This window comes from Chinchilla lanigera, unplaced genomic scaffold (assembly GCF_000276665.1).
Source record: "Chinchilla lanigera isolate Chin_1 unplaced genomic scaffold, ChiLan1.0 scaffold00004, whole genome shotgun sequence".
Lineage (NCBI taxonomy): Eukaryota > Metazoa > Chordata > Mammalia > Rodentia > Chinchillidae > Chinchilla > Chinchilla lanigera.
In genome coordinates, this window is record NW_004955405.1 from 34,138,928 (window position 1) to 34,283,106 (window position 144,179).

The 144,179-nt window shown below is 40.4% G+C and overlaps 1 long non-coding RNA gene and 1 pseudogene across 1 annotated transcript; one reads left to right on the plus strand and one right to left on the minus strand.

Annotated features, from left to right (window-relative positions):
• Positions 1 to 62,886: 62,886 nt before the first annotated feature.
• Positions 62,887 to 70,386, minus strand: LOC102014205. The gene is made up of 3 exons (XR_259428.1): positions 70,229 to 70,386; positions 66,866 to 66,984; positions 62,887 to 62,976 (listed from the first exon to the last, which is right to left on the minus strand). It is a non-coding gene; the product is annotated as an uncharacterized LOC102014205 (long non-coding RNA).
• Positions 70,387 to 92,828: 22,442 nt separating this feature from the next.
• Positions 92,829 to 93,201, plus strand: LOC102029358 (annotated as a pseudogene).
• The last annotated feature ends 50,978 nt before the right edge of the window (positions 93,202 to 144,179 follow it).

The window sequence follows — 144,179 nt, forward strand, 5'->3', positions numbered from 1 at the left end:
GCCAGTTCTGGTACCAAGGAGAATGGAGATAGGAATGTCTCATGTTTCAGAAATCTCAAAGGGGAAGAAGGCAGGACTGGCTGAGAAATGGTAAATGAATTTACTGAATGTCTACTTGGCATGCAGTGTTCTGCAAGGCAGGCAAGGAATCAGCAAGAGGCACAGGTGACACTTAAATGCTACTTCAAATTGATACTTAAATGTTTCTTTTTTTATTTTAAAGAGAATAAAAAAATAAAATAAGAACAACACAGACATAAACAAAACAAAGCAAAAACAATAAAAATGATACAGGGTTTCAAAAATGATAGGAATTAACAGTGGTTGTTATAGTACACACTGTTATCTTCAATAAAGTTGCTCCGATTACCAGATGTAAGAATGCAAAATTGATAAAATCATTAAAGAGAATAAAAAATAATAAAAAAAATTTGAAATGATACAGAGCTTCACTAAACAAGATGGCAGTAATTCATCAATGGTTGTTATACTGCATATTGTTGTCTTCAAATTAGCTGTTCAGATTACCTGATATAAGCATGCAAAATTAGTCAGAAAAAATCTTAAGCACTAACTATTCCTTTCAATAAACCATCAGACATCAGCAGTACAATTATCCCAGCTATCCATACATATATATATTCCCTTGATTCTTTCTTTCTTTTTCTCCTTTCCCTCATCCAGTTGCTCCTTCCTTTGTGCAATTTCTTTTCCTTTCATAACATCTATTGTACATTTTGTTCATTATTTACTCTTTTGGGTTCTTACACTAGGGAGACAATACAATGTTTATACATGTTAAATGTTTCATTTTTAAAATCACTGTTTTCTATGGTCTGAACATGTCCCCCATACTTCACGCATTGGAAACTTAATGCCCAAATTCACATGTTGATGATATTCGTGGGTGGGGTCTTCAGGAGGTAACAAGGGTTAGACAAGTCATGAGAGTGGGATGAATGGTTTTCTACACAGAGGAAGAGCAGTCAGTGATGGCACACTTCCTCTTTCACCACGTGATGCCCTCCTCCATGTTGTGACACAGCAAGAAACCTCTCACCAGATGTGGCTCCTTAACCTTGGACTTCTAGCCTCTAAAACTGTAAGAAACAACCTTATCTTCTCTATAAATTATGTAGTTTGTGATATTGTGTAATAGCAACACAAAGTGGACTAAGCTATTGTGTTACTTAAAGAGTTTCTTTAAAGATTTGTAGAATACCAAATGTATGCACACACATCCTGGAGGAAAAATAAAGTTCAGAAATAGTTAATCATTTTCACTTCTCTGCATGAAAACAACAGCCAGTGTTGCCTGTGGAGTTTTTTCTGTGAAACTTGATTTGAGCTTCCCAAGAGGAAAAAGATGGTTAAACTATAGTACCACAGATTTTACCACTATGACAGTGAAGGGAAAATAAAGAGTTTGTGGCAATCCCTCAACATGCTCCACCTTTTAAGTCCCTCCACTCTTCCTAACCTGGACACAAGCTCCTCCATCACATGTCCATCTCTTGGGAAATCACATACGCCAAACTTGACCTGAAAAACCTGCTGCTTCTCCTCAACAAAGGTGTTTCATCTCCAAATGTGAGATTTGAAAGAAAAAACATCTCAGAATGAACATTAATTTTCAAAACATCTATAGAAGCCTTTCTTGCACAATCAAGCACAATCTTCACTGAGACAGATAGTCTTTCTAAGCCTCAAAGAATTGCAAAATTGACCAGCATGGTGCACACCTGTAATCTCAGCACTCGCACTCAGGAGGCTGAGGTAGGAGGATCACGTTGAATTCAAGGCCAGTCTGGGCTACATAGTGAGGCAAGGCCAGCCTGAACTGCATAGTGAAGCCCTGTCTCAAAAAAACAAAAGTAAATAAATAAATAAAAAGAATTGCAAAATTGTATTGAGTATCTACTGTGCACCAGGTTATGAACCATCAGACATCAGCAGTACAATTATCCCAGCTATCCATATATATTTTTTCCCTTGATTCTTTTAAAAGAATACAAAAATGAAGTCATTGACTTAAAGGGATTTAGTCTAGCAAGAGAGTCTGATATAATAAATGCTTACAATAACAGCATGTACTGTATGTAAAAACTAGCTATTGCTGCATAACAAAATGCCCCCAAACTAAGACACAAAGCTTCACCCATTTAGGATATTTCACAAGTTCAAGGATCAGCCTAATGATTCCGATCTCAGCGTGGCTTAGTTATGTATCTGCAGTCATACATTAGATGGCCAGTTGGGAAAACTTCAGCTAGGCCTCCTAGGTTGACATGGCTCATTTTTCCACATGTTTCATTTTCCAGCAGGGTCCTCTGGACATGTCCTCAGACATAAGGCAGAGGATCAGGGGGAAAAAGTAAAAAAAATTGGCACATGCTTTCTTTTAGGCTTCTGCTTGTGCCGACCTATCACTGTCTCACTTGCAGGTCAAAGACTAAGTCCAGTGCTAATTTTGGAAGGTGTCATCAAGTTACAGGAAATGAGGCATAGACACAGGAAGGTCATTTAATTAGGGGCATTAATCCAATCAGTAGGGAGCAAAGAAAGGATACGTCGGTCTGCCTTCACAGGATGCATAAACTTTTACAAAGTACAGGCAAGGAAGGAATAGCCCAAGTGTAAGAGCAACAGAGGGGCTGAGGGTATGGCTCAGGGTTAGGGCATGTGCCTAGCGTGTGTGAGGCTCTGCCTTCAATCCCCATCACTGCAAATAGGTAACTGAAACAGAAGTACAGTTTTTCAATTCTAAAGAATAGATAAAAGAAAGAGAAAAATAGGAACTACTCGCACAAGCGAGAAAAATGGGGACTGAAGCCATGTTAGGGGAAAGCAGCAAAAGCAAGAGGGGAAAATTGAGAGGAATCTGGATGGTAGAATCTAGGAAAATGAGTGGATGTCAGAGAGAGGAAGAAAAGACCTGAAGTGTGTACAGCGAGTACCTGAGTTGACGAAAGCACTAGGAACCGGGTCATAAGAGAGGCCAGTTTGGGAACAAAGAGAAAGAGTGAGGTCTGCTTTTGACATGTTGGTTTCAAGATACCCATCACAGTCGTGATGCCTAATAGTCTGACATACACAAGAGAAAATTTTCAAAGACTAATGGACACTGTTGAGAGCAGTTGTGGTAAATTGGAAAGAACCATGAAATGGAGCCAGAACTGCTGGAATCTCAGCTCTTCCCCTTATTAACCATGTGAAAATATGAGGCTAAAGCAGAGAAAAAGATATGGCAATGCAGGGGGCTACCAATTGTTCATTTACTGAAGCTTCAAATTCTTGTCTGCTTTTATTTGATTGCCACCCATTCCCTCAGCCTGTATCACCCTGTTCATTTTTTTAAACCAGCTGTGCCTACAAAATTCTCAGAGGCAGGGGCATATCTGAGCATCTAGAGGGATGTGCATTTCATCTGCAGGTTTCCTGAACCACTTGGGATCATTTTTGTATTGAGTGCTGTTCAGATAAGCTACTGCCATCCTTTTTTTCCTTTAAATCTTTAAGTTTCTATAATTTTAAAAATAACTTTAACTATTTTGCATTTATATGAAGACTCATTTCTACATTATTATTTTATCAGGAAAAAACTTGATTCAAATACCTTTTAGAGGTTATTTCCAAAAGGTTATTGAGTAAATGTGATTTGACTAGATTTCAATGTTAAGCAGTTTTCGAGGAAATACATGTACAACTTATGTTAAGAGTATACGGAAAAGCAGAGGGTCAGTATATCAGTTACTGACTCCAAGAACCACCTATGGGAATACAAACACTTCAGGAGTTGAGGTTAATCTGGGGACAAGAGAGTGTAGAATTAATAAATAGTGTTTGGAGTAACCAAGTCTAGGCAGACCTGTCACAGAGCTGAGAGGGTCTGAAACTGGTTTGGGTTTGAGGGAACAAAGAGATGTAGACCTAATGAGAGAAAGAGAAGATGGTGTAGAACTAGCAAAGGAGCTGGTCCATTCTGTGCAATTTGACCACCAAGACGTTTACAACTAGAATGAACTGTTGAGTGAAGGAAGAATTCTGAGACCATGGAAAGCTCCCTGAACCACACATGAAGATCATGCTCCTTACTATGGCTTTTACAGCTTTCTTCAACCTGCTTCTTACCTCTCCAACACTCTCTCCTTACTCTGGCAGATGGGCTGGCTTCATTACCCTACCAGCCCACTGGACCTCAGAACCATGGTTGGCATCAACTGAACTGTGGGAGGCGGATGACAAAGAATTTCGCTCTCAATGCTGACTGTACATTAGTGTCATCTGGGAACTTCTGTCAGCCTTGTTGTTTGTTTTTAATATATCTGTCCTCCTCCTCCAAAAGACAGAGGACAGATAGAGTAAATTCTTTGGCATCAGAGTCTAAGTCTAATGCAAAACTGTAGAGACTCCAGTGAGGAAAATCGACATTTGTTTTGTGGGTGATTTTAATGAGTCCAATAATGATTGACACCTCCCTACAAAAACATGATACACAGGTCCCAGAAAGAGTCACACTTTTCTCCTCCAGGTGGCAGATTAATGACTTTTTGAAAGCTGCCACCTTCAAGAGGCTGCGAGCATCATAGCAAGATAGCACACAAGAATAAATTTAATGATTCTCTCCCAAGTTTTCAGCAACTTGTAGGGAGATATACTTGGGCTGTGACTTGGCTACATTTGCTATGCAGTAATATTCCAGAAAAGGAACTTTAAGCCCTTACTCTCCCTTTTAAGGGCTCTCACATGGGAATGGATTTGTAAACAGGGTAAATGGCCAAACAGTCTGCATACAGGAATAGTCGGTTGCTCGTAGGACTCCCTAGAAACCCAGGCTACAAAGATGAGTGCAAGGACAGCCTCTCCCACCAGCGGGAGGGTGTTGCTAAGTATCCCAAAGCCCACCCTGAGGTTTGACAGCTTGCTAAAAGCACTCACAGAACTCAGAAATGCCATTATGCTCACCACTGTGATTGTGTACAACCAAAAGACACATAACAACCAGTGGAGGTAGAAGGCACTCAGCAGAGTCTAGCAGAGGTCACAGGCTCCTACCAGTTCCCTCCCCAAGGAAGTTGCATGAACAGCATGCACTTCTCCCGGAAACAATGTGCAAGGGCACACAGGAAGTCCTGCCCACCAGAGAAGCTCGCCAAGGCTTCCCATCCGAGCTTTACTGGGTCAGTTGTGGCGGCACAAGGTATCAGGGTGGCTGACCTTAGTGGCTCAGCCTCCAGCACCTTCTGAGGTCAAAAGGCTCCCACCCCACAAGTCACATTAGTACTATGAACCATCTGGAGTGATTCAGGGCCAGAGGTACACAAGGACACCCTTGTTGAGCAGGACTTCCAAGGCCTGGCAGGTTATCACCCAAAAACCAGATGGAGACCAGATCTTCCTGCAGAACATGCAGGGTTTGCTGAATTTAACCTTTCAGTGCACAGAGAGGGCCAACCTGGGTGCCCTCTCAGGTCTGGTTGTGGGACAAGCGTGCTTATTTTTCCACACACGAAAGGAGCTCTGCTCTGGGACTCCCACATCGTTGCTGTCATGGCAAAAGCCAAAATTGAAGTCCAACCATATCTGACTTTGAGTTTTCCATTTAACATTTAATAAAGCACAATACTTGGCAATCCTACATGTCCATAGCAGAGCACAAAATATATGCAGAAAAGCAAGAATGAAACATTCACAGCATTCAACATTTTATAGACTAATTAACCTAATAAACATCCTGAAAAGTCAAGAAACAATCTTTAGCCTTGAAATAGTCTTTAGCCTTCAGTGTTTTCTTCTTTTGTGTACTTGACTAATAGGTATTTGTTTAAAATATCCAGAAATACAATGCAGAGCTTTGGGGAGTACTCAAATTGCAAACCAAAGTGTACCAATACAATTCTCCTTAAAAAGAGACTAATATAATGTCTCTGCAGGATCTAGTTCCTCAGATTATATCCTGTGTGTAAAATCTGTTATTTTTTTCAACACTGAACTCCAAAAATCTTTAGCTGTCTTTTTGCTAAATATTTGCAAATGAGATCTGTGTTCTCTGACCCTGATTGATTTCTTGGTGTCTGTATTTAATACTTCACCAACAAATAAGGACAACTTTTCGACAGGCTAAGAATCCTTTCTTTTTATGGATGAAGGGAGGAACAACCTGCTCCACTTGGAGACCTGAACCAAAATTGGAAGTTTGCTGTGAACCTGGACCCTTCTACACTGCATCTGGGCCTGTGCCAAATCCATACAGGCATCCACCACATGAATGGATGGACAAGAGGGATTGGAAGAGCTCTCAAGACCTGCTTGGCCCATCACGCATTTCTCCCAGAAGGGTCAGGTGCATCTGGTACATACTTGAAGTATTTATTTACTGGCTAGCAAACGTCTACTTAAATTGCTAAGTTTCTACCCTTGTTGGGTTTACACAGGTTCTAGAAAAAGTAAATAAGAAAGAAAACAGACAAAAATGAACTGGTAAGACAGGGGTGTCACAATGTGCTCTGTGCAAAGGAGCGCAGAGCCCAATAGAGGAAGCACAAGACTGGAAGTGTCCTGAGTATTTTTACAACTACTTTGCTGTCATTTTGTGCTGGGAATGCCTCACTACTCTCCAGGAATATTCAACTACAAAGGCTATTTAATGTGGCTTTGGTAATAAGATTTGTTTAGAACAAAATAACAATGTGTTTATTTGAAAAACAAATATGAGTAAGATGCTCTCCACTACAGACCCTGAATACTTTAAAAATCCTCTCTTCCTCCAGGCCCCTCCTCCTCTCAGTAATAGCCAGGTTTTCAATTCTTGCTCTGCTTCCTACTTTTCAGGCTTCTAATCCTCTTTTTTTTTTTTTCTCCCTCCAATTTCTCATTCATTTAGTATCTGTTGATGCAATTCCTGCCCCCATGGAGCTTAAATTCAAAACAGATCGTTAACAAAATAGAAATGCAAATTAAGTATGTTAGAGAAACATAAACCAAGGTGAAGGGGATAACAGAATGCCAGAGGGCTAGACAAAACCTTTTTCTATGTTCTTTTTCTTTTCCTCTGTGCTTCCCAGCTGTTCCCACGTGCTAATCCATCCTGACATGCTACTGAGGAAAAGCAAATCCTATTCCTTTCTCCTTTGCCTTAATGCTAATATGCACAATGTGCCAATGATAATTCATATTTGAATGGAATCTTTGTACCTGTTATTTCTTTTATGCTCTAAACATTTCATTTAAAGAAAAGCTTCAGAAAAGTAAATGACTTTGTTAGGATCAAATAGCTGCTAAATAAGAGAACAAAAATCTTAGGCCCAGATTCTCCAAGGCTAGTTCACATGGACATCTGTATACTAGGTCACTTCCATTGTTTAACACTCAAAAGAAAAATTAACAGTGTGAATACTAGATCCAGTGGTAGAGAGAACTGACTCAGGAAAATGGGAAAAAGAATCGTTCATGAAGGCAAACAAGTTAATTGTGTTGGTGCCTACTATGGCACCAAAATGTGCTGAATGTCTATACAGTGTGTCTACTACGTACTGAGCACTGTTCTAGGTGCCCAAAGTCATCTACTTTGCCTGCAAATAAGATACAACAGAGTCAAATCAATATACAGGAACAGTTGAGGAATTCGTGTTGAGAATGGATATATTAATAATTGCATTGTGGGTCTATTAACTTTAACAGGGGTCTAGAAAAAATTACTAATATATAATAATCATATTTATATGGCATAAATAGTGTCAATAAACCAAATTTAGAACCAAAGACAGAGCTAAGCGCTAAGTTATAAAGGCGCTCACCATTCCTGTCAAGGTAAACCTGGTAGGGTGAGGTACCGCAGCAGCACTCGCTGTGAACGTTTCTAGGGAAAGCCTGAGCGAGCTGAGTCACAGAGAGGAACTACGGTGCGATGGATCACGCACCAGACTTAATAGTTTCCAATCCTGACTCTCTCACTTAGCAGTTCTGTGACCTTTACCTGTAAAATGAAGTTAATAATCCTTACCCAGCGGGGCTGGAATTGCATAAGGTCGCATGTGAATGTGGCAGCAAGTGAGTGACTTTTTTTCAGGGCGCTTCCAACTACAGGAAGCGGAAATGCAACACAAAAGGTTATTTATTGCATGAATAAAAGTTCAGGACCAGTGCTTCAGATCTTTCTAGAAGTGAGAATCCAGCTGACGTCTCCAGGAGCCCCGCTGTCCCCATCGCCGGCCATGCTGTCGCCTGCACTAACATGATCCCCAGGTTGACGATGTTTCCTTGGCAGGACTCGGCGGTACCCAGCGGCTCCAGACACAGCCACACAATTGGGCGGATCTCTCTCACCATCGCTCCTCCCAGAGTCCTAATACAGCCTTGCTAGACCCTGGATAAAGGCGACAGACTACGTCTGAACCAGCTATTGTGAAAAGGAATTCTGTGTTCTGATCATCTCGGCTAGGGTCCGCAACCATGCTTTAGAGCCAAAGATGAAGTTAGCGTCAATGAATCTACGCAACCTGAAGGGGAGAAGAAGGATGACGTCCCAGATGAAACCCAGAATGCAGTTGTAAAAAGGGACGGCGGAGATGGTAAAAGTGAACAAAGTCCACCGGCGTACCTCCCAACTAGTGGTTGTTGCAACCGGATCTGCTGGATTGGAAAAAATCCAATATATGGATTGAGAATATACTGGATATCCAATATATCCAAAGAGATCAAAAATAGAATATAAAACATAATGTCTGTGTGTTTGTTAATATGTTTTAATTCTTTTACCTATAAAAATAAATTTTTTTAAAAAAAGAGTATAAAACATAGCTCCTAGGCTACTATGTGAACCATGTTTTCTAAATAATGTTTTTTCTGCAGGAAAACGCAACAATATCCATGCTGTTTCCTCTGAACCGAGCCCATTCAGCTTGTACTTCTGCAGAAAAATTCATTGCTCTGAAAAATGCATTTTTGCTTGGTGCCTGAGCTAGGAAGAGGATATTGGAACATTAATATTTAGTGCATGCACCCAGTGATGACCTTGTATGCGTAAATATGCCTTAGCATCTCCATTTATACCCACATGGAGGAAAAAATTAAATTATGATATACTGCTGTGAAGAGATGAAATGAAATACCAGACACATATTAAACTTAAAGAATAGAAATGAACCCACAACATAGGAAAATCTGGAGTCTTACATACTCTGCTTTTCTGAATATGAACCTCTGTGCTTTCCTGTCTGTTTCTATTGACCAGTTGCAAACTTACTAATATATAAAATCAATAGCTTTTGATCTTTTGCTTTGGCTCAAGTACTTGGTACACAAGTTCCTCTCATCCTAAGTTCAACATACTCCCTTTTCTACCACCCCATCCCTCTTTTCTTCATAGTCTGAAAAGGGAAAGAGCTGTCTACATTAGCTGTTGCTTTCTCATCCCATCCCACCCCACCCCCATTCATTTTCATGCCATGAAAGCCTAGTTTCTATCTCTACCACACAGACACTGCCCGCAGATAAGCTTTCTCCAAGTCCATCTGACCATTTCCAGTCCTTGTATCATTTCATTTGCTTGTAGAGGACTTTGCTTTTGGACTTCTCCTGCTGCAGATTCCATTCACCCATCTCTCCCAATCTGCTCTTGATTTCCGTGGATGCGTTGTACCGGTCTCCTTCACAGCCTGCTCCTCTCTCACCTGCCTTTAAACTTGGTTTTCCTGGATTGGTCCTTACTTTCCACCTTACCCCTGCATCCTATGTCTTCATTTGCCCCTGATATAATGATGATCCCCAAATCGTTAAATCCAGCCTCTAACCCCACTGGACTGTCCCACAGTGGCATGGACCATAAAGGAAAGGAAAGGACCCTTGAAAAGAGCCATAGGAAATGGCAATATCTAAAAGATGGCCAGAGGGACAAAAATGCTAAGGAAAGTGAGAGATGTCTAATGAAAACCAGGAATGAGTGACATCCTGGCAGCCAAAGTAAGAGAAACTTTTGGGGGAAAAAAAAGAAAAAAACTAGCACAAAGAGTTTACATGCTTCAGCAAGATTGAGTGAAATAAGGACTGAACACCATCTCTTTAAATTAACAGCTAGACGTTCTTTAGTGATCTTGACAAGAGATATCACGGTGGTTAGAACAGAAGCAAGGCTGATGGATTAAGGAGTAAATAAGAAGTAGGAAAATGAATATAGAGAACATGAATCATTCTTCTCAAAACTGGACTGGGAATGGAAAATAGCTAAGCAGAGGTGAGGGTTGTGGGAGTGTTGGTTGATTCGGCTGGTTGAGTAGTGGGTGGTAGTTTTCAAACTGAAAGAGAGCTGAAGCTATTTGTTCAAGGGAAAAAAGCAGCACTGTATTAAATTTTTTTTAATCTGGGAATTGGAGAGGGCAGAGGCAATATTAATGATGGGTGAGCTTCCCACCACTGCCTCAGTGCCCTATCAACAAACATCTTTGTGTTAACTTTTCCCTTTCACTACTCATGCCTTCAATAAGCCCTCCCTGGTATGAGCTAAAATTTCATCCTCCACTTGGGCATGGTGGTACATACCTACCATCTCAACTCTTGGTAAGGTAAGGGAAAAAGATCCCAAGTTCAAGGCCAGCAGGGGCTAGACATTGAGTTCAAGACCAATCTGGAGCAAGACCCTGTCTCAAGCAAACTGATTTATCTTAACCTTATATTCAAAATGCCTCAAGATCTGATTTCATTTCTCCCATATTACACCCTACCGGCTCTATTCAAAATGATGTCACGGGCCTCTCCTTACCTCTCTGTCCTCTCTGTTTAAACTCTGACCATTTGTTCAGACCTAGCTGAAGCTCCATTTCCCTGTGGTCTTCCCCAACTTCCTTGGTTCTCAGCAATTACTTCCTTTATAGGATTTCTGCACCATGGATATGGTTCTTAATTTTCCTGATTTGTGTAATTATTCACCTAACCATACACAAGTTCTTGGCCTCTAAGCTTTCCAGCACCTAGTAGAATCCCCATCTGAGGTTGGCTTGAGGAGTCTTATATGAGGGCCAACTACAATACTGGTCTTGAGAGTCTTAGAGTGCAGTGGCTTGAAAGTATTGTCCTATAAGAAAAGATTATATTCTGAATATTCCTTGTGACTTGAGCACCCCCTCCCCAGACAGAGTAAGGACTGAGGAAAGGAAAGGAGAGAGACAGAGAAAACAGAGAAAAGACAAGAGACATAATTATGAGTCTGAATACTTAACGTACACACTCTGAATTCTTCTCAGATCAGGTACATCTTTCACTTTTTACCAAATACCTCATATGTCACTGATTCTATGGATAAAAAATGCAAAGTCAAGAAAAGGTTCAATTCATTCAGTCACAAAGCAGATCATTACTATGTGTCTGTAACATATATGGTACCAAGATGTAAAACAGCTATGGGTCCTGCCTCAAGAAGACTACGGTCTAATGGTAGGAAGGATTTCCTACTTGTTGCAAGGGAGATATAAGCGAATATGATTTCAGACTGTGAAGAAAACAAAAGCAGGTCTCTTAACTAAATGACTCCTCTTGCTTCTCTCAAAGCTTGGACCTCAGGCATCAGTCCTACATAAGCGGTACACAGACATTGTGGGGTTGAACTACTTCCTTTAAGGTGAGATCATAAAGGAATTGTAACCACTCACTAACTTCTAATTTTCTGTTTCTGTTTCTTCAAAGGAATATGCTTCTCTCTTGTTTCTAAAAGAGACCCAGTTTGGGTTACTTGCTGAATATACAAGTCCTGAGAAAGAGAGGGGTAGTGAGAATACCTCCACTCAGGCAGCTGTTGGTAAACAGTCAGCTTCCACATCACCATCGGAGACTGCATCATGTGTCACACCATTTGTCATTTCAAGGCAGTAATATAAGCACAAGATTACAAAGTTAAATTTATGTAAATCATGTTTTGGGAATTACTGGAGCAGACTGTGGGGGCTGTTTGTACTCAATCTGCTAATGAAAGGACCCATATCACCAACAGAAAATCAAATGAAGGAAATATTTTTGCTGTGTTTCCTTTAGTCTATTTTGAAGATGCAAAGGATTCCATTAAGAATTTTCTCCCCAAAGGCTTTCATTTGAAAGAAATGGGGAGGAGAAGAGATGACTATGTTCAGTCGCCGTTAAAAATGCCACCGTGGGAGTTGGGAAATATTCTCTTTAGTTTATTGTCTATTTGGCAAGACTGGGGGTATTTTTATTCCCAACTGATTGATCTATCCAGCCCCCAATGTTTTCCAGGAACCATAGATTACAGGCAATCCTTAGGAGAACAATTTTCCTGCTTTATGAATCTAACACTCATTTTCATAGATGGCAACATGACTAATGACGATGCCTTGCATTTCTGTAACAATTGACACTTTCCAGACCCTTCCACATTCATCATCTCATTGGATTTTCATGACAACTCTGTGAGGTCTGGAGGGCAGGAATTATAATTCTTACAAATAAGGGAGAGGAACCCAAGGCTCAGAGGAGTGTCTCCTCCCCAGCCTGGTAAATGGTGAACCTGTGACCGTTTCTGATATTGATGTCAGTGTTCTTCCCATAGACAATTTCCCAAAATTTGTTCTGAAGAACCATAGGCATGGGAGTTGTACCATGAAAACAAAACCATTTCCCATTAAATGTCCCTTGTGTCAGATGAGCTCCAGTGCAGGAGGCAGAAGCCACTCCAAGCAGAAAAGGAATTTAATATGGGGAATTTGATGATTACAAAATTTTTGGAAGGGCTAGAGAAGTAGAAGTCGGAGGCTGCCCCTGGCTACTTAGCTCCAGGATTCCTCACAATATCTATCTATAGAAGTCTGGAAGCCGCCACCATCACAGGATAAAGCCAAACTGCCTATAAATACTGACTTTGTTTACCAGCATCAACAAGGGCAGGAAAATTGCCTGCATTTTATTTCCTTTTTTCCAAATTTCATGTGAATATACAAGACTGGCAGAACTGAATTCTTATCCAGAACCTTCGTAAGGGAGGCTGTGAAATGTCGCTTTTAGGTGCAACAGGGTCGGTAGTGCCAATCCTAATCTCGATCATATCCCTTTTAAAAATGCATAGAGCTCATTAACATTTCCAGGCTATTAAAAAATTCTGCAATAAAGGGAACTATTAAACTTTAACCTTGCTAAACTCAGCTTTTCCCAAAATTATTTGACCATGAAACTTTATCCAGCAGCTGCTAGTTATGCAGAGCACACTCAGGGAAAAGTTGGGCCACAGCAGGCTGGAAGTACCATAACGCAGCGTTCACACATGTGCACCAACGTGTCAATCAGGCAGCCAAGAAACATAAAATCAGAGAGCATCTGCTGCAGCGTTTGGTAGTGCTGGGACAGCTACTGTGCTGCAAACCTATGAGCAAAGTCTTTGTCCTTTTGGTCATTTCAACATAGCTGAGAAAAATGTCCATAAGCCTCAACAATATAACACCCTAGAATGAATACTAAATGGTCAGCATGTTAGGTATAGTTATTGCTGTAGAATAGAAATTATGCTCTGTCATTGGAGGTCAACTCCAGCCACTGGAGAATTTTGAGCAGTTGAGTATAGGGTAAGTCAAGCTCTCGCTGCAGACAGGCCTCATGATTCTCTATCTCATATCTGCGCAAGTCACAAAACTTTCCCTTGGACTCCTGTAAGCATTTGAGTTTGACACATGCAGATGGGCATGTGCAGGCATAGAAGAGTGTGGAACGGTGGGATTTGGGCTGAGCTTTGGAGAATGAATGGGAACAGCATCACCAGCAGTACATCTCCTGGATTTTGGAGAGTGTATTCATTTTATCTGTGTCAGTAGGCATGACGTAGCTATAGAGCGAATGTTCAATGTTATCTGGGCTTCACTCAGTGCTTGGGAAATGTGCTTCTTTACAGTGGAGAAATTTCTAATGAGATAGAAATGTTAGAGTAATCGGGAGGACAGAGGAGGCAGTCTCAGCTGTAACGTAGGGGTGAGCGTATCTTTCCGTAAAGTGAAGAAAGATACACATAAAGTGTATCTTTCCATAAAATGAAGGAGATCCCAGCAGCTCCCCTCTTGTTGATCGGAGAGTGCACGTGATCTATAGTATCTCACTGTTACAGTGTGGCTTCAGCCATGAATAAAGAGATCTTTTCTGCATTCAAACTCAACTCTTAAATGAAACACAACCCCTATGCATCCAACCTTATAAATTTTATCCTGCAATAATTTCATATGTTTTTCTTTTCCCCTGTGTACTCATGTTGAGAAACCCCTACACTTGCAGTCTGTTTATTAAAAAATGTATTCAAAGAGAAACTCATCTTCTGAAGGACTTTTAAAAGCCCTAAGGAACATTAATTAGGGAATGTGAAAATGAGTATTTTTTAAACATGATGGCATTAGCACACAGAGCCATAAGAGCGGCTTTGAGAAGGTGGAAGTAAGATGAGCGAAAAAACTTTTCGATACAAACTTTGTGTGCAGTATTGTCAGAATTATTTTTAAAGCGATCACCATGAAATAAGGAACTACTCACTGTCGATACTGTTCTGCTGCTTTTGCAGCCTAAGCAACACTGAAATATTTGAAAACCAGCTGTACCATCCATTGTCTTTGGAATGAAAGGTTAGCATGTGTTTTGGAAACACACACACACACACACACACACACACACACACACACAATTTGCCAGCTTCCTGAAAGCTGGGACCCTTGTTAAAGGCAGTGGTTATCCCCAAGGTGCTCAGCAAGTGAAGGGAAGGAATGGGTGCAAAGTGTGGAGCTATGGCTTCCTGCACCTCAGATGTCAGCAGTTTGTTCACCGCACAAATATTTGTGGGGCAACTGCTAAACGCCAGGCAGTAACCATAGGCAACAGGAGCTCAGTGGTATATACAGAGACATGTTCCTGCCATTGGGAGACTGGGTGTTTTGAATAGAGAACACTGACCTAGGCCGAGGTGATAGCAGAGTTGCATAGGGAAGAAATGTAGGAAAGAATGTGGGAACCAGATTCAAAATAAAAAGTTTAATATTTGAATAAAAGGAATGAATAATATTCGATTATTCAGAAGGAAAATTGGAGCCATGGCTCCTTTAAGTGACTTTTTTAAACAATATCAGTAAGTCATTTGAGAGGGACCATGTGTGTAGGTCCCTGAATGGTAATGCAGAACTGCTCTGATCATTAGCCTGCTTTCTCGTATTATCATTGTGATTCATAGTCATGAGGAAATCTAGCAAGGTTCCCAGGTTCAGTTAAAACAGGCAATTAAGGATACAAATGTTTATTGGAATATGTGTTAGGTTCCTATGGCTATATAACAAATCACCACAAAATTAGCAGCTTAAAACAACATCCGTGTATTTTATCTCCTTTCTATGCATCAGGAATCCAGGTGTAACTCATCTGGGTCCTTTGCTCAGAGTCTTCTAGGTAGAAACCAAAGTGTCAGGTGGACTGAGTTCTGGAGCTTAGGATTCTCTGTCCCACTCATGTGACTGTCGACAGAATTCAGTTCCTGGTGTTTGTATGACTGAGGCTCGTGTTCCCGTTTTGTTGGCTACAGCTGGTGGCCACTTTCACATCCTGGAGACCATCCATGGTCTTCCTTTTAAGAGATCAGCGATTAGGTCAGGCCCACCCAATAATGTGTCTTTTGATTAATAATTAAGAACTTTGATTACATCTGCAAGGTTTTGAGGGGTTTTGCTTTGATTTGTTTTGTGTCTTCTTTTTGGCTGGGTTTTTTGCCATCTGACACAACAGAATTGCAGGAATGCTATGTCATTGTTGTCACTGGCTGTCCCCATACTCAGCACAAGGAAACTAGACAAGAGTGAAGGTTTTTAGGAATCATTTCATGCTGCCTGCCCCAGAATACTATTGAATCATTATTCCATATTATCACAATCCCTTTCCATATGATTTGCTACAATATACCCTGTAGTTACCAAAATCATAAAGGTTGAAACTTAAACATTAAAATAAGCTGGCTGGAAAAAGAAGCTGATTTCCAGTGAATGCGCCTGTAAAGGCTGTTACAGGCCATCTCTACATTTTCTGTGTCGCTTTCCATTAGGAACTGTGCCTTGGAGTCTGTGCATCTCCTTCCAACTCATGTTCTTTCTTCCAGATTTCTGCTAACTTGTGCTTGTCCTTTCGAGATGCACATGAATGCATCTCCATATAAAAAGGGACAGTCCTTCCTCTGAACCACCACAAGGCCTCTCTATAACATGAGTTTAACATGTATTCCCGCCTCTCTCTCCATATTTTCTTCTTCTTCGAGCTTTCAAACCCAGCTTCTCATTTTTTCTTCGCCTATTCTCACACCGTTCTCTTTGCATGGGATGCCCCTTCCTTACAAGTCTAAATTCTGGTCTACAGAATCTACTTCAATGTCCAGCTCTTTCCTACCTCCCCATCTCTAGATCAGTCTTCAAAGTGTGGTGCTGTGGGTACTGACAACCCTCTGGGGGTTCTGCAAAGTCTTCCTTTCTCAATTGTATAATAACGCGAGGCAGATTTTCTCTGTGTACTTCAACCAAAGCAGCATACCACAACATATGGAACGCAGAACTCGGCAATAATCCAGACATTACGATTTGCAAAAAAATGTAAAACAATGCCACTCTTCTTGTTTGGTTTTTTTGTTTTATTTTGAAAATACCAAATAAAAAAACAAAACTGACTGAGATTTTGTAGAAACTATTGCAAAAAAGAAAACACTTTGACCTGAGCTTCTATAAGTGTCACAAAATCAAACAGGAAATGCCTTTTCTTATATAGTCACCCCCCTTATCCATGGGAATATATTCCAAGGCCCCCAGTGGATGTCTGAAACCACAGACAGTTAAAACCTTATACATACAGAAACATAGGTACATCCCTCTACACACATATCTATGATAAAGTATAATCTATAAATTAGGCATTCTGAGAGATTACTAATAGTAACTCACAATAAACTAGAAAAATTACAATGCTGTGCTATAATAAAATTGCCAGTATTGCTTTGAGCGCATTGTTCAATAAAATAAAGGTTACTTAAATGCCAGCACTGTAATGCTGCAAGAGTTCATCTGGCTACCAAGCTGACTACAGCCAGGCAATGTGTTTTGGATACGCTGAGCAAAGGGTGGCACCCACTGTACAGACTGAGCAGGATGGCTATTTCACCACATGGTTCACAATTATGCACAATGTAAAATTTATAAGTTGGTTATTTCTGGAATTTTCTACTTCATACGTTCAGACCATGATTGACCCTAGCAGCTGAAACTGCGGAACACAAAACCTAGGATAAGGGGTACTACCGAATGGGAAGGCGAAAGCAGGGCTCACAGAACTGCATAGGACAAGAGGATCCAGCAAGGGAGGAGAGGAGATGACAAAGCAGGGAACTTCAACAAATGAAAAATGTTCCTGTTTGTGGCTTATCAATTCTCAGAAGGAGGCATTCGACAGGGACATTCCCTGCCATAGTGCTTCTGTGCTTGCTCAAACTCAGGAGCAAGCTGAAGTTTAGGGCTGAGGAGGAAGAGAGAAGGCTGACTGCAATTTGATCAAGCAGAAGAGACTGGAGGACAGGGAGACAAATCCACGCAGCTACAGCCATCTGATTCTTGACAAAGGAGCCAAAAGCATATGATGGAGGAAAGAACGCTTCTTTATCAAGTGGTCTGGGGAAACCGGTTATCCATATGTAGAAGATTTAAACTAGATTCTCATCACTCCCCCTGTACAAAACTCACTTCAAAATACATCAAAGACCTAAGTATAAGACCCGAAACTTTGAAGCTACTAGAGGAAAACACTTGATGTCGCTGGCACAGGCAATGATTTCTCTTTCTTGTTGTTTGTTTTTTGTTTTTTGTTTTTGCAGACGAGGCAATGATTTCTTGAATAAGAATCCCATAGCATTCCCATAGGAAATACTGGCAAGAGTCAACAAATGGGACCATATCATATTTAAAAGCTTCTGCAGAACAAAGGAAACAATCAACAGAGTGAAGAGACAGAAAGAAAATATTTGTAAGCTACTGTGTTGACAGAGGATTACTATCTAGCATATGTAAGTAGCTCAAAACATTAAACACCAAGAAATCAAATAGCCCAACCAAAACATGGCCCAATGAACTGAGTGCTTCTCAAAAGAAGAAATACAAATGGCCACTAGGTACATGGAAAACTATTTAACATCTCTATCCATCAGAGAAATCTCAAAACTACACTGAGATTCCATGGCACACCAGTTAGAACGGCTTTCATAAAGAATATGTAAGTACAATAAATGCTGGCAAGGCCACAGAGGAAAAAGGAAACTTCTATACTGTTGGTGGGAATGTAAATGGGTGCATCCACTGTGGAAATCAGTGTGGAGGTTTCTCAGAAAAACTAAACACACAGCTATCATTTGATCCAGCTAAATCACTCCTTTGTATATTCCCCCGAGAATTAATGACAGCGTCCTATGGAGATCTCTGCGTACCCCGTTTATTGCAGCCCAGTTCATAATAGTGAAGCTATGCAGTCAGCCTAAGTCCCCATCATCCAAAAATAATGAAAATGTTATAGACAGACAGACAGACAGGTAGATATTATTTGGCCATTAAAAGGGACAAAATTATGTCATCTGCAAGAAAATGGATGGAACTGGAGACCATCGTGTTGAGTGAAAAAAAACTAAATTCAAAGATACAAATATTGCTTGTTTTCTCTCCTGTGTGAAATCTACATAAAAGGGAGGTGACAAGACAGTAAAACGGGGACCATTCAAGAAAATGAAGGAAATAAGACAGAGTGAAGGGCAAGCGGGGAGAAGGGGAAATCACCCAAGTACACGCTGTATGGAACTGCCAAAAGGGATCCAATTAATCTGTATTTTTTTAGAAAAGGAAAATAATTGGGTCAAGCCAAAGTTCAGTGGCTAGCTGGCAATTATAAGGACTTGTTCAAAAATACAGTTTTTCATGAAAAATATTTTAAATTTATATGTAATGAGTTTGTTATTGTTATTTTGAAATAGACTAATAAGTATTTTTTAAATGTCTCAGGTTTAAGTTTTCTATGGTGAATGTCAAGCGATATAACACACATAAATAAAATCTCTCTGGGACGCTAGGTAATTTTTAAGAATAGAAAGGAATCCTGAGACCCAACTGTTCAAAATACAGTGCTCTAGATCACTCACAACTGTGCCCATTAATCACAGAGCAATGACGGAAGCCAGGAGGGTTTTAGTTCAGTTCTCTCCAACCATGGATGAATTGAGATTTAGGGTGCCTATGTGATTTGCTCAAGATTAGTTCATAAAAGGCATCACTGAGACCAAAATACCAAACCCCTTATTCCAAATCCTATGCTTACCCTATTGTTACTATTCCATTTTCACAGATGGTGGTCAGGGCATTGAACATTTCAGACTAAATCTCTGTCTTGTACTCTTCATATATTTCAGAGCACCTGACATAATTTGTCCCTAATAACCACGTGATAAATTCAAAATTACTGTGAGATGAATAGATTGGGAGGGAAGGAAGGAAGGAAGCAAGGAAGGGGAAGGAAAGGAGGGACAGAGGAATGGAGGAAGGGAGGGAGGGAGGGAGGGAGGAAGGAAAGATGCAATGTAGCTCATCACCACCCTGATGTACACAGCGTCCTGTGGGCCACAACAAGAAGTTCCTGATGCCCCGCTCCATCCCACTCCATTCCACACACACACTGTGGCTTCACAGAGTCCTAGGGAGGCTCAGCTATAAAAGAGGGAAAAGGAGGACAGCGTAGTGCATCTTCACAATTAAAAAGTCCAGTCAGGGGTGATGGAGCCGAGATGCAATGAGGAGTCACGCTTGGGAGAACAGATGCTAACTCTCAGACAGTCTGCTCTTAAAAAGCAAAAAGAACAAGAAAAACTATTGATCTTTTGAGGAAAAAAGGGGAGGAAGAGCTAGGAAATACTAAGAGGAAGTATCACTGCTTAACAAAAGAAAAGCAACCTTTTATGTTAAAGACATGCTTTTGCAGTGGGATATCCAGATCTAGTCCTGTTACCAAGAAAAATTGTCCAGACCTCAGTGTTAGAAACCGGAATGTAGAAGTGGGAGTCTGTGGGTGGAGTGATATTAGCTTAACTGCGATTGTTGGCCACTTCATGACCACTAATGAGGGCTTCGGGGCACGTCCATGGTGTGTGGGAGATGATCCAATGGTCATTTGCTTTCCTAAGTCAAGCCCATGCCAACTACATTTGGCCAGAGATCAGTTACAGCTGCCCAGGGTGCTAGGAAACTACACATAACTTGCGTATCTACTTCATTCCCCCACTGTCTTCACTCAATGCACATGGAATTCCCAAAATGTCTCCAATCCATAGCCTGGCTCTTTGATGCTGTTTTCAGCCACTGTTGCTCATTGTATCAATTAGGATCCAGTCAGGAAAATAAAACTCCAGACTCTGAGTAGAAGGAATTTAATAAAAAGAAGTAGTTACAAAGTTTTGGAAGAGCTGGAAGAACTGGAAAAGCTAATTAGGGAATAATGCTGCAGCCCACAGATTAGCATTAGCAGGGAACCACTGTCGCCTCCCGAAGGAGGAAGCATTGCTAAAGTTCACAAAAGCCACTGAGAAATAGGAACCACGAAGAATGCCCTGCAGGACCGGGGACCATAGGCAACAGGACTGCCTAATGGGTCAGCCCAGGAGCAGCTGACACCAAGGTGACAAGCACTGCTAATTATGCCACAACCAAGCAGAGAAAGGTGAAGGGAAATACCCTGGCTTCTCCTTCTGCTACCTCTCCAGCCTCTCTCTATATCGACCCATTGGTTCAATCCACACAAAAGACACTTGGGAAAGCACACATACTTTGCATGAAAAGGCTGGAGATTGGATTTAAGAAGAGACAGGCAAATGGAAAACACAGTCATTCACCAACCCCATGGAAGTTTCCTCTTTGCTGGTCCCCTGGTTCCTACTCTTATCACACTTTCTCTGCAAAGAGTTCTCTTTAAATTTATTCTTATCCCTTTCTTCTTTCCACCCTTCAACAGCTCTCTATTATAGTCTGAGGTTAAAAATCTAAACTTCCTACCAGTCTTCCTGGCTCTGCTGATCTTCCCAGCTCCTGTCTCATCACTACCGGCTTCCGTCTCCACGCTCCAACCCCAGGAGCCCTCTTCAGCTCCCTCCGATGTGACGACGGCAGGCCTTCACACCCGTCCTTCCATCTGTCTGGAGAGATCTGTTCCTCCCGCTTTGGCTAAATACTACTCATCCTACAGGTTTTGCTGAAATGTCATTTCTTGAGAGGCTCTCCTAAGCCTTTCCCATTTCAATCAGATGTAGACTTTTGTGGTCTCAATCACTCCCTGTACTTTTCTTTCACAGAAGTTAACACAATTTATGGGTCTATATGTATTTGTGCTTTATTGTTCTTAACATCTGCTCTCTAGCTGTATAGAAACTCAACCACGGTGGGAAACTTATTGTGCACATGACTGGGGTAGCTGGTACAGCTAGTAAGATGCCTGGCACAGACCGGTGCCCGCCACGGAATGGCAGAAGGTGACTTCAGAGGGAGATGTGGTGGGAACACAGTATTATTTCATATGCTCTCCCAGAGTGCAGCCGGTCTCCTCCTGCTCCCCCATGTAGTAATGCAAAATGAGCCATCTTTGACTGAACTCTTCCCAACGCTAAATAGATTTGTAAACCTGTGGTTGCTGAATTGAGCTTCAAGGATACATTCTTTTTTTTTTTTTTACTTCTACATTTAGAAGGACAGAAAGTTCATTGTGTCCTTTGGAGAATAACTCTTGCTGAGAAAACAGGAAAATTCTGAAGCTGCCCGTTACCTTTGTGTGACAACATGTGAAAAAGCTTTTCCCATTTCATTTCTGGTCAACACTGCAGCTTGTCCTTATTTTGTGTGCGTGACTGTGATTCTGTTACGCTTTGTAATGTACATTTAATAACATAAGGATATCACAGTATGTTTATATTACTTACAAAGGACCATACCATTCTCTCTGGATATAAGGCACATTTTTTTTAAAAAAGCCTTTTTAAGTTAGTTTTGTTTTTTATATAAGAAAGGCTAGTAGTGTAATACAAGCCAAGGACACAGCTATGGTTGTAACCACGGCCCCTCCTTGTGGCAGAACATGAGCAATGACTCCAAATACCGTCTGTTATTGTCTCTGTAACCTTCACCCCCAGACCCACTGAGGAACACAACACCCGGGCAACCTTCATCTGGAATTTTATCTGTAGCTTTGACATATTTTCCATCCATTTCTTACTCTATTACCCCCAAGCATTTTCTTAGTGGGGTGGCCCTCGAATCTTAAATTCCAGCTCATTATTTCTCTTCTTACTGAGCTAAGTGTGTTATTAATAACAAAAAAATAAGTATAGTGTGCACACTAATCTGAAATTTTGAGTTGGCAATTAGTTGGAGGGAAATGCAATTAGATGTCTTCCTTCAAGTCCTAATTTACATGCTGGAAAACATGGGCAGCCTTCGCAAGTAATTGCAAAAATAAGCCCTGCTTTCTGTGTTTGTATACAAATACAAAGCTCCCCAGCACACCTGCCTTTGCCTAAATAGAATGGAATCCCAGGGGTCTTCTTGCTTTATGATCACTGAGATATACAGCAGAAAAGGAACTAATCAGCCCGTGGGTGAAATGTGTTTTCTCTCTGCCACAGAGGCTTGGCATTAATTGGCATTGACTTTACCCGTGGAGAGCCAGGGTGTATAAACTAGGCCTGACAGCATCTCCATGCAGCCCCATGAGGTGAATTAAGGCTCTTCCGAGTTCCAGCACCCCTTTTCATGCACTCAGAGTAATAGCTAATGCAATCCAATCCATTAAGCATCTCATGAGCATCTACCCTATGCAAGACTCCTAGAAGCCCTAGAGGGAACAAATTGAATGAGATACTGTTGACATCACCAAGAGGTTATGGTCTAGCAGAAGAGATAAGGCACAGACACAAACATCACCGTGAGTGGGGCCCCTCCCTGGAGACTGTAACAATGCCCCTGGCAGCTGCACCTCTAAGTCTTCTGAGGATTAAGAAGTGGGGTATCTGGTCTACTATATCAGCACCCCAAGGAAGAATCAAGTTCCAGCTCAGAGTCCAATCAAAATCTACTCTTCCAACATAAAGAACAGAGAAAGGACTTCCTATCTCTGCAGCAAAGTACAGAAAGGGGAAAGTGAGGTGATTTTGAGGAACACAGGAGCAAGTCAAAGAATCAAGTATTAGAGTTTTGCAGTAAAGAGCATTAAAGACCCCAGGAGAAGAATCCAGCATCTTCTCGCAAATACAATGTACGTGCAGAAAAAGAATCCAAGATCCCGCAGAACTTGCATGATACAAGCGGATAAATGTTGTTTTAAGCACCCAGCACAGAACAGAAACCTTCTGTTGTCCACATTACAGAGCATTTCATCAGTTCCTTAGTGAGGAGAAAACTGACCAACATCAGAACGCCCCGTGTATAATACATACTTCTTCATTTATAGATAAATTTGCCTACTATTTACACACCACTCTCATTGCACAGTATGGCTTCAGTTATTATTTACTTATTTATACCCCATATTGCTTCAAGAGTACATGAAGGTAGCTAACATGTTTATCATCTTCACAAAGTCCCAAGGTACAAAGGCCCTTTAAATAGCATCATCTACACAGAAATTTAAACTGAGGGACCCCACCTGACTGCAGCCATCAAGAGACCCATAATGAGACTTTGGGCCTCAAACGGGGACAAAGTTCAAGTCCAGCCCTGGGTTAGGAAGCAGGCAGAAAGGAAAAGATTCTGAAGAAATTTGTTGATGAAGAATATAGGCCAGGCGTGGTGGTGCACGCCTGCAATCCCAGTACTCGGGAGGCTGAGGCAGGAGGATTGCTACAAGTTCAAGACCAGCGTGTGCTACATAGTGAGTCAAGACCAACCTAAACAACATAGTAAAACCCTATCTCAAAAAGATAAGAAAAAAATGAGGAATATGACTGGCTCCATTCACTTATGACAAGTAGTTCTAGGGACAGACTGTCCCCAAATGCCTGAGTGAGCAGGGTTAGGCAAATTCAGTCACTGCATTTTGAGTCAACCAATAACCACAAGCTTTCCTCTAGAACTCATTGCAGGTACATACAAAGGCCTCAAATTGCTTCTATGTTCCTGCCTGTCCTGAGTTTTAAGAGTACCATTTTAATCTTCAAGAAGAACCAAAGTTATGGGATGCTGAGGAAATATTTAGAAGAAAAACTCAGGCATAAAAATGGGCTTCTATTCATTTTTTCATAATATTCAAAGTGCAAGAGTTGGTAGCATCAAAATAGAGCCCCTTTTGTCAGGCTCTATCCATAAAAATAAACAAAGCCAGGAGGTCATGAAGGAAAGAATCTTACCTATGTGTATCTGATAACAAAAAGCATCACAGAAGACTCTGCCAGAACCATAAAAGCCATCACATATTTACACACACACACACACACACACACACACACACACACACACGCTCCCTCTGCAAGGACATCTGCCCAGGAAGTGTGTGTTCATTGTTGGATGGGCAACACTCTTGTTGTGATGCGTTGTAGCCAAGGATTCCTGATTCAGACATCTTATTAATCCTTCTCATTGTGCCTTTAAAAACTTCCCTTTGCCTCAACCTCTTGTAGTACGCTGTTGGCTTATTCTGACACGTGTGTCCCCATTTGATCGCTCTTTGGGTTGACAAAAGGCACCGGATGCTGGGAGTGGGAGCTGCCGTGGCAGTAAAGAACGGGAAGGACCCCTGCTTCACCAAAGCCAAGCCAAGCGGGGCTTCTAAGCAGGGGCGGAGGGGCTCGATTCGCGTGGGAGAGGGAATGTAGGTTGGTAAAACCGAGAGCTGCTTCTCTGAAGGCAGCATCACTGAATGGAGAGGGGAGGGTGGGAGCTGTCAACTACAGTCCCACACTCTGCAGGAGACTGAGGGAAGGATCACAGGTGATTAGAAATGTTTTGAGCTAACTGACTCTCCCAGGTAAGGTTAAGCTTAGCAAGAAGACCCCTGCCTGACTATCGCTCCAGCTTTGATCTGCGCTCAGTAAGCAGCTGGCCTTCTGACCCTTTATCAAAAGCGTGTGAGAGTGGATGAAAAGATAAAGTGGAAGACGGTAGTTAAGAAGTATCCAGGTGTCCATGCTTAATTGCATTAAGCCTCCCTGGTCCATCCCTGCATTGTGTGGGGCCCTTTTTTTCTTCCTGTATGAGACTCCCAGGCATAAAGCATAGCCAGGGAGCCCCCACATCCTTCATCAGTGAGCTGCAGATTTACTTCCGGATACCACCTGGATTGTTAGCCTGTGACCATGTTCTCTTATGTTCCCTGCAGGGAATGATTTTTAATAATGACCAACTATCCTAATAGTTGGTTTGCTGGCTTGTTTAAAATTAAGTCAAGTCAACAAGCAACTAAGAAATAGCAGGGGCCTCGATCAGGGTAATGATTTTTTTAAAAAAATAAATAATTCCAAGAAAAAAATATGGAAGTTAAAAATCCATAGGGCTTGATTATTCATTGGATTTGGTTGAACACTAGGGATTGTAAATCCGGGGAATGGATATGGGATGGTGCCACCAACAGAGATGAAAAAGACACTGATAGAGCAGAGCTCAAGGTGCCCAAGGGACACTGAATTGGTACAGAATGGTCAGGCTCTGCTGTGGCAAGAAATTGCCCCACAATCTCAGGGAGTTAAACTTTTATCCCTTGGTCCTGTTGCAGCTTTGTGCAATTCAGACATCTCTCCTGGGAAGCCTTTTTCAAGGAGAGACTCTGAAATCCAGGCTCCTCCCATATCATGACTCTGCCACCTGTGAGAACTTTGCTTCCATAACAGAGCAGGATGGAATCAGTACATCATCCCTGCAAGGGCGAGTGTGCCTCACCTTACTCCCAAACTGGATGCAGGAGAAGCTCGAAAATAGGCTCCTCCTGTATTCCCAGAACAGGATCAGGGTTCAAACAGCATCTAGCCTGTCTCTGCCACAGATTCAAGGTATTCAAGGGAAAGCAGTATCTAGCGATACCAGACACAGGTTCAGAATGAAGAGGCATGAATCAAGCTGCAGATGTCAGTTTGGTCAATGACTTACACCTGGAAAAATGCATGAAATCAACCAAGGAGAATATACATACTTTAAGAAGAAGAGAAATTTGAGCAACACCAACTGTAATTGAGGCAGAGAAGAAAGACACATTGAAAGATTGTCAATGTGAAATTTACCGGGAGAAAGACAAGAACACAGGATGTAGAATAAAGACATGTTCTTGTGGGAGTGAAGAGGTATCTTCAGCATTCATTGCAGTGAACTAACCATATTTACAAAGCCAGAAATGTCAGCTCATTCTAGCCAAGAAATTTTACTTCTCTGGCTAATAGAGGAGTCTTGGGATTTGTGGTTTGATGCTGAGACAATAGAATTTCTAGGGCTTCTCAGTGGATCAATGGAAACAATATTAGGATTGGAAAAATACACTTGCAGAACTGTTAGCGTCTGTATAAAGAGAGGTGATGTGAGCTAGGAGCCATCAGAAGGAAGCCCTAGATCTGGTGGCCACTGTGAAATCACTTAGTCCCTCTGAATGTCAGTCTCCAAGTCTCTCAGTGTAGGGATTATACTTCCAGCCATGTTAATTATGGAGGAGACACATTAAGTATCCCCTGTGTACCAGACCCTGTGCTGAATTCTTCGCACAGATTGTCTCACTTCTTCAATCCTATTCATTTCAATTCAGTGAAGGATATAAGACTCTCCATTTCACAAACGGAGAAACTAAGGCTGAGGGAATTTACTTAAGTTGCCCATAATCATATATCTCAATGACACACGAAATTCAGAAACAGACAGATAGAAACCCAGACTAAGAAATATCCAGATGCCCAGTGTGCCTAGCTTTTATTCCTTGACTCAATAAATATATACATAATGAGTTTTGCAGAGACATCATCCTTTACAGGAAGCATTTTCCCAAAAAACAAGATGCTAAGCACAGAAGAGACCTTTGCCTTCCACCGCTCAACCTGGGCCCTAATCAGGAGCCTTGTACCCCAAAACTCATGCCACCTTATTTCTCCCATCTAAGTGGGAGAAATTTCAACACCAGAAATCAGTGGTCCCTTGATACACTTGTAAAGGCGTTTTTCCATGTTTGAAAAGGTGATTCCCCCACCTTTGTTAGCTGAGCAGTTTAGTAATTAGGTTCTCTATCACTTTGTCAAGATGGACCTAGAAGAGCTAAACAAAACCAGACCCCAATGCCCTGCATTCTATCAATATGAAGAAAATGAATAAGGTGACCCAATTTTTAAATCCCTCTGAACATAAAGAGCTCAATCTTATCACACACACAGAAAAGGTGTTTTTCTTTTGAATTTATCTATTTATCAGTTTACATAGTACACTATTCTTATTATAGTAAACCATACGATGAAATGGAGTCTATAAGATTACCAAAAGATCATGTGATACAAAGTATCAGAGAAAAGCTACAAGATCATGATAAATTAAACTGGTTTAGTATACTTTTTAATTTCAATTCAAGTGCATTCTTTAATTCCCCTATAATTGTTAGTAAAATTAAATTCTCTTTTCCAATTAAAAGAAAACCAAAATGTTTAGCAGTTGAGCTCCTCTGAGCGCTCTATAAATCTCCTTTAACAGGTAAAATAAAAGCTATACGTGGTACTCTATCAGTCTCCAACGGTGTTATTACACATTGTACCCAATATAAAAAGACAGTGACTTTTTTTTAATTTTTGAAACCCAACTCCAGGGGCAAAAATAATTTCTGTCTAATGATGCTTTTTCTTTTTTTGCATATTGCCACCAGTGAACTTAGGAAGCCCAGCATTTTCACCAGTATAACTGCCAGGACCCAGCCCTGTGCCGAGTCACAGGATATACTGATGATTTAGGAGTCAAATTATTTGAGTAGATAATATTAATGAACACATATTATTTACTAAAGGCACAGCAATAAACAAAATACCTAAGGTCCCAATATCAAGAAGTTTATATTAGTATAGTCAGGGATAAGAAATGTAAAAATATAAATAACTTATTCTAGCAAAAGATGACAGTTACTAATATACACGATATAAAACAAAACAAAAGCTTTCATTTATTCCATTGGAAGTCGTCATCTTTAACTAAAAGGATAAATTTTGGAAAAATAAATGTAGTAGGATAAGAGCAGGCATTCCATCAGCCAGTTCTGTCTACTCAAGCCTGGGATCTACTTTGGCCACTCTTGCATTCTGTTCTTTTATTGAATCGATATCCACATCACCCCAGCTCCAATGCAGGAACTACAAAAGCAGCCTGCACATGTCAAGATATTGCTAGTTTCTCATTTAGGGCTAAAGAATCCTCCAAGACAAAACTTAATTCAATTATTCTGCAGAGCAAGAACTGAAGGCTAATGTTAGCTGGGTGTGTGGATGTAAAATTGCAGCAGTACAAGTAAGAATGTGCTCTGGGTTATCTGTATGCAAACCCATCTCAAAGGTTTCGAACAAGTTTAACTTGTCCCTGTGCAAATGAAAGTAAACACCGTGGCCCTCAGCAAAATTAAAAATCAAGACAAGTCTGTCTTAGATGTCCAGGCTTTTTTTCTCTCTAGCCTGCTGTGTTACATCCAGAGGATTGTTATAGGAAAATGCAAGCTACTCCAGGTATCGTGGGTACATCATATTTTTTAGTTCAGGGAATTAGGTGTTTCCAAACTTGTTCAAACAACTTGGGAGTGTCAAGCCATGAGCTTAACTAGAAAACCAATGGAAACTACTGGGCAGGGGGTGGCTTAGGTTTTGAAATTTAATTTTCAGATACAGACTAAAAAGTGCAGCTCTTTCAGTCTCTCAAAGTACAAAAATTGCCTGTTTATTACAAAGTCTATTGAAAAGCTCTCCATCTTCCTAGGGAATTCTGGCTTCAGAAATGAATTTCTCATATTGAAGCTTTACTTGGTACAAGAGCAAAGTCTTTACACATCTATGGAAAATATTTACTATGAAAATATCATTTGGAATTTAAAAATAGAAGAAGAAAAGTTAATAATCAGCATTGAGTAAAAAAATTCTAAGATAATACAGTCATTAATTCCAACCTTTGTCTTTTGTCTTTATTTTATGGGTTAAGGAACTTTGAGACATCCTTCTTTGTACACCCCTATACCCCCACACACACATATCCTTTCTAAGCCCTAGGCAATCTGTCACCTACTTAAGGATCACAGGTACTCATTATAATAACATTAGATCTACAGTATCTCACATTCAAAAATCTGACAAAATCATTCTATAAAGCAGTTTACATAAAATTGTTCCACTTAAAAATAAACCTAAGATTAAATCGTGGTTTGATCAATCTTGTGCTCTTACATCTGGTAATCTGAGCACTGCTGGTGAAGATAACAATATATAACAACCACTATTAATTCTTATCATTCAGTTTTGAAACCCTGTATCATCTTTATTGTTTTTGCTTTGTTTTGTTTTTGTCTATGTTGTTGTTATTTTATTTTTTTATTCTCTTTATAATTAAGAAAGTAAACCTAAGATTTAAAAAAGGAAAATCTTTAACTGTAACAAATAAAATACAAAAAACTTTATTTCTTGTATTTAAAATACAAGAAAATCTTAGAAAATCTTTAACTAAAATAAATAAAACAGTTTAGAATCCACATGCTTCTACTACCAAAACCTGTCCTATTTTCTTTGTTTATATTTGTTAAAAAGTACCGGAAGTTTCTGATTCTCTTTGAAGCTTTGCCCACGCTGGTGTTCCCTGCCATTACAAACACCTGTGTCAGTCCTGTGCTTCCAGAGAGCTCAAAAACCTACTCTTGCTTCAGACAGTACTTGGCCCTGGCTGGTGAAGACGGTAGCTTTTGCCTCAGCTGGAAATGCAAAGTCTCCATGGGGGCTTTTCTAACCCCCCTCCCTTTTCCTAAAGAAGACGCCATCTGTGCTGCTCCTCTTCTTAGCACCTTGACTATTTATTTCCCCAGAAGGATTGGTTACTCATTAAGCAGAAGATTGGCTTTACACCTGTCACTTAGTTTGTGCTGTTTTTCTTGCTTTCTATTTGTATAGAAAAGAAACCCACTCCTGCGCTGTCTAAATATATTCAGGATCAATTTCTAAAGGACAAGAACTTTGGAGACCATCTCTCTAGGACAGTGGTACTAAGACTTTTTGACCCAAGCTCTACTTTGGCAAAGGAAAAGACCCCATGACCTTTATTTCTGTACCCTGTTCACAAAGACAACAACGAAAATTAAGAATAAAGTGGAGGTAAATGCATTAAAAAATAATGATCATAACATCTTTCCAAAAGGACTAAAGTAATGCCTAAAAACAGCCCACTTATTTTTTCATTTATGTAACCACAGCAGCTGAGCCAAGGCTAGATTTGTGGGGTACAGACCAGCAGCATGTTGTTCAGAAATTCCATTCAGTGGTTTTTATCATGGAAGACAAGAGTTTTGTAATAATGAAAAATCTCATGTAACTACAGGAGAGTATTATTTTTATTATTATTGTTATTATTTCAAGCAACAGAAACAAATTCAGACAATTTCAACCATAGTTATCCATAGGGAAGTAGGGAGTTTATTAATGGGAAAATGAAGGGAAGTCAATGTGTTTTGGAAAGGACAAGAATCAGGCATCATCAGAGATAAGCAGCAGGAAGAAATTCACGGGTTATTTAATGAGCCACTATTCAGCAGTATAATATGGGGCCATGGCATTTGGGCTGCCACATTACAGGGGTGAAATTTCACAAAGACGTTGTCTAAGCAGTTTGAACTAAGTAGTTTGAACACCTCTTCTGGCAACAAATAAGTGAATTATTTCCCAACACCAACCAGTTCTCCACTTTTCAACTGGGTGTCCCATAATTCACTTCAGTTCTGAAACCAACCACTCAGTGTTAGCAAAGACCCCACAGAGCAAGTGCTCAGCCCCACAGAGCTGCCTCCACTCCAGGTGCCAGTCACACACTGGCCCCTTGTGCTCCTCACTGACCACTGTGGAGACACACTCCCTCCTCAGGTTTGATAATTTGCTAGAAGGGCTCATGGAATTCAGGAAATATTCTCAGTTTATGAGAAAGGATAAAACTCAAAAACAGATCGATAGAAAAGATGCACAGAGACAACTTGGGAGGTGCACAGGGCATAGAAATTCCCTGCCTTCTCTGGACACGCTGCCTTCCCAGCACCTGGGTGTCCACCAACCCAGATGCTCCAGAAATACTGTCATTGGGTTGGGGGATGCAGAAGCTCCATTATGTATGTGTGAGTGACTCAACTATGGCCATTTGTAATTAATTCAATCTCTAGCCCCCTCCTTGCCACTGACTTCAAGGTGAGGAGCTGAAAGGTTTGCCTGAAATCACACAGTTGGTTTCTCTGGTAACCAACTCCCATGCTGAAGCCATCCATGTAGGAGCCCACCAAGAGTATAAACTCAGGTATGATTGAAAGGGATTTATGAATCCAAAGGTGCATTTATCAGTTTATCACTCAGGATATTTGAGGAGCTTAAGAAGCTCTTTGCCCATAACTAGGAGCAACCAAGTATAATTTCTTCCTGTACTATACCAGCCTAGCATGGGTCAAGTGCTTGCCCCTTGGCCAGTGGAGGATCAGGAACTGTGACTGACCAAGAAGGGATAACTGAAACTGCATTGGCAGAACTATGGATGCTGTAAGTACACGGATACACATGCAGCCAGGCTCCACGGTAGGATGTAACTTGGACACTGTGGGAACCTCAAGGAGTGTGATAACTTTAACAACTCAATTCAAGAGCTACTAAATAACTCTTAATGACCCTTTGGTGGGAACTGTATGGGCTCCCCCTAAAATTCATATGTTGAAGGATTAATGTAACTATATTTGGAGATAGAGCCTTTTGAATGTAATTAAGTTTAAATGAGATTATATGAGTGAAGCCCTACTCCAACAAGTGTCCTTAACAGACAAAAACATGAAGAACACAGAGGAAAGACCATGTGAGGACTCCAGGAGAAATCAACATTTCCAGCACTTTCACCTTGGACTTGTAGCCTCCAAAACTGTACAAAAACTAATACTGTTATTTCAGCCATCTAGTCTGTGATAGCTTTATGGAACCTCTAACATACTAATATACCTTTTTTTCTAAATTTTAAAGAGAGTAGTACATAAGAAACAAACAAAAAAAAATAGAACAATAGCAGCATACCAGTATCACAAACATAAACAAATCAAAGCAAAAACATTCAAAGTGATACAGGGTCCCAAGACAAATTAATACAAATCAACAATGGTTGTTACGTTACATACCACTCTCTTCAACTACATTGCTCAGATTATCAGATGTAAGAATGAAAGATTGCTCAAACCATTAAAGAGAATGAGAAAATAATTCTTCAATAAAACGTTAGAGATATTAGAAAGTTTCACTAGACAAGATGGTAGGAGTTCACCATTGTAATTCCATCACATATTGTTACCTTCAGATCAGTTGCTCAGACTACCAGACACAAGCATGCAAAGTTGATCAGAACATAAAAAATTGTGATCATTAACTGTTCATTTCAATATACCATCAGACAATATCAATACAGTCATCAGAGCTATTCATATATATATTTATGTTTTGCCTTCCTTCTTTCTTTTTTCTTCTTTCCCTCATCCCAGTCATTCCTTCCTTTGAGCAGTTTCCTTCCCTTTCCTATCATCTATTGTACATTTTGAGTTTTATCTAGTCTTTCAGCTTCCTACACCAAGAAGACAATATGATGTTTACACATGTGGGTCCAATTTATTTCACTTATGAGTATGGTCTCTTGTTGCATCCATTTACCTACAACTAATATACTTTTGACATTTTTAAAATAAAGTTTACAGATTTATGTGTCATTTTCAACAAAAAAGAGGGACTCTTTTGTTCATATCATGGTCCCCAAAGAATATCATGCCTTGGAAAACTGCTCCAAAATAGTACGTTCAATCAGTTTAGTTTCCAACAAGCAACTCCCCCAAACCTGCTTCTATTTACTACTCAGCACATCTTAAAATCTAAATAAGATTGATGAACACTAAAGACATTGTATTAGTCACCTTCCCTATACTGTAACAGAATATTCAAAATAATCAACTCATAAAGTGAAAAAGTTTCTTTTGGATCATACTATTAGAGGGTCCACTCATCATCAATTGGTCCATTATTTTGGGCCCTTGGTGAAGCACAACATCATAGCTGGGTATGTGGTACAGCAAAACCACTTACCTGTTGACGGATGAGGAAGCAAAAGCTAGGAATAAGAAGGGGCCAGGGTTCTATTACCCCTTTTAAGGGCATCCCCCCAATGACATAAAATCCTCCCACCAGGGCCCACATCGCACAGGTTTTGCTACCTCCCAATAAAGCTACCCTAGAGACAAAGCCATTAATATATGGACTTTTAAGAATCATTCAGCACCCAAACAAGCAAGGCATGTGGCTCACCAGAAGTCCCAGCACTCTGTGAGGCTCAGGCCGGAAGATCACAAGTTCAAGTCCAGCCTAGGCAATTTAGTCTCACAATAAAAAATGAAAAAGGGCTGGGGATAGAACTCAGTGCAAAGACCTTAGGTTCGATCCCCAGTACTACAAAAAAGAAGGCAAACAAGATTTAAACTACAGTGGGTCATTTCCTCAAAGATATTCTCAGCTTGAGTGAAACTTTCACTGTTGAAGTGTAAGATGGTCAATGATTTAATTCCATTTAATAACCAAATGCCAAATGCTATTGTTTGCTGATTGCTAAACTAGCCTCTATTAATGCAGAGAAAAATGAGATCCAGTCCCTGACCTCAAAGAACACGGTATGTAATAGAGGAGATAATCTGAAAATAGATTATTAAATATCCTGTAATAATATTTATATAAGGTGGTATGGCATGATGTATTTCAAACTAGAGTATTATTGGTGTACAGGGGTATGAGAAATGAAGCTAAAAAATGACAAAATTCATAGAAAATGACGAAATATAGTTCATTACTCTGCACCAGAAATTATACTAGAAAACTCGGGGACAAGAATTATGTTATCTGATTAACAAGAATATTAACTTGTGTAAGTTAGTCCACAATACAAAATTCAAGTTAAGCTATAGAACACATCTAGGAGTTACCATCATTCATTATCTCTTATATTAGGGGTACAGGACTGAAGTTTTTAAAAACTATTGAGAGGGAACCAAAGCTTCCTTCCCTCTTCTCTCTTCTCTCTCTTTACTGAAAATGTAAAATGGGTGTTTTTATTCTAGAACTTATTATTAGCTTCATATTTCCTGATCTTTGTGGACTTAATAAGTACAATATTGAGTTCGCCTTTAGTGCTATTACTCTCAATTGATTTTTTTTTTCCTATAAGTCCAGGTCCCTTTGGGGGAAAAAAATCCCTCTGCCTTTCAGCATTAAAGCCCCCAAAAGAATATTAAAAATATATATGCAGATGAACATTCAAATCTCATTGAAAATATTCAGAAAACTCTTTGTAGAATTTAGTTTGAAGTAGAGAAAAATCCTCCCAATACAAGAAATGTCTGTCTTATTTATAAAGATACATATCTAGGAAGCATCTCATCCACCAAGAGAAAATGAATGTGACTAACATCTAAATGCATTCAAATATCTGCACAGGCCAGGGACAAGTGGAAAATTATTTCAAAGGAAATGACTAACAGAATTTACTATCTGAAGTCCAAACTTTTATCAGAGCTGTAAAATATCTCTTCAAAGTACATATTAAACTAGATAGAAATTAAAATAGTTTCTTCTGAAAGAAAGAATTTAGTAAAAAAAAATAATAAAAGACACTAAGCTGAACAGGGAAAGTTCTTTTTTTAACTATTCCTCCCATTGTACATAAGCCCTCACTGATCTGATGATATTCTATAGTACTGAGGCTGAAAATCTTTCAATAGACAGATATTCATTATGTATCAGCTGAGCACAGCAGCTGATTCTGAGAACTATGAAGAAATAAAAAAAGCAGTAGAAGACATGGTCCCAGCCCTATTTGGGAAAATAAATCCTACACCCTGCTTCTAAGAGTCTCTAATGGCAAAATTCTTTTAAAATTACCTCCATGTCAAATTATATCTTTGACTTTCAGTGGAAAGTAGGCTAAATGACTTGTCAGAACCAATCCAGGCAAGCATAAGGAAACCAACAGGGCCATAGTTGATATGATTTCAACTCTCAGCTTCCTACCAAACATAGTTCCATTAACTAATTTAAGGAAAAGACACAGTATGGCCTTGGTTCCTTTTGCATTGCTATAACAAAATACCTGATGTTAAGTCAGGTATAGAGAAAACAGATTTCATTGGCCCACAATTTCAGAGGTTGGCAGGTCCAAAGAGCATGGTGCTATATCCTGACAAGGTCCCCCTGGTGGTCACACCACATGGCAGCAAGCAGAAAGGAAAACGTGTGTAGAAGGGCGTGTGTTTGAGCAAAAGAGTAGGACTGTGGCCAGGCTCCACCTTTCTCTAACAGCCCTCTCTCATGGAAACTATTCCATTCCTATTTCCTTGGAGCCCCAAGACCTAATCACCTTGCACTTGGCACCGTCTCTTAGAGGTTCTGCCACCTAAGTACAGCACACCAGGAACAAAGCATTGCAGTGATCGTGTACTTCATACTCTTAGAAACTTCACATTGTTCACCAGCAACTCATTCTAAGAACTCTCCTTTGTTCGTGAATGTGAAACAGCCATGGGAATGGCTTCTATATTTATGTTATTCTTATTTTTCATTGTTGTTTCTATTTTTTCTTGTTATTTCCTCAACTTGTTTATCAGACATCATTGAACATTGTTTTCTTTCTGCAGTTGAGTGTTAGAAATACCAAAGGGTGTGAACAATCTCAAAACCATAAAGGAAAAACAGAAGCTGAAAATAGGAGGGGATCGTTAAGAATGCACCCAAAACACTTAAGTACCATATGACATAGGCAATGGGGACTTTTTGCTCTGGTGCACACCAGAAACCATGAATTGGTCCTCTTTTCAGATAAATACTGGCAAAAATCTTTCTAAATAAATTAATGCTCCGATCATATTTTACTCATTTCATGGGAAAACAGTAAGTTATTTTACAATGGCTTTAGGGTATATTTATATTGTGTTGTGTTCCTTGTTTATCTGTTTTGTGTGAAAGTGATATTATAATAGATTATAAACTTGAAAAAAAATATGTATCTATGGAGACCACAGATAATGAAGAAGCATAAGAAGAAAAAGAAATAAGAAAAGTGCCATGACTTTTAAGTCAGATGCTTGTATTGGAGCTAGTGTGTTCTTATGATGTATCACTTCATGAAAGATTCTCACAGAAGACAAGGCATACCTGGAAAGGAGATATTATTAAGCCAATAATAAACTTTGTTGTGGCAAACTTCCTTTCTTAACCAGCATGGTTCTTTCCACATCTACGTATAATTTCAAGTCATTTTTGTTTATATGAGGATAAATTTAGTGGATTCTATGGGAGGCACCCTTCCTAACAGACCCACAAAGAACAACTAGTCACAGGAGTAGAGGGAACATCAAGAATCTAATATACAAAATTGCAACAGCACCATGAAACCTGACTGTCAGGATTTGATCACTGGCTTAGCCAAGATTGCTGCTAAGAAATATTGGGCAGGTTACTTAAACTTCTTGGGTTTTTGTGAAGATTAAATATAATATACTATGCAAAGTACTAAAATATAATAATGGCTTATAAGAATATAAGAAGTGTATAAGAATAATGGCTCAATAAATGTTAGAGGAAAAAACACAGAGAGAAAAATAGATGGCAAGTAGTTATGCAAAGAGAGAGAGAAAGAGACGGAAAAAGAAGTTTTCTTCTCTCTTACTATTTTTGGAATAAAAGTTTACATTATGTATAATCACATAAATGTTTACACATGTGAACTCATTCTTTAAATTTGGAGAATTTAAAACTTTAGAAGTGTTGGTTATTTTATTAATTATCTTTGAAAATCCTGTGGAGTACAAATGCTAACCAATGCTCTTCTTTTTGTTCTTAGATTAGACATCCTCATTTTATAGCAGTCAATGGTTCCTATTTTCCAAGTCACATTCTGTTTGGTCAGGTAGGTCCCTAGCAATAATATAGATGAAGTTTCAATATGAAAACTCTCAGGGCACACAGTTTGTAAACAATTTAGAGCAAAAGAATCTAGATAGATAGGCTTCTGCTTCCAGCCATTACAGAATAATTGGTAGCAGATTTGCTTCCTGCTAAAGACAGCTATAAAACTGGCCAAATATACACAGCAACTATTTCATATACTGCGCAGCAGACAGCACAAGGATATTTTCTTAGACAGGAAGTAAGCCCATAAAGTGGAAGCACTTGGACACTGAAGAGTCTCCCTGAGCCCAGAAAGCAATGAGCAGAGTTCCAGGCAGCTGAAAGGATTGGAGCAGGGTCCTGGAAAGAAGGTGTTGCATAGATAAAGTGAGAATAAGAGGTTGGTCATGGTTTACTCTCAGTCCTGCAGAGTAAAATTCCCTGAGGATTATAGGAGATTGCCTATTCAGGGCTGAGCCTTGAGTTTTTTAAAGATTTTTAAGGAGACTTCTGAAGGGACATAGTCTTAGTTTATGCAGGGCTGATACAGCCAGAATCAGTTTCCTTTCCTTTCCTGCAGTACTCAGCACGAAGTCCAAAAAGGTCATACATACATAGTACATAGCAAGCATCAGACTATGGAATAGACCCCAGTACTAATTCAAAACCCAAATAAATTTAACTGAACAAACAATAAAATCAAGTGTGATAGACAGAAGGATTAACCGGTAATTTAAATGCCTGCCCCCAAAAAACTCCATGCCTACTAAACAACATTATAGCCAAGATTCTTAAAATGTGTCATCTTCAACACATAGGATAAAATCAAACCTCCTTTCATCATGAGGTTAAGCAGGAATATGTAGCCCATAGCTAAGACAAAAATCCAGTTCATAAAAACAGACCCCAAGATACCTTGACGTTAGCAGCCAGGAGCTTGAAAGCATTATTATGAATATGTTCAAGGACTTAAAGGAAAGCATGTTTACAATAAGTGAGGATGTGAGGAATCTCGATAGAGAAGCATAAACTATAAGCAATGCAGAAATAGAAAATACAATATCCAAATGAAAATTTCACTTGATGGGCTTTAAAAGAATTTGGAGCTGACAGAAGGAAAGGTTAGCAGACACAATTAATGAAAGTTTTTGACCTGAGGAACAGAGAATTGGGCAGGGAGCATCAAAGAGAATCAGTTAGCTGTGGAGCAATACCAAGCATCTGTCTTACGCGTAATTCAAATCTGAAAAGAAAAGATAGCAAAGGGTTCAGGAAAAAAATTCTTTTAAATAGTGGTCCAGAGTTGACTAAACTCTGAATTAAAAACATCTGTTTACAGATACAAGACACTCGAGTTTAATAGTTAAATAGATTTTGAACTTCTCTCTATTTCTGGTCCCACTAAGATTCAGTTTGTTCTATTAAGATTTTTCCTTATTACTCTAGTACCTAATGTTACCTTTATTAACCTACAGGTAGTAATAATAGAATAAATTCAGGATATTTAAAAACTCCTTTCTTCTCATATCTCAATACTTTAAAGTCAAGAACAGGGGCTGAGAATTTAGCTCAGCAGCAAAGCGCCTGCCTGGCAAGCGCAAGGTCGTGAGTTCGGTTCCCGGTACCGGAGAAAAACCAAAAAATAAAAAATAAAAAAAATAAAGTCAAGAACAAAGCTTGTTGGAGTCTGTGACATTCATTCCAGTATCAGTATGCAGACAACATGCTATAACCATGAAATGCAGTGTTTTGAAAGCTGAAGTGTTACCTTCTTTTGGGTATGAGAAATACGACCACCTTTAAGTCACGTATTTTCAGCAAGGTGGGGAGGAACAAATTCCTTCTAGTCTTCCAACTAAAATTTGCTGCAAGACATCTCCTCTCCTAAAAGTAAAAGCTATCAACAAAATTTCTCTTACCTCCTCCAAAGTAAAACATTTACAAGTGGCTTTAAATTTTGTGTATAATTGGCAGTAGAGTCCAGTGCACACAGAACTATGAAAATTTGACTTCAATCTCGCAAAAACCCTGAGGCAAATGTCTGACTCATTTATTAGTCAATGGCAAAAGAGCATTCACTTTGCCTTGCTCTGAGCACTGTAGATACTGCCGACTTTTGTAAAAAGCACTAATAGAGCACACTTCTTTGCTACAATTATAAAATTTACTTTACCATGAAATTTTTATGTGTTCAGCTAAGTTTTTATGACTTCTTTTTCCTAACTCATTCCATTTGAATATCATTGTTCCATCAAACCTAAAAGAATATTCTGAAGCTATTTAGGCAAAATAAAAGTTCACAAAACCAGTGAGATCTGAGATAATTATTCTGGACAGAATACATTAAACAGTCAAACTTGTATTATCTTCTCGCAAATAAAAAGACAAGAAAAGACTCCAGGAGTCCTCAGGACTGTGTTCCTACCCCACTGAGCACATGGGAGGGTGAAAGTACAGCATCTTTTAAACTTAATATTGCATCTTCATAGCACCATATTCCTCCCCTTTGTTGTATTTATCAAAGTCTTGATTTAAACTCTATTTCTGGTGATGTGACAAATTCTCACTTACTAGCTTATAAGTGCCAAGCTTGATATTTCTCACCAGTATATTCCAACATGGAGCATAATGTTTGGAACGTGGTAGGAGCTCCAGAAATACTGTGGAATGAGTGAATGCATGCCACTCAACATCTTCTCCTGAGGTCTTTCTTCACTGAACACGCCCAACCAATCCTTGCGTCTCTGCTGTGTTTCTTCTGCTCAAAGGAAAAGCTATTCTAGGTCAGTACACTATCCAAGAAAGACAGAAGGTAAATAATTTAGAAAGCCCTTTCACTGTACCTTGTATCTTCACCTTATTTATATTTCACAGCCATGCTAAGCTTTGAATAAGGGTGTCCTCTCCAAAATTCATGTTGAAACTTAGCTATCCCGGTTGTAGTGGTATTAAAAAGTGGAATCATTGGCAGAAGTGATTACATAATGAAGGCTATGCCTCTCTGAATCAATTAGTGCCTTATAAAAGAGCCAGATGGAACTACCTGATGCTATGTTTACCCTTTCATCCCTTTGCCATGTGAGGACACAACGTTCAAGCTGCCATCTTGGAAGTCAGCACCAAGGCCCTTGACTAAACCTGTCAACACCTTTAACTTGGATTTCTCAGCCACTAAAACAATGCAAATGACTCTTGATTGTTTACAAATTACCCAGTCTTGGGTATTTTGCAGTAGCAGCACAGATGGACAAAGATACCATTTTAGAAGTGAGCACTGAAGTTCAGATGTAAAAGTCTTTTTTAACATAGTCATAACTAGAACTCCAATCACATAATATTCTTGAGATTACAATTCATGTTTCCAATATTTTCATGATACCACATTCTTGGATTGAAGACAAACAGTGTAGTGACCAGGGATGACAGAAAGAGAGTGAGTCTTTCTTGCAGCAGATCACTAACATAAAGCTGTGACTAATTGCTGAGTTTGCCATTATAGGCTGTGTTGGGGAAGAGAGCACACCTCTTATTTCAGAAACAAACAGAACCTGCATCTAAGGACAAATGATCTCTTCTCTTTCAAAACCCCTTTAAATGTCTATACTCACTAATGCCTGGCTTTTAAAGTGGAATATGTTCATTTTTTTGACATTCATAAATTAGAGGAAAATCTTATGCCATTCTTTCTCTTGAACTCCAAGATTATCCTAAACCAGGGCAAAGTACAACATTTCCAAGCATATTCCTGGGATTTGCTTAACTAAGCATCACCACGCTTTCCTAATATGCTTGTGTAATTATTGTACAAATTATTGATTTTGAAAGATTCATATTCTCCGCAATTTCTCATTGATTAGTCCAGAGTTGATTTCATTGGAGGCTAAACAAGGACCTTTAGGAACTGAAGAGGCACAAAAAAAAAGAATGCAATCCTGAATTTCCTTATCTCTACTGACCTTGTGTGGCAACTTTGCAAGTATTCAGGCGGGGAACATCCTAAATCCTAACACAAAGATGGGAAGCTCCTGGCAAAGGACTTTTAAGTTCAATAATAAAAGTTTATTGAAAGCACCTCAGATTTTCTTTTCCTGCCCTTTTTTATGGGTTTGGCTGTTTTGCTAAATTAGGTTTGAGGTTTCCTCGCTTTGTTATAGCACCATATTAATGAGGCCAAAATGTCAGGTTCCATCTCTGTAGTGACAAATGGCACCCTTAACCTCAGCAAGCATCCCTGGTTGATGAAAGCAGAGAGAGTATTTGGATTCACACAGCTCCATCCCATGATACAACACAAACAATTTCAGGGCCTAAGCAACTGAGATTGACATCATCTTCATTTGTTAAAAAAAAAAAAAAGCAAAATTTCCCCTTTTATTAAAAAGAAAACCCTATAGGCAACTTGGTGTCATTAACAAAGTCAGGTTGTTCTCCCCCAGAAAAAAAAAATTAGAAGTTCCAAAAATGAACAGAGAACCACATGACAGTTTAGAAAATTTTCAGTTCTTTGGATTGAGATGCCCCAATGATTATTGTCATAGATGTGAAAAAGTCAACATTGCACACCGAGTAATTAAAATCTGATTGATTTTATCAGGTTAATAAAGGGTGCTATTTCTCATCCCCCAAACAAACTGACAATGCACCTGGACATTACATTTAATTTGTCACTTTGCACATTTCACTGGCTCTATTGTAATAAACTTGGAAGGACATTTGCCATTCTGTCCTCTGTGATAGCAGCCCTCTCTGTGCTGTGTGCAATACGTAAATACCAAAATGTAGACAAGACAAAGTACTTTCAAAGTTCTTCCATTCAAGAACATCACAATGAAATAATTGTGATTCAGGATATCAACACTGATGTGTGGCAGTTGCTACCAGTAGAAAATAATAAAATGTAAATGAAAAAATCGCTATTTAAACAGAAATACTTTTGATAATTAGCAGATATATTGGGGGCAGTGCAGAGGGGGAAAATATCTGAAAAGGATTTAAATTTAAATAGGATTTCATTTCATATTTCCCCCATTGTACAAAAGTCCATCTTTAATTCATATTACAGTGAGTAATTTGTAATGCCGTGTCAAAATAGATATGCAAAAAGGATATGCATTTGAATTTTAAATCTGATCCCTAAGTTTGAATTTAATATAGTGCCCTAACTGAGTCTTGTATATGAAATAAGAATTCTGAATCTGTTTTGAATGTCATAAGGATCAGCAATCATGCATAGTGTTATCATTGTTCATTATCTATCATGACTTGTGAAAAGAACATGAAATGACATTAATCATTATTTCCTACTACTAATAATATACTTTCAATGCAAATTTTACCATTTTCTAAATATCTAGCAGAAGAAAATTCTTCTCCTTCACCACCCCTACTAACCACCCCCTCTTTTACTCTTGATTTGTAGTTGGGAGCCTTGATGACATGAGATGTTACTGATGGAATGAATTGCTCCAAATGGAAGATAAAGACCTGTGAGCATTAAAGAAAATTTGAACTAGCCAAGCATGGCAGCACATGCCTGTAATCCCAGCGCACTGAGAGACTGAGGCAGGGAGATCGCAAGTTTGAGCCTAGCCTGGGCAATTTAGTGACTTAGCAAAGCCTGCCTTAAAAAAAAAGTGTAAGGGCTGGGAAGGTTGCTTAGTTCATTATTATATTCAGTTCACACTCAAAAAAGAAGACTAAGAAAAAAAAAAAGGAAGGAAGGGGTATAGGAAGGTAGGAAGGTTGAATTCCCAACCCCATACCACAATACCTAGAATCAAAATATCTTTGGACCAAAAAAAACCTCCAGAGTCATTTCATTTAATCCTAATTTGTCAAATAAGTAAATAAGGATCATTAAGGTCAGCTAGGGAAATGGAAATCAGGGCTTTTGCCTTAAGATGAAGGCTTGTTCCCATGCACAGAGTGAGCAGAGCAATATTGCTGTGAGACGTGAAGGCTTTCAGAACAAACAGAATTGAGTTTGAATTCCAGTTCTGCCAAGCATTTGCTTTAGTTTCTTCATCTGAAAAACGTTTAAGCTAGTAGGGCATACTTGAGCATGTCACTATGAGGATTATATGATAAAGTGCACATAAAATACTCAACCCTAGACCTTGCAAAAATACATATTCAATAAATATTAGCTATGGATATTGTTTCTAAGCCATGTTGCCTAAACAAGCATATTTTTTCATCTAAGTAACTTAGATCTCCTCTTCCACTCAAGGGATAGACAGGTAGTAGATCTGGATAGAAGTAAGGTGAGAGAGAAAGAGAGAGAGAAAGAGAGAGAGAGGGAGAGAGAAATCCAGAACCCAGAGTGAAACAAGATCTTCCTATTTATATAGGTAAAAATTCAAAGAAGAGACAGATCTTCCATTTATATAGGTAATAATTCAGAGAAGAGACACAGACAGAGACATAAGGACTTTGGAAAGGTAACTACTAACTGGGAAAGTCCAAGACAAGAAAAGATCATAAGTGCTGTTATATTCTGGTCAAAGTTGGAATAAGAGGGTCATGTGGCAGATGCCAATCTAAAAAGTACACTGAGACATCATTGGATAACAAGAGGGAAAGACAAGGGTATCCACCAGCACTCTGTCCAGGACAGCCTGGTACAGGACTGCTGAATGATTTGAGAACCTGCTGGGAAGTGAGATTGTACAGGGCAGTACTCACGTTATTTTATTGGTCTGGACTTCTTAGTTTTAAATAAAGTGTCCATAGGATCTGTCCTCTAATCAGACATTTCTGAGAGTGAAATGGGCTACTATTAATAGTTATACTGGACTACAAAATGTAAACCAGGACAAAAGGAAACAAACAGGGACATGTGCTCACCCTAGCCTCAAGTTAAAAGTCAAATCAAACTAGCTCAAGCAAATGGACATTTATTTGTACCAGTGCTGGGAAAGTGTACTTGCAGATCTGGTTTCAAGAACACCAGGCCCCTGTGATGTCTCTAAGACTCAGTGCCTCTCTCACTCCATCTCTCCACTCTGCGTCTCCCTGTCCTAGCTTCTCTCCCAGGGAGCCTCCACCCACACATCAGCCCCTGTCACCTGCAGGCTGGCATCTTACATCCTCCAGACCTCAGCTTCTCCTTCCCAACACTCTGCCAAAGTCCCAGGACAGAGTTTCACGGGTCCAGCTTGGGCCGCAATCCTGTCCTCAGCCTACAGGTGGCTATAATTTGTGTCTAGATGTCCCCCCAAAGCCTCATGCAGTCATAGGTCTTTTTCAGAGGTGGCCGAATCTAGCGTGTGAGATTGGTAAATCAGCCCACTGACTGGTTTGGCATAGTTCTGGCTGGGATTAACGGTGGGAGTGCTATACCCACCCTACAAAGGGTACCCTCCATATAATATAAGGGGCAGAAAAATTCCTGTCCCCCTTCTTGTTGCTTTTTCTGTCTTCCACTGCCATGAACAGTTGCCCCTTTGCCACGTGCCATCCTGCCTTGGAGCCAGCAGATTACTGACTGAAACCTCTACAAACTGTGAGCTAAATAAACCCTTTCCTTCCTTAACTTTGGGTGTTGGGTATTTTGCCTCAACAATGAGAAAAGTAACTAAGACAGGCAGTAATTAAGGAGAGGAGGTTGTTGCACAAACTCATTTCTCAAGACCACTTCTGGAGTTGGGGGGAGGGGAGGAGAGAGTCATCCATTGGAGCCTCATGGCGTGAGCCTGGACAGGGGATAATTCCCCTGAAGACAAGCAAACCACAAATGTGGAAGAAGGAGATTAATACTGGACAGGTAAAACCAATAGATGGTCACTAATTCACTAATTCTTATTTGGCTCATAATAATGAATGATATCTTTTTGGAGGATCCTTATGTGCCAGGGACCATCTTCATACATTATCTACTTGAATTATCTCACTTAAACTTCAAAACAACCCTTTCAATTAGATACCATTATTTACGTATATTCAGAGTAAAGTGACTGAGATATAGAGCAAATGGTTACACCCCAAATACTGTACGGCATATTTTAAACAGAAGGCGTTTTCAAGAATAAGAGGTTCAAAACTAATAGTCTAACCAGGTCTGGTGGATCACACCTGTAATCCCAGCACCCTTGGAGACCAAGGCAGGAGGATCACAAGCTTAAGCCCAGTCTGGGCAAATTAGTGACTTAGCAAGAACATGTCTCAAAATAAAAGACAAAAAAGACTGGGATATAGCTCAGTGTGAAGGCTTTGGGTTTAATCCCTAGTGCTGAAAAATAAGTACTGCCCTCTCTGTAGAAGGAGAAAAGGAACATTCTGGTCTTCAGCTGTGGGAAATGAGGCTGGGACAAACCCCTGCCAACCAAACTTGTTAAAATAACTCTCACCTTCCTTCAGCCTCTGCACACATTTTAATTCTTTTTTCACAACTGCTTCTCTTTTTTCAAACTACAATATAAGCAACCAGGTTTTGCTACTTCTTAGGGTCTTCCTTTCCCTGAGTAGGGCTTCCATCTACATAAAAATCCATATGGGTTTTTTTTTTCTCCTGTTAACCTTTATTATGTCAAAGTAATGCCCAGGCCCAGCAAGAGACTCTAAGAGGACAAAGGTAAAGCTCTGATTCCTCTTCTGTAGAGATTAAGTAACTTACCCAAGGGCACAAGTCATTCTTTGAGAAGGCTGGGATTTGAGACCAGGCAGTTGGATTCCAGCATCATGTTCTCAGACCTAACCCACACAGGCATCCCATAGAGTATGGCAAACACTGAGACCAGGGTAGTTCTCTTGGAACAACAGCGGAGAGGCTCAGAACAACCATGGATTGTCCTCCACTTCCAACATTCCCATGGCTCTGCATAAATGTTGAATAAATATTTGCTACTACCAGTGTGAAGTAATCCCCCAAATTCTCTTGCGCAGCACGCCACCTTATGAGCCTTTCCAGGATACTTGTGGTTCTTGTTTCAAATCTGAGATGGTTAGAAGAACCTAAAGCCAATCAAGAAAAGCATCCCCTTTATTGATTTTCAGCCCCACCCTCCTCATACAAATTACCTGCACACTTTTGACAGAGTGCCCACGCCTAGCAGTCAGCACCAGCTTCTTGAGAAATGGAAGTTGGAAGCCACGTTATCTCTCTGGCTTCGTCAGTAGCTCTAAAATCCCAGCAGGGAAATCACTCAGTGCTCAACTCCAACAAAGGAACCCATGAAGTCAAGAAATCTGCCATTAACAACCAGCCAAAATTTAACTCAGAGTGAAGGGAGGAAAAAATAAAATGACGAGACGTGTTCCTACAGACTATGTTTTTATAGCAAAGAATTTCTAATTACAGCTATGCAAAAAAGGCACTTTAAAGGTTCCAAGAATAATCCGGCTGTGTTGATGCAGAGCAGTACTTGGCAATTTTTAATGCTTGTGTATTTAAATATATTTGGCCATGTTTACTTGCAAATTCTTAAATTAGACCTGAATAACTGGCTGATAGATACATAGTACAAAACAGCTTGTTTGTAACAGGAAAATTGTTCAATCTATCTTCCTTTATAACTGAGCTTCAACAGCCTTGATTTATTGGTGTGGTTCAGGAAATTTGTCCCACATAGAGTTATAGGGAATCACTTTCATTTGTATGCTAACTGCTTTTGATTTTTTTTTTTTCTTTTTAGCATCGTCAGTGGTCTTGGTGATTGATTTTCAGCCTAGCTAAACCAGTTCATGTTACACATATTCCCCAGTAGGAAAGAGAGCAGTTTAACGGACAGTACACTTTGGGACACAAAGAAAATTCTGATTATTTCACTGACACCTGAAAGTGTCCAAGAATATGCTATATAAGCAAGACTTCTGGACTTTGAAAGCAAGGCCTTGACAATAACAAAGAAAGTAACAACTCTTTAATGAAATAACATACACAGTAAGGTACTTATGAAAGCTAAACAACTAGTCAAAAATTTAGTTCTCCAGTCACAACTCTGGAGTTCAGCTCCAGAACCATCAACTACCAGTTATACGACCCTACACAAGTTACTTTACCAGTTTGAACCTCCCTTTCCACACCCAAAACTCAGAACAATAATAAAACTTGCCAACAATATCAGCAACATTTCACTGTTTGAAGAATAAACAAGACAAGGTGTATGGAAAATGATTAACAGCTCAAGTATCTCCAATAAATATTGGTTATTTTTGTTGTTAGAGTTGTAATGGAAATAAACACAAATATATCTCCCTGGCTACCAAATACGTAATAATTTAAGTGAAATAAATTACAGAATCACCCAAATGAGGGCAAAGATTTCTACCTAGCCCATCATGATTTCTCTGCATGAGAGCTAGAACTTGTTCATAATGTCCCAGTCAAATGTGAATTTGGGAGCATTATTCTAAACTGCTTTCAATTAGTACAAGAGCAAATTTTCATTCATTTCAGACTCTTCCTCCCTGACCCTTATATGCATGTGACATGCATTGCCTTTATGCCACATACATTGCATCTGTTAATTCCATTTTCCACCCTCACCACCACTTCTCCCCAAATCTTGGAAAATCTTCAAACCCCACTCAACGCAAGTGCAAAACATGGCACATTTCCCGTCCTTGTCTCCCAGTAGCCCAGTAAGGATGTGAATTATTTTTGTGATTTCTGTGTCCTGACATCCCTGCATATCATCCTAATGCATTTCTTTGATGACAACCCATTGTATTTTCTTTTGGAAAGTCCCTTTATGCCATAGCATCCCATTAAAATTAAGCTGTCTATTAAAGTGCCCTGCTTCTCCTGGAAAAAGAATAAACGTATGACCTGTATTCATTGCCCAGGGGCACGGAAACAAATGACCATAAATGCAGCAGCTTAAAGCAACAAAAACTTATTCTCTCGCAATTTAGGAGGAAATAAGTCCAAAGTCCAGCCTTCATCAGGATTGTTTATTTCGGAAAGCTCAGGAGAGGAGCCACCCCACACTTAGACTACAATTTATGGTGACTGCTGAAGATCCTTAGTGTTCTTTGGCCCCTGACATATAACTCCAGTGTCTGTTTCACATCATCTTTTCTCTCTTTTGGTCTCTCCTCCTTTGCTGTCTCTTGTAAGAGTACTCTCATTGGATGTAGGGTCCAATTAATCCAATATGCTTGCGTCTTAATCCTTAGTTTAATTGGATCTGCAAGAACACTTGGTCTAAGTCAGATCATAGTCTGAGGTTCCAAGTGGACATGAACTGGAGGAGGAACACCTGTCAACACATTTAATGACCCAAGATCAACCAGCCCAACTCTCTCCCTGGCAAACCAAAAGAACTGAAACTATTTGCACCACATCCATTCCACCAGCAAAATCCTAAAGAGATTGTCCACTAGTTCCTATAATCTTCATCCCAGAAACTTCTCTAATCCCCTTCTTCCATGGCTGAGCTACTAAGTCTTCAATTCTGTGCCATACCCAGTATCCTCTCAATAAATTATGGTATAGCTTAACTAGCTAGAAATCAGATGCTGGTACTAGAAAGCTAAGTCTAAATCAGAGACCATAATGTCTGAGCCACTTAAATCCAGAAAGTAGAAATACAAACAACAGAACAGCAAGTCTAGATTTTTTTTCTACTTTCCACTAATCCCATATTCCTTTGATCACAACTCCACGACCCACCTAACTCAGGAGTTTCTATTTCTGGAAACTTTACTTGCTCTGCATAGTGATTTTTCCAGAATTGTTTAAAAGTTTATCCAAGTGTATAGGTGATAGTTCCTGGCACCTTTTCAAATCCTGAAAATGCTGACAGACTGACTAAACTAAGAAGTTATCTTATAATCCTAGGGCAGACTAATTAAATCCTACATACTGACATTTTTGGCTAAAAAAAAAATGATAACTACACTAATTAGCCCGTTAGAAAATGTTCATATCTCATTGTGCCAAATGAGAGAGGATTCCTTCTAATTGTTCCTACAGGATTGCAAGCGACTGCCGTGGACACGATTTAATTGCCGGAAACATCATTACCTTCTAAGTCCCATCACCCACTTAACTACCACAGAGGTTCCATCCAGACAATGAGAAGGAGTCAGGGCTGGATCAACTTCCTAGAATCATGGCTCATTACCACTGCACTCCAAAGTTTAGGAACATAATGAGTTTTTGAAAGTGAGGATAAATGTGGCCTTTGACTTCCTACAGGATCCTACGCTGTCTGGGGACACAAGGAAGCCAAAATGCTAACAAACTAGTGCAGAGAGAACAATGGAAGCACTGCGGACTTTGCAAAGCTCTGTAGAAGCTACACCACACGCATATGAAGATTTGGAGCATTCTGAAAAGTGTTTATTTAGACAAAATCTCTAAGGATTTACTAAATGTCAGGCAGTGAGATTAAAATGTCAACTTACAGCAGAGAAGCCAAAATAGAATCAACAACAATGAGGCAAATGACTTGATTGGACACAGTGTAACAAGTCTCTGTGGACCTACTATGTGTAGGAAAGTATCATAGGCCCTGCAGGGAACATAAAGATGATCCACAAGAGGTTGTGGCCCCCAAAGAGTTTATAATCCAGACAGGAAGGTAAGAGAAGAAGGCAAATGCCAGAACTACAAGTAAGGAATGAAGTAAGGGCTTAAAAATGCAAAAATATCCAGCTATCTGAGTAACTACTTTGAAGATAACAATATGTAATATCACAACCATTGCTGATTTCCTATCACCTTGTTTTGAAATTCTATATAATTTTTATTGTTTCTATGTTGTTTTGTTTATGCCTATGTTTTTGTTATTTTGTTTTTGATATTTTCTCTTTAAAATTAAAAAAAGAAAAAATATATATGTACATACAAGGATAGCTGAGATAAGTGTATTGCTGATGTCTATTGGTTCATTGAAAGGAACAGTTAATGCCTAAATTTTTTTTTCTCTTGACCAATTTTGTATGCTTATATCTGATAATTGGAGCAACTAATTTGAAGACAACAATATGCCATATAACAACCATTGCTGAATTCCTACCATCTTGTTTGGTGAAGCTCTGTGTCATTTTGAATATTTTTATTACTTTTTATTCTCTTTAATTACTTTATCAATCTTGCATTCTTACATCTGGTAATCTGAGCAACTTCATTGAAGATAACAATATGTAATATAACAACCATTGTTAATTCCTATCATCTTGTTTTGAAATCTTGTATTGTTTTTATTGTTTTGGTGTGGTTTTGTTTGTGTCTTCATTGTTGTTATTTTGTTATTGCTTTTCTCTCTTTAAAATAAAAAAGAATGCAAAAGTGAAACACTAGGAGGAAAGGAATTACATTAGCTACAGAGGTACCCCGGGAAGCTATTATAGTACACAGTATAAAAAGTAGAAATGGCCCTTGAGTGATAGGCTCCTATGTACAGAAAAGATCATACAGTTCTAGAATCAACCCAAGCCAAAGGAACAGAGAGTAGATTAGAAATTATCAAGAGCTGAAGGGAAAAGAAAATAATGAAAAATTATTGTTTAATTGTTACAGAGTTTCTGTTTGGGGTGATGGAAAAGTTTTGGAAATAGGTAATGGTTATAGGTGGAATAGGAATAGGTTATAGTTGGAATGGTTTTGGAATAGGAAATGGTTATAGTTGCACAATTTTGTCATTATCATTAATACCACTGAATGCTATACTTAAAATTGTTAAAATGGTAAATTAGATTATATATTTTTTTCACAATTTAAAAAAAAACTCCCATCTCTATTGTTTAGCTGAGGATTCTGAGATTCCTACCCTTGGATCCTGGCTCTACACTTTACTTACAGATATCCCTCCCACCACCTCTATGGTATATTTACATCTAAATTCATACTAACACCAAGGAGACCAGAGTCTTTATTCTATCCAGACACCTCAAATCAGAACAATGGCCTTTGACTCCAAACCTGAGAACCCTTAAGTTGTCACATTACATTCTCCTCTTTGTAGGAACATAGTCTATCTGCCAGAAAAGCTGCATTGTCCATTTCATGCCAAGCAATCACAGCTTGGTCTAAACTCTTCACCCTCACCTTTCCAGAGAGCAAACACAACACTCAGAATCCTAACTTTGTGACATTTTCAAAAGGACACAGTGTATTAGTCACCTTCCCATTGCCGGAACAAAATACCCAATACCTGCAACTTAGAAATAGATGCTCATGCTGGTTCATGATTTCAGAGTATTCAGTTCATAATTAGTTAGTTCCAAGGCAGAAATGCTTAGTGGGAGGGCATGGCAGAAGAGAGGTTGCTATGGCACCAGGAAGCAAAAAGAGAAGGGAGGGGCCCTAGACAAGAATACACCCTTCTTGCTCATCCCTTCATTGATCCCCCTCTTCCAAAAAGGTCTCAACTCCAAACAACACCTACAGCTATGTACTCACTAATGGATTAACCCACTGATGAATGCAGAGCTTGCATGATCTAATCACCTTCCAAAAGCTTCACCTCTGAACACATGAGACTTTTGGGGGCACTCTAGATTTAAAACTATAATACCCATATTCAACAAGCCAACACTTCCTAGCATAGGAGCAAAAAGTCCACTTGAAACAGCATTAAAACCTTAATGCAGAATCCAGGAGACCCAAACTCACCAATAATGAATGGAGTGAAAGCAAAAGTCCTCTATTTCACACCCTGTCCCTGCAACCAAGAGGGTCCAGCCTAATGTTTGGTACAATGGCAAAATGTTTCAGATAGATTTTCCAGAGTAACCCAAGACCCCTGAGCCCCTCTACATGAATTGTCTACTGTGGTGACTTAATTTTATGTTTTTAGTTTCAAGGAGAAGAGATTTAGATAAATGTTCTAATGCAGTAATTAGCAGTTACATTAATAGCATTGATTTCCCATCATGTTGTCCCATTATTGTAATTATATTTCTCTTTAAACAATTTTTCAGACTGTAATCTTCTACTAAGATGAGCCTGATACCCTGAATAACCTCCCCTCTCCACTATGCACCCTAACGTGGTAATGAGTCACGTGTTATTTAATCTTATATCACACATTTTTAAAAAATCACTTCAAAGAGCCATGGTAAAAGTCCTGTCTCAGGTAATTTCCTCCAGGACCCAGGGCCAACATTGAAATCATAAAAGAAAGTGGTCATTTGGTAGGACTAGCTATACAAACAGCTCCTTGACATCACATTAAGATGATTGAAATCCCATCCTTGAGGAGCCCTTGGTAGATCTGTGCATGTTTTCCAGAAAGAATAAACCATAGTAGCCATTTGGAAAGAACACCACTTACCGAGAATCTAGAATATTTATCAGCTATTCTGAGATAAAGGCTAACATATATGTACCTCTTACTCTGTTTTAGGCACTAGTGTAAATTCTTTCATAGGTAAACTCATTTGTGAGGTAGACAATATTCTGATTCCCATTTTACAGATTAAAAAAAACCTGAAGCATTTCCAAGATCATTTAGCAAATAAGTAACATGGCAAGGATCCAAATGCAAGCAGGCTGGCTTCAAGATCTGTGCTGTTAACCTCTACTACTCTGTTCTCTGATACATTATTAAGTCATCTCTTAAGGCAGATCTTCTATACCTGTTTTGACAGTTGAAGATGCTGACAGTAGGAGATATTAAATTCCTTAAAGGAGTATGACTAGTAAGTACCCCAGGTGTGTGAACCAGGTTTATCTGACTCCAAGAAATTTAATCCATCCCTTCCATTCAAAAAGAAAATAGCACAACACCCACCCATGATTGCTATATAGAAGCATAGGAAAATGAGAAACAACATAATAGCCCACATGGTCCAACAACTAAAGGAGAGAATTACAAAGACTTCTACCTGATCTATGAGCCAATTTTCTCTTCCTCTGAGGACCAAGTGATGGAGTATTGGCCAGTAGAATGTGAGCAGGAAATTTTGCAGCGCAGTCTGCCATTTAACTTTTCTCCATTCCTTGGATGAACGAGGAGACTGCAAGAACCAGATGAGGGAGGATCTCAAGAGTAAAGGAAGCCGGGTTCCTGACTGACCACAGGTAGGTTGTCCAGCTAGGAATGGACTCAAAGGACAATGGCAGCAAAAAAGTAAACTTACCTGTTTCGAGCCACAGAGATTTTGTGCCTTTCCCTTAAAACAACAAATGCTATATTAACTAATATAATGCAGGAGCTAAAGGCTATCATATAAAAATGTGAAATATATGTCACTGGTGTACAGATAGGTTGTAAGTAGAAGAGAAATAGACAATTCAGCCTGGAACAATGGAAACTATGTGATCTACAGCCATGAAGCATTTGGTAAAATTGTTCCTTAATAACGAGGTAGGCAGCTCACATGTCTAAGAGCTTCTCCCCCAAATGAAATGAGATACCATTGGAGGTTTTGAGTAGCAGCGTGACCTCATTAGAAGGATCACTCTGGCCAGTGTGTTGAGAGTAAAGCAGAAGTCAGCTGTAGAAGGAGGACAAACAGCAAGTGACTACCACTGATTTCAAAGGGCAAATTCTTGGGATGAAGGCCTTCCTATAAGCCAGTGATGCTTAGTTCCCCTAAAGGATGTTTCTGATCCACCAGTTCAGGCAAAGTTATTACCACTAGTTCTGAGAATATTATTGCTTCTGATCCATGACTAATTTCAAAGTAAAAAATAAATTAAATATAGAGAAATGATATGTATCACAGTATGTAGTATCTTTGTCATTGTAAAACTGGCCTTAAACATTGTCAAAACATATGTGTAACACACAGGAAATTCCAAAGTTGGCCAACTTATTGAAAGGGTCCTTAAATATTTAATTTTATTGGCTGTAGAATTGTGACTTCTCAAAATCTTGGATGCATAAAAATATAAATAGTCCTTAGGAGACTTACAGCTGCCTCCCTGAGACAGATGTATACAGTTTACTTCTCTGTCCAAACTTCCCAGGGCGTAAGTATGAGAGGCTAGGTAGTAGGAAAAAAATCACCTTTTGTGCTTCTTTAGGAACACATTTGACATCTGTTTGTCTCAGCCTGCAAGGTATTCCAGAAAAGATGGTCCTGTCTAGACTCTATATCTATTCAGCAGTTGCAAATGTCTGAATCAAGTTTATTGTATCTCTGTTCACTGTTCTTATCACATACCAATAAAATCCTAAGCAATTCACAAAACAAAGAGTAGGGTATTTGGAAGACTATTAAAGTAAGAATGCCGGCACAAGGTGTTCACCTTCCCCTTGTACCCAAATTCCATTTTACCCAGTGGCTAGAAATCACAATACGTTCAATCTTTGCCTGACACTTGAGGGATAGACATTGAACCCCAGCTTGTTCTGAGCTATGTCACTGCTGCCACTTATACCTTACAAGTTCAAGCTCTCGTGGTAGGAGATGGCCAGGAAACCACTGCTATTCTCAGAAAGAGGAGAAAGGGCTTTCATCCCAGTCAGTACTCAGACATCGCGTGCACTTGTCAATGATGAAATGATCCCTTGAAGGAGCTGAGAAGGAAAAGGTAAAACGGGCCACCCACTGTTTTCCTGTTTGCTGAGCATCATTCAAAGGTAGAGTTAGCTGTTATTGAAATAACTTAAACTGTGGAGAAAATATCAAAATAAGCCTATTACGCTAGAACCCAACCATTACAGCCGAGGAAATAATACAATAAATCCTTTGAAATGAAGAAATACAGCAAGAGGCACTTGAAAACTGAGCGGTGTTTTGTCACCAAATTGCAGCATTAATAGCTCTTTGATGTTCCTTGCTAAATTCTATATTTCTGATACTCAAAATGAATATTAGGAAAATCATACTTATTTTACACAACTCATTAGCAGAAAGGAAGAAAACAAGATGATACTTTGGAACCATAAATCTCCTCTATCACTAGCTGTGAATCTGATAATATTGGAAGAGGGAAGCAAATTGAAAGGGAAAGAACAAGTCTAAACTGTATTTATAACCTTGGGTATAAATGAACTATTATCTCATCAGCAGAAGATAAGTCCTATTTGCAAGACTAAATGGAATGCAAAATGCTGGCAATAGTCCTCTGGTAATGATAGGAAACTAGGCATTGCAGAAGAGGTTATTTCCTTTTCATTATCAGCAGGACCCTGGTGTCATTTCTACATACCTATAGTGGTTTTTTTCTTTCAACAGATTTTTCTTCCCTGCAGATATACCCATTTACCCCAGCTAATGAAATACCACTTGCATTTACTCTATTTAATAATAACAAATTCAAAGGATCAGAAGGAAATTAGATGCTCACAGACACCCAGCTCCATAGGTGAGGCCTAGCTGATGACTTGCTCTGTTTTCAGGCTCTCCTTATCACTTGCCTGGTACTCGAGATGTCTGTTACTCAATTGCATTTTAATTTGTTAAGGGAAGTCGAAGTCATGACTCAGCTATAATGTGGCAGCATGTGAGTATTAAACCAAAATGCAAATCTAGCAGCACATTCCTAATGAGATGCAGCAAGCCCATTTTTCTTCATATCATTTCTCATTTCATTTGGCTGGTTTAGGGTAGCATTTATGTGGCATGTGGTCATGTTTACACTTTATTACTCCAAAGCTATTCCCACATTATTAGTCAACTTGAAGGTGTAATTCTGAAACTTACTGTCTTAGAGACATGTAAACACTTGGAAAAATCTGTTTCCCCATGCAGCCATTGTGTTGGGAAGGTCATGTTTGTGCTGAAGGAGGAAAATGTTTCTAGTGTTTTTGGACATGTGCAATGGGTCTTTCTCCTCTGTCTTAAATTTCCATTCTAATTACCTCATGAATCTGTCATCAGCCAGCAAGTAAAAGGCCTTCCAAGTTCAGGAAGTTATCTTAGTCTGGATTCTCCAAAAGCAGAGCTTAAAACAAAGTAGTATTTCAAAGGTGATCTCAGGAAACATCAAGAGCAAATGAGTAGAGCAAGAAAGGGAAAAAAGTAAGTCCAGGTGTACTAGTCAGCATTTCTGTTGCTGGATACAATACCAGACCCATTACCTAAAAGAAGAGAACTGTAATTTGACTCACATTTTTTTGAGACAAGGTCCTACCATGTATTGCAGGCTGGCCTTGAACTCACTGATGTAGCCCAGGGAAGCCTCTGACTTTCTACTATCCTCCCGTCTCAGCCTCCCCAGTGCTGGAATTACAGGTGTGGGCCACCATGCCTAGCTTTATTAGGCTCACATTTTAAGGAGATTCAGTCCATGGTCAGCTGGCTCCAGGCAGAAACATTGTGGCAGAAGGGCAGGGAAGAACAAAGTTGCTTAGTTCATGGCAACAGGAGGCAGAGCAGAGGAACAGTGTCAGAGAGGAAAGAACAAGGGACCAGATACAGTCCCCAAAGTCACACCCCCATCACCCACCCAGACACATCAGAAATGTGTTGCACCAATTCTTTGAGAGCTCCCCCCAAGACAATAAAGTTGACACAATCAAGCTTGGCCACCCCACCAGACAAGGGTGAGTTAGTGGAGGATTCTGCCGTATGCCTCTATCTCCCTGGGCACTGTCTGAGACACGGTGTCAGTGGCACAGGACTACTGATGGGCAGGGAAATGAAGTACTTATCTTTCAGTTTCTAGACCTCAGTGGTTGAGACTTGCTTCCGAGGGCATTAACCCCTCTGACACCCTGCATTCTAACCAAGCACATTTCAGTAGCCTGCGAACAACCCAGGACAGACACATAGCAACACAAAGAGTTGTCAGTAGGCAAAGAACTTTCTAGATACTAAGCCATCCGACAGTACCATAGGAATATGGCTGGAGACTGTGCTGTGTGGTGAGGTGACACCAGAACTAGGTGTGAATTCAGGCTTCTTTATCACTCACTGTGTGGCTTAGATTCGGGACTCCTGATCTCCAACACTTGATTTTCTCTTCAATGAAATGAGGTTGTACTGCAGATCTCTTAAATAAGGATTCAGTAATGATGAGCTATTGAGTGTAAACTCCTAACTCCTAGCATAAGACTCACCACACAGTCAATAAACACTGATTGTTTTTATCCTGAATATAATCTTCAGTAACTTGTTGCACAATATGTGCTTTCCACACCACTTCACCTTCCTCAGCATGGGACACAGCTTTTCGGCTACACCCCTGTGACGGCAGGGCTAGGACAAGAAGCAGTAGGACTCTTGTCCACCTCACTGCAACAATTCCCAGCCATTTCTCAGACATGGTACATGTCCTGACTTTGTATAGTAAATACAGGCAGGCAGGTCTCTGAGAAACCCCAACTGCTGAGAAAGACCTGCAACAAAGAAACTCTCTCCCCCTCACCCCCAGAACCCTTTGATAAATTCAACAAAAAATATTGGGTCACAGATATTGATGCTTTTGCTTTATCTGGGGGATGTGCTGGTTGCCATTAACCTAAAGCTGAGACCCTCTCGTGCTCCAGTCCTCTTGGACAAGGGTACCACAAGCACTGATCACAATAGTCGAGTTTAGACCTAAACCCTAGACCAGCGGTGGCGAACCTATGGCACACATGCTGCAGCAGGTTGTTGGTTATCATTGAAAGTTCTAGAAGGTTCGCCATCACTCTTCTCTACACAGTGAAAAAGATGTAACCATGTCATCAGATAGCCCCAAATGCTTGTAAAATAAAAGGAACACTACTTCTAAGTTCTAGTAAATGTCTGTTGGGTTTTTTAATAATGCTTAGCTTTTCACATTCTGGTCTTTGTTTCTCCCTCTCTGTTTAAAAATAGTTTGTTGTTTTGTTTGGTTTGGTTTGGTTTGGTTTGGTTTTGCTTTGTTTTTTGAGACAGGGTCTCAATATGTAGCCCAGGGTGACCTCAAACTCAGGGTGATCCTCCTTCCTCAGCCTCCCCAGTGCTGGGATTACAGGCATGCACACCATGCCCAAACTAAAAAATTGGTTTTTTAAAAAGAGCAAATGAACACACATCCCCAAGGTTACTCTTCAGCCAAACAATGTCTCCTTGTGTCTGGATCCAGTTGCCACCTGCAGAGTGTCAAGAAAGCCCTTGTTTCTCTGGACCATGGGGAGATATGACTCTCATGTCTACTTGTGGAGATGGCTAAATAGCCCTAAACCATTCCTCCCAATTCTGTACTTACAAAGAAATGTCTCAGAAAAGAATCAGAAATGACATCCCTGTGCTGTGTGAGCCATATGGTGTACATTTCAGAGGAGGCTTGATTGGAGGAAAAGGAAAACACAAACAGGACAGGAAATGAAGAGCCATGTTACCCATGAATTCAGTTTAGGGTTCATGTGTTGGCACTGGAGTCAACCACCTCTCCAACTGACACTGGATACCTGAATGGTATACTTACTTATATTTATTACCCTACTGAGGAAGACCGAGGTGCACCCATCCTTTGTATGGCCCTCAACTTCACAAGAGGAAGTGAATGGTTAACAAAAACTCCACGTGAATTTTCCTATCTCCTCCTGATGTGGCTGCATGACTGAATGGCAAGCAGAGTTATAAATAGTTGATGCCCTGCTCTGATGCTGCAGTGCCTAATGAATTGTTGCCTCCATAAACTTTTTATGTGTTGCACTGTAGAAGGGAACCAATTAAAAAGTTTTGCCAATTTGAATCCTCCGCATAAAGTATCCTCGGCAAGGAAATAAATGTCTCTGATGCCTTTGGATGCTTGGTGAGCTAAAACTACATCCAAATTGGCTCAATAATATCTTTATACACTCCTGTGATGCTTTGCTCTCTCGCTCATGGTAAGTATTTGTATATCATCAAATGCAAACAATTTTCTGAGCTTTCTTTCCCCCTCACCACCACACACCCACTTTGTAAAACAAAAGTCCAGGACAGACTTTTAATTTGTTTTAGGTCTTTCTTATTAAACTTGTCTGCATCTCTGACTGATCCATTCTGACCTCCCTGGAATCGCGAAGAAATGCTCTGAGGAAAAAAAAAAAAAAAAAAAAAGCTGATAGTTGTGTTTCATGGAAGCCAAAGTTCTTCTTGCAAATTAAAATTACATTCCACTTTGCTGAACACTAAGAAAATCGGCTTTGGAAAATTACCTCGGCCCTAAAGATGGGCCTGCCACTTACCAGTCGAGCCCTGCTCCTCTAATGCGCATCTGTGAGCAAACACGCTTGGCTCTGACTCACATCGGACTAAACAAAATCTCATTAATAGACTTGGCCTAAAGAAGCACTTGAAAAGACAACTAATCATGTTCCACATGATGGGAAATGTCACACAAAATCAGAACGGAGGTGAATTTTTAGACAAGCACTTTCATCATAGGATGGCACCTTCTTCTAAAAATTAGTGTGGATTGTGTTAAGGCTGGTCTCCCACTCTTCCCAACACTGAGCTCAGATTACTGACGCGTCATGTTCAAGATGAGGACAAGGAGGAGGAAGAAAGGAGGGAATGTGGCAGCCTGTGTGCTGCCAAATGAAAAGGGGACCAGCAGTGGCTCAGGCACTGCAGTGGGAGGTGGAGTTGTGGATGAGAAAGGGAGCCCTGCTCTGCCTTCCCAGGGCTTGCAGTGGAGAGAGGAGACAAGTTGAAAGTGATGAACCAACATAAAGGAGCCACTATAAAATAGTAAAAGTGTAGTCTGAATTGAGACTTAAGCAAACAACAAAGCTTTAAAGAGCTGAAAACCTTCCTGAAGTGTCGGGTTAAAAATATCCCTTAGTTATTGCAGATTCGTCAAGTCTGCAATCTCCCAAATGAGTGTACGGTGAGGGCTAAACAAAAAGAAGCAAATGGAATCATTCCAGGGCACCAGGAGGATCAAAGCCTTTCACAGAATTTGAGATTCTCTTAAGGCTAACGCCAAGACCTTCTCTGGGTGGCCCATATTTATTTAGTTATCAGAAGAAGGGAAGGGAATACTCAAGAAAGGTAGAACCACTCAAGCACTTTTCCAGGTAAAGTATTGAATTAATCTACCCAGGAGTGAGATGCCTGGGGCTACAGTTTTATCTAGTTGAGATTGGATCCAGGTGTCCTTGGCTATGATCTTGTCCTATCCTTTGAGGCTTTCTGGCTTGCTCCACTATTACTGGCTTCAGTAGGGATTAGTGATTCACAGAGGTTCACTTACTACGAGTCCACTGCCCATCTCCAGACAAGGAGCCTATGTCATAAGCAGACTCACAAGTAAACATGGAAAGCCCAATTGGCTAATTTAAGTCCTGCTCAGGGCTGCTTTGTAGTAGTCTCCATCACAGAAGATAAACAGTTGAGATGAGGCTTCAAAAATGAGTGATTCCAGAAGACAAAATTGGCCACATGCCACAGGCTGAGGAAACGTTGTGTGTACATGTAGCATCACAGGAACAGAAGTCCAGGAGGCAAAAAGGGAGAGAGGAGGCCCAGCAAGCAGCAGGATGCTGCTTTAAGAAAGACCTGGAGTGCATTGAAAAGAAACTCTGTCATTAATCTAGAGTCAGTTTAGATTTTTGTGTAGGGAGCAGAACGGTTACATCTAACTACAGTCAGGCACACCTAAGGCCATTCTGGCCTTAAGCAGCTGGCATAGATGGCGGTGGTTTCACAACATTATGACAAAGTTCAGACATTCCTATCATCTAGTGATGTCACACCCATGACAATGTGACAGCACACCCCACTACTCACGTTTGTACTGATGCTGATACAGACAAGTCTACAATTTCATTTTTATACACAATTGGGTACTTTTCTGCCATACAGAAGAATAAATTTGAGTCATTTGTAAGAAAATTGATGTACCTTGAGAACATAATGTTAAGTGAAATCAATCAGACACATGAATTTAAATATCATATGACTTTCTTCATATGGAAAACCCAAATTACAGACACGGAGCAAAATAAAAGATAAATAATAAGGAATAGGGAAATAGATCTTTTGCAAGTGGGAAGGGAACCAAGAGTTAGAGGAAGCAGGAAGGAGAAATAAAAAGAATTAAAATATGTTATGCACATGTACCAACTCAACACAATGAATGTAACCCTTATGTACTGCAAACACATGCTAGTAAAAATTTAAGAATAAAATTAAAGAAAGAACAACTGGGATGGGGGAAAAGAGAAAAGAAGGAAGGGGAGAAAAGATGTTGGTACCATATCACACTGGCAACTTCTTTATACATTTCCATGTGTATTGTATCTCTTGCATGCTTGATTTAATCCAGTGTTTGCCTTCATTAGGAGAATGGGAACAGTAGGCCACAACAGTACACACCACATAGCTCAGGTATACCTTGGACTATACCACCTAGGTTGACATGATTGTACTGTATGATGTTCACAGAAAGGCAAAACTGTATGACAGTACATGTCTCAGAAAGTACCCATGACACTAAGCAATGCTGGAGAATATTAGAAAAATCTCTCCTACAGGAGTCTACAGGAGAGATTTGAGAATTTGAGAGCTGAAGAATGCAATCAGAGAGAACTCAAGGAAAGACAAGGTGCCTATCACAATATCACCATGCTCCTCACAAGATGGTGTCTTTTAACATTCTTCAAAAGAGGCTGATGGCGAGACACTTAACATAGATCACCAAAAACAGATATTAGGAGAAGGCCAAGTTAAGGTTCTCTGATGTTGCAGATTAAATCTAAAATTAAGTTATCGAATGTAGACTAACATTCTGAAGAGCACTTATTTCTTAAATCAATTTTTTGGAAAGTTTGGCCAGCTGTGAGTCAAAGAGTATCCTCCCTGACACTCTTCCACTCAAATGGACTTCCTGGAGCTGATGAAGGACACACATGTCTTAGCTTCGGTGTTGTGCCATTCCAACAGATTGAATCTTCACAGTCATTTTTGGCCATAATTCAGTACTTCCCTACATGCTTACAGTATGAACTCTGGATTTCCTCCTCTCAGAAACCTGATTTTCCAGGTGTTGTCTTGCCTTTCTCTGGCCTCAACCCTTCAAAACCCAATCAATCCTCCTTGCTCTTCTGAATCACTTTCAGTAAGAAAAAGCAAGAAAATTATGAGGTAAACCTCAAACTATCCATAGCTGCACCAAAATGTTACGTGAGGAAAACTTTAGAACTTCCATGGCAGTTTGATGTGAATATTATGTTGACAGCTTTTATTGTTCAGATATATGACTGGTCTATCCAGAAATAAATATGCATAGCTTGGGTGGTGCGCATGTAGTGGCTGTGTGGAAACGGAAGCGCCTCCTAGGCAACAGAGTTGGAACCGCAGTCCGGGCTGTAGTGAAAGCCTGAGAGACTCCACCCGACCGCCATTTTGGAAGCGATACCCTTTCTTAACTCAGTTTGGGCTTCTATTCAGGCATACAACCGAATTTCATCAACACTATAATGTCAGCTAAGAATGGGTTCAAATTGCCAGTTGCATCCCCACACCCAAATTTTCCCCATTTGGGAACATAAACAAGATTCTTGGAGTCTGTATTTTTTCATGCTTTAGTCCCAGAGGCCTTTCTATATTTCTAGGTAATAAGTCAATTTCTATACCACTTTCTTATTTAAAAAGTTGGGCTTTGTGTGTGTTAGGTCAGTTAAATATTCCATCTTCTTATAACTAAATATAAAAACCAATAAATGGAGGTATGCATTTTCACAATTTCACATGAGAATGCATCTGCCTTTGGTTTCATCAATTTATATGTGGTTATTTCTTATCATAAATAGCTTTTGAGCTGTCAGAATGATACTTTTTTCACACACTTCCCAGACAAAAAATTTACACAAAGCTAACTATACCACCAAGAAGCATGAAAAATGTAGGTTTCTTGACGAGGAAGAAAACATGATAATTGATGACTGAGATAGGCTGCCCTTCTCTGGAGGTTTTTAATTACCACCTTTCATTTACATAACACTGGAAGGTTTTAGCTTTCAGGTACATTATCACATTTGTTCTCCAACATAACCCTGCAAGAAGAGAGAACAAGTACTACAATCATCTCTTTCAGGAATAAAACACCAAGACTGCGAGGGGTGTAGGGATCCAACAAGGTCACACAGCTTGTTAGGGCTGGAGCTGGGGCTCAAATCAGGATGCCTAACTCCTAGCCAGACATTCTTTCTATTTTACCTCATATAGAGGCAACTAGAAAGGCCCAGGACTGGCTTTTCTGAAAGGCCAAAGTAGTACTGCTGATGGAAAAATTAGTATTTTAATTTCTTCTGTGAGTATTTGTCATCTTTCCACTGGACACATTAGAAAAACTGTGGTTTTGCTGGGAAAAGGTGGTGTTGGGAGACTCCCTTCAAGAAAAGCCTGTTGCCTTTGGAGTCAAACAGTCTTCAAGTCAACTCAATTGCTTGCTAGCTAGGAGAACTGGGACTTCATTTTCCTTAGCTATAAAAAGAAAGATTATAATAGTACCTAACTCATGGCCATGTGGGGAGGACCGGAAGCAATGATGAATGTAAAACACTTTAGCAGCATGCCTGGCACATAGTAAGTACTCAGTTAATGATTGCTGCTATATGTAGGGCTTCTGCGCTCCCTGTCATCACCATCACCATCATCATCAGCTACCTCATCATCATTATGGAGCATGGTGAGTGTAATTCTAAACTCAGTGTGTAGCAAGCACCACACACTGCCAACATGTCATCCGGGGCTTCTATTGGCCAGTTCTTCTCTGGCCTGCTCAGATAATGAGATTTGCAATTTCATTGACTGGGTGTGCTAATTAGAAGCTTTTTAAAGATTTCTCCTGTCCACTGAGGCCACTAAATAATCTCCACATGGGTCAAGTTCTGTAATCGCCCTGTTGCCCCATTGATTGTACAAGTCAGCGGTTGAAGCCACAATGGAAGACCCATGGTGAACATGACAAAGAGTGTGAAGAGCCAGAATGAAGCTTGTCTATGAACTCAGTGCTCTTTTTATCCCCAAAACCCTCCTTTTATCTCCATCATAATTAAATAATAGGACATTTTCTTAACTAGCATCCTACTCATTTTTAAATACATCTTTTATTAGATGGGAGAGCTTATAAAATATTCATCAACACAAGTTACTGCAGTTTCTCTATTTTTCTTCTTTTCTTTTTATTTTTTTCTACTGACCTAACCTCAGAGCTGCTCAAGGGGAAATTAGATTTTTTCTTTTTCTGGTAACTTGGTGAAACTGTCTGCATTTGCTAGATTTCTTACAGACCAGGAAAAAAGTAATTCTGTAGGATTAAGAAGGCCAATGTGCATTCTTATTGTGAAAAAGACACATACAAATGGGCCAGGAATGCTATTCAGTGAGGATAATTGACATTGTAGCACCACGTTCTGCCTTAGTTCACTGTGTCTTGAATGAATGCACAGGTTCTTTGAATCCCTATCAAGAATACCTTGTGTGTCTCTCCCGTGTTACTCTGAATTAAGAAAGATTTTCAGGGACTTTGTGAAATATATGGTGCTTGCACTGTTAATCAGGGAAAGCAGACATCTGATTGCACTTTCACAGAGAATAAGAAAGAGTGTGTGGTTTCACAGATTTTGCTCTTAAAATTAGGAAAACTTGGTAACTGTTCTTTATCTTTCCTGTGCTCAACTGTTGCATATATTTATTCTCTCTTTTTCCCTTTCTGTCCTTTGTTTCTTTATTTGCTTTCTCTTAATTAAAAAAAGTTCAAGGTTCTGGAAGGTTTTTGATGTATTATTGAAAGTGTCAGTGCTCTTTGGTGGTCATGGAAAGGCGAGAACCTCCAGTACCCTCCCCACAATGCTGTTTTATCTCAGAACCCTGGTTTTAAGGTAAACCTTGCTTCCGACATTCAGAAGCACTTTTGATAAGAATGTTCCATAAAGCACTACAAATAGACTAGAACACTCAACTTCATCAAGTGAGTTTCTGGCTCTGCTATAGTAAAATAACAGCCAAGCGCCCTCACAGAGTCTGTACCTCAACCATGATGTGAACCCAAGTTTACTGTCCTTATTTTAATAAGGTTTTTAAAAAATAGCTCAACATTTATGTCACAGAAAGGATGGCACTTTGAAGAACCCAGAAGAGCTGAACCCACACACACACACCCGGCTGCTTTATGTTAATAAGGTTTGCATCAACATTTCTTACCAAGAAATGTGTTTCCTGCCCATTCCAACCCTAATTTCATGATAATTGAAATTTATGTTACTGATTATTAAGAAAATTGAACCATGTGAAATGAAAATGTAATACAGTATTAGCTTAATGGTTAAGTTTTCTATTTCTAGTTTATGATCCTCAGAGGGACATCCCTATAAAGTTCTTGAAATTTTTCTCTCTGAAGTTACCTTAGCAACAAGATAGGGTCATTGTGTGGTATTTACACTCACAAACTTTCCATCAGACTAGAATGTTTATCTTAAATTCTAGAGAAAATAGATGTTTTAGCAACAACCGTACCTTCATGGGAAGGCTCAGCTTTCTCTTTTCAGCCTTCTATTCTAATGTTTTCTTTCCCTCTCCTGTTTAGCTCATTCAGAAATGAGAATCCATTTCAGTGGTTTCCACTTGAAAAGTTACACACTCTAGGAAAGACCTGGACTTATTACAAGGGGTTGCTAGTCCATATTCTTCCCAAGAATAAGCTAGATTTTATCACCACAGTCAAGTTAAAGTGACTAATCCTGTAATAATCAGGCCCTCCAGTTTCCTGGGTGAGCCCAAAGAGATGACCTCACTTCTAAATAAATCCCAGAATTAAGGGTGTGTCATGCTCCAGAAGATCTCTGACTTTGACACAACTGTCAGATTTGTGATGTCTTAAAATCCTACCCAGGACCCACAGCTGTTAGTCTTGATGCTTAAGAGGAAATTCCACTACTCAGTGCATGGGCTGGCCCAAAAAGCGTGGCCTGGCTGGAAACAGAAGTGGGACAATGATGCGGATGATGTGGTAACAGACGCTTCTTTTTGTACTATACTCAATACAATGCTTCTCAATGCTTCTCCTCACCGCTCTTCACATTTGGGCTTTAACCATTTACATGTAGCTGGGTTAAGCCCAAGAGGGCACATAGCATAGGGACAATAGCATTTACTATACATTTGATCATGTTTTAATATTTCTGAATTCTTGACATGCCTATAAAGCAATGCATACATTGATTGTAATATTCCTTTCTTTTACAAAGTGCTGCTCTTAAATCAAGGAGTACCTCATAATCTATGTTGTCTTTAAAATCACTAAAATTACAACTTCCTCTGGCTAACTTTAGTGCCCTCTAGATCAACCCCAAAAGATCTGTTTGTCTGTAGGACTTTTATGCCTTCCATGGTTCCACAGGGAAGTTATTCCACCCCTCTGTAAAATCAACCTCCCTTTTGGACCCTGCAGCCACCTATATGTCACCAAATACAGGACACCCTGTACACCAGTTCTGGTAATTAAGCTCTGCCCTTGTGCCCCTTAACTATGTCCTCCCACCACTGCTTGTGTGTCTGTGGCTCTTGTAAGTCAATAAATGCACCTCCGCTCTCCCGAAAATCTAACATGGGTCATGGGTTCTACTAGGTGTTCTCAGACATGGGAAGAGAGAGAACTTTGTTGAACTTCTTTCCATTTAGTTTTTATATTTTGTCCTGGTTTTATTTTAAATGATATCACAGGTGTATTAAAATTTCTTCAGCACTTATGACTTCTTAAAGTGTAAGTCTCACTCCTGTCTTTTGCCTGTTGCCAGAGCTTCACGACATCGCTGATACCTACATCTTGGCCATGCTGCCCTGGGTGATCTCCTGCTTGGGCTTCTCCTGCTTGCCTGTGATGAGCAATGCACCATCATTTGCTTTGCCCCATTGGACTCTGGGATCCATACTACACCCCACCTTGTTTTACCAGGAGGCTGAGAGAGGTAGCTTGCTGTGGAGTCAAGCACACACGTGTAATGTCACAGGGATGGGCTCATGCTTGGTAGCTACTCCATTCCTCTGTACTTTAGCTTCACCTGTGAAATAAGGATAATGGTAATGCCTACCACTAGCATTAGAGAAGTAGCTTTAGAGAAAAATGTGTGTGATTCTGACCACACTGTTAAACCAAACAGTCTATCGTCAGTAGCAAGTATTAACTATGACTATTAGGTGATTTGTCCAAACACAGAGAGCAAGTGGTTGAAAAATTCTGAGCTACTAATTGTCCATCATTTTCAGAGCTGACCAATTAGTGTTGATAAGTTACCCAAAGTAGGAAGCTCTCAAAACCCTCCAGCTCTCCAATCATGATGACACAACATGGATTTTGGAGAGCCAATCTCCTGGTCTTCCTTCTCTTTTTCAGGAGAAATATTGTCATCTGAGATAGTAATTAAACTTACTTCATATCGGCCGTACTAAGGGGAAAAATTGGATCAACAGGAAAAAAAGAGAAAATGGCTTGTGTTGGTCAGCTTTCTTTTACTGTAACAATATGCGTGAGATATTTTAAAAAGAGAAAGGTTTCATCTTGGCTCACAGTTTTGGAAGATCTAGCCCATTACCGACTGGCCGTGTTTCTTCTCGTCTGCAAGGAGACAGCACGTCACAGGGAGGAGCCTGTGATGGAGTAAACCATGCACCTCATGGCTAGGAAGCAAAGCACACAAGAGGCTAGAGTCCCACTGTTCCCTCTGGGTTACACCCCCAAGTACCTAAGGACCTCCTGTTAGCCCCACCTTTCAAAGATGGCCTCGCTCTGCAACAGAGCCACTCTAGGGACACACTAAGGCCTTCAAGGGACCTTCAAGATCCAAACCATTGTATCAAGAAAACTAAAAAGGTCTAATCATCCATGCTGTGGGGGAGCTTATCCCATGGTGCAGTAATAAGAAGGCAGAAATTAAACCATGGTGTTTAGACACTGGACCTTGAGGAGGACTTGTTTAGACGTTGGGAGGTGATTAGGATTAGATAAAATCATCAGGATGGTCTTATCTGTACTTGAAGAGTGGCAGATTTATCAGAAAAAGCCCATAAATACACATGCTCCCTGTCTCACCACCTCATGCCCTTCACCTTCTTGGGACTCTGCCAGCAAGTAGGCCACTACCAGATGCAGCCCACAACTATGAGCCCAAATAAATCTCTTTCCTTTATAACCTACCTTGCCTGTGGTGTCATGTTTTAGCAATGGGAAATGGACTAATTCAGTCTTCCATCTTTCAAGGTGTTCAAGCTAGGCTACACGCTATTGAAAAGTTAAGAACTGACCGCCCTTTACCATCAACTTTCTTTCCAACACCGGGATTCTAACACTCGGGAAGCAGCAGCCTCTCGGAGGTCATACATTCATTCAACATTAACTATCAAAGAATACATGCTCCAAGTGGTGTTTTGGTCTGGAGAAATCGAAAGCACTTTTTTAAATGTACTGTAAATGGTTTCTGTCTCAAGCGCCAGAGATTAAATGGTGATTTGTATAGCATTAACAAGTAACAGGGCCTTCCTCTGGATGGCCAAAGAATTAAAAACCCAGTAAGTCCATTGTTCATTCATTCCTTTCTTCAGTGTTTGACCAAAAGTTTAATTTGTCAACTATAACTCTTTTCTGCACTAACCTTATTTTGAGATTTTCCATCATTTTCTCAGTCAGATATGCTGCACAAAACTCGATTCTTTGGGTAGATAAAGACAGATTCTACAGTAAACAGCTTACCAAAGAAATTGTGTATTTTTATATCACATAGCAGAAAATATAAAAGAAAACTGTCACTTATGAGGGAGGAGAGAAATAGTTAAACTTAATCCTACCTGAGTCTTTCTCCTTTGTGAATTAGCTGACAAGGCCTTTTGTTTAGTTCATTGGGTCATAAACAGAACTTCCATAGAAGAACAAGAAAGGATTTTCAGCATATTTCCCCCAAAATAAAGTATTTTATGGTTAAAGGATTTGCACCTTGGCTCCTTTTCACTGCAAGACGATGGCAGTATTAATTTACAATATTGTCAGATTTCTAATTTCATAGTTTCCTTTTTGAAGGAATGGGTTTGTGGCAGAAGCTGCTCCTGTCCCCCGACATGCCTCCCCTTTCTTTCAAAGGCACTGGAATCTCTGAGCTTGGTCTCTAGCCTCAGCCACCGAGAACAAGACTCACTGCCCAGCCTTCCTTGCAGCCAGATGGGGCCATGGACTAGGTGTGTCTGGAGCACACAGGAGGGAATGATATGTTCAACTCCAGCTTGTGTTGCTGCCCACCCCTTTCCTGTCTCTTTCTCCACTGGCTAGGACAATGGGAGCTCAGGCAGCCATCCTGGACTGTAAGATGCAAGTTAGGAATAAGGGGAACAAGCACAAAACCAAAGTCGCCGTGACCTGTGAGCCCTCCCTGATCTGCTTGCACTAGCTCTTTCACCTCAGCCCCTACCTTCTCACTCCTCTCTGCCTCATCTATGCTGGCCTCTTTGTTGTTCAACACCCAGACACACTTCAGCCACAGGGCCTTTGTACCTGCTGGACACTCTTTCCCCAGATGGTCACCTGGCCCACCCCTGCACTCTCCCCAAAAACATTTACACATTAAAACTACTCAAAAACATTTACGCATTACATAGTGACATTTTGGTTAACAATAGACCGTGTATACAGCAGTGGCCCTATAAGTTTGTAATAGAAGCAGAAAATTCCTAGAGACATTCTAGCTACATCCCTAGGGATTACTGTTTGTGGTGATGCTGGCATAAACAAGCCTACTGTACCACAGTTGTATGAAAGAATAGCACATGGGATCACGTATAGTACACAACACTTGAAAGTGATAATGAATGACTGTGCTACTGGCTTGTGTATTTTCCATACTATCGCTTCATCATCAGTTTGGAGTTTGTTCCTACTTATAAAAAAAAGATTAAATAAAATGGTACACTGTGTAACACCTGTAAAAGTCCCATTCCTCTCTGCTTGCCTCATCCCTTACGTGAGTCAGGAGACACCAAGCGATTGCACTACGCCAGCTAGGACCACAGAAGTACCCTCTGTGATGTCCACATTGCGACAAAATCATCTAACAAAACATTGCAGGAGTACATCCCCCTAGCTAAGCAATGCACACAAGTGTGTGCCACCATCCCAGTGAGGTGCTGCCTTGAACACGGAGTCTAAACCTTCCCAGCACTGACCCCCCAACTCCTCCTACCGCCATCTTCCTTTATTTTCCCCAAAGAACTTAGCACGGTGTAACGCATTAGGAATGTACTTTCATCACATCATTCCATTACCTGGTTCCCACTGGAAGATCCAATCTATGACAGCAGGGATTTCTTCTGCCTCCATTCACCCCTAGCTCGCAAGGTCTAGAATGCAGTCAGTGCTCAGTAAAGGTGTAATGAATGAAGGAAGCGGGTAGAAGAAGTCCAGAGGCCTGGTCCACTGGAGCAACCTTAGCTCACAAAGAAATAAACTACTGTTTTAACTTTGTCACTGCATTCTCCCTTGTCACAGCAGCCAACCCTGTACTTTACCAATAAGATATTTTCTCTTTCAGCAGGGCTGAAAGTATAGGAGCCCAAGAAGTGTTTGAAGCAGGAGGGTGCTGTGTACCTCCTGGCTTTCAGAAACCTCCCTCAAACCCAGGCGCCTCCTGTCAACAGAGCTGCATAATTTCCCACTATGGCATTATGCTCAACTTCCAGGTTCTCCTATGTGGAAGGAAGTGAACAGATGAGCTCAGACAACACCTCTGCCTCCCTGCCCCAGTTCCCATCTCAGCAAAGAGGAAGACAGTCACCACCCGCTGCACCAGCAAATAGAAGGAGCAAGTGAGACGCAGGGGAGGGGGCAATGAGAAGTGAGACTAGGAAGATCTGACCCACAGGGGGGACCTTGAGGGAAAGACCCACAGAGGGCAGATCTTTGAAGGGCGAGGAGGCCTGACCCGGGGAGAGAAAAGAGGAAAGAATCTGTCAGGCATGGGGGATTTGTGCTACCTGAAGGGACCTGCAAGGGGGCGCTAAAGAGTTTTGACTTTTTCTGACAACAGGAGCCCAAGAAGTATTTGAAGCAGGAGGGTGACATGAGCGCTGTGTACCTCCTGGCTTTCGGAAACCTCCCTCAAACCCAGGCGCCTCCTGTCAACAGAGCTTCATCCCCCAGACGAGGTAAGACTCCAGAGCAGGAGCCTTGTTCCATTAAAACTCTCTTACTCATTGCCTCACAAATGAGTTGCAAGAACTTGCCCTGGAGACAGCGGAATGCAAATGCAAACGACATGGAGTTGTAATAACATAAACATTATGAAACAATGCAAACCAGTTGGGCCTCCCGTGGAGAAATGCTCCCCGAACTCCTTTCCGAATTATCTTTATGGAAATTTCATAAAAATTTGCCATTAGTAAAACTGAGTAGCAATTATTTCTTTCTTTGGTTCATCAGTTGTGGGAGAAAAATTAATTGTGTTCTCCTTCTCTTTTGGAGTTTATCAGATGGCGATGAGGCGACAAGAACTGACAGGCCGGGGGCTCTGTGGATGAAAAGGAGGCTGTGGAGAACTCTGGACACCTTGTCACAGAGGGGCTTGCAGAGGTGGGGGTGGTTAAGAGTGGCTGTGGCAGGTGTGGTCTCCCCTAACAAGTGCTCAGGAAGCCTAAGTCATTATGGTATGTTGGCATAACATTTGCCAGCTTCACGGGGGCCATCGTTGTAAATTAGATTTAATATTGATCAGGCCACTCACAGTCAGGACCAGGAGAAAATAGGATGCCGAGTTCTTAGTCAAAACTGGTTCTTAAGATTCTACCTTCTAATTAACATAGAACAGAAATCCAGGCCCTGTCTTGCTGAGCCAGCAGGGCATAACCACTTTCCTGGTCCCTGAGGGTGGCGGGGAGGTGACAGCAATCCCCGCTGTCTTTCTATTTTCTCCCCCAGGTCGGCTGTGTTCTGCAGCAGCAAAGGAGACAGGGAAGGTGAGAGGCGAGCACAGGGGAAGGGAAGGAAACTTTCAGAGTGCGAACAGCCGCGTTTCTCTCCCACTTCTCGCCGCAGAAAGCTCTTTTTAAAAGAAATTTGGTTAGGTTAGCTTTCAGGTTGGCTTTTTAAAAATAAGCAAAGTGTGGTAGTTCATTTGGGATTAGACTTTTGGAGAAGTTACCGGTGAAACTTCCACTCCTGCTGAGAGACACCAGCCTTCAAGGCAGTGCCCCGTGGACAGACGCAGGTTCAGATCTATTAGGTTAGCAGCGGCGTGAGGCAACACCCGCAGACCGAGGCTGCAGGAAAGATCAAAATGTATTCACCTACATTTGGGCAGGCAGATGCTGAAATGGTATCAGCAGCTATCTGGAGAGGAGGCTAAGTACATGTAGAGTTTAGAGTTAGGGTCGCAGTACCAAAGGATCCGGATGAAATGTTCGAAGTCAAAATTACCCCAACAATGAGCACAGATGTGGGGCTAGAACTGGTGCCAGTCTGACTTTAGGTCCTGCCCTAAATGTCTTTAGCGCCCTGACATCGTGCCTGCAGAGGACAAGCCATTGTCAGTAGTGGGGAGTCTACTGTCCACAGTAGGCAGCCCGCATCTTTTTCTGGTCATTCTCAGGCCAGCCTTGGCATTTTCCTGTCTTTGGCTCTCGATGCTCTCAGACCTTGGGCAAAGGACTTGGTGTCTCTGAGCTTGAGTCTCCCCTTCCATAAAACAGGAAGCATAATACTGCCTACTTCCAAGCACTGCTAGAATGACCAAACAGAATAATGCATGAATTATGCGTTCAGCAAATATCAGGTAAATTTATTAGCATTATATGTTTATTATTACTATTGTTATGATACCCTTTGTCCTATTATACCACTAGTAGTAATGATAAGAGTGTGTCATCTAAAGTTTTACTTTTCTTTTGGGGTGTTTGGGGTTGATCCTAGGGTCCTATCCATGCTAAGTATACACTCCATCACTGAGCTACAGCCCCAGCCCTAAATGTTTACTTTAAAAACATGAACTGTGCGGGAGAATCCCAGTGCAATTATCAGACAGTGGCTTCCAGGCATTTTTTAGACATCTGCACTTCTCGAGCACCTTCCACCTGAATTCAGAGGTTTTAAGCTTCAGGTCTGCTTTTGCATCTCTTCCCTGTGAGCTTCACACAGACCTGATACTTCTCAGTGTTTCCCCTGACCGTTCATGGACTGAGCAGGCAGAAAATGTGCTAGAATCAGGGGGTCTTTTGGATCTCTAACACCTGCATAGAACTTGGCCCACGAAAGCAGGCCCAGAACTAGGGTAAGACACATGAGGCTCATTGGACATAGAATCTAGGAAGACAATCACCCTGGAGCACCATCTCTGCATTTTTATGACTCTAAGATGAGCAACTCCTTAAATTGTGTGCCCTGTAAGCCCCACTGTCTTCACCTGGTCTGGCCCTGCTTAGACTAGATGCTTCATCAAGGAATAAATGAATGAAGAAAGAAAAGAACCCCCCAGTTTTTCTCTAAGTCAAGCACCCAATGCTTCTGCTACCTTTACTGGCCTGGACATAGGTGAGGCGGGAAGATTTTTGAAACCAGAAAAATTTTAAGAATCTGCTTTCCCAGTGATCAATACCAAAACATAGCTATTTTTAAAAAAATCTAAACAGTGGCCCCAGATTTATCCACCCACAAAGAATTCCTCCTTGAAGCCTCATGGAGTTATTGGTCTTCAGAATTAATTGCAAAGCTCAACTCTAACCAGAAACATCTGTTGCCCTTAAGTAAAAGACTTAACCAGGGAACTGGAAAAAACAGATCCCAGTGCTCAGCTTCCCCTCTATTAATTTACAAACCCTACTTCCTCTGGCTCCCTGCAACCACTTCCTGGAAGCATCAATCAGGCCTATATTCCTGTAGGACTGGACTCTCTGTCTCACAGGAATATGTATATAGAACCTCTTTTTCCCTTGACTGTAACCTCTCATTTAATCCCAGCCTCTTCTTTCAACCCCAATAGCTTCCAATAGTTTCCTTCCCTTGGACTCATAAGGCCTCCTGGTTCCCACTTTAATGGACTTATCCACAGTTGGACACCAAAATGCAGCTGTGAAATTTATGTATGGACTAAGGCCATGCATTAAAATTGTTTAATATTTTATCATGAGTACAGCATACGTTGAAAAATATTCACAAAAGCATCCAGACAATGTGATATAGCTTAGATCTAAGATGTCCCACAAGGGCTTCATGTGGGGTGTAGCAAAGCTTTTGGAAGATGTCTGGCTTATGAGGAACACTGATGAGATCATAATTTGGTGGCATTATTAGGAGGTGATGGAAGCAGGAGGAGGCCAGTTGAAAGGAGTGGGTCATGGCCGGCATGCCCTCAGGGACCGTATCTGGTCCCTAGCGCCTTCTTCTCTGTCTGTTTCCATCTCTCTCTACTTCCTGGCTGCCCTGATGTGAGCTGTTTTACTCCATCGTACCCTTCCACCATGACTTTTTGCCTCACCTCAGGCCCATAGCAATGGACCAGCCAACCATGCACCAAATCCCTGAATCTGTGAGCTAAAAGAAATCTTTCCTCCTTAAATTGTCATGTCACAGGAATGAAAGATTAACACATTAATAAACCACAAGAATCTCAACCATTTTTATACATTTATTATGTGCCAAATTTTATTTAACATTATCTTGCTATTAATTAACAAAGTTTTCTCTCCTACGGTATCTGCTATATGGATTCATTTTTCCATTATCTTGTTGGCATTGGAAAGCTTATATTGCAATGCTACTCTGGTTACTGATACATTGAGGAACCCTACACCCGGCTTAGTTAAACACAGGAGTGAATATCTGTTATTTTTAACTACCCAGTACCTAGTCCCTCAATTCTAGAAGCACTACCCCAGTTCTCTTTCCAAAATCACCTCTTTGAGCCCACCTGCGTGGGAGACAACTGGCCTTGCTGTGGTTTCAGAGGTGGGTATGGCTCCTGGATCCAGCCAGTTGGAATGGCATGTCTTCTTGGTCCCTGCAGTTGCTCATGGGTACACACACAGCTGACCAGAACAGTGGTCAGTGCCAGCTAGAAGGAGAAGAGATTCTTTTATAATCCACTATGGCTATGAGCTGGGAGTTGCTGGCTGGTCACTTTTGCCTTCAGGCAGGAAAGTGCTCCCTGCAGAAAGCAAGCCCTAAGCTGGGAGAAAAGATTCCAGAACACTTGTGTGCACTTCTGGAGCCAGAATTTGGGCTTTTATAAAGCAAATTATGTTTGACGTGCGCCAGTGTACAAAGACAGTGGTCCACAACAGCCACTGAAGCTATGACATATGTCAAGCTGAGAGAAATGACTTCCACCCTAACCCAAAACCTTGACCCAAACCAGTTCTGCCACCATCTCACAGGCAGGCGTGCACCCACGTAGTCAGCCCGGCTTGATCCTCGGACGGGTTGCTGTGCACCTTCATGGGGAAAAGGGGAACATAGCCTCTGTGTCTGTCACAGAGAGACACTGCAGTGGAGGGCACATCAGGCCTCTGATGATCCCTCCTGATGGGCCTGACTTACAGATAGAAACCAAGTTTTGCAGCCTCCAATTAAACACTAAAGTGGCAAGAGCAGGAGCCCAAGGGCAGGAGCAGTGCATTTTGCACTCCAGAATGGCTGGAATCAGGTGGGCCGCACCTTCACACCCAGGAGCTGCGGAGGCTAACGATGCTGAAATGAGCCGGGCACCGGCCTGCTGAGCGAGGGGAAATAGATGGACTTGGGAGAGTGGCTGCAGCAGGGAGCCGCTCCCAGGCAGCAATGTCTAATTGTAGGAGCAATAATGCTGGCCCTGTGGGGGGCTGCAGGCTGGGCGGAAGTCAAATGAGGCCTAAATGAGGCCGTACCAAGTTTTTAAACTCACTTGGTCAGTAAGACCAGACTGGTACAAGTATGATGTGGTGCTAAGAACAGCATTTATGTAGATCTTCAGCCCACAGAACTGACTCTGTTAGAAAGTTCTAGAAGCCTGTGGCCTCTAAAGGCACAACAGGGGCTAGGGATTTAGCTCAGCGGCAAAGCACCTGCCTGGCAAGCGCAAGGTCATGAGTTCGGTTCCCAGTACCGGAGAAAAACCAAAAAAATAAAAAATAAAAAATAAAAAAATAAAGGCACAACAGCTAACCTGAAGGACCAGCAGGCTGGCTTAGTCCTCTGTGATACAGATATCAGATTTCTGGTTCTATTTAGGTTTTCCTCTAATGTAGATCGGCCTTTTTTCTTTGCTTCTTTGAACAGTGTTAGTGAGAAGCTATGCTGGATGGTGAAACACATTTTTAATGAGGTGAAACAAAGCTGTAATCACCATAGTTATTTACAAAATAATGTCTTCCTTGCATTTGGCTTAATAGCACTTTGTCCACAGCTTTCATCAAAACAACTACCCATCTGACTTATTGGGAGATTACATTAAATGTCAGACGATCTCCCCAGACTCATAAACTGCTTCCTCGCCAATCAGGATTTTAATTTTGGATGGGGAAATAATAAATACAATAATTATTGAACACTGTGACATTAACTGATAAAGAAACCTGCTTCTCTCGAATTATCAATTTCACATTGGCATAAAAAATAGATTAGCGACAATATAATCCCACATCTGGTGACCTTTAAATAAAGCTGTTAACACTCGGCAGCTTCATCACTAGAATATCATCTGCCTCTAAGAGAAATGGTACCTCAATACTTCATTTTAGAACTACCTCTGAAGTTTGCTGATGTTTACTATCTGGTTAACAAATCTACAGCAGTATAAAAGACCCAGATGTACCAGGCAACCTTGCCAGCTATAATTTTTCAGATAATCTTATCATAATTTAGCATGTGAGAGAGAAGGGTACAACCATAATATGCTTTGTTTCCATGAGAACATCTGCTCACTGCTATCCTCCTTGGTGCCCAGCACTGAAGAGCCAGTTGGCCAACTCATCAAGATTTTAAGTGCATGTCCCTTTCTACTTAGCTATTCTAGATCTACAATCCTGTCCCATAGAAATATTTATACATGGGTACAAAAAATTGTGCGTGGCAGCATTGTTTATACTATCAAACATGTCAAAAACTGTGAGTAACCTTAATTTCCATTCAAAGAAGAGTGATTTAGTAAACTGATACATCTGTATATAGTATGTCACACCGCCACTAAGAAAGAACGAACAGCCAGATGTATACAGACATGGTAATTCCTTTATATTACCCTGTAAACTGATGAAGGCAGCCTGTAGAACCTCACTTAGATTTTATTCTGTAAAGTAGAAATGTTTCAATACAACCAGTCTCATAGAAAAGTTGGAAGGATGAAATGAGTTCATGACGCTCTGGAAATTTTCTCTGACCATCGAAGTTTCTGACTCGATTGAGTTATTCTCATTACAGACATTCCTAGTTTAACGACTGAGTTCCATTCCTGCAAGTAGGTCATTAAATGAATTGGCTACTAAATGAGGAGTTATGTAGCATGTAACAGTGCAGTATTCAGACCAAGAACTGGTCCAAGAGAACTCCAACTTGATGACTTTGCTTTTATTTGCTTAACTCTTACAGGGAGTACTGTAATATACAATAGAACATAAAACTGCAGTACTGTATGGTACAGTACAATCAGCAAAAATTCCAGTACTGTAAATAAACAAGGTATATGGTACCAAAAAAGACATTTAGGCTCTATAAACAAGATGTACAGAACTGTACAGAAAAAAAAGCAAATAAGTCCGAAGAGCACTCCTTGGTCATAAGTCTAAACAGTCATTAAACAGATAGTTCATTAAACCAGGAACGTCTGCACATGAAAATGCTGGGCCTTCTGCAAAGAGAGAGAGCGAGAGATTAGCCTGTCTTCCATCTGTCACCTCCTTTCTCTTTAGAACCAAACTCTGAGCCTTTTGTCTTATACTCTGAGTTCTCTCCGAAACCCATTCCCATCCAGATTTTATCTGAGTCTCTAATCTCTGCTCTTCTCAATGCCTCCTTTGGGCTGCGGGTGAGCTCTCCATCCTCATCCCCCTGGAGTGTGGAAGGTTCAACCCAGCATCACTGCTTTCTCCTCCACACACCTGCTGCGCTTGGCTTCCAGGGTCCCACACCTTCCTGAGTCTTCTCTTCCTTAGTGATGGTGTGAGGTATCACACAGAGATGTATCAGTTTACTAAATCACTCTTCTTTGAATGGAAAGTAAGGTTGCTCACAGTTTTTGGCATGTTTGCTCATGCAAACAATGCTGCCATGAATAGTTTTTGTTCCTGTGTATAAATACTTCTGTGGGACAGGATTCTAGATGTAGAATAGCTTAGTAGAAAGGGATATGCACTCAAAATCCTGATGAGTTGGCCAGCTGGCTCCTAGTACTGGGCACCAAGAAAGTATAGCAGTGAGTGGACAGGTGTTCCCACGGACAAAAACTATACTGTTGTAATCACTTGTCCTGCTTGCTCTGTGCATTTCTCCTCTCCTCCCTCACTGCTCACATCAGGGTGCCCTGAAGCGCCATTCCCAGGTGATTCCTTCAGTCTCGGAGTGTTGAAATATCAACTCCCAAACACGTACCTCCACCCCAGGCCTCCTTCCTGAGCTCCTGACTCAAACCTCAACATTCCCTGGGTGTCTAACAGCTCAATCCCAGCGTGTCCAGAAAATGTGTCCAGAGAGACCCCAAATGTTGTTTCACCCCAACTTGTGTTTGCTTGGTTGACGGCAACACCGTACTTCCATTTCCTCAAATCAAATGTTGGCTTACAGTTGTCCATGTTACCTGTCCCCCTTAAAAGCCCACAGCTGACTTCTCAAGAAATCTTCTTGGACTCGTTTCAGAATATGAGTAGAACCCAACCCCTCAAGCCCCGCCCCCATGACCACAAAAGTTCAAGCCACCACCATCTCTTTTCCAAGACTACAACCTCCCACTAACAGCTATCTCCTCTTTCTACTTTTTCTCCAAAAACATCTTTTGTCAAAGCAGCACTCTGCTTTGGCCTGACTTCATCAGTCATGCAGAGTCCTCAGGACCTTCGCTGTATTCCTCCCCTCTGGGACACTTTTCCCCAGATAACTTCTGTTTGTTGCCTCGCTAACTTCAAATCATTGCTAAATATCCCTTTCTCAACACAGCCCACCTTGACAGCCATGTGTGAAATCAGAGTTGCCTCCCAGCACACCTAAGCTTATTTTCCTTGCTCCGTAGCACTTTTTATCTCTATCAGCTGCATAATTTGCTTATCCCCTGCATTAGAGGTATTGTCTGCATCCTTCCTCCCCACCAGAATGTAAACACTCTAAGGGCAGTAATCTTTGTCTGGCTTCCTGACTGTTGTATACCAAGAACATTAACTAGCACCTGGCATCTGGTAGGTACTCAAATAGCTACTGAACAAATGAATGGAGATAAAAAAAAAAAAAATTCATGATTTATTAAGCCCTGAACTAAGCACTTTGCATACTATCTCATTTAATTCTTACATCAACAAGGGCAGGAAGGGAAGATGCTGAGGCGGAAGGGGAATGAAATATTATGAAAGTCAGGATATTTAATAACTCACCAAGGTCACATTCTAGTATGCAACAGAATGATAAGCAGATGAAGCTAAGGGCAAGCCTGTGCCTCTGCTAAAGGGGAGAGATTGGCTGCTTTGCCCTGCTGCTGCCCGACCCGTTAAAACTCACACCTCCCCTCAACTGCGGGCTCCATCTTCTTCTGGTTTTCCACAACACCAACTGTTTGGATGAAGGTCAGTAAGCTGAGCCATGCTCTAACTTTATATATGTAAAAATTAAGTGTGGTGCTGGGTAAGACGACAGACAAGGCCATAAGTCTTTAAGTTTCCTTCAAGCTTTGTGACTTTATCATTAAGTTCCAATAAGTTTTGCTGCTAGGAGGGGTGTTTGGACTTGTTTATTTCGGCTGTGAGGGACCGTATCTCTCCCTTTGGCCCAACTTATTAGCTTTAGTCATAAACAGCAATCAGTGAAACATGAGGGTTTTTATGAGGTAGTTAATTCTAATTTGGAGCTCTTTGATATTTTGGAAAATTTTTAATGTCAGCACATGTACTTCTGGCTCTGTGAATCCTATTTTGTTCTGGAGGCTCCTATTTTATGTATGAGATTAATATGAGTTAGGGAATTGCTAAGAAGAATAGACTTTTAAATTTAGTAGAATAGGTAAAAAAAAAATAATAATTTTTTCTCCATAACCTAAACAAGCCCTGATTTTTTTTCATTTACCTAGTAAAATGTCTAGGATCAAGGTGATAAAATTAAATTTGAATGTTTTAAAGAGGAAATGTTCTTGGAGATTTTTTAAAAACTTCTCTAGGGTCGGTGAAGTTACGGTTCAACCTACAACGAGCAATAGCAGTTGGGTGGCTTTTGTGCATACTCTCACTGTGGTGTGTGTCTGTTCTCCACCCAGATCTTTCTGGCCACATCACTTTCTTAAGCACCATCTTGATTTTTAATGGCCAGCATCTGCTTCCCTTGCCTGAGAATTTCCCTTGGCCTTCTGAGCCTCTTTTGCCTAAGCACACAAGCCAGAGGTGTCAGCAAATCCGTTCCCTTGGGAGCAGCCCTCAAGGAAGGCTAGATTACAGTCGATATACACCCATCCCTCCATAGGATGGCTCTGCCCAGGGAAGCTCCAGCCTCTCGCATTTGTGAGCTACGTGTCCTTCATTAACTGTTTTCTTATTCAATTCTCCACTGTCACACCAGAGTTTTGTGGGATCAACCTCTCAAGAAATCTACTTGCATTTCTGGGAGAACAGAAAGATGCCACCCTTAAATATGCCTTTTTGAAAATAAGGGCTGTTGAACTAAAGATAATTAAAAAGGACCAAATGCAGCAAAGCTCCCTGCCCATTTCTATGAAGATAGCCCTGTACCCCTTCATCAGCACAGACAGGCCAGCAGAAGAATCTATAGGAACAAACTTTATTAACTAGCCTTCACCTGTCAGTTATTTTCCTCTGTTAAATTGCCCCTTCTCAAGTCTAAAAATCTTTTCCTATGCCTTGTCCTTCTGTATACATTTACTGTTCTTCATCAGGGGTGCTGTATCCGAGGGAATTCAAAGCCATCTCCTTGAGAGTTACTCATTCCTGAGCATCTTGAGGAAAATACGAAAAATGTATGTTAGTACACTTCTATTTGTTTTTCTCTTACTAATCTGTCTTTTGCTCCACAAGTCTGTTCTAACTAAGAAATTATGAGAGATGAAAAAATTATCTTTCTTTCCCTACATATTCAAGTCCCTGTATCAGGGTTTGCCTCTGGGAAAACCCAAACTAAGGCCTTCATTTGGGCCTAGCATAAGTCAGAAAAGACTGTTTTTATTTTTCATTTCTTCCCCAGCAAGTATTTATTGAGCATCTGCTATGTTCCAGATATTTTTCTCATTGGGAACCCAGTGGTGACCAAATAAAATTCTCTGCCTCCATAGATTTTACATTCTTGTAGGCAGGGGATGGTAAACTGTGTGTCATATATGAAAGGTAAATTTTTAAGGAAGAAAATGAAAACAAGAAGCAAGAGAGTGTGGAGAACCACAAGGATGGTTCTCCTTGAAAGAAAACGATTTGTCTCCATTTGGGCTAAATCTGGCTCTAATTCCATGTATTAATATGTTCAGAGCTGGCTACATTACTACTTTAACCCCTCTAATTGGCCTTCAAATGAAAATAGGTCTAGCCCAGGTGCTGACGTTTACTCTTTGAAGCAATGTGATAGCTTAGTGATGCCCCACTTATAACTCCCAACGATTCGTATGCATGAACTAGGCCGAGTGACCATGTGCTGTGGCTGAGACTGAGGCCATGACATCCCAGGGCATGAAAGCCAGACATCAAAGCTGAATACTGTGTTATGTAGACTACTCTTTCTACATTCTTCTCTCCACATATTGCAGAGTTGCTATATTATGCCTCCTACCTAGCCCAGCTCACAGTAGTCATGTACTTCCGGTCATTCTCACAGTCACTCATCCCGAGCCACTCCCCTCTTCACAAATTAATAAAACCCAGGTTCAGCCCTGGATCGAGGCCTTTGCTCTGGTTAGTCATTATTCTGACTGGACCTAGGATTCCCTCTGGCTCACCACAATGACAGATAAGTGTTTGTCTCTTTATTCTCACCATGAGTTGCACTAGAAGAGGTAGATTGGAATTACTCGTTGGAATTCCAACAACTTTCCCCTGGGGTTACAAATGTGGACAAGGCCAGCGGAGCAGGATCTCTACAGATAGGACATGGCATTGATTGAGGTGTGCAATTATAAATAGGTGGTCGGTGAGGCCTGAATGAGTCCGTCAAATGTCAACAAAAACCCAAAGGGAGTGAGGAGGAAGCCAGGTAAGAGTGTTAGTCTAGACAGAAAGAAACAAGTGCAGAAGGTACCAAGCCAGAATATTCCAGAACCAGCAAGACCAAAGGAACTGCAGTAGGGCGAAGGAAGGCCAAGGTGGTAGGACATGAGCCATTTCTGCTACTGTTACTACTTTTGCTGTTTTTCTCAGCACTCCTATTTAATAGGTTTCCTGTTTTCCAATATTTTATTATGAAAATTATAGCAAAGTTGAAAAATTTTACAATGAACATACATGTACTGCCCACCTGGATTTAATGATCTTGCTTTACACGCGTTTTCACACATATATCATCCATCCTTCCCACTGTCCCTTGATCAAGGTTCGCTTCTTAGTGCCTTTCAGAGTAAACTGCAGAGGGTCATTTCAAGAATGTAACCATTGTAGAGATGCTGCTTCTAAACTTGATGACAATAGTGTAAGATAGATGCCTTATCCCCATTTCATAGAGGAATAAACTGAGACAGAGAGTGGATGAATAACTCCGCTAAAGTAGTAACAAACATGTAACTGAATGACTTGCTTAGTAACAGTCCTTGCGCTCTTACCCCCTCCCCTTTTTTTAGTCCTGGCTACTGAGACCAGGGCCTTCACACTACATACTCAGCCTTTTTCCTTTTTTTAAATGTTGAGAAACATTAAAGTTAGCAAGTGTCGCTAACTTGCTCAGGCTGCACTCAAACTGGCAATCCTCCTGCTTCAGCCTCCCATGCCATTCTTTCCACTACTAACAAAACTGCCACCCTTGGGCAACAGATTAATGGAAAAGAACAGACAAGGAGTTGGCAGGCAGCTACGTTCTTCTCTCAAGGGAGCTGACTGTCTTTACTATTTCCTCTGTCCCTAAAAGACAGAGATCCAGTGACGAGCTAGTAAATGATTATCAATCAGTTCTTTGGATGGTGACACAGGAGGAGGAAGCCCTGCCCTGGTTTGCACCATTTGCCAATTTCTGTGGTATAATATTTCTACCATGACCTCTTCTGGCCTATCCACATGACATGAGATTGCCAGCTCCTGTGAACTATGGAAGCTGCGTCCAGCACAGCACTGCAGATTTGTTAGTGCCGTGCAGTAGATAACATCACTGGGTTTTCCCGGCAGCAGGCAGGTCAAGCCCTGTGGGCACTAATACTGACAACTGAAGCCAAGATAAAGATCTGCTCCCACCCACCCACAGCCAGCAGGAAACATTTGTGCACGCACACACTTCCTTCCTCTGGTGAATGGTAGCACATTTGAATACTGAACATAACACATTACATATAACAAAGGGTCAATGACTCTTTCTCAGTGCAATTTCTAGCTCTTGGTCCACCGTCCCTGTTTATCTTTTTTTTCTCATTGCCCCTACACTTCCCCTGCACAGGGACCCATGATCTTTTGGCAAAACTACTCTCGTGCCTTGATACCAGAGCGCGCCATATTTTACATGGGTAGAGGTTATCAATTGCATAAGAAACAGACAAGCTGTCTGAGAAGTCTGCCTTTTCTCCTCCTCCCTGAGCTCCTTCAGACTAAATGTTCTCTTGTCTTCAGGGCAATTCCTGCAATGCTGCCCCCGTGAGGTCTGCCTGTCTCTTTCCTGGAGCCATCCGGGGACTTCCTGGAAGCGCCATTCTTTGTACCCCACCCTTGACTGCTTGTTCTCTGCCTTCTTCACCCAAATTCTCTTTGCATCCTCTCCTGGGGATCCTCAGCACCTAATGACACTCCTGATCCCACCCCCTAAGCCCTTCTTATCTTCCCAAATCACCTGAAGCCTTTACATTGACTTTGGTAGGTGGTTTTAGGTTCAATTTTGCAAAGACAAGCTTTTCTGAGCTGAATCTTTGGTAATTTTCTCCTTCTCTACACATCCCCACCTCCCCCCCATTCTTGCCCAATGCTGAGCACATCCCAGCAGTCTACAGAGCAAATAACAATCATCTCTAACAGAATCAGCACGAACAAAGTCTGACACTTACGACTTTAAAGCATTTTTTATAGTATGGCAAATCCCATTACCATGCAACAAAGAACAGCTAATTGTTAAGAATTAATAATGAGAAATAAGTATAGATAATGGTTTAGCTGACACTGTCATATTTTCGTACAATATGTTCTGAAATATTTGCTCCTTTGGGTTGTGAATGTGCTATTTTTGTCACTAATAGGCCTATAGAAGCCTGGTGCAAATGAGAAGTTTTCTCAAGGAAAGTTATGCATTCGGAGATTTCTCTGATAAGGGGAAAGGGTCAATGTGCCTGTAGTTTCTGTGCTTCATTAAAATTCTGCTTCCGTGCTGTATAATGTGAGTAATATTAATTTTCTAAACATTCGTGTACAGCAGCTGCTAACTAATTTCCATAACGCTATTCCTATTCTAGAAGCATTTTAAAAAGGCAAAAGGAGGTGATTCCTGATGGTCTGCAAAAAAGAAAAAAAAAGGCTCAGCCTCACCCAGTTCTGATTTATTCCAAAGGAAGAAAAACATTAGGAACGCCAGTGGCCTAGGCAGGGGGTGTCTGGTGTTCAATGAGTTGCCTTACACCCCAGGGCTGCTGTACCTGAAGTGAACTATGGGCTCATCCACTGGCGTTCATCCAAATGCTTTTATGATGACCCAGTTCATGGGCTGATTCCTAGACCCAGTTCATGGGCTGATTCCTGGACTAGCTAATGATGCAGGCATTTCTGCAGCCCCAGTCACACTACGTACAACTATTTCCCTCCCCCTCCTGCCCCATGTGGCTGAGGTATGACCAAGATGGGCACTGTTAAATCTCCCCAAAGCATTTCAGGAGAGCAGAGCAGTGGGAAACTGTACTCCTTGTGCCTTAGAGGGCTTCCCATGGCACCCTCCACTCAACATCCTCCAGAAATCATGGAGATGCCCAAGGTCACAGTCAGAATGCACTTCCTGTGTTGTACTTTCTCAGACTGAACTCCTCTTTTCCTTTTGTCCCCTGACAAAGTGACAGGCAGTGAGTGTCATGATCTTGAACATTGTTAAATCTCCCTTTATCTCCCTCCGGCAATCCTGTCAGTTGAGGGATATTTTCCCACTTTGCATTCATTTGCTTCTGCAGGCAATCATCTTTCCCTTCACCCTCTGCCCCCAACTCATCTACATAATGTTACTTTCCACCCCTCCTTCCCAAGAGCCCAGCTATCCCATTGCACCATTCTACTGGCCACGTCTCCAGATAAACCCAACTCACTCTTTCAATTCTTTACTGAAACTGTCATCTCTAGCTAGGTAACCACCCCTCTTCAGTCTCAATACAGTTTCACTCTTCGTTCCTCTCTAATTCCATCCACAAAGTTAATCACCTCAATTTTCACTCTCCTGGCCTTTGTTCATATCCACCATGTTGCCTTGTGCTTGGTTGCTTGTTTGGTTGGTTGGTTGGTTGACTGGTTGATTGGTCAATTGGTTTTATGCATATCGGTCTCTTTTGCCTGTCTGTGCATCTTTATATGTGTCATGCTTATGACACTGTGGGCACTCGATATATATCCTTGTTGAATAGGATTTACCTTCAATGTGCACGTCCACAAAAATAAGTAAAACTTAGTGATCATACATTTTTCAGCCCATAGACACCTATAATTACAGTCTGATCCGGTAAAACTAAATAATCTCTGCTGCTATTCTGTGGGTTTCTCATCCAAATATAATAATGCTTACTGATCATGTGCCATCTATGTAGATTAGCAGGTATATTAGATTTCTCCAGATGAATAGAATCAACAAGACATATGTATATATCCTCAGAAAGCGATTTATTGTAAAGAATTGACTGGCACAATAGGGAGGCTGAGAATTCCCATAATCTGCCCTCTGCTAGCTGAATACCTAGTGATACAGTGCCAGTCTGAGTGTAAAGCCTTCAGAACCAGGAGAACCAATGACATAAACTGCAATTTAAGCTCAAAAACCTGAGAACCAGGAGCACCACTGGTGAAAGTCCCAATCCGAAGGCAGAGAAGACTTACGTCCTGCTCCCTCACTTGACAAAGTGGCCTAGAGAAAGATTCAAGACCGCAGCCAAGCAAAAGGGCTGCTCATCGGGGCAATCAGCCTCTGCGTATGTCATCCGTCTACCTGGGGAGTATGGGCAGAACTTCACAAGCCCAACCAGCATGACAAATGTCAACTGAGCTTGTTGCAGTGGAAAGACCATAATGGAGTTTCCTGCGAGGCCCAGGAAGACCCCCAAACAGTGACATCTACTTTCACGTTTGGCCTCTCTCCCTGCGCACTCCTCTCCTCTCTTTCTGACTCCTCCTTGACCTTCCCACTTCGGCCCCACTGCTCCTGTTCCACTCCCCGTCACTGTGCAATCGTTCCTTCCCCTTTGCGTATTTTAAAGCCTCACACGGTCCATCCCTAGAGTCACTGCCTCTCAAACTGTCAAAATTGTCCAAGATGCAAAATTGGAACAATAAACAAAGATGAATGCCACCCCAAAGTGAAAACGCCACATGGGAAAACAGTCAGAAATGCAAAATTACTGATCTCTCATCTGCTCTCACTGGAGATCCTATGGCTGACATTTTTGCCTTTGCTCTAAACATGGTGCCAGCCTTGATAGACACTAACGCTAATGGCAGGGACGGTCTGCACACGTGCACCCTCGGAAGCCAATTAAATCACTGAGAACAAGTCAATATGAGTCTCCAGTTCATCAAGAGTCACAAAACTAAGTCTTGAGTCACAAGATGAAGTCCTAAGTAACAAACACAAGAGACATACTTCATGACTCACTGGATGAACTCTCCATTGGAACAGACTGCTAACAGGGAGAGCAGAGTGTTTTATTTTTAATGGACCATTTTTGCATACACCCACCCTCAGAGGGACACTTAGTATGTAAGTGAGAGAGCGAGCCAAGAGCTGAAGACTAGGGATCCCTAAGCAGCGAAGTCCAAAGGGTTACGCATTCTCTTGGCCAAGATGGTGCCGAAAAGAAAAATGGATCAATTTCAAGTAGACTATGAAGGAAATCATCCTAGGGATTCTGGAAACAATGTCCTCAACCCAAAGATTTATGCCAGCACCTGGCACATAGTAGACACTCCAGATATATTTAGTAAAAGTGAAGTGAATTTTGAAAGTTAATAAAATGAAATTATTCAGGGTATAAAGTATATTGTTGCTTCAGTAATATCTTTCACCTCTCAGAATCCTGCATTAAAAGTTACTAAGCATTCATAAATACATAGGCAGAAGCAACAGGAGGATGAAAATTAAATATAGTCTTTAAATTACATCCAAAGAAGGCTTTTGAGAATTTACTGTGTCCTTATGGCCAACCACAAGACTTCAGCTGACACTAAGGCAAACCGCAGGTGGTCCCCGCCACTCAGGTGACCATCGGGTGACACTCCCTTGAGCAACCAAGGCAGCAATCTGTCATGGAGGACCAAAAGAACACCCCACCCGCATTATATCTCTACTACCCCTCACAGGGCCTTCAATTACACCATGACAGATTAATTCCTTCAGGTCCTGAAGGTTAATTGAATCTCTTAGAAAAGGTCAAATGCTCCCGTTATGAGTACCTTCTTAAGCCATTATCACCTGAGATTGGACATAAGCTTTAGATCACAGCTGGCAGAGAGCGTGCAGACACAAAGGATGGGGACGCTGCGGTGGGCAAGAGTTCAAGCCAAAGAAGTGGAGAAAGAAGACACCTAAGACCATCACTGATTCGCTTTATTTGCTATTTCCTTGGTTTTCCCATGTCGTAACCTGTTGGAAAAAAGCATAAAAAAGTCCAAACAAGACCACATCAGCCTCTCCCCACAGGTCCTTGGCAATGCCCTTTCCAGGTCCTCATCTTACAATTCCAGGCCTGACGCCTGAGTTTTCTATTTGCTTCTGGTTCCTGAGCCAGTTCTAACACTAACAGGAAACATTCCTTGGTACTTCATTTGGACCGTCCAGCATCCTAAAACCTCTACAAGAATTATTTGAGTTAACTCTCACAATTATTCTATTCCCATTATACAGGTAGAAAAACTGAGAGTCAGAGAAAATAAGCAACTTGTTCCAATTGCCTAGCTTTAAATTGCAGAGCCAAGATTTGAATTTATTTAAGGCTGACTCCAGAGCCCAAATTCTTAAACTCAGTGCTAAAATGTCCTGTAACTCAGGTTGAAATCATTACAGTACCACTATCAAGCTGACCCAAGAAGCAATGCTCTCATCCTCATCTGAGTTCAAGGTCCAGTTCAACTGAAGGATTTTGGTCTTTAAAGTTGTTATCTCTGAAATAGGGTTAATAAAATGTACTTCATAGGTTTATGTGAGGATCACATGAGTTAATGAAGAAGGTGTTTAGCACAGAGAAAGTATTCATAAATAGTGGGTACAAGCTAGAAATTCGCCTTTTTTTTTTTTTTTTTTTTTTGGCTTTTTGAGACAGGGTCTCACTATGCAGTTAAGGCTGGTCTTAATCTCACTTTGTAGCCCAGGCTGGTTTTAAACTCACCATGATCCTCCTGCCTCAGCCTCCCAAGTGCTGGGATTACAGGCATGCACCACCACGTCCAGCTAATTCAGAATGTTTCTGTTGGTCTCTAGGAGTTGCTCAAGCCTCTACTTCCTGCCTGTGATAACATCTTGTTGACAGTGGTTCTCAATCTGACTATGCATTCAAATGTCTTCATGATAAAAACAAGTATCCGAGGATCTGCTTTCTCAAGTGACTCTAACGTATCAGCTCTGGCCTGCAGAATGAATGCCCCACTTCTGCCTCCCCTAAAAGCATGCCAAGGACCAGCTTGGTCCTGCTTTAAAGTTCCCTTTAAATCCTGGACTGAAAGAAGACTCCTAGCAGCAAGGTCTCTTTCCCACAAAAACCACTTTTTAGACGGTGTTGAGGATTACTGCATGCTGACTACACAGTCACAACTATAACTCCTGCCCTTGCCCACCATGAGTTCAGCTGACAAAGCCATTAGCCCAAACCAGCAGGGCCTGCTGCCCCTAGGACCAGTAGGAGCCAGATATTCCCTCTCCTGTCTCCTTTCTTTGTCTTCAATTCCTCATTCATTGTTTTCCCAGACTATGAAAGATCCACAGAGAAAGATCCACTATCCACCCCCTACCCCGAACTGGACTCTCAAGCAGTTAATAAATTATCTGGATGCAAAAAAGAGCTTTACGTCTTTTTTTCACAAAGGTGAAATTTCTCCCATTTTACTCACACATTAGTCACTCAAGGAGACTGAGTTCATAGTCACCAAACTTGGCAGCATTTCACTCTGAGACGGAAAACAAACATGATAAATTTCTTCTCCAGAGATAATTTTGGTGATGTGCATAGGCCACTGAAAATGAGGATGTTATGACTTTAGTGCCGTGATAATATATGGCAGTAATTATATTAACAAGGGAAATTACATCCCTCTTTAGCAATTTCAGCTCATACCACCCACATGACTAGTCGGCAGAAGCAAAAATGCTGAAATAGTGCTAGTAAAATAGGGAGAACGCTATTTGCTGAATTTAAAACCCACTTTAATCGCTTTTGCAAAATGTGTTGAGCTCCTACTATGTGCCAGGCACCATGCAAGCCTAGTGGAGGATCCTAGGATGAATTGGGCATGACGCTTACTATACCATAGTGGATATAAGACTTGTATAAATAATTGTAATACCAGGTAGGCCATGAGAGGTGCGCAGGGCAGAGGTACCGATAAAGTTCTACCAGCGTTAAAAAAAAGAAGCCATCACTTGTAGATGAAACTATGATGAATCTCCGGCTTTCTCAGAAAGCAATCAAGCTCCCAGGGGGTGGTGAATAAGCAGCGCTCCACAGTTTTCCACCTTTGAGACAAGCTGCAAACAATTAACACTGGAAACTCTGCCCACTGACCTGGCCCTCGACACTGTCCCCCAAGACGCTCCAGAGCTGTATGGCCGTGACAACAAATTTCATATTCCATAGCTTCAGAAATCCTTCTGAAAAGCCTTTTATCAAGAACTTCTAATAGTGCAGATTAATGAACTACAAATAGGGATTAAATGCATGACTAAAACTCTATAATTCATTTTGAAGTTTTATTGGAACCAAATCAGAGATATTCATTCCGTTTCCTTCTACCAACTTGGTTGGCCTTTCTTTTGCTCCTCTTGTGCGCAGGAAGATATAAGGAATTTCAAGAAAAAGATGACAAGGTCAGACCCTAAAGGGGCTTGAAATCATAATAATGATCTGCTATTTTATCAGCTTGGTCTGGTGGAAAGACCGTTAGGGTTGGAGTCAGATAAAAATAAACTATTTTGTAGCCTACTAGTTCTACTTATAAAAAAAAAAAAAAAAAAAAAAAAAGAATCCTAGCTCTTTTGGGGATAATTATTTTTTAATCTGTAAGGTATTTAAATCACAGGGCTATGACAAAGATTAAGCAGTATAACATCAGAAAAACATTTTGCTTTAATATCTACAAATGTCTAATGAATCTGTTGAATAAGTCACAAAATGGAATTATTATAAGAACATTATAAAAAATACAAAGAAAGTTAAAGTCAAAGAAAGAGATCATCTTGGGTTTGGAGGGCCTGGGAATGCTTCATGAGGAAAGTGTCATTTGAAAACAACCTCAGAGAAGAAGGATTTGTTTGTATGTTGTCTACCTGAGCTAGGAGGAGAATATAAACAGGGCTATGCTGAGATATGACACCAGATATTTAGAAGGCTAAAATTGTGTATGTCAAAATATTTGGTTGACTGATTCACTCCAATAAATCAGTTATTTATCGCATGTGGACCCCAGTATACCAAACCTATAATCAAAAAAGCCTTTGATGTCCAGGGTAAATAAAGTACACTAGACCAATCAGAGAAGGGCAGTTGCCCCAGAATGCTGAAAAAAGAGAGATTCCAAACGATAGAGTTACATTTATATAAAAATATTTTTAAAGTTCAAGCAAAAAATTAATCCTTCCTATAAATATTGATGTAAAAATTCTACAACACAATGAGAAATAGAATTTTGAAAGCATCACAAAGGACTAAAGCATCATAACCAAATGGAGTTGACTCTGGAATTCTAAGGAATGCTAAAATTAAATATGATAAAACCTATTTATAAAATTCACTTTTATTAAACCAATACAAAGAGAAATGTTTGACCATATCAATGGGTACTATAAAGGTGTTTGATAAAATGTAATCTCTACTTCTAACTTTAAAAGAAAAAATGATAAATTATTAATCGATGCCTCATTAAAATGATAAATATATAAGCATGTACATCAGCCCTAAAGTTAACACAACAACTAATGAAGAAACACAAGGCTGGGAATATAGCTCAGTGGCACAGCACCTGCCTGGCAAGTGCAAGGTCTTGAGTTCGATTCCTGGTACCAAAAAAAAATGCCAGAAGATCTCCATTAAAGAACAAGTTCACTTATGCCATAATATTTCATATTACCCTAGACCACTTCAATAACCAATGCAATTAGGCAATTGAAATAAATGAATTAAAAATCACAAAATTATGATAATTTTTAATAAGATTTTAGCTTAGTGACCCAAGAAAATCAACTGAGAAATTGTTATAAATACTAAGAAAATTCAATAACATAGCACTAAAAAATTAATATATGAAATCAGTCACTTTCATACATACACAGAACAATTAGAAGAAATGGTGGAAAGAAAAACCTTCATTTAGAAAAGCAAATTATATATGAAATGCTTATACATAATCTTTATAAAAAAATGTGTAGGACTTATACAAAACAGTATTAAAATTCTAAAAATTAAAAGAAATCAAAGTAATGTAAATTAAAGTAATGGAAAAGCATACCAAATTCTTACCATCACATAGATATTCTCATTCAAATTAGTTTAAAAAGTTTATTATACAAACAAAAAAATCTACCTTTCCAATTTAAAGTTCACAAAAGAAAGAGAAGGAAGAATTATAGAAAATTTTGAAGAAAAAAGAAAACTATGATGTAAGATTAGTCCTACCAGTCATTCAAATACAAAGTACAGCTGTAAGAATTGAATAAAAAACCTATTATATGAGTATGCACATAAATAAAACACACTAGAAAGCCCTAAAAAGACCCAAATGCTTATTGAAATTTAGAAACACTGAAGATATTTCACATCAGTGAGAAAAGAAGAAACATTTAATAAATACTCTTGGGACAATAAAATATCCATCAAAGAAAAAGACTGCCTTACACACCAACCTCAGTTTTCACAATGCAACCCAAAATAGATCAAATATTTTAAAGTGAAAAATGAAACTTCAAAAATACTAGAAGAAATACTGGAAAGGTATTTTAATTTTGTTTTTATTATTTTCAAATACAGAAATCCTTTCCAAATATTATTTCTTTAATCTCAGAAGCTGCAAAGAAATAGTAAATTTACCTACATAAAATGTTTGTATCTGAGAGAGCAGGATGTCCGGCTTCTGAACTGGACCCTTCTTTGCAGTAAGGAGAAAAGAGCAGTGATCACCCACAGGGGAAGCTGCAGCAGGTTTAAAAATGGGTGATGTTGAGAAAGGCAAGAAGATTTTTGTACAGAAATGTGCCCAGTGTCACACTGTTGGGAAGAGAGGCAAGCACCGGGCCAAATCTCCATGGTCTCTTTGGGCAGAAGACAGGTCAGGCTGTTGGATTCTCTTACACAGATGCCAACAAGAACAAAGGTATCACCTGGGGAGAGGACACATTGATGGAGTATTTGAAGAATCCCAAGAAGTACACCCCCGGAATGAAAATGATCTTCGCTGGCATCAAGAAGAAGGGAGAGAGGGCAGACTTAATTGCTTACCCCCAAAAAATGAGTAACAGTCACTGCCTTATTTATTACAGAACAGAAAAGTCTCCTGGCTTTTCTATGTGTACCATAATTTAATAGATCTCATGCACCAGAATTCAGATCATGAGTGGCCTGACAATACTTTTGTTGGACAGTCCTGATTTAAGTAACATTGGCTTGTAATTAAATGGTATCTTTTTTCCCCCGAGTTTTGATAGTAATTCCAATTCAGTAAATACTGTTTTCCCTTTCTAAATATATGATTGGACTTAATGAGTAATGTTCGACTTTTCACAAAGATTGAGAATATCATCTCAAAACTTACTGAAGGTTGGTTTTATATTTAGATTTACATAACTGGTTCTGTGAATATGCTTAAATACAGGGAAATCCCTCCTTGTCTCAAAACCAAGCAAGACTCCCCGGTTTGAGTTTGTGTTTATGAGCCTGTTAAAGGGAGTGGTTGAAGACAAGAAAGCAACGTCTATATTTTTGGTCTTGACTATGCCAATTTAATTAGAATTCCCTATATCTAAAAAAGTTCTGCCTTTACTTACAGAAAGGCAATTTAGTGTGGTCTATGTATAATACCAAATAAAGAATATTTAACATTTCTCACATTTTAGAGTTGATCTATAAGTGCAGATCCTTTTAAAAGTTAGCATGATATAATAGCAAGTTAGACTTTACTTCTGAATTCTTTAGGTCAGACTGAATTATTATTCAGGATAGCATTTAAACAGCTATTTAAATATACAAGACTGAAAATATTGTTGTATGTGTGATTGGTAGCGGTGCTTCCTGTCAGCTCATTAGAAGGATTAAAAGTGGGGAAGGTACAACATGAGCACAAATTTGTATGTGACCATAATACTTAATTAAAAACAACTCAGATTTTTAAAATATGTCTATGTCTGCATAAGAACAAAGTAAAAAGAAAATCTGAAAAATCTTGGACAACTCACAACACAAGGATAATTCTCTAAATATATAAAAAGTATTTTTAAATTAATAAGCAACATGTTAATAATCCAAAAGAAAAATGAGCAAAACATATGAACAGTTTACTGGAGAGAAAGCAAAAACCAATGCAAATACATGAAAAACTATTTACCTTACTGATAGTAAGAGAAATAAAAATCCTAAATGTAGGTATCATTTTTTCACCTAACAGACTGGCAACAATCTCAAATGTTTGAAAAACATACTAACAGTGATAGAGCAACAGCTTGTCCCTGGTAAGATTGTGTTATGGTTTGTGTCTAGCTGTCCCCTCAAAGCCTCATGCAGTGATAGAGTTTTTTCAGAGGTGGCTGAATCTAGAGTGTGTGATTGATCCATAGTGCAATGCTGGGATTAAGGGTGGGTGATTGCTGGATCAGTCCACTGATTGGATTGGCAACCCCTAATACTGGTAGCCTCCATATAATATAAGGGACAGAAAGAGGCTTCTCTTCTCTTCTCTCTTGTTGCTTTTTCTGTCTTCTGCCACCATGAACTGCTGCCCCTCTGCCATGTGCCACCCTGCCTTGGAGCCAGCTGATTAAGGACTTAAATCTCTACAAACTGTGAGCTGAATAAGCCATCCCGCATTCAATTTTGGATGCCAGGAATTTTGTCTCAGCAATGAGAAAAGTAAATAAAACAGATTGTAAGTTGCCATAACTACTAAAGAGAGCAGATTGACAATATGTATAAAATGTATACCTATTAATACAGTCAGTTGGCTAAGACGCTGATCCTGCAGACATTATAAATAAAATGCTTATGTTCAGTTCAACTCACTACAGCATGATTGCTTTGACATAAGCAAAAGAGATCCTTTTAGACTGAGCGCCCTATTTATCATACACAAAACAGATGAGAAGAATGAAGGCACCTCTGTCACATGGGATCTGAAACTCAGCATGATCTAGTGCAAATTAGAACCCTAAACATTACAACAAGCCTAATTTCTCAGGTCTCAAGGCAAGATTTCTCCACATTTGTTGTCCTGTACCTTCAAAAGTGAAAACAATTGTTCAAATACTGTGGACATACATAGGCTGTGTCACTGCAGGTCAGAAATAACCACTGCTTCAAAGAACAAAAAAGATGTAGGCTATAGAAGTTTTACCTAAGAAGAAAGACAAAGGAATGAACTTGTCAAATCTTACTTTTAGAAAAAAGGATGCAGTAGATCCTCACACTCTTGCTTTACATTTTACAATAAAGTTGATTTATTGTAAAATACATTTTTTCTTGCTTTTTGTTTTTGCGGTTTTTTTATTTTAATGCTCAGATTGATGGCATCCCCAAAAGTTGCAGTTTCACAGTTGAGAAATTTTGTCTGATATAAACAAATAATAATTACTTCTGTGTTACTTTTAATTGTAGCATATGTCAATCAACGTTCCCATCACTGAGACACAGTACTCAGCATCCACAACTTAAAGAAGGAGATGTTTATTTGGTTCACAGTTTTAGGGGATTCAGTCCATGGCTGGCTGGCTCCAAAGTAAAAACATCATGGTGGAAGACTAAGGCAAAGTAAAGATGCTTAGCTATCGCACTCAAGAAGCAGAGCAGTGTAACAGTGTCAGAGAGGGAGGAGTGAGAAGATATAAACCCCAAAGACTGGCCTCCATGTTCCATCCAGATATGCCCAGAAGTGTGCTTTAATTTAATGCCCTGGGGGTCTCCCAAGGGAATCAACCTGACACTCTCTCTGCCTTAACCATCACATAACATGATGTGAATTTCATACAGTTTGGTCCACTGGGTGGACCTTGAACAACAGAACTGAAGAGTTTTACATTCACATTAAATTAGATTTCATTTCAGTTAAATTGTTTGTAATAAAAATTATTATTTATTCATATTTTAATTAAAATATTAAGTGAATGATATGGGTTATATCAAAGGCATCCCCCCAACACCTCATGGTCTCAGAAGTGGGGTTTTGGGAAGGTGATTGGATGTTGAGTTCCCACCTGCACATGCCACTGGGATGTGGGACCTGATTGGAAAAGGCAGGTCCCTGGGGGTGTGACCTGGAAAGGAACATCTTCTGACAGTGCTCCAAGTACACAAATGTTCAGCTCACAACACTTTTAAAGGATATATATGTATTTGTGTATAGTTGAGAGTACATACTCTCTAGAATGATGCACATGAAACTGATAGCTGCAGTTGCCCCTGTGAAATGAGATCAAAGACTCACGGCTCCAATACCAGTGCTTTAAGCACAGTAGATGCAGGAAATAACATGTTCAAGTGACTCAATCAGTACATCAATCCAAAGGAAAAAATTATCTGGTGAACATTTCACTAATTATCCTTTCACTACATGTTGAATTTTGAACTATATACATGTCCACCTTATTCATGGGGGATGGGAGACCTGATGATTGATATATTTTAACCTTCCAAATAATTCTGATAGTATCATTTTAGAACCGAATACCATCAAATTTTGCAGTTCAGCATCCAGAAATTGGAATTATCAACAGATTTATACACATTTTAATGTAGTACTACTTCATATGTATCTGATTCTTTATACTTAATCCATTCTAACATACGCAATGTAGTTCATGTAAGGTAAGGAGAAAAAATGTCATCATCTCTAATTTATAGATTTAACTCCTGCTGAAATTTATACAACTGGTGCTGAGTTTTGTTCACATTCCATAACCCAGACAGCTGTTATAAAAACATGTTCATGGTCGATTGTTTACATTGCTCTGGGAAGAAAGCTTTGTGCTGTGGAAAAAATAGCAAATTCATTTCTTCACTAAATGGTCACCATCCATTAATGTCACAGCACCCATGAAAGTTAACTTTGGGGCCAGTTCCAAATTCACACTTTATGGAGAGAAAAAGGAAGTGTGCAGTTGTGTATTTTATAGTCTCCTGTGCTCAGTAATAAACCATGTTACATAACTGTAGCAAAATCCAATCAGTTTGGCTGAAAATTTGCCTCTTAGATAATGAAACTTTCCCCCAAAACAATCCTCCTTTATTTCTGTTTCTTATTAATCCACCTGCCTATACTGTTTTATTTAAAACATTGTTTTTTAAAGATTACATTATCACATTTTTCTTAATTGTATAATCTTTTCAACTTTCATTCTCTATGCATGGTATTTTTGTATCCTTTAAAATAAAATAAAATCCTTTTTATGTTTTCTGCCTTTATGAGAGCTTTTGTTGTCATCTTAGTCTTTATTTGGAAGCCTCACCTACCAGGAAAGGAAATGAAAGAGGACAGTATGTCTGCCACACTACAGTGGAAGTGGCAGACAGGTGAAAAGAGGAAGATATTTGAAAAGAAAAAGACTGCAGGGCTGGGGATTTAGCTCAGTGGCACAGTGCCTGCCTGGCAAGTGTAAGGTCGTGAGTTCGATTCCCGGCACTGGAAAAAAAAAAAAGAAAGAAAGAAAAGACTGCAGTAAGGCTGAATACTTTTTGTTTGTTTCCAAGGTATCATACCCTGGAAGATGAAAAATAATGACATTTACACCAGCACCTATCTAAAAATATGACTCTGCCAAACATAGAAATGCTAAGAAAGGAAGCACCTTTAATTTAAATCTTGGCTCGGTAGCCCACAGACTGTCAAATTTACTTTGAAGACATGAGTGAGAGTACTGCCCTGTAGGAGGCCACACTTGAGCAATTAACTCTGTCTCTAGCTTGAAACCAACTTCCTTGTGAGTAAAATTCAGAATTCTGCTTGAAGTCTGTTAATATGGATTTACACGAAGCAAACCCAGTTCCTTAAAGATATCTGTTCGATAAATTAGTGAGAATGTCCACAGCATGATTCTCAGCAGAAAGATCAACAAGCAACACTAAAAATTTTGGCAAATAGCTCTTCCCTTCTCTATTTAGCAGGCCTTTTTTGTGTGTGCTTCAGATCTAGCTATTTACTCAACCTCTTGGCTGGTTTATCTTCATCTATCTGTCTTCCCACAAGCATGGCACAACTTTTTATTCCCTGATTCTACTCATTACTCCATCACCCAGATAGCAGCCACTATTCAAAAATGAACAATTAGGGGCTGGGGGTTTAGCTCAGCGGCAAAAGCACCTGCCTGGCATGTGCAAAGTCATGAGTTCGGTTCCCGGTACCGGAGAAAAACCAAAAAAAAAAAAAAAAAGAACAATTAAAATAGATGTAGACCAGGCGCAGTGGCACATACCTGTAATCCCAGCACTGGAGGCTGAGGCAGTAGGATTGCTCTGAGTCTGAGGTCAGCCCAGGCTATTTAATGAGTCCAGCCTGAATTGCACCATGAAACCCTGTCTCAAAAAGACAAAAAAAAATTGTATGTCTTATAAAGTTTTTGTTGCCTTTAGAGTAAGCCAAACTGAATCTGAGAATTCATCTCACAAAAACATGAAGAGAAGGGAGGCAATTTTGTGTGTGTGTCTGAGTGTATCTGTTCAGGTGCAAGTATGTGGTGTATGTGTGAGTGTGTGTGTCTGTATTTGTATATGTGTAATGAGAATATTAAAAAATCAGTAAATCAGTTTTCACCTACCTGACATTACATATCTAGTTATTTCCATGTGTGATTATTATATTTTTCATTTTAAAAAATGAAAATCTGGACATTAAGCATACATCGTGATGTAAATGAGCCTCTCTTTGCCTCAAGCATGTTTGTCCATCCACTCCTTTAGTTCTCGAATCTGCCAACTTTCACCCTCACTTTTCTTTTCCTATCTGCTATTTCTTAGATGTTCTGTTCCTTTCATCTGTAATTATCCAAATGTCATTACCAACAAGTTGTCATTTACCAATACTCTCTACTGCAGTCCTGGTGAATTCTGGTGTTACTTTTGAAATAACTTGTATCTGCTCTTTGTTCTTCTACCTGTCCGCTTCCCTTGCTCTCCACTTTCTTATTATGATACCTGTTCTAGGTGAGGAACAATGGCCAAGTCCTACCTCAAGCATTACTTCATCATGCTGGACTTCACCAATTTCCCATTTTTGAGCCATTGGCACCAAGCTAGTCATCCTTTCTGAATCTCTCTGAAAAAGCTAGCCGCAGGCAAATTGGTAGAGTAGATCAGATGTATGAGGCTGCCACACACACTCGGAGGGTTTTCCCGCCCACTTTGTCACCATCCTCTGGACTTCCCATTTTTCTCCCTGTAGCAGCCATCCTGCAGAAAGTCTGTGTCCAGTGTCCCTTTTCCTGTGCATCATTTCTAGGAGAAATGTGGAAGCAAAATTCCAACAAAATGTAATTCATAGACAATAAAAATGTAATATTTCATCGTCCACGGAACGAGCTCCAAGATTCATGTTTCTGTACTCTATTGTTAATACGGGTGTCTGGGACAGCACTAGAAAAGTAATCTGCCACTGACTGGAGGCCATTGTGAGCAGAGTCACTGACGCTTAATGCTAGAATTGGATGGAATTTGACAGCATGTTTTTTGTTTGTTTGTTTGTTTGTTTGTTTGTTTTGTTTTGTTTTTTTTCCAGTACCGGGAATTGAACTCACACTTGCCAGGCAGGCACTGTGCCGCTGAGTTAAATCCCCAGCCCCAAAAGTGTGTTTAAAAAGACAGGAAACTAACATTTCTCAAGTTTTTGCTATATACCAGACACAAAGCTAATTTTACATTTCAACCAATGAAAAGTTAAGATACTTGGCCAGGTAAAAAAAATCATGTACCCATTAGATGTAGTGATGGGATCTGAACCACTCAGGCACAACCCAGTAGCAAAGCCCAATGCTCCATCCTCTATACCATCCCATCAGTTGGGTTGGAGCCCATAGGTTAACTGTCCTTTGTTGGGTGGTTCCCATTTTAGGGGCCAAGGCAAAGGAATGGAAGTGAGAAACATCTTGGAGTGATGGTCAACTGCTGATAAAGCATGAAATCTGGTTCAAGGATATGGTCCAAGAAGGTTCTTCCAGCACACTCTGTTGAAGGCTTTGCAGTTCATACTATGAATCTCAGACCTGACACCAAAGATATTACAGACCCCTTTGTTCTAGAATAGAGACACAGGCTTTGAGAGGGGCAAATCTGAAGGAAGTGACCAGCTGTTAGCTGATAGTGGGTTTAAATGAGGCAATGGACAGTGTGGAAAGCTACATTTACAAGGTAATAATGGACAGGTAATGCTGGTAATTGTTTGCATGTGAAGGCTAGAGCAGAAAAAATAATCAAAGACAGACATTTTTCCTTTCTGTTGTTCCCAAATCCCACGTTCTTTTTCTACTTCAAAAGAAACTATTGAATTAAACTGGGGTACCTTGAAGCAAATTTCCAAGCTGAATTTACAAATGTTTAGGGATGGCAAAATCAGGTTTAACTTGAGCACTGCTACATTTGGCAGAGATAAATTCTGAACAGAAAAAAGTATTGCATCCCACACAAGATAAAATATAGCCCTAAGAAAGGACTAGGATTCTAACTCTTCTATGGAAAATTGTCTTTTCCTAACTCAAGAGGTATTCCTAAAAGAGACAGCCTTTGTGATTCTTGGTTATGTTTACTGCAATTCAATTTAAGAAACCATTGGAAAGACAGATATTTCCACTGTAAATATTCCCCACTGCCATCTTTAGAAGGAATAATTTGATCAGTGGTACTGTGTTGAATTGTGTTATAATTGGTTTCTTCAAATCATGTCTATTACCCACATTAAAAAAAATGGGGAAAAAAAATCAACTAATGTCTAGGTAATCCACTTTGCAAAACAACCCTGATGGCAGGATGGGGTTAACAAGTGTTTATGAAGAGAGAGCAGGGAGTGATGAGCTCTCAAGTTTTGATGTTTATTAAAGAGTTTATTGGAATCTCATAGAGCAGAAACAAATGATCTAATAAAACAAATAAGATTAAGAAGTTCCAATAAACAAAATTATAATAAAACTCCAGAAGGGTAGAAGTAAACCACTTTTATTTCCTTAATTCCCACAAAAATCATATTAATATTTCTAAATCTTATAAGGAGTTTGGAATTGGGAACCTGTTTAAGTATAAGCATCACTGTTTGAATCATGATTCATATTCTCCATCAGTTCATTTATTGGACTAGTTAGCCCATGGTAGAGAACTTCCAAAAGGAAAATATCTTTCCCTGGCAAGAAATAAGAGGAAAAACAATGAAAATTCATCAGCAAAGAAATGGTGTGTGCTGGCACTGTTTTGTTGTAAAATAAAAACAAAGTAAACAAATCTGAGTTGAAGAGAAGTGGGGTTAAAATTGAAAAACAAGTGAACTTTCTGAAGAACAAAATAATTACTGAAGGAAGCAAACAACCTTAGGAGGTACTGCCATCAGCCTCCTTCTTTCCAGATCATTCAAGAAGAGGTAAAAGGATGAAGAGCTGAGACAGGTAGAGCTATGAAGAGTCTCCGGATTTCCAACTCTAACATGGCCCAGGAGCAGCAAAATGATGACCACGTACATTGCAGCATCCTAGCTCATGGACAGCCAGCCTGCAAGAGCCAGGTGGACAGGAGCAAGGGACATCTGAGCAGCAAAGGAGTGGATTCGTGTCCTCATACAATACACATGTCAGTTGTTCATCTGTGCACAGATAAAATGAAAGCCAAATACTCCATCGATAGTTTGACATAGTGAGAAGCTCCTCAGAACCTAAGAAGTGGTGATGTAGTGACTGATATTGAGCTTCTACCTCCCTAGTATGATAGCAACTTGGCACAAAAATTCAGCTGAGATACAGAAAAAGAAAGACAGTTGTATTTCTTTCCCACCTAAATAGTGGACAGGGACCCACTTGCTACCTGAGAGAATTTTTGTGCAAACACATCTATATCACGGATTTAGGTCCAAATTATTTTGAGATACTCACAGAGAACGAGGTAGACTCCCGGAACTCACTGCTTTCAAACAAGTGAGTCATGCAGATGAGACAGAGTTTAGAAGAATAAAACAGAATGCCTGTAATCTCCTGAGCAGATACAGGCTGGATGATAGGAAGAGAAGCGGGGAGGGGATTGCAACCTAGCAAGGGATCAAGGAAACCTCTTGAGACCCAAGAATATATTCAGAAAGGCAGCAGCATGGATAGTAACTTTTAAAATTCTCGCTTGTAACCCTGATTTTCTGAAACTCTTTCTAGTGGGGAAAAGTTTTTAAGGACATTTGGATCCTTCAAAATGTATATACTGAAACTTAATCTCAATGGGATGGTGTTGGAAGGTGGAATCTTGAAGAGTTCATTTGTTTTATAAGTACTCATAAGTATAGAGGTCCGTAATGGGATGTGTGTCCTCCACTCATAGGGATACAAGAAAGCAGCCATCAATGAGAAGTGATCAAAATGTACGGTCAATGCTTAAATTTTTAGAACTTTTATTACAATAAGACACATTTCCATTCATCTCCCTCAAAATACTTTCCCCTCAGTTTAAATACATTTAGCCCATTATTCTTGCCACTTTCTGAGGCAGTTTTGGAAGTCCTCTTTCGTGAGTGTCTTTACAAAGTGTGATCAAAAATACAGTGAACGCTGCTGCCAAGTGCCACCTATTAGAAACATAGGTTCACAAAAACATTATCAAACCTCCTCACCCACGTTATTCACCAGGTCTGGCACCAGTGAACTCCTGGCTCATCCCCAAAGTCAAGATGCCCATGTAAAGTGAATGTTTTCAATCAATTCAAGACACTGGAGCAAACACAACAGTGTAACTAAAGACACTCATGAAAGAAGATGTCCAGAACTGCTTCAGAAAGTGGCAAGAATGAGGGGATGTGTGCATTTGAAGTGAAGTATTTTGCAGAGGATTAACAGCAATGTGTCTTACACTATAGTAAATCTTTTTATTTAAGCATTCATCATATATTTCAGTCACACCTCACATTAACAAATAGAGAGCTCTCACCCACAGCCTGACCAAGCTTGCATCCTGATCTTAGTCTTCAGCCTCTAGAACAGTAAGAAATAAATGTTGGTGTTTTAAGCCACCCTGTCTATGGCATTCTGTTGTAGACTTGAGTTTACAAGAAGTAGGGTTGATTGAGTTAGAATAAATCAACTAAGACTGTGGTCCCCCACCTTTTTGGCACCCTAATATATAATGCAATAATTATATAACTCACTCCAGCCGTCACATCACAGCCTTAACTCGACCTCAGATCATCAGTCTCGTAAAAAGCACAAGACCTAGAACTGACGCATGCGCAGTTCACACTATGGTTCACACCCCCATGAGAAACTAATGCCTCTGCTCACCTGACAGGAGGCAGAGCTCAGGCAGAAATGTGAGTGACTGAGAGGCTGTAAACACAAAGAAAACTTCTCTCTCCCCCTGCTGTGCAACCTGGGTCTTAACCTCTAATGGAAAGGAGGAAGGTCAGGGACCCTTGGACTAAAGCAAATAGCAATTCCAGGGGAGACACAGACGTCTTGCCGTTGGAGCAAATAAATTCTTAGGTTCCTAACCGTGCTCCAGAGACTGAGCTTAGAAATTTATCTCTGATCCTCTTGGAACTCAAAGGAAACGGGGCATCTGAGTGAGTTACGTGATTCACAGCGTTAAAAAAAAAAAAAAAAAAGTAATACATGCTGGTTCTTCCAGACACCAATAACAAAATTAAAGAAATCTATTACTTTTCTCCTTATTCTGTGGATACTCCTCAAAAGACACAATCCTTCTTCTGACAGAGATACTTCCTTTTTTTGACAGAAAATAAAGGTAAAGTTTCCATGAATTTCTCTTGTTTTAACCTTAATAAAATACCTTAGATTTTAACATTATCATCTATCTTTGCTATGTTTTGAACTCATCTTTTCTAGTTGGCTGTTTTCTGCTAGAATACTGCCTGTGACTTACCATAGGAATGACGTTCATAGCACAGTGGTACATACCCAGGCTTCACAAATGTGTGTTTAACAGTAAATGATGAAGGAGAATTTCTTGTGAGGGACAGGGGCTCCTGATCTAAATGAACAAGCAAAAAATATGTATGTACACGACTGCCGTCTTGCTGTATGCTCATATCGTGAAGAGATGGGTTCTCGTGTACTTCCTGTTATTATAAGGGTACTAATTCCATGGTAGGAGCTCTACCCTTATGACCTCACCCATTCCTAATCATGTCCCAAAAGCCTCACTTCCTAATACCATCACATTGGAAGCTAGGGCTTCAACATATGCATTTGCAAGAAACATAAACATGCAGTTGAAAGTAAAATCTAACTTGAACCAACAATAAAACCTAAAATATAAAGGTCTTCCAGGTAGATAGTTTCCTTAGAACACACCAAACAGAAGTCTTATTTTATCTACAATTTCTTCTTTACCTATGTAAGAATTTGTATTTTGCACTAAAACTATAAAAGACTCCTTACATTCCTAGATATTCTTTTTAAAGATGGGTCTTTGGCTTATTTACAAAATACGGTAGGATTTGTTGAAAGCATCTAAGTGTCTTATAAATAAAGTATAATCACTAATCTAATGATTGAATGTACAAAAGATCCATTTTCAAACCCTTTAATGACACAGCAGGGGTGCCAACTAATCAGAATGGACACCAGCTATAAACATGTTCCATGGTCATTTGGATGCATGCCAAGGAGATATCTGTGGGATACCAATGGATTTAAAACCCCAAGTGCTCAAGACCTGTTTGTTGGACGACATCTAACAGCTAAACATTTCCCACTCTATGTGTGAAATGCGGGAACTGGATTTTATTTATGGGCCGTCAGCCCTCCACCTCACCAGAGTACCTAGTAAACAGCAGGTAGTGAATAAATAAATTAATAATTAACTAATTATGATTTTATTCAGAGAGCTTTCTAGAAGTGGCAGCTGTAAGAATATTCCTATGATAAAGCCTTTGCTCAGCTATAAATTGATTTTTAACCATTGAAAGAACCTAAACAACAAATATATATATATATACGTAACTTTGAACCTCAAAAGAGCACTCAGATTTTCCCAAGATGATTAAATGTTGGGATTAATGAGGCAGTGACAATATTTCCTTTATACAAACAATTTTTCAATTATATAGGATAACAGCGTCTGGTGACTGCCACCAACACAAAATCACTGGGTGGCCAGCTTCTATTTTATGCAGTGAGGTTAGCAATTATCCTGTAACACTTAATTTCCTGTTACTAATACTTTCCCAGGAGCACTTAAGCGTGATGGCTTTATGAATATAGTTATTAGTGCAACTGCATTCAATATTTGGATTCTTTTGAAAATCTGATAAAGATAATATCCCTCCAAAGGTTACTGACTGGATAAGAAGTCATTTTATCAGCAGGTCTGAGTTTCAGCCAGCTGTCATTAAGAGCGTCTATTAGCCAGTGAAGGACTTTGTAGCTGAGTCAGGGCCGTGGAAGTCCAGGGCAAGGTTGCTAAGGTAACGAAATCTGTCCAAAGATTTCTCTCTGCATCAACCTTTCATCTTGGTAAATTTATATAAGCAAAACACTGTGAGAAGAATGCTAATATACCAAATGACAGAAACAATTGCACAGATATTTCTAAGCTTGATAGGTATGGGTTTAAGCTCCTTTCTAAAGATACAATGATTCATGGAAGCTTAGAAATGTTCATGGAAATGAGTTAAATTATCCTGGGTCCATCTACTGTTTACATTAGCGCATGGAATACCTGGTGCTACAAAGCAGAATTTAATTCAACACCGCACAGTGATTGAGTGCCTGCCTGGTACCTGAATCTGTTTTTCAGCAATATCTGAGTCTGAGAAGAATTAAATTTTGAAGAAAGTGAAGCTTAACATGCCTTACAAAGAGTCCAGATTCAATGAGGTAGAATAATTCCAATTTTTACGTTAAGCACTGACAGCAAGGTGGGGTATATCTTAAAATATATAGGACATCAAAGGCTAGTGGGATCATGTCCAAAAGATACAAGAACCAACCAGAATGGCTCCCTCTGGCCAAAACTGGAACTATTTTAACATCAAAAAGAATAATGACAGCAATGGATTGAAACATATTACATATATTTTTTAAATCTAAGCATTAGTAATGGTACTAAAAAAGAAATAAAATAAGCACTCATTAGCCCCTACTAGAGGTTTCTTAGACCATCCACTCATTACTGAAAATTGACAAATAGTGGGAAAGAATCTTCATTCTTCAATATATCTTTTATATTTATATGTTCTTCAATATATCTTTCTTTCCTGCGTGAATTATAGGACCAAATAGTTAAAAGGAATAAGAAGCTCTTGAAAATTTTTCAAGCCAGGCCTGGTGACACATAGCTGTAATGCCAGCACTTGGGGAAGTTAAAGGAAGGGGATCACCAGTTCAAGCCCAGCCTGGGCAATTTAACAACTTAATGAGACCTTGTCAAAAAAAGAAAAAGTTAAAAGCCTGGGGATAAAGGGCAGTTCAAAGATTCTGAGTTCAATCCTCAATACTGAGAAAGAAAAAAACTTTCAGCTAATCATTGCAGAAGAAATTATAGGATTACAAATCACCATTCTGAACCTCATAATGGGATGACAGATCCAGAGAACATACCTCAATGAACGCTAGCACTACGAGGTGAAATGCCAGTGGGGAACTTAGTGGCAGGAAAGCTGTGTGGACAGCTTTTTAATCACAAATTGCTCACAGCTTCCTTACAAGTAGGATGGTCAGGTGTGAGGTGCACCGTGGTGAAATGTAGCGGGAAGGACACAGGACACCTGTGGAACAGTTTTGCCTAAAATTATAGAACTTGAACCTAATCAGCCCTCGAGTTCTGATTACAAAGGAGAAAAGAAATTACAAGGCAGAAAAGAAGTTAAACAATACCACAACCTAGAAACTGGGACATTTTCAAGGCAAATGACCCAGTTTATCCAATAAATCAACAACATGAAAGAAACCAGGAGAGGAGATGCTTTGATCAAAGAGCCTTGAGAGATGTCACAGGCAAACACAATGGGTGGACCTTTCCTGGACTCTGAGTTAGATAAATCAAATGCTAAACAACATCTAGGAGAAACTTAGAGAATATGTAATATTACTAGAGTTTACATAATAGAAAATTATTCTTTGTTTTAGGTATGATAAAACTTACTGATTATGTTTATGAAGTTGTTTGCTTTGTTTTTTGCAGTGCTGGGGATTGAATCCAGGGCCTTTGCAATGAGCTATATCTCCAGTCCTTTTTTAATTTTTTGTTCTGATAAAGGGTGTTTCTAAATCAATAAATTAGTCAGCCTGGAATCAAACAAGCTATCCTCCTGCCTCAGCCTCCCACTGTACTTGGATTACAGATAAGAGCAACCAAGCCTGGTATGGTGGATTAACAACTGGTGGTAACTTGTAACACCCAGCTGAACTGAACCAGCATGGTGCTGGGTGTAGGAGGCCCACCTGATGATTGTTGCCAGCAGCATAAGAAGCAGAATAGGACAGGAAAAAGTTGGGAGGCTGTTGGGTGCTGTTAGAAGCTGTAAGGAGCTGTTAGGAGCTGTTGGTTCTCTTGGAGGAACTCATCGTGCTAGCTTTCCTGATGAACTTTGCTATTCTCATTGTCCAAGGAGCTCGGGACCTTGTTGTCATGGAGAATGGCTACAGTTCACCTTGGAGGAGCTCTAGTCCTCACTTTGAGCACTGCTTCCTGGCTCCAGAGGGGAAGATGGTGCACTGTTCAGTCTCCTGGAGAAGTTTGGCTTTCCTGATGGGAACTTAGCTTTCCTCATCATCAGAAGAGCTCAGGATCTCACTGAGGATGGCTGTGGTACTTTTTGGGAGAGTTCTGGATCTTTCTTTGAGCGTTCTTTCCTGGTTCCAGTACAGATCCCTCAGCCTGTTGGCATAGACTTTCCAGCTTCCACCACTGACCTTTGGGCCTTCCCAGTGCAGATCCATGAAATAGGCCTGCATGAAACATTTTTGTGGGCTCTTAGCCTCCAGTTGGACTCATGGGGGGCATTGTTATAGGCTGTAGGTCTTCAGCTGAACTCATGCAAGACATTACCATGGGATTCAGGTCCTCAGCTGGATTCTTTGGTCTCCAGTGTGTGGATAGATTTCCTGCCCTCTCTTCTTGTATATGACTCTTTAGGTGACTATTATAAATAATCTTATAAAATATGTGCCTGTCTTATATTGTTCCCCTTGCAAAACCCCAAACCACAACACCTGGCTAAGAATTAAGTAATTTATAATGTAACAGTGATCACCTATAAAGAGATGTTACAAGTCACTAAAAAGAATACCCTGTATAAAAAGTGGACAAAGGTCACAAAATCAATTGAGAGAAATATAAATGGCCAATAATAAACTATTTTTATGATGCTAGGGATCAAACCCAGTGCCTTGCACATGGAGGACAAGTGCCCTATCACTGAGGTGCATTCCAACGCCACTAAATTATTTTTAAATACTTAAAATATCAACCTCCATAATGGTTGATCGTCAATGAATGCAAACTAAAATAAGCAAATACCATTTTGTCTATCAAATTGACAAATCTTTTCAATGATAAACAGTATTGACTTTTTTCTAGGAAGCAGTTATAAAAATTGATACAAGTTTTCCAAAGGTCAACTTGACAGTATGATGTAAAATCATTATCTTTGAACTAATAATTCTATTTCCTGAAACTGATCCAAAGAAATAATTATAGACATGGACAAGATGTAGGTAAAAAAAAGTCCATTTAATGTTGTATATAATAGTGAAAACTGAAAATAACCTAGATATCCAATTACTGAAATTGCTTAAAGGATACAAACATGAAGTAGAATATCATGTGGTCAGTGAAGCTATTCAGACAAATAGGCAGTGTTTCAGAAATATCCTTACATTGGACTATTAAGCTTAAAATGGGGTTATCATAATAACATAATATCTATGCTTCTGTAAATATATGAAAATATTTGCCATTTAATGCAAATGAATGCTTACATTCTCTTTAATTCACATGATTCAAATTATTTCATTTTCCTCTTTATTTATCAATTTTCCTTAAAGTTTAAGGTATAAAATAAGAACTGTTTTTAAGATTTAAAAGGAAGAACTTTTGAAGCACTAAGTTCACTGCTCCAACTGTGCTCAATTGTTCTTTTACTCAGTCTGAGCTTATTCTACCCTATTTCTCCCTGGTAGAACTAACAGGGAAGGCTGAGCCCTACCATTTCTACCTGCTGGCTCCACCAACAGCCCCAGGAAGGAGACTACATAGCGGCAGGCCACTAAGTGTGAAAAGCCTTTATCACACAAGTTACTATACTTAGCATTTCCTACCTCCAGGTAGTACAGCACTACCAACTCCTCTATCTCTACTCCCCAGCTAAAGCTAAAACACAACCAACACAGTGCCCCTGTGCCCTTTTCTTCCTTTCCTGCTCCCCTGTCAGAAATATCCTGCACAGAAAGATTCATCCATCTATTCTGACTTCCATTCCAATAAATGTTTAATCTACTGGTTACAATTTTTCCATAACCTTAGGATCCTGTTTCTAGGGCAAATCTATATTACTTCTTAGCTGAATCCATTTGAGGCTCTTAAAAGCATAATTTCTTTTTTCCCCTTTGTAAATTTGTTCAAAATACTTGGGCTTAATAAACAGCTTTTAAACATAGAGAATAATTATTTTCTCATTGAAAGTTACCCTATTTTCAAATTGAGACGTAGTTCTTAAGCTTCTCTCCTTATAATAAAAATCTGATTAAGGTTGTAAAAATGGGTTAAATTGGATGTTGTATAAAGCAGATTAAGAAATTTTAATCACTGTCATCTGGAATCTTAGACTACCAGGCAATCACTCATATTTGTATAATATGAATGCACAATTTCACACATTCAGTCTGTGTCTGTTGAATGTCTACTAAGAGCCAGGGACATTCCTCCCACCAAGTCGTGAGGGTGCAATATAAAAGTAGGGATTCTATTGCAGGAGCTCACAAACTAGTGAAGGATATAAATGTGTGAGTAAGCAACATAATCCAGTAGAGAAGTGCAATTATTCAAGTGTGTACAGGGTTATATGCAGACAACAAAATAACCCCTTAATATTCACAAAAAGAGAGTTTCTCAAACAAGGTATTCCTCCAGGTGTTAGCTGGTGATACACAATTTATTTTAGTGTTTCTTAGAGCCCTGGGACAAAGCAGAACAAAGCAAGTCCACCAAGCTTCTTTACTGTTTGATTTATCATACCTTTTACTATCTCATGTTCATAGTAAAAATCTAAGTGTGGGCATCTTCATTTCTTTTCTCTCATTCCTGAAACAAAATACCCAACACCCAAGGGAGGAAAAGGTTTATTTATCTGAGTTTATAGAGGCTTCAGTCCATAATCTGCTGGCTCCAAGATAGAGTGGCTTGGCAGAGGGGTATTACAGAAGAGAACTAGTTCACGGCAGGCAGAAGACAGAAAAAGCAAGCAAGAAAGGGGGAAGAAAAGCCTCTTTCTGTCTCTTATGTTGTATTCAGGCTACTGGGATTAAGCAGGTGCCAAAACAATCAGTGGACCTATTTAGTGATCATCCACCCTTAATCCTAGCACCCTTACCAGCATTACTAGCATTTCACCATGTACCAGTCACACACTCTAGATTCAGCTGCCTCTGAAAAAGCCCTATGTATGACTCCATGAGGCTTTGGGGACATCTAGACACAAGCCATAACATTCCACCCAAGGCCCCCCAAAGACTCATGCACACCCCTTTATGCAAAAGGCATATCATCCATCTCCAAGAGTTGCCAAAGTCTGAACAGTTTCAGCATTTCTGAAAAGTCCAAGTCCAAAGTCTCCTCTGAAATTTAAGGCAAACTCTTAGCTGTGAGCCCCTGTTCAAATGAAAAGAAAGTTAAACACAACTTTCAACACACAGTGGCACAAGATAAACGTTACCATTCCAAAAGGGATAAATGGAGGGATACAAAAGAATGAGACCAAAGCAAGTCCAACATCCAGCTGGGCAAACATTAAGTCCTGTAGTTCCATGTCCCTCATCCAAAGCAATCTATGGTAAGATATAAACTCCAAAGGGCTTGGATGGCTCCACCCCTATGGCATTTCCTGTGGTTGTAGCTCCCATGCTTCTCTCTTGGGCTGACTCTGTTCCCTCCTTATGATTTTCCTCAGACAATCCACATTTCTGGATTCTCCAAAATTCTGGGGTGTCCAAAGCACCATCAGCTTCACACTCACAGCTTCACATGCTGCCTTCTCAGAGGCACACTGTCGGTCCTCCCAGGACTTCTTCTGAACTCTAGGTGGAATCCTTCCTCTGAACTCTAGGTGAAATCCTTCCTCTGAACTCTAGGTGGAATCCTTCCTGACCCCACAACTCTTCCATTCTGCATGCACCAAAAACCAGCACCACATGGGTGATGCCAAGTTCTGCCTCCAGCTGTAGCAGTAGCCAGACTTCCTTCTCTCTTGGCTGTAGGGGTCAGATGCCTAGGTTGCTGAGCACTCTGAACCCAATCCCAAGGAAGGAATTCTCTATTCATTCTGGAATGTGGTGCTCTGAGACTTTCTTCTCAAACTAAATTCTTTCACCTTTGCGACTCTGAGGCTGCAAAGGCTGTAGTCCTGCTGGTATCTTCTGATATCCTCAGGCCATCTTTTCTGTTGTCTTCTTCTAAAATACTTGGATTTTCCTTCCTAATCTTTTCAGTGACCAATTTCTCTGCTATTTCATCTTTGCAGACCACAACTTCACTGGAACTTCCTTTCTGGCCAAACTCACAATATTTTAAATCGTTCTTCTGGGCTTTTTCCTCTTGATTCTCAATATAAATATGGCTTAAAAAGCCACAAACAGTAGCCATACCACTACCTTAACATTAGACTGCCTTGATATTTCTTCTGCAAGATTAATTAGTCTGCTGCCCTTAATCTCAGTCTCAGGCAAAAATCTCTAGACATGAGAAAAACTCAGACAAACTTTCTGGTAAGGCACAACACACATTGTCTGCATCACAAACACCAATGCAGTCCTTCTTCTAAGCAGAAACTTCTTAAGCTTAGTCTTTACTGGAAAAATTTCTATCAGCCTTGTGATTTTCTGAGCTCTGACCAAGATCTCCCATCAAGTACAACCTAAGGCATTCCAGCTCTACTTTTTCAGCTAGCATCTCAGAACCTTTCCAAACTCTTTCCACAAACCAGTCCCAAAGGTTTCTCAGTCACATAGTCAAGTAGAGTCACAGCAACAACCCCACTTCTCTGATACCAAATTCTGTCTTACCTTCTTTTCTCTCACTGCTGAGACAAAATACCCAACACCCAAAGTTAAAGAGGAAGAGGTTTATTTAGCTTACAGGTTATAGAGGTCTCAGTCCATAATGGGCAGGCTTCAAGGAAGGGTGGCTTCACAGAGGAGAATAGTTCATGGCAGCTAGAAGGTAGCAAAACAAAAGAACTTAACAGGTTTTATTCTGCCCCTTTTATACTCTATCTAGGCTACTGGGATTAGAGCAGTGCCAAACCAATCAGTAGATCAATTTAGTAACCACCCATCCTTAATTATAGCACCATTAATCCTACCATTGCACCATGAATCAATCACACAATCTAGATTTAGCCACCTCTAAAAAAAGCCCCACATACGACTGCATGAGGCTTTGGTGGAACACCTAGACATAAGCCATAACAGTGGGTTTGCAAAGATCATGAATATGGCTTTCCCAAGTTTATTAGACCATGGAAGCCTTTCTTCACAGAATATTAGCATTAGTTTACAAAATGTTTCCCTATAATGTGCCCAGATTATAAATTTCTTATGGGAAGGAACCAGATATATCTGAGAAATCAGAGAATGGGGATATATCTTACCTATCTTTTTATCTCTAGAATCCAGCATGGTGTTCAACATATAAAAGATGCTCCATAAATGGTTGGCAAAGCCATATCTGAATGTATAATCTTATTTGTATCATCAGAACCAGGATGAATAATTAAAATATATATTACCCTCATTTTACAGGATAGAAAATGGGTTACAAAAATCAAGTGACTCAGCCAAAACCACAGAGTGAGCTAGCAATTCACTTAGCATTAGAAACAAGATCTACTCTGAAGTTCAGTGGCCCTTTGCTTCAATGACCACAAAACCCTAATTCCTTGGCCAGTCTTAATTTCAGACATTCCATATCACTTTTGACCCAAGCCACCTGGCATGCTGATTTTTTTTTTTGAGGAGTCTCCATAGCTACAACTTTTTGTGATTTGTACACAAAAAGAAGATGAGCATCTACCTAGTAAATACAGAATCATGAAACAAAATCATAAGTGAAAATACATGATATGAAGTATGAGAGATTAAACAATAATGATCTTGAATCAGTTTGGCTATTCTGGTGGAAAAGGGTGTTTATAGGGGCTAGGGATTTAGCTCAGCGGCACAGTGCCTGCCTGGCAAGTGCAAGGTCGTGAGTTCGATTCCCAGTACTGGAAAAAAAAAAAAAGAAAAGAAAAAAAGCAAAGGGTGTTTATAGTAACGGGAAAGTCTGCTGTCAGTGAAATTCTAGGCAAGAAGGGTCCACGGCCTGGTGAATCTTGGGAAGTTTTTCCCACATGGACTATAGAAAGAGAGAGAGGGGGAAGAGGGAGAGGATGCTCATAAGAGCTGGATGCAGATCCCTCAGAGATAACATCAGTTCTGTCTACCAGTTCCTCACCTAACAAGCCTGGAGAATCCCAAGATTACATGTTGGGAAGGCATCTAAACAAAGATGAGACAAAATGGAGAAATAAATGTTGTGAAGCATGAGTTCCCTAAGAAGCACAGGCTGCATGGAATGATGACAACATGACTTCCTACAGGATCAGCCATAGACCAGCGCTGATGTGGTACCTTGGTCAATTAAATTTTGAAGCATCATCTACAAAATTGGAATAATAATTTTAGCATCTCTCACAGGATTACTGGGGGCAGTTAAAAGGATCAAGCACTTACTAGAAAATTTAGAATACAGCGAACACTTAATACAACACAGAATTGTTTTAATTACTAAATAATTCTACTATCATCACATGCATTAGGCTGTGCAGTCATTCTTACTGCTGAAAGTAGCACGGTCATCCTCCGTAAGTCCTTTTGTCTTATCCATAAAATCCCCAGTTACAGAAGCTCTCAGTAATTAATAGAGAAACTAAAGTAAGTGGACTCTATATAAACAGTACAGTTATTTCTGAAAGCCAGTGGGTGAAAATCAAGGAGGTAACTCCTTACAGAACAGTATCTCAACAACACTTTGTTCCAAGTGGTAATTTCAAATAATAAATAAGAGCTGGTCCAGATGACTGGGCCTGCAAATAGATCAGGGATGGCATAGTTGGAATAAAGCACATGGCCTCTTTTGGTAATTACCCTCCGCAAAGATCAGCTTTTCTTCAAACACAATTACCATGAAGGAACTGGACCATTCCTAGGGCTAGGATCACTACTCAACATTCCTGAATTACAGGGTGTCTCTTATCTTAACACACATTATATCTTTATTTTAGTCTCCTTGTCCGAATAGAAATCTCTGAAAAAAAAATGATTTTTAAAAAAATAACTGTAACAGGTTGATGAGCACAGCCTTGATCAATGAGCATATAATTCCAGCTGGGTCTCTTAAATCTACGTCATGTATCAACTAATAAGCACCCTCTCCTGTCACAGGCAATGGCTTTGTGCATCACAGAGTTATTTGCAAGTTAATATATATTAAAATCACATATGCCCACACACATTACTTCTGTGTGTCAAGGGACCTCCAGAGACAATACATCCATCTTCATTTGTGACAGTGTATGCATCCATAGTTCATAAATGGTGATAAATGAATTGTCATACCATCCCAATGGTATAATACACTTATCCCCCATGCTTGCCATATTAATAAGTTCATTTCAGCACCCGTCAAATCTTTAAAATGAGTGAACCAATATTTGCCTCCTATTGGCAACCACAGAAGAATGCTAATTTCACCTCTCAACATTCAGTATAATTTGTTTGGTATGTAAATCAACAGCAGAATAGAGAAACGAAAAAAAAGTAATAATAATAATTTCCACTCATTATGCCTCTTTGATATGCTAAGACAAATTGAGATGGAAAATGCTTACTTGGTTTAGATTTCAGTAAATCCAGAAAGAGATCGCTCTGGGCATCTGATCCTCCCTAATACATGGGCCAACACGATGGGGAGGGAGGGCAGATTGAGGAGAACAGTGCGGGCTGATGAATGTGCCTGTGAGCTGTTTCTAAAGCAATCTAATTGGTGTGTTTATCACTTTAGCATCTGCCTTGTATTAAGTGATTATTCATTAATAAGTGTCATCCTTGCCTCGCTTTGTACAGCCAACTCTCTATTTTTCAGGGGCAAATGGTGGTTTGTAACTTAAACTTGCCCGGAACTTATTCAAGTGTATGCAATACTTCTCAGTCACTTCACAGCTCTTCAGCACCTGTGACCAGGGAGGGCCAGCAAAAGGAGAAAAAACATGGAGTCTCTAAATCTCAAAGCAGAAAGGGAGAGAATACAGCACAGCTCACAGGCCCCCGTGCTATCACCCACCATTTATCTCTTGCGCTGATCTCCACTCCCTCCCTCACACCTCAGCCTCACCCAGCCCTCAAAGCTTTTCAGTCTGTTTAGCTGGCGAAATAATACACAAAACTTTTGAAATGGCTAAAATAAGGGATCACATCAAGGGCAAATCTTGTTAACTAGTTTTCACTAGAAAGGTGACTCAGTGCTAATATTTGTTTGCAAATGTTTCCAGTCATACACTTTGTGGGTAAAAATAATCTAAAGCACATAGCAAATGTATTGATAAATTCTATGCATACAGCACTGTCCTACTATATTATGCACACCAAAGCAAATAGCCTAGAAAAGGATAAAAGAAGAATATAAATTCTTTTTCTTCTTTTCCCACGTGCAGAGCACAAGCCCTTTAAGCCACTCCCTTTCATGGGCATTTTCCAGAACCAGAACAGTGTCACTCCAGGTGTCACCCCTCGGGGAATTGTCTTGTAAAGGGGACCCTTAGACACAATCCTTCGTGGCCAGAATTCTGCAGACTCTACTACAGACTGTGTTCAATCCCTTGTCAAGTTGGGATTTGCACTCCAAGGCAATGTTCTGCTTTGTGTAAGTAGAGAAGTGAAACTTGCTTGAAAAATAAGAGCCAACCTGTCTAAAAGTGGATATGCATTAAAAATGAATGCTTTCTCAACCACCTTGCTATGTGGGACTAACAGGTGGCCCTGGGAAAGAGCCAGGGCTGACTTCAGGCTTCTGTCAAAACCAAACAAAGAACAGGTGAGGCTTCTCAAAGGGGTGGCCTCCTGGGTCGCTGTCTGCACAACTCTCAGAGAAGAGAACACTGGAGGAAAACACTGCACTGACAGACTCCGTGATTTATAATCTCTCATTCCCGTAAAATGACTCTCGTTATTCTTGGGAGCTTAGATCTGAAGCGAGCTGTAATGGGCCACTGGGCTAAAAATGAAGTGCAGATTTATTTCTATAATCATCACCAGCCAAACCCTTCCCTGGGAAATAACTAACTTGGCTTTTAAAGTGCTGGGGATACCTTTAGAATGCTGGAGATTTATCTTTGGGATTGAGCATGTATGCTGCTCAGGGAAATTGTAACTATTTGAGTTGTAGATGCTCCGATCAGCACACTGGGTAGAGCTGGAAAGACAACAGAGAAATAGATTTGTGCTTCCCTTTCGCCCTCAGTTCTGAGAAAATCCTTCTGTTTAAGGGTGGTCAGGAAGCAGCAATTACAAACACATCCAATACTGGCTTAAGAGACGCCCCCATCTAACTGCTGTCCCCACTAAGTTCAGCCTCCATGTAAATTTAAATTTTGAAATTGAGTTTGACTCATAGTCGCCAAGGAGCCCAGCTCACAGCTCTAGGCCACCCGCGGCTGGAATGGGGTAGCTTCCCTTGCTGTTCAGAGAATCACTGGACCCAAAAAGCATTTTGATATAATTGTACAGTCATGGATCTTAAGAGTTAAGGTGGAAGATGCACACAGAACAGTCAAACAACTAAATAAATAAGAACCGCGGGGTCCTTAGTGTAATTCTAGCTCCCAGCACGTTATACAATACTGCCCTGGTACACAGGCGATCAAGCAGCTACTGCTGTTCTCACTAACGCCTCTTGGCAGATGTCTTAACTCATATGAAGTTCATTTATTACCGCATGCATGCAAATGTCCTTTTCCTGACTGCCTTCTGCTGCACCTTTAATGAATCTTCCCTGCTCTACACTCTGCAGCAGCAGAGGGTACTTTGAGCAGTCTGGACCTGAACACCACCCGTGTCTCTTTGTGAAATTTCCATTGCACTCAGAGCTCAGTCCGAAAGTCAGAGAATTTTAAAACTAGGAAGATTCTGGGGCTGCAATTACAACACCATTTTTTGGCAAAGCCACTGAAGCCCACTAAGAAAAAAGTGAGTTGTCCAAGGTCATCCAGGGAGTCTGTGGTAGAACTGGTAGAGAAATCCAGTTCTTTTAGTTCTCCCATAACACCTCCTTAAAATACCGTAAAGGATTAAACTTCCTGGGGAATGAGAGGCGAAGAAAGACATTTCTTCGCTTTGAATGGGTCACAGGTCTGAGCAGGTCAGAAACTGTTCTGGACATCGACAGTAGTCACGTGTAATGAGACAAAATGCCAGTATTTGCTCAAAAATGGGCTTTTCTCTCACTGGCCAATTAATATTTTTTAATGATTTATGAAGAGTCTCAAACAAAATGCTCTTCCTGCAAAAGGAATTAATATGCTGAACTTAAAATATTTGCATTAATTACTGAAGGTCAAAATGGGACTGTGCAGAGATATTAATCAGAGGGCCCAAGGGAATAGGCGTATATAGGACAAATAGTGTGAGGTGCTAATCAAAACATTTCGCTCCTTATGCAATTGAAAACTGCAGCAAGGACGTGCTCCTCTAAATCCAGACCATGGCACCAATAGTAACCAGCAGACAATAACTGTAACATCAAAGACCAATGGGTGTCCTATTGCATATTATTGTCTTCAAATTAGTTCTCCTTTGAAGATAACAATATGTAATATCATCGCTCCTCCGCCTTTTGGCTAAGATCAAGTGTAGTGTCTGTTCTTATCAGATCAGTTTAATATAACAACCACTGTTAATTCCTATCATCTTGTTTTGAAACCCTGTGTCATTTTTATTGTTTTTGCTTTGTTTTGTTTTTGTCTATGTTGTTGTTATTTTATTATTTTTATTTTCTTTGTAATAAACATAAAATAAGTAAATAAAAAATAAAAACATCAAAACCCTTACATGATGCAGAAGACCTTTGAAGAGAAATTCCAAACACAGTTATCCACATGGTGAATATGGCTCTTTCAGATGTCACCCTGCCTTCCCCATCTCTTTCCACTGTTGTGTCTCTTTCTCTCCATCCACACAGGCCGTCTTTCAGACCCTCTCCTCTGCCTTCCTGCTAAAACTGCTATTTATCCTTCCCAGAACACTTCTTTCCCAACTCACCAATCAGAATAAATCCTACTCATCCTCTTATCTCGTGTGATACATGTGCTCTCTGGAGGGACGTGGCATCACCCACTCCAGTTCTTTGCCTTCACTGTCCACACACTTTGTCCCGTGGCTTGGTAGTCTCTCAAAACGGCTCCCCTTCCTTTGAATTGGAGTTTAGCCATATGACCCATGTTGGCCACAAGGACTTTTTCTTTCCCTTTTCTCAGAGAACACTGACACCATTGACCTTCTGTGATTGATAAAACAATCCTACTATTGGTCTATGGACTGTCTTCTAAGAAGATTGTAGTGTTGCTATCCCACAGAGCCTGTGCTCCTTAGAGGACTTGTTTGTTTCAGATATTTGTGGCTCTGTGTTGGTCTCATTTTTGCCTATGTGCTTTCCTGGCATGTAGTCTTGAGACAGAAGTTAATCACCAGTATTAGGCAGAGCCATTCAAAGGTCTTCATAGTTCTATTTGCCTTCTTTGCTTTCCTCATTGCCATAAGGACAAATGTGGGCTAGCCTGATGGTCCCAGGAGGAAGATGAGGGAATCTAGAGTAGAACCATCCAAACACACATCAGCAGCCACACCCAAACTAGATTAGCTGTTCCCCAGGCAACCCTGATGGAATCCAGACAGAATCTGCAGAACAGCTCAGCCTAGTCAGCCTACTCACAGACACCTGAGAAGTTACAAATGATTGCTGTCCCAAGCCTCCAGATTTGGGGGTGGTTTGTTATACATCAATAGTATTCTTACCATCACAGAAGTTATCAAACCTTATTAAAATCCTTTGCTTAATTTCCTCTCTCTTGAGGTTTATAAATTCTTTTTTTTTTTTTTTTTTTTTTTTGGTTTTGGTTTTTCTCCGGTACCGGGAACCGAACTCACGACCTTGCGCTTGCCAGGCAGGCGCTTTTGCCGCTGAGCTAAATCCCCAGCCCCTGAGGTTTATAAATTCTAATACAATTGAAATGATGTCTATCTTACTCGCCATATTATTTCAAGTTTTAGCACAGTCTTAAGGTACACAGCAGATATCCATTAAATAAGTGGTTGTTGAGTAATTACCTTATCACTGTAACACATTTGCTTCCTTGTCTGACAGCAAACGGCCTACCTATGCGTCTCAAAACCTCCCACAGTAGGCACAGCATTTTAACCTGACAACGATCAGGCAGGGTGGATTATGCTTATTTGATCACATGCTAGACAGAATGATTATGAGCACCAGGTCCTATCTTGCTCATCCATTTTTGTTTATCTCATTGTGGTTTTATAGTCAGTACTAAACAGATGGATGAACACTTGCAAATAAAGCTTATTCTTACATTTGGCATCCTATTCTCTGTTGCTCCAAATCTCTCCAGCCTGTGTAAATTAAATTCAAAGTTAGTCTTTGAATACATGCAAGCCTTCTAGAATTAAGATCCTGTTCTGCTATAAATGGTTATTGGAAACCTGACTACAGTTGTGAAAATTGCGCTCACATTGTTATCACAGAGCCCATCTAATGCACCTGTTTCTGCATGGTGCTTTGGAAAAAAGAAAGATGCAGAGAATTTAACAGCGCTTGCACTTTGTGCTTTATATCTGATCCCAACTCTTCACTGAAGAGTCATAGTTGTAAGAGTTAGCACTGTCCAGGGCTCAGGTACTACAAACTAAGAGAAAGTGGAGGTTTGATTCGGTTACCCCATCTCTTTTAAACTTTGTTGTTGTTATTATTATTGTGATAACATTGTGAATAAACATAATGTCACTAAACTGTATACTCATTCAGTCGATCTTTGCTTCTGTAAGATCCCAAAGTCCTTAACCTCTATACCACTTAAGGGAAAACTGAGATTCTGCTTCCGAGGAACACTACTCGTCTCTACCAGGGGAGAACCAAACTGCCTTCTCTTCCAAAGTCTCTCCTCTATGATCTGTCTCCCACAGGACAGGGACATTCCAACCAAACATGAGGGTAAAACCCTCTTGATAGAACCACTAGCACCAGGTGCAAGGTGAAGAGGAAAATCATACACACACCCTTCCACAAGCCAACTCCCTCATAAAAGACCAACACATCCTTTGCATTCCTTGAAAAGGAAGTTCTTATATCTGGGAATCACTGCCTAGAATCTTACAAAAAGTTGCCAAAACATAACAGTATATATCTTGGAACATATATTAGTATAGAAAACTAAAGAAAAGAGAAAAGCTTTCCATCCTGGGGAAATACCAGTCCCTCTGGAATTCCCTAGTAGGTTCCATTTGGCAAATGCCCAATGAGATCACAAAGAAGCCCATGAATTGAGAACAAACTTATCCCACTGTCTTAGTACCCTCCGGCTGGGAGTGACCCAGTGATCAGAATGTTCCAGAATCAACTTGAAAGCATGTATAAGTGATTCTGTTTCCTTTGTTCCAAGTCTGGCATCTGTATTATTTTAAACAAGTCCCCTAAAATTTTAGATGGAAGTGGTCTATGTACAAATGTTACATGGACAAATACCAGCTCCCCACAGAGAATGTATTCATTATATATCACAAACATGTACTAATAAAAAATAAAAATTAATTTTAAAATGTCACCATCCCTGTCTTGGAAAGAAAATAAATGACATGCAAGAGGAAGCTTCTCCTCCCCTTGGGGGTCCCCTGATTCTGTCATGGTACCTAGAAATAATAGTGACATCTATGTCACAGTGTGAGTTTGAGAATTAAACTGGATAATGCTTGCAAACACTCAGAAATGTGGCCAGCCTAGGGAAGTTTCTTAGTAAATGTTACCTAGTACTATAATGTAGCCTTTTACACATGGTTGATTCCTAAGACACAAACAAATCACCAACCTCTTCAGCCATGGGTGAGAAAAGGAGGAAAAGAACAAGACTTAAACTAAGATCTCTTTTGCCCTCTATGTGAAGTGCCTTTCCCCACTCCTTTGCCTTGGGAACTCCTGTTTTTTCCCAGATTCTTTTCAAATATTGCCTCTTCTAAGCAGTATCCTGGGTTTCCTCAGGACCAGCTCCTCCTTCTCTGAGGTTACACCCCCCTCGATGACAGGATACACTTCATGAGGGAAAACACTTTGTCACCTTGGCCACCTCCTCCTCCCCATCATGACTAACTCAGAACAAGCCTCATTATTTCCCCAAACAAGTACCTCTGGGCATTGACCTGCACATCCCCACTCAGGACCCTCCACAGGTACTTAATATATAACAGTGAAGGAACAGAAAGGGACATTTAGACTAGAAAAACCAGGCATGATCATGGGTTTTGCAAGCAAAAAAAAATAAGAAACTTGAAAATTCGAGGCAAAGAATTTACAGTCTATGTGTAGGACCTACAAACCTGCATAGATACCTGTGAGGTCTCAACACACAGGTGATGAGCCACAGTGATTAAAGGTGGAGACTCTGAAACCAGTCTACCTGAGCTTGGATGGAGGCTCCGCACTTTACCAGCTGTGTAACCTTGAACAACTGAACCACTTCTCTGGGCCTCAATTTCCTTATCTGGAAAACAGAAATAATAACACTGAGACTCTCATAGGACTCTTGTGAGGGTTGAGCAAACTAAATAATAAGAAGAACTATGTTCCTGACACACAGTTAAGTATTTAACAAATGTTATTGCTACTGATAACATAAATTACAGGCTTTGGAGTCAGGCAGCTATGAGTTTAAATCTATGTTCCAGTGTGGTGATAACACCTGCAGGTGAATAATAATGCATTAAAAGATGCATAACACCAGAGTGCCTAGCTTCTCCACAAAGGATTCTTATCATGAAGATAGCCACCACCCAAAGGTCAAACTGGGAAGGGACAGAGAATGAAATCGACAGAAGTTTCAGCAGTATGTGGGATCAGGCTGAAGCAGAGATGACACAGGCCCATGGTGACCCCCCACCTCCTCTGTGTATCTAGACAGGAGCCTGTAGGTGACAGCCACCTTCCAGCATGAGGCAGAGTTGGGGACCTGACCTCTTTCCTCACGCCCCATGGGAGGCAGCTGATGACCTCCCACTGCTCATTATGCTCCCTCCACCTTGTTCTCAGGTTCATAGTGTCTACTTTATAAGCCAGGTGTGGAGGCGCACACCTGTGCTCCTATCTTGGGAGGCTGAGGCACAGGGATCCCACAATTTTGAGGCTGGCCAGGTCTACATAACAAGACCTTGTCTCCCAAAAATCCATGTTTATTTGGGTACCAGTGCCCTGTCTCATCTCTTTGACACCCTCACTAGTTGGTGTATTTAAGGAACCCAGTAATTTTCCTGGATCAGCCCTCATGGTTGAATAGCATTGAGACAAGCCTGGTTACTCTAAATAAATCTCATCCCAGTGCTTGTGGTCTTATCCCTAAGTTTAGTTCTTAAGTTTATACTTGCTTGTATTAGTTTTTTTACTTATCTCACTCCACCTATAAAATAAACTGGTTTCAAGTCGCCAATCTTAAACCATACAAAATCTCTGAAGTCCCCAAACCTAAGAGAAGATCAAACTGTCCTCTCTCCCCATCCCACTTCTATCCCTTGTCCTCCATCAAAATTTCCTACCAAATCTTTCCTGTAGCAAGTTGACTCTTAGCAGTGACTACTTTTTAAATAAAGCGTTCAAATCAATTTTCCCAAAAAGGAAGAGGAAAGGCAAAGCAGTGTTTCACCATCATATCCATCTATACATGCAAACACGCCGAGAAAGCTTAGTTCCTGTGAAGGAAGCCCATCTCTGTGTGTTTGAGAAAGCCCAATCTGCAGCTGAGGAAAGTGATATTTATTTGAAGGAGCTTACTGCCGAAAGTGAATCATAAATCTGCTGGCTGTTGAGAGGGGGAGGCAGGGAGAACGGAGGTCTGAGTGTTCCGCTGACAGTACGAAATCTTTGTCTTTCAAAGCATTTGTTTAAGTAAGAAAAAGTTTACCCAGCCTGGAGAACATTCTACTGTGGGAAATGAAACTTCTGAAACCTCCAAAGCTCATTTATATATTTGCTCGGCTTCTCTCTGCCAACTCGCTCCTCTCCCAGAGCATCCGTTAATGCTAAGAAAAGCCTCCAAAAAGCACACATTATAAGCAGGGAAAAATCTTAATGAATGTAATATATTTGGCAAATCTGTTTTATCTACCAAGGAGATTTCCCTCTCTCTCTCTCTGTCTCTGTTTCTCTCTCTCTCCCTGCCTCCCCCCTCTCCCTCTCTCTCCTCTCTCTCTTCTCTCTCTTCTCTCTCCCCATCTCCCTCCCCTTCCTCTCTCCCTCTCTGTCTGTCTGTCTCTCTCTCTCTCTCCCTCTGTATGTTTCTCCTTTCTTTATGTTTTGTCTTTTACCTTTATCTTTCTCTCTCCAAAAAATCAAAATAGAAACCCAAACAAATCTCTCAGTTTTCTTTCTTTTGCTGTCACTTTCTGTTTCTTTCTGCCCACTCAGTTGTCTTCCTTCTGGGAAGAAAGAGACGTGAAGAGCCCTGTGTTCTCTTCGTCTCTCTTATAGAACCAGGAAAGAGGCAGCCAGTGCAAAACCAGCTCCCAGCCAGACGTCTGTGGCTGTGAACTCGGTAGATGCCCCTTGGCCATTGAACACGGTATACTCAAGAATTATTAAGCCATCTTCATAGCATCAGCCCTCAGATGTAGAAAGAAATTTTTTTACCTTTTATTTTTATTGGTACATTTTAAATATTCATAGTGATAACATTCATCATAGGGAGTTCGTACCTGTACATCAGATATCTTGTTTCTCTTTTTCCCTCCCCTCCTTTCAGGTCCTCTTCTCCTCTTTATTTACAAAAGCTTGGTTTCCATTTTCTCCCCTTTTTTATTTTTTTAGAAAGAAAACTTTTAATCATACAAGACATTCCAAATCCAAATCCAGAAGATTAGGAGTGAGCTGGGCCACTTCCTCGTAACACAGGGAGGTTGAGCGAGAGCTGAATATGTTTGGATACCTTTGCGCATAACTTCATTCTCCCTGTTAAAGGAGGACGCTTGTGACCTGGGATTCTCTTAACACCTTGCTAATCAGCTCATAGGAGCTGGGTCAGCAGCTGCAGCCCCACCTGGGGTGCCCCCGGCCTATCGGATCAGAAACTCACTCTCAGCACATGCTCAGGGGCTTGCACACACACGGGTCTCTGAGAAGCTCTGCGAACACCAAGTGCACACGAGGCACCTGGAGTCTGGGTTAAGAAGGGAGGGCTGCACCTGCCAAGCCTGTTGCTTCTGCTTTGCATCCTCCGCAGGGAGGTTACACCTGGGTACTGCCAGGCTCCCCACACCCGCTTGCCCGTCTCTGATTGTCTCCATCTCTCCCTCTGTGGCTGCTGTGTTCTCCATAACCGCAGGAGAGGTTGCCCATGGGGAGGGGGCTCTTCCCCCTGCCGGGGAAGCAGCCCACACCCTGTGAGAACTGATGGCGGAGACTGATGATTTGACATTTACAGTTCCTTTCCCAGAGAGCAACACAAGACATTTCACAAAGGCTGCACATAATCCTCCTCAATCCCCCGTAGGATGGGGGAGAGCATGTGCTTTACAATAATCCCATTTATTCATCCCACCTCTGTGATATCCTCTCCTCTTCTTGAGGAGAAGGAAAACAAGTAACTGAAGAGGCACTGAGGTGTGTGTTTTCAGGGTGCAGCTGAGACAAGGCTGCAGAGACCCATCACTGCACACCGTCTCCCCGGGAATGTCCCTGGGAATATGGGTGGTTCTTGGGGTGCTGAGCTCCAGGGAGGAACCAGAGCTGGAGGTATGGGGAATAACTGAATAAATTACCAAGAAGTATGTACATGTACGTGTGTGTACAATAGCTTTCAGTTTCAGAAAAGGCTCCTAAGCTTTCAGTTTCAGAAAAAGCACTTTCTGAAACAATTTCAGGTTCTTCAAAGGATTTCTTCTGCCCCTTGGGCCATAGTCATTTTGAGGGGGCATTTCTTTCCATCACCTCCGGCCTTAGCTTCTCTCCAGAAACTGGAACCCCAGGCACCATGCTCCCAGGGAGACCAAGTGTAACAAAGAGGTCTCTGCAGCCTTATCTCAGCTTTTCACTGAAACCCAGGACCTAAACCACAGTTAGCCGCATGCTCAGGGTTCAGAGCGCCTCCCCAAATGCACAGCGTGCATCTCATTTCTCTCTTCCTATCTACCCTTCACATCCCCAGGCAACCTCCTACATCTAGCCTTTATCTTGGAATCACAAGCTCCTCCTTTCTTTCCTTACAGACAGACACAAACACAGCAGGGGAGCAACTGGCTGGTTCAACAAAGTCAACTTATCAGACATCAAGGGTCCACTCAGTGTGCTCTTGTTCAGTTGCCCTGAATAAACCGATACACTCCCCAGAGACAAAAGCGCATCCATCAGACCCTCAGCAACTCAGGCGGCTCAGTGAGGAGCAGATTCTGCAGGCTTCCAGAGGGATTTGGTCTCTTGTCAGGTCGTTGTTAAGCATTTGCACCTCCCCTGAGTGGCACCTTTAAGGGATATCAGAGCATATGCATCCAGACAGACAGCATTAGACCTAGGATTTTTTAAATGTCTCTAAAAATGAAAAAAAAAAAAAAAAGCAATCTCCTCTCAGAATAAGCACGGACACAGTGCCATGTTAGCCTCCTCTGAGCACAGAATAAGGGAGATGGAAATGGACTAGTTAACAAGCAGGACCTGGTGTCCCTCAATGATGATCTCCTTTGAACAAAAGGTTTGTGCCTCCTTAAGAAAGCAGTAGTACCCACGAACTCATGGTGGAGCTACTTAACATTGCACAATCTGGGACCGCTGCTTTCCTCGTGATCCCCACATTTATTTCTTGACTTGTCCCTGAATGGAAAGTTCTCCCTCCTGGTGCACTACCTGACACAGTCTTTAAATCTACTAAAGAAAACAACAACATCTGAAAATGTGTTTCATTTTAGTCTTAAACCTTTCCATAGTTGGAAGCCCTCAGGTTGGATGGCATATAATCTTAGATTCTTGGCATTTCAGGTCAGTGTGACAAGTACTTGCCGTCCCTCCTCAGGGTCTGGGGCACTGTGCAGAATGCCACTGTGTGAAACTCAATCTCTGTACAAGGTTGTAACCCACAGAAAACCAATCTGGCATTTTCTTCTCTTCAAAGTCAGTCTCCACCTAGAAGCTCATTCAAAGAAATACAGCAAAATACAACCACTAGGCAACTTATAACCCTATTGAAATCTACTGAAAGCTGTCCAAAGAGATCTTTCTGATAACACACAGCAAAGCTGAAGCTTTTCCTGCCAGTATCTGTCCACATAAATATCTTCTTTGTGTGTTTGTGCACTCAGATGCATTGCACCTGCCTCCAAAGCGTCTCCTCTTCTTCTCCCAAGCTCTTCACATCTCTTAAACTCAGCTCACACAAGAGTGGTTCTGTCTCCCTTCCTTGGGTCTACACCTGCTACTTTCCTCTTGTCTGTAGCTCCCTGACATTTCCAGTATGGACCCAGGTGGCCTCTCCCAACTGCTTCAGTCTCCCTGTCCCCAGGAGCAGTCCATGACATGCCTGGGAGCCCACCTGTCAAGGCACGACTCTCCTGGGGTAAGGGTGTAAGCCATAAAGAGGGGTGCAGTCTGCTTCTCCTCTATGGGGAGGAAAACACTATGAATATGAGAGCACTGGTGTTCCCCAACCGGAGGGTAACTGTTTAATAAATGTCCACTGAGTGTTTACTTTTAAACATTTCCCACTATGGGCTTTGTCAGTGAAACAGACATGGTCTCTGCTGTCCAGGAGCTTTCTGTCTGGAGAGAAAGACAATGACCGCATAATCAAATAATTACTATTCTGATGAGTCCTTCAGCCACCAGCAGAGAATGACTGATCCAGATGTCCCTTAAGATGTCAGTCAAAGTAGACAAATGACATTATACATCCATTTGGAGTCCCCTACAAGATGACCACAAAATTCCTAAGGAGGGGATGCTAGGGAAATGGGGTCCATTTTCCTGCCTCTTCTAAATGTTCTCCCATTTCCTGCCTCGGCTGAATTCCTGTTCTCCGCTGCACTCGTGCCTTGAGGTCAACCCTTTATCTCCGACTCCCTACTCCAGCAATAAAGGAGCAAAGCGTGTGATTCACAGCAAAACTTCTGCTGAGATTTTCCAGGTCACTGCCGAAAAGTTGCACTCCTGCCTAAGACAGCAAATAATTTACAAATACGTATCAATCACACCTCCTCTTGAAAGTCCTTTGGCTATGACTACACAGGGGATTCTCCCTGGTCTCCCTTCTCCCTTTAGCACTCATCCTGTTATTTCACACACAGAGAAAGATTCTCCACGTTCAGTTGCCCCTTGATATCCTGGGAGAATTTGTTCTAAGACAAGAGAACCCCTCTTCCCAGGTAACAAAATCTTCAGGTGTTACAATGACAGTGTTAGCAGATAACCTGTCACATTCTCCCAACACTAAGTCACTGCTAGATCACTTACAATGACTAAATGCAATGTTAATTTCCTGTAAATAATTGCTATACTGTATTGTTAAGGAATAATGGCCAGAAAAGAAGTATATGTGTGTACAGTAGAGGTGAGATTGTTTTTCATATATTTTCCATCCACTCTTGGTCAAATCTGAGGATATCACGCTGAGATATGGAGGGTCCACTGTAATTCCAAATTCCTCTTACCCTGTTATACACAGATATTTAAGCACCCCCTCAAAGCCCTTGTGCCCAAATTTAATTCTAGGTCCAACCTCGAAGCCAAAATCTTCAGGTGCTCAGATGACCAAAAGATCTGGTTGAAAATTCAAATTGCAAACGTAGTCTCCCCTAATAGGATCCACCTCCCCCCGATAGGATCCATCTCCCCCTGATAGGATCCACTAAAAGAATTACTGCAGTGCTGAAGGATGTAAAAATTGTCCCTGTCTGTATAATAAGCAGATGAGGCCAAACCCTGAGGCCTCAAGTCCAGAATGATCAGGCACATTGTCTGCCTTGTAGCCCTTCACTATATCTGGTATCTTGCACAGAACTCACTTTGTCGACAAATAAGTGTTCTTTGAATAATTTATTAAAATCCTGTTCAGCACTGACATTCTGTGATTCTTTAATATTCGCAGTGTTTAGTTGACACAAAAGCAATTCATTAACAGAGCACAATACTTTCAGAGGTCCTGTTCACGGATGACAAACTCTTCCTTCCCCGCTTTATGCAGCTGCTGCTGTAGAGCGTGGAAGATCAGCTGCCTGATCTTCACACACCAGTGGGCAGGGGCTCCTAGGACACCCTGGGTCCTAGGTCCAGGGGACTTGATGCTATTTTTTTCCCTGTGGCCCACAATGCAATGAGGAAACCCAGGGCCACATCCAGGGAACCCACCGTGGCAGAAGATGGCAAGGATTCATCTCAGGCACCTGTGCCTTCATCCCATCAGTCCCACGACAGACTTTTCCTTGCCAGGAGCATGGTCAAAGGTGTCATTGAAGGATACCAAGATGTAGCAGACACAAAACTCATTTTCTCCTTCAGCCATCGGAGGTCCATGCCCAAGGACCTATTCTTCCATCTCTTTCTTCTCCTTTGGAGAGGCCATTTCCCCACTTCACAGATTCCTCCCTAAGGCAGACAGCCCTCTTCTGAGACAATGCATGAACGATGCAAGTTGGCCAGCCAAGCGCCTTCTCCCTGGTGCTGGGCTTAACTTCTGCAGTGATCCCAGTTCCAAGCCCTCAGTCCCCAGGGCCTTCTTATTGCAGAGTTCTCTAAATTCTTTTATCAAGTTTTATGTTTTTACCATACTTTTCTCCTGCTTGTTTTTTTTTCTTTTATTAAGTTTATTGGTACAATTTAGATATACATAGTGATCATATTCATCACAGGGAATTTGTACCTGTACATGATATATATTGATTTCTCTTTTTTTCCCTGATCCCCTCCCCTCTCTTCAACCCCTCTTCCCCTCATTATCTACAAAGCTTTGTCTCCATTTTATCCTTCTTTTATCTTTTTTCCTTTTCCCTTCCTTTCCTTTTCACCCTTCCTAGTTCCTCTTTCCTCTTAAACAATGTCTTCCTATCTCACAATATCTATTGTACATTTTGGTTCCTATTTGCTCTTTCAGTTTCTCACATCAAGGAGACAATGCGTATTTACACACATGTGTCTAATTATTTCACATAAGACTATGGTATCAAAGTGCATCCATTTACCTAGAAATGTCTCGAGTTTATCCTTCTTTCTGGCAGAGTAGTACTCCATTGTGTTTAAAAAAATCTTTTTCTTCCATTCTTCACTTGATGGACATTTGAGCTGTTTCCAAGATTTAGCTTTAACAAACTGTTCTACTATAAATATTGGTGTACATCTGTTACTGTGGTATGATGTTTTTAATGCTTCTGGGAAGATGCCCTGAAGGGGATAGCTTGGTGAAATGGGACTTCTAATCCTAGTTTTTTGAGAAATCTCCACACTGATTTCCTCAGGGGTCACACCAGTCTACACTCCCACCAACAGTGGAGAAGGGTTCCCCCCTGCAGCATTCATTATTGGTTGATTACTTGATAATACTCATTCTTTCTGGAGTGAGATGGGATCTCAGTGTTATTTTAATTTACATCTCTCAAATGACTGGTGATGTTGCGCATTTTTTCATGTATTTATTTGCCATTTGTATTTCTTCCTCTGAGAAGTGTGTATTCATCTCAGATGCTCATTTTTGGACTGGGTCTTTTAATTTGGAGGATCTGAATTTTTTCAATTCTTTATATATTCTAGATATCAGTCCTTTGTCTGAGGGACACATGGCTAAAACCTTTTCTCACTTTGTGCGTTGTCTTTGCACCCTGCTGGTGATTCCCTGAGCCAGGCAAAAGCTTTTTAATAGGATGAAGCCCCATTTGTTGATTCTTTGTATTATTTCCCATGTTTGAAGAAAGAGTAATAGAAAGAACTTTTAGTGAAAATTAGAGCACTGCAGCACAGAAAGACAAGTACCAAGTGATCTCACTCATCAAAAACAGCTGATCTTATTGAAGTGAGAGGAGAATAGTGGTTATGAGAGTTAGGAGAGAATGGGACAAGAAAAGACTGGTCAGTATGTGCCAATGTACTGTTAGGAGCACAAAGTTCTGATATGCAGTATCACACAATCAGATGACTATAGATAACCATGAGACACTGTACATTTCAAAGAGATAGTAGAAAGGATTTTGCAAGTTTCTGCCATGAAGAAATAATAAATTTTGAGGTGGTAGATGCATTCAACTTGATTTAAGTGTTATATGGTGGATACACATATCCAAACATTACGTGGTACCCAATACATATGTACAATTTTTATGATAAAATAAGTTTAAAAATAAGAAAACAAAAGCAGTAAATCTGTTTTACTACTGTATCAGTTAGGATTATAATAGCTATGAATAACTAAAGAGCCAGTTCTACATGGCTCATACATTAAGGTAATTTATTTATTCCACACAACACAAAGTCCAAAGATGAGGTTGTTCCAGGGTTAAACAACACAGCAACTTGGCAAATTATTAATACCTGTGTTCTTTTCTGCTTTCTATTGTGCCATCCTTAGTGAAGTCCTCAAGAACATCTTCTCATGGCTGCAAAATGGCTGTCGTTGCACCAGACATCATATCCACACACAAGAAAATCATTTTCTGTGTGCTTCATCAGGAACAAAAGTAAGCTCCCCAGAAGCCACCCCACAGACTTCATATTTAACTGGCCAAGATCACATTTTGTTTAATGTGACAATTAAAGTCCTGAGCCAGTCAGTGGCAAGGGATATAGAAGAACCACAGTTACCTAGAATAGTACAAGTTCTGCTCTTGAAGTGGAGACTACAAAGTCCTTGAAAAATCCAAGTCCCAAAGTCTATGCTCACCTCTCACATGAATGAAACTGAGGTTCTGTTTGCAAGGATAAAGGAAAAACTGCCTGCCAGGTAGTTAATCAATAGTATATGTCATAAATACAATCACATTTTTAAAACGTCATTCTAAACATGATACAAATCACTTTGGAAAACTAATTCCAAATGAAGGAATGTTTTTAAGAGCTAAGTGTGCTCAGGCACACCTATACTACCAGCTCCCAGGAGGATGAGACAGAATTGAGTTCTAAGCTAGCCTAAGCTACACAGCAAAACATTGACTCAAAAGCAAAAGCAAAACAAAAACGTAGGTCACTATTAACCTAAAGTTGTCAAATATTGATGCAAATAATCTCTTTCTTTACAGGCTTTTCACAATATGCTGTAGCCAAAGCAATTGAGAGTTTTAGAAATAAAGATTGTCCTATCTCTTGTACTGTGATTACTTAAGATTTCCGCTTTAACTGGAAATTTTTCAGAGGAATTCAATTTCATATCCTGTAAATGGCATTGAGACAAATAAACAGTACATGCAATGGACTATATCAAACTCTAAGAAGCCGTTTTATTTCATTTTGAATATTGTACAACCTCCCATCTTAGAAATCATCGTTATTTTGTGAAATTTCTCCCCTGGGCATCAAAAGAGAGCCCATAAGAGCTACTCATTAATAGCAGTGACTAAAACAGACCAGCAGACACAGAAGCTACTAATACTAAATGTCAGATCAGGTCACTGACTTTCAGACAGGAGACAATACACCTACTCCACATTTCCACCACCTTAATGAATCAAAGACTTCCAGAGGCAAGTGACAAAAATCTAACCTAAATGATCTTAGCCAAAACAGGACATTTATCGATTCAGGAGGTTTTATGTGATTTTCCATAGAAAGGAAACTTCATTGCAATTTAGATTTTAGTATCATCTTCCTTTTGGAATTTTTGTTTCAGAAAGAGCAAAATGTTTAAAGACTTCCTACTTGCTTTGCCAAATAGCACAGCATGATGGATATTATAACACCCAAATTACCAGCAGCAGAGTCCCAGTAGCTCACATCTGCTCACAGAGCTCCCTTTACAATCAATCAGGTGCATTGAAAAGGTCTTTGTGATGCAGAAGGGAACAAAAGTCACCTGTGTTTTCCAGTTTACTCTAATTTGTACACAAGATATAATTTGCTGCACTGCAGGTCTCTTGCTCAAAAAGATTCAAAAAACAAAAGCAAAAATAATCACTACTATTCTGAGAGTGAGATAAGTGATAGGGAATCTAGCTGTGGTCAGCTGGGAATTACATTAACTCTAAACTTGGAAGAGGAGTGCAGAGTTTTAGTGGAGAAAGCTGTGTTAAAGTTTACTCACTGGAAACCCTCATTTCATAGACCAACCAATGAGGCCAGCGGCCTTGTAGTTACCATGGACAGCTCCTTCCCCCTTCAAATGCACTAGACTCTCAGTAGAGGAATACAAAAGGTGCAAACTCTCAAAGCAAATGAGAACAGGAAAGGACACAAGAGATGAGAGACCACAGCGGGTGGATGAGTGACAGTCACCCACTTAGCAGATGGAGAAAGCTGGACCTAAGGCCTCCAGAGGAAAAGCCAGTAGCAGGAAAATTGCTGGCACCGGGTATTTCTAAAGAGGGAAAGCTGGGATGAAGTCCCAGAACATGGAGGAAAGTCAGGAGAAGGAGCTAGGAAATTTCCTAGGTCCCTGCCACTCCACCAAGCCAGGAGACTGTTCATCCTCCAGCTTGGCAGAAGGTTGGAGGTTTCTACATTCCAAGGAAGTGACCCAGCAACCCGGAGGAGTTCCGTACTAGGACAGCAGAGACAGGGGTGAAACCCGATAGAGAGTGGGTATCAAACTGACAAGGATGCCAATGATAATAATAAAAAATAAGTAACACTGAAAATGATCTAATGATCTTGGATTCCAACGTCTTATTAATAAGAGTCTCACAGATGAAAAACAGAGAAATGGAATGGGAGGAAATTATGGAAGCAATAATGCATGAAAACTGCTCAGAACCAGAAAAATAAAATAACAAGGCCTAGCACAGCGAGTGACAAAAACAACTCCAATATATACTGCTATAAAATTTCACAATATCAGAGATAAGGAGAAGACCCCAAAAACTTCAGAGAGGAAAAAGAAAACACACACAAAGGATGAAGAACTACCATAGCACTGGAACTGTCAAGAGGAACTCTAAAGTCAGTCTTCTAGGGAGAAATATCTTCAAAATTCTGAACAAAAAAAAAAATTGTCAGACTAGCTCTTGCTATTTATCTAACATCTCCCACTCTGCCTTACCTTTCCCTGCCAAATATAACTAGAAATCTGCTTCAGATCCACATGAAAATAATTCCCAGAGGCCCATGGACAGGTCACACTGACCTGGTCATGGTAGCAGCATCAGCCAGTACTGTGATCCTACCCATGCTAGCTAGGGTCGCTGTCCTGGGAGTGCAACCTGAGTGACTTCTCAAGGGCTCCGCTAACTGGATTTTCATAGTCTGTAATAGATCTAGACTTTTCCATCTTTATGACTGATTTCTGAAATCTGATCCATTAGAGCTATCAAATCAATTTTGCACTTGTATTTTATTGCTGCCACAACCAGTTGCCGCAAAATTCATGGCAAATAACACACATTTCTCACTATCCCACAGGTGAGAGTCCAGGTGTACTCAACCATTTCCTTGGCAATGGGCCACTTAAGTCTGATGTCAGGGTGTCACCAAGCTGAGCTCTGGAGAAGATTCTACTCCTAGGATCATTTACCCTGTTGGCGGAGCTCAGCTCCTACTGGAGGCAGAACTAAGGTTTGTGTTACCTCGCAGACCACTTGATGGTCTTTATCAGCCCCTTGGGCTCCCTCTTCATTTTTCACATTGAGCCCCCAAATCCCGGGGCCAATAACAGCATAGCAAGTGTCTCTCACACTTCAGATCTCAATGATTCCTCCTCTGCTATAGATCTGTCTCTAGCCAGAGAATGCCCCTTGAGTGGATGCAGTTAAATCAGACCCACCCAGATAATCCAGGATGCCCTCCCTGTCTTAAGGTCTCTAACTTTAAATACATCTGCAAAGTCCCCTTTTCCATATTATATAACATATTCACAGGTGCTGCTTTTAAGGCTTAGATATCTTGAGGGAGCCATTCTGCCTTCCACAATTTCTAAAGAAAAACTCAGTGTATTATAGCAATACATACATCCAACCAGTCCTTGACACCTCACATTTAAAAAGGAATCTTTGTGCTTTTATGTATACCTGAGCAGAACAGGCACTACTAATAGAACAAAATGTATTGAGTGCCTCCTTCATGGCAGACATTGTGCTAGACCTTGAGAAATCAAACGTGATTGAGACACAGAGTACACTCTCAAGGTGCTATAATATAGTAAAGGAAATGGAAAAATAAACATAAAGATGTAAAAATGCAATGCAAGACAAACTCAAGGATTTTTAAAAACACAAGAATGGGGGAAACTTTCTCAAAGGAGGTAACATTGAGATGAATTGTCAAGGGTAAGCAAGAATTAGCCTAGAACATCTATATCAGTTAGGAAGGTAGAGGTGGAAGGAAGTAAAAACTATAAATATTTATACATATATCTATACATACATGTTATAGAATTACAAAATCAGGAACTGGAATGCATGATTTCTCTTACAGATAGGCACTATTGGATTTTCTGGACAGAATTTCCAGAGAATATTGGGCATATTGAAGAAAACTATCCCTATTCTCATAATTAAATAATGTTACAAGCTGAGCGTACCTTACTGAAAAAGCCAAAACTCAGAATGCTCCAAAAGCTGAAACTGTTTGGTACCATGCAGTGGCACAAATGGAAAATTCCATACTTACCCTCATGTGACACACAAAGTCACAGTCAAAAAGCAGTCATACTAAAAATACTGCATACAATTACCATCAGGTCATATGTATAGTGTGGATATGAAATATAAATGAATTTATGTGTAAACTTTAAGTTCCATCCCCAAATATCTCATTAAATATATGCAAATATTCCAAAATCTGGAGATAAAAATCCAAACTCCACAGCACTTCCGGTCCCAAGCACAGGATACTGAACTTGTATATTTATACATGGTTCTACCATTTTCTAACATTTGTGTGTGTGTCATTTTCAGATTCATTAGCCCTGCGGAGGAAAAAAAGAGGAAACACTATGGTTCCCATCTTATGGACATGAAACATAAAATTCAAGGGAATTAGAGGCCTTCTCAGAAGTGACCCACCTGTCACCAGATGGCTATGAGATCAGAAGCCAGGCCATCCAGTCCAGGTTAGAAAGTCCAGTACTTATTATGCCACCTCTACTTTTCACATTCTGTTCAGGTTTATTTAGTTCTTTCTGTCTTTTATAAATGCATGTTATATAATTATGGATTTGTAAAATCCCAGAAAAGAGACTGATTGATTCTTTTCTTTTTTGCCTTGGAGATCACCATGAAGACAGGGAGCAAAATTATACTTTTACTCAGACACTATTGCTTTGTTGATTTTCACATTTCCCAGAATGAATAATTTTTTGCTGTTTTCCACCATCATTAAAAGAATACAAGATCAGATTGGAAGAAGCACTGTAGTTGTCTCAGGGAAGCCTCCTAAAGGATGTGCGAGCTATTGATATTCTCTTCTCAAGCCTGAAACAGTCTCTAGAGACCCAGGAGAGACACAGAACCGCAACAAAGCCTGGAAAACAAATTGATGGAGTCAGAGACGGCCACAGACCTGTAAATAGCTTTTCATATTGCTGTGGTTTCCATTTGGATTTATACTTCAGTTTTGCAAATTGATAGGGAGAAAAAAATCTAGTTTTATTTCAGCATTTTACATTCCAGTTAAAGACCAAAGAACAGGTTACACTCAAAATGGTTCCTTTGGGTTGCTTTGTTAAAAACCACAAAACACCTTGATTTTTCCCTGAAAAGAGGCACACGGTTACATTGCCATGTTGGGAGCGTGCTCAGAGGAAAACATGTGACTTTCTTTGCACAGAGGTTTTAATATTTTCATAAAGATCCTCTTTTCAGCTCTTCAAGCATTTGCCTTTCATTTTGTTTTATTGAATTAGGCTGCAAAGCACTCAGGCATGAAGCTCTTTGTCATCTCTAACCAGGCTTACATTGATCCCACGTATCCATAGGCCTAGTCTGGGTTTATTAATCTATACATCTATTCTATCGAAAAGGAGAACTCTAATTTATTATGTAAAAGGATAAGCCACCTCCACAACCTATTTGCATGCAGGTACACTTAAAAGCAGATTTGTTTCCCTGACTTTGTACTGCCTTCTTTGGCAGCATTAAACCAAGAGAAAAATGAAATTATACTGTGATTTTTTATGGTGGATTATCCTACAACCATGACAAAAGCAGGCCGGTATTTCGGTTTTTATTTCTTGAAATATAAACACATCATGATACAAAGATTTCTAGCCCCATATAAGCAAGATGCTGCATACATATACCCTCAAATGCAAATGGCACTATTAACTCACCACCTGCTGTTCATTTGGGTGAGACTGCCCACGGCCAAAGTAGATTTGCTGGGGTGATAATGGGCTGGATCTGAATGGTCACAATATTTTCCTCCTAAAAAGCACTCTTCCCAAATGCTGAGGGCAGAAATGCATAAAATGCACAACAAAATAATCGAAAGTTTCAGCCACAAGACCTTGGCTATTGTTCCTCACACATCAGTCCGGGCTTTCTCCAGTGCTCTACATTTGAAGAAAGACAGCTCAGCGATGTGTACTGAAGGATCTTGCCTCAGTCACAGAAAGTTTCTACACATCTCTTTAAGCTTCTCCACTTTGTTTTGATTCAAGGAATTTTCTTTACTATGAACTATTATCTGGTTTATCCATCCTACGAGTATTTGTTGCAATGGGCTAAATGTTTGTATCATCCCCAAAATTCAGATGTTGAAATTCTAACCCCTAATGTGATGCATGTGGAGCCAGGGGCCTTTGAAGGTGACTAGGTCATGCAGTGGAGCTCTCATGAATGGATTACTGAAGGGACCCAGGAAGCTCTCTTACTCTCCCCCCCGCCCTCCATCCCACTGTGTAAGGTAATGAGAAGACAGCCATCTACGAGCCAGGAAAAGCCAGGGCCACAAGAGACACCAAATCTTCTGGCACCTTTATCTTGGACCTCCCAGCAGCCCGAACTGTGAAAAGTAATTGCCTGCTATTGAAGCCACCTGATCTCCGGTAATTTGTTACAGCAGCCTTGCTGACTAACACACTTCCTGACTGCCTCCTCTGTACTAAGCTCTAGTCCCAGCGCTGGGGGTACTGGATGAGCAACTCAGAGGAGAAATCTGCTGTCACAGAAAATAGACAGGAAATGCATGAACAAATTTTAAAACTCAAAAGCAGTGAGAGCAGTGTTATAAAGAAAATTCAATATGACAAGACAAGGACACTAGTTGCTTGAGTCATATTACATGAGGTAGTTGCACAGGATAATGATGACCTGAATGACAAAGACCAACCAAGTGAAGTTGGGGAGAAAAGTAGTACAGATGAGACAGCAGCAAGTTCAAAGCCCCCCCACCCCCGAAATGAGACTTGAGATAAGATTCCTGCAGCTGGAACGGAAAGCAACTCTTCATCCCGTCATTGAGCCTATCTGTAATGGAACCCAGGAATATGGAGTGAAAACTCCCATTTCTATCCTCACCACACCCAGTCTAGTGGCAAAGACAGTGTGATAAGTGTTGTGTCAGCAGTCACGTGGTGCTATGGGACAGGAAAGGAGGAATGGGTGAAGTGATGGAAGCTGTCAGAAATCAGGTGGCCAGCAATGTGGGTTTCAGTAGTTTTAATCCGAAACTATTATTTAGCAAGATTCTCATCAGGTAAAATGTATTCGTATGTTCAGGCACTGAGTCAATACATGAAACACCAAGGGCTATGACATTCTAAGACCATGCTGAGGACAAGATATCTATATTAGTTAGGGTGATTTTTCATGCCAGCGAAAGAAACTCTACTTGAAAACCTAAAATGGATTAAACAAAAGAGACTAATTCTAGGAGTTGGCTGTGTATAGGAGGCTCATGAAAGTGATAAAATAATAAAAAATAATTAAACTCCTCTCTCTCTCTCTCTCTCTCTCTCTCTCTCTCTCTCTCTCTCTCTCTTTCTCAAATCTCCTTATTGTCTGTTCTCTATAGTTTATGGAAGGAAGGTTCCATAAGGCACACATCATCCCATCTTGAAATTCAGTATGGAAATCCAACAGTTCCAAAAATGTCCCCAAAATGACTGTACAATTTCCTCACAGTCCCATTCCTAGAATCATCCCTCTGACCTGCGGAACATGGGCTCTTGCTAATCAGAACAAAGTCATTTCCTATTCCCAGAAACCAGGGACCCAGCCAGCCCCCTGAGCCAAGTGAGCAAGGGTGAGGGAGGGGGGTGACCCGCTGGAGCTGAGGTTCTGGTGCCACAGAGCAATGTGAGTGAGAGCTGAGCAAGCAAAGACCACGACTGTCTACTCAAGGATGTTCGTTGCTGGATCAAAGAATTCACAGCCTTGTAGGGGAAGTCAGTTACTGTCCCCAGTAGTTACCGTCTGATGCATGCCCTGGTCCTGTACTGCACAAGCTCTATGGTATCTTCGACTTTTGCCTATGGTGAGTATAGGAACTATCTCTCTTTGCTATCTCCTTCCCTGAAGAACACACCACTCAGATTCTTCTCAACATGTAACTGAGATCCCATCTCCCTGTGGTCTCTTCTCTGATTCTCCTTTTGTCTTTCCCACTAGGGAGAAATGTCTTCCATGAACATTTCCTTCCTCTCCTTGTTTTTCACTCCTTCTCTAGGTCCATTCCATCTTACCCTTGGTGAAAACCAAGAATTCTGTCCTTGCTTGACTTGTTCAAAAAGCAAAGCTTAAATAACAACCATGTCATCCTGTTCTGCAGCCACAAATGTGATAACAGCGTTTGATTTTTTCACTCTTTATTCACACCATGTGTAGAGGACGGATCGCTCTGCCCATTGTATCCCGCAATCATCCTCAAGCTCAGAAATATGAAATTATGGGCCTCCAATTGTAAATAACCTTACATTCATTTTACACATAATTAAATTGTTCCTGCTCCTTGCAATTGAGTTCCATTTCCCAGTTTGATTTCTTTAATTGGCCCCAAATCTTAGAAGAGTTCTGTTCACCATTTGGTGTTTGAGAGATCCCACGGGTGTTTGTTGCTGACAATGATTCTGCCATCTCTAAGTCTGGTTTATAGGGGGATGCATATGTGTCCCTAATTGCTTTTATTGTTAATGGGAATTTGATGAGGAAAGTTTTCATCTTTGCCAAGAAGATCCATAAAATAAGTCCCTGTCCCACAACTGTGCACAAAAAATTTAAGTTATTTTAAGATAGGTTGGCTGGGGTATGAGTTTTGTCCATCCTTTTTATTGTTAAATAAAAAATCAATAATGCCACCACTCTGTACATTTCTCTAATGTAATAATCAATACCAATACCTTTCTTGATATTTACTTAATATAATAATCAATAACAATACTGTTTGTTTATTTGATGCCATTGACCAAGATAGAAGACCAAATCCATGTGCCTTATCTACCCTGTGGGTATGCTGATGGGGGACCTACCACCATCTCCCTCCTTTTTTCTACTTCATACCCCCCAGCCCTGAATTGAGAATCCTTCCTTTCCCTTGAAGGCGATGGTCAATAAATTGTCATTTAGAGGAAGCAACCAGTATTACCTGAACCTCTCCCTACATTATCCTAGGTCCTGTGAAGGAAGTAAGAAATATGTGGGGCAAGGATCACGTGTAATGATTATGTTCCTTTTGCTCTGTTACAGAGTGTTATTCATGATTAAACTGATGAACACAATTTGTAGAAGTAGAACCTTGAAATGCTTGTGCTAGTTTTATGCTGAAATGGTTCAGTTCTCACATTAGTAACAATTAAGGTTTTTTTGTTTGTTTCCTAGACTAACTAGAAGGTTAGAGTAAAATTACAGAAGGCAATCTAGTGGTCAGATTTCTCATTTGCATTTTACTTTGTGGAATACTTTTTTCATAGCTATTTGTTTAAGACGTTTCAAAACTCATTGCACTTTGGTCAGAAAAATCATAAATATATCTTATAATGTTCAAAAATGTATATATGCAACTATTAGATGATTCAGTGCTATATTTGGTAAAACTGAATACTACCACAGAGAAACCTCCATGTCCTGGTGGTTTTATGCATCATGATCAGTTGGCTGCACGATAACATGTTTGTTCCTAGTTGGTGAAATATTTCCATAGAGTATTTCAAAGACCTAGCTCTTTGCATCCTACAGATCCATCTCCTAGGACCTCACAATTCTCTCCATTCAGTCAACATACAGGAAAACAGCACAGACAGCCATATGTAGGATATTTTAATCAGTCAAGCCTGGAAACAAGGTCATCACTTCCACCTTTGTGTGTGCGTGTGTGGTTAAACTCAGTCCTACAGTCACATATAACTGCATGGAAAAGCAAGCTAAGAGAATGATCTTTCTAAATACCAAATAAAGGGAGTGAATTTGAATTTTTCAAGTAGAGTAAAGGATTCGAGTTTTCACCAGTATATTCTGCCAGTATCCCAATCTTGAGTTGCTTAGGGTTCAAAGAGGAAGACAAGATGAAGGACTTTTCACATAGTGAGAAAGGGAGGGTCATTAGGGGATGCATGGATCAGTAAATGTGAAGAGCTATCTCAAGAAGCCAAACCATCTAACACAAGCACAGGCAGAAGGAAGGAACATCAGGCACTGGACAGAGGACTGTGAGGAGACATTTCTATTAGTTGTACAGAGTTCATGTTAAGAAGAGGAGAGCAACACACATGGTTAAGGAGAACAGGATGTGAGCACCTGATGTGGACCACTGACTCTACCACATTGGACATATGTTTCCTATGCACTAGAATCCCTCAGCCCACTTGGAAAGCCCAGTACACTTTATCATCTTTTTCTAAGTAATCTCTGAATCTCAGCTGACATTTCAAGTCTAAGTGAAAGTGTTAGCATTACCTAGAGGATGTCCCTCATTAATTTTAAGTTTCATAAAGAACAAACTGAGGGCTAAGGATCTAAATCAGTGGGAAAGCACTTGCCTGGCATGTGTGAGGCCCTGAGTTCAATCTCCATCTTCCCCAAAGAAAAAGAACAAATCAAAAGCAAATCGAAAATTCTAAGAGAGCAATATTAACCTAAGAAACCATTTCACTTGTAAAGTAAATCTCAAGTCTTTGTGATACAACAAAGCTAAGAAGTCAGTTAGAGTCAGATGCTCCATGTGGGGACCTATGGACATGGATAATTAAATGTGTTGCCCAGAGACCTGGAATTACAACAAAATCAAAGTAGAAATAAAACCAATCATTCTCCCTTTGGTTCAACTTCTAAATAGCCACATAGTTAGGGGTGGTTCTCTAATCAAATTTTCCTGACAAATTAGGACATTCCTGAAAGTTAATTCACATGTGGTCCCAATAGAAGTCCTTCGGGTATATGTTTCTGAACCTTGTTTGGGAAGATTCTCTGGTTGCCATGGGAACAAATCTCTGCTCCTACCTGTTCTATGTTCCAATGTGCTCTAATACTCACTTTGTTGGAATGAGAGCTACATTTTCAACTCCAGTGTACTTCATGCAGAATACAAATTAGGACTGTCCTATCCTCTTGTAGAAACTGTAGGGCAATGGTTATTTACCTTTAAGGGACTTTGAATAAAATCCCAAAGGAAGCTATGACTCTAGTTTGTCCTTCCAGAAAAATGCACATGAGTAATAGAAGAGGTTTCAATGACATGTAAGAGAGGCATTCCTGAGAACCACTTAAATTTAAAACTCCTATTTTCTAGCACCAATATCCATTAGAATAGCAGACTCCTGTACAGCAGCATGACATGCTGGTAAAAAATATTTCTCATACCAACTCAAATTTTCCCATTTTACAAATGAGAAAAATAATGTGTTTAAGCAACTTATCATTGTCATTGACCTCTAGAAATTGGCAGAGAAGGCATAGAAGCCATGAGGTCTATCCCTGAAAACTTTGTTCACACATATAACCACAGTGAGATGCTGCTCCTACTCCCCATTCCCACTCTAGTCACATATTCTTTATACTAAGCACACACACACACACACACACACACACACATATCACTTCCTGTCTATTTACAGAGTCTTCCTGCATTGGAGTAGTTTTACACTCTCTGGCCACTGTCCCTTCTCTGTATTTGTTGCAGCTCTAGAGTCCCTAGGTTTGTCATAGGCATCCCATAGATTATGGGAAGAAAAACTACAGTCAAAACCCTTTTAGTCCAAGTTAATAAAAATCTTCTGTAGTTCTCAACTGAAATTTCTTCTTTATGGTTTGACATAAGAATAATGCTCAGGACTTCTGGGAAGATGTGAGAGTAATGAACATCAGAGTAGCAGCTTCTCTGAGATTTGATGCCCAGACATTGGAATATAGCAATCTGAGGAAGAGAAGAAAGAGAGAAGTGGGTCTCTAGGACCGGCAAGAATCTGAAGTGAGAATTGAATCCCATGGGGAAAACAAAGAGATGGACCTCCAAGCAGAAGAAGGAGGTAGCAAGAAGTATTTTCTCTAGGAGCCCAGGCTTACTGTGCAGGAGGGGTAGCTCAAACTTGCAGAAGCATGGTGAATACTGGGGACCCCAGAGGCCTCCACAGACAAACCCACCAGTGGAACAGAAGTGTGGGTGCAACAGATAGCAGTGGATGGTAAGTTATTTGCATGTGGATAAGGGTGATTGGCCAATTGCCATATTAGAGAGGGGCCAACTAGCTTGGAAGGCAGAGCAGGTGCAGATTGGCACCATCTAGTGGCTCCCAGTGTTAGGGTAAGGCACAGCCAAGTTCAAGTCTGCAGTTGGTCAAGTGGCTGAATTCATGCTGGCAGGAGGAACATGGAGTGTTACAAACATCTAGACATCTAGACATCTTGTTCAGTGTTACTGAACAAGTTCGGTTCCAGCCTCACTGCCAGAAAACAGCCTGAACTTCAGTGGAACTAAAGGTGTAGGCTTCCTGGGATTATCCACTACCCTGCTATAAATCTATGTCTGGCTTTTATGGATGCGGGCTTTGTCTGCCCACTCTGTCTACCACCAACAGCACAGATGTACCCTGAAGTGGACATTTTTCTTCTTCTTCTTTCCTTTTTTTTTCTTTTTTTTCCTTTTTTCCTTGATAGTTCTTTGTATATGACTGTAAACATTGTTTCTAGTTTTGTTGTTTTTGTTCTCCTCTGTTCTTGTTTTTCATTCCTTCCTTCCCACTTTCCCTCCTGTCTTCTTCACCAGTTTCCCAAATGTATTAGTTATTTTTCTCATTGCTGAGACAAAATACATGACATTCAAAGGTAAAGGAGGAACAGTTTGTTTAGCTCATAGTTTGTAGAGATTTTAGTCCATAGTCAGCTGGCTCCAAACCAGTGTGGCACATAGCAGTAGGGCAACAGTTTATGACAGTGGAAAACAGCAAAAGCAACAAGACAGGAGAGAAAATAAGCCTCTTTCTGTCCCTTATATTGTATCCAGTCTATCAGGATTAGGGGTTGCCAATCCAATCAGTGGATTGGTCCAGCAATCACCCACCTTAGTCCCAGCACCCTTAATCCAAGCATTGCACTACAAATCAATCATGCACTCTA